This window comes from Mus musculus, chromosome 17, assembly GCF_000001635.26.
Source record: "Mus musculus strain C57BL/6J chromosome 17, GRCm38.p6 C57BL/6J".
Classification (NCBI taxonomy): Eukaryota; Metazoa; Chordata; class Mammalia; order Rodentia; family Muridae; genus Mus; species Mus musculus.
Genome location: NC_000083.6, coordinates 43,351,237 through 43,472,981, shown reverse-complemented (window position 1 = coordinate 43,472,981; position 121,745 = coordinate 43,351,237). Strand labels below are relative to the sequence as shown.

Sequence of the window (121,745 nt, the reverse complement as noted above, 5' to 3'; positions counted from 1 at the left end):
TAACGATCACTGATTCCAATCCTGCTACCCAGCCTTACCATCTCAAGGTTTCTGTAGCAATCAGAAAAATCCATCCACGGTTCAGAACCAGTGGTCTGGCTTGATCAACCAATGGAATCCTCTACCTAGTAGAGGGAGATCAGGGACCAAATAGGGTCTTAGTTTAAGTTGGTTAGATGTGTTCTGGTATACCAGCCTCTGTGATGGTTTGTATAAGCTCAGCCCAGGGTGTGGCACTATTAGAAGGTGTGGCCCTGTTGGAGTGGGTGTGGCCTTGTTAGAGTAGGCGTGTCACTGTGGCAGCTGCGTAGAAGCCAGTATTCTGCTAGCAGTCTTCTGATGAAGATGTAGAACTCTCAGCTCCTCCTGCGCCATGCCTGCCTGGATGCTGCCATGTTCCCCCACCTTGATGATAATGGACTGAACCTCTGAACCTGTAAGCCAGCCCCGATTAAATGTTCTCCTTACAACCGTTGCCTTGGTCATGGTGTCTATACACAGTGGTAAAGCCCTAAGTAATACAAAGAGCATGTCTAGTATTCTTCACACCTGTAATAAGCACCACCCCATGTTACTTGTTTCAAGTTCTTTTCTTTCTCCTTCTCTCTCTTTTTCTTTGTTTCTTCAAACAGGAGCTTACTGTGTAGACCAGACTAGCCTCAATTTCATGGTGATTCTCTTGTCTCAGCTTCTCACGTGCTTGGATCACAGGTGAGGACCACCGTGCCCACCTTCATATTTCTTACACTATTGTTGTTTTGAGACTTAATGACATTTTGTGGGCTTTAACCTTGTGTGATTGTGTTTTTAAATTGGTTGAGAACTTCAGGACATGAAAACAGCATGTTTTGATCAAACCCAACCTCAGGCCCTTCCTGGTAACTCCCCACCCTCTATGGCATCCACTTTATGCCACTCGTATGTGTGTGGGAGTAGAACTGTCCACTGAAGAGTGGATAGGCCTATCAGGGGCACAACTCTGAAGAAAACTGACTGCCTTTCCTAGAAGCCATCAATTGCCAAGATGCAGTTAGGAGTGCGACTTAGTGAGCCCCTCCCGTTCCACACTGGAATTCGTCCACCTTTCTTAGACTGCTGATAAAGGTCTTCAGATGATAACTATAAGTATCAGAGTGACTGTTTCTTCTAGCAGCACCCTGGGTAGTGCCTCCTCTGGGGTACATTGACTTCAGTGATGGCATATCCTGGCAGAAAATTGCCTTTAACCCATTTATAAGTAAATCGTAGCCTAACCCACTCCGCATGTGAATTCCTCCTTCCTGCTGGATTACACTGTCTACCTTATGGCCTGACAGAATCTCAGGAGCACGAAGTCTAGTGCCTGCCCTGGAGTAAACTGAGAACAGTGAAAGAGAACAGGTGCAGCAGACAGGCCACAGGTCACTCAAGGACAGAGTCTGTCATTCTCAATGGGTTTCAGAAAAGTGTCAGAAGACAGACATTTGCAAAGAAGCTTTGACATGTGAGCTAATAGCGATCTGACACTATCTAGGACCTTTCTCCCCCTTGTTTTTCTTTATTCTGGATACTGTCTTTTGTCTAGCTAGTTACCTATTTATAGTGCTCCATGTTCATGAAGACAGCTAAAATGGCTCAAAACTGTCTGTAACGGCAGCTCCAGGGGACTTAACCATATCTCCCTTCATCCCTCAGAGGCGCCTGCATGCTGTTACATGTTCTCACACTCGGAAACAAATAAAAGTTTGTTTGTTTATCTGTTTTAAGACGTACTGTGTTTATCCTTTGGTGAGTACTATTTTCCAGACAGTTGAAAAACACTTTCAAGGGTGAGATAGTGAATACGATGCTCATGACTGACCTCTAATAAATACTGATGTAAAAGGAAAGATGACAAGAAAGAGTTGACAGTGGAAGTCAGTCAAACAGGGTATGTGGGGTATTCATAAGTACTGCATGTGTGTATTCGTAAGTACTGATGAGAGGGATTTGACACAGGAGGTCATCAGTACAGGGTGTGTGTTTGCATGTGAGGGAGCACGTGGATGTGTCTGTAAGAGACAAAACTCAAAGCGAGCCTCAGGTCTAGAGGCAGGCACTGTCCTTCCCAGCCTTCCTCACTGTTACCCAGGGTCAGTCCTGGATCCCAGAGTGATCTGAGCCATGAACTAACTCATTTGGGTCTCAGCTTCCTTCAGAGCCTAGGCAAATTTAGGACAATTGGACCCATGTGTGACCCACCAGCTCCAGGGAAATTAGCAATGCTTTAAGATTTCTCTCAGCAAGAGAATTAGGAAAAGGAGAAGTCTGGCCAGGAGTGGAGGTTCATGTTGAGACTCTCAGGACTTAGGAGACAGAAGGCAGGAAGATCAAGGCTTCAAAAAGTTCAGTTGCATGGTAAGTTTGGGGCCAGCGCCAAGCTATGTGTAACCCTGTCTCCAGAAATCAAAAAGCAAACAAACAATTAGCAAAGCAGAGTCTAAAGACATTGGGCAGAGGATGCAAAGAGAGTTCTGGAAGCAGAGGCAGGTTCTCAGTCATAGGAAAAATGCCTACCAATGACTTTCTCAGGAACAGAAACCAGTAAACCCTAGCTGTCCAGGGAGCCACTGGGAGCACCTTTCAGAAGCCCCCCTCCCATTGTTGCCCGTCCCCCCATCTCTCCCTCTCCCCTACAGGAGGTGGGGCACATGGCCAAGCTTGTCCGGCAGAACTGAAGTGTTAACGTTGCCTGTAAGCATCTCTTGGCCTTCCTTTAGTCTTGGCTCACACATCCTTAGTGACTTCCTTTATCCCAAGAACTGATAAAAGCTGAAGGCCAGATGGGAAGCTGCCCTGAGGGTGGGGAGGAGGTGAGTCTGGGGGAAAAAAATATCAAAGAAAGAGGAAGTTTCAAAATTCCTGACAATGGCAGGGAGCCAATATGTGGTCTATGGAGCAGCTTAATCAAGAACTTCTTTTTGTGAAGCAAAACTTACTGACACAAAAACATAATTCTGCCCGACGCAGTGGTATCTGTAGGGCCAGCACACAGCTGAGGCTTAGCCAGTTGCAATGCCTCCAACTGCATCTGTGTTAGCCTCAGAGATGTCTTTTCTCCCAGGTTCGTCTTGGAATGAAATAAACCTGTGGAGGGAGGCGGAGTCACCAAAGAAGACCTGAGAACTCCGAGGCCTGTGCTTGAGCTCTGAGCTCTCTGTATCTGAACCTAGAATCCCCAGGGGATGGGAGCCCACAAGTCCCCATTTGTGCTTAAACTAGTTTCATCTGTGGTTATGCCCTTATTTGTCAGTAGAGAGCCTTGGTTGATGCCACTAATGTGGCATAACTGGGTCAAAAGTAAAGACAGAAAATAATAGAATCCATGTAAGGATTAAACAAGTTGAGTGATATGTAAGAACTCTTGGAGTGTTTTATGAATTTGTCTTCCATTCTGACTCGAATGCACGGGCTAGTTTGAAACTCAAACCTTACTAAAGTTATTGTGTGCTTGCAGCAGAAAGAGGTTCACTAGCCTCCATACCTAGCTTGGTGGCCTCTAGGGGGAGGGCATGTCAGTTTTCTCTCACGGAATGGTGCTTTGTAAGTCAACCATCCTTCCATGGATGGCCACACACCCAGAAGTATGTGAGCATATAAACTGGAGTCAGAGTGCTACCAAAACAAGCAAACCAAAAACATGGAAGACATGAAGTTGGGGTGTTATATTGGGGTAGGGCTGAATCTGGGGAGAGTTATAGGGAGACATTGGGGATGTGACCAAATCACCCTCAAATATGATCAAAACATTGTATAAAATTCTCAATAAAAAATGTCATGTATCTTTGAGCATCTTATGTTTCTTTCTTTCGTGTGTGTGTGTGTGTGTGTGTGTGTGCGCATGTGTGTGTGTGAATGCTCATATAGGTATCTGGAAGGTCCATGTTGGGTGTCTTTTCTGAACTGTTTCCATTTTTCATGTCCCCAAGCTTGCAGGAGAAGCACTTTACAGACTGAGCCATCTTCCTAGCCCCTGAGATTCTTTTCAAAGACTCCTAACCATAAATTAAATATGAAAGTGTAGAGGGTATATGTTTTTATCATTTTTTTTATGACAAAGGAAGCTGCAGTTGTCTGAAACATTTGCCACCTGAATAAAAAACACAAACTGAGACTAAGCTTGAGTTAGATTTAACTTGGGGCTGGAGAGATGATTCAGCAGGTAAGAGTACTGGCTGCTCTTCCCAAGGACCCAGGTTTGATTGCCAACAGCCTCATCTAACATGCTAATAATCGCCTGTAGCTTCAGTTCCAGAGGATCCGTGCCATTTTCTGGCCTTCCTGGGTGCCAGGCACACATGTGGTATACACACATACATGCAGGCGACACACACACACACAAGTTTAAATAAATACAATTAAGACAACTTGTCTACCTTTTTTTCTTCCACACAGCGCGCTCTCTCTCTCTCTCCCTCTCTCTCTCTCTCATTTTTGTGACCTAACAACCCATCATCCTCCTATGCAAGCCTGCTTGTACCAAAGCAACAACAATAGGTTGAAATACAGCCGGGTTCTCATGTTTCCTGTGAGACACTGCATTTAATACTCAACTCTAGAGCTCCATGACTGTGGGAACTTTCAGCAAGTTGTTAATATCTCTGTTTACTTTTCTCAGTCTGGACAATGAAGAAGAGACTATTTATTTATGTCTTGGTTCACTTTCTATGTCTGTGGCAAAGACCTGGCCGGAAGCTTATAAACCCTTAGTTCATCACTAAGGGAAGCCAAGGCAGGAACGAAAACAGACCTCGGAGGGATGCTGCTTTCGGCCCTCCCGCCAGGCTTAATGTTTAAGCTACCTTATTTATGTATATGAGCACACTGCCGCTGTCTTCAGACACACCACAAGAGAGCATTAGATCCCATTACGGATGGTTGTGAGCCACCATGTGGTTGCTGGGATTTGAACTCAGAACCTCTGGAAGAGCAGTCAGTGCCCTTAACCATTGAGCCATCTCTCCAGCCCCTCAGCCACAGGGATGGCTCTGCCCACAGTAGGATGAACCATTCTTCATCAATCGACAATGGAGAAAATGTCCCATGGACTTGCCAACATGCCAATCCAGTGTGAGCATTTTCTAAATTGAGGTTTTCCTCTTCCCAGATGGTCCCAGCTTATAGTGAGTTGACAAAAACTAACCAGCACAACTGTCCCCTTGTAAAATTGTCACACAAACACATCCTAATCAAACCATTACCTTTCTTTGTTTATCCACAGGATCTTATATTAATCTCACCACATTAAACAAACTCTTAAAAGTCCCCTTGTCTTTAAATTTTTCAACATTTTAAAAGAGTCCAAGTTCTCTTTTTTAAAAACCTAATGGCTCAGCCAGGAGTGGTGGCACAAGCCTTTCATCCTAGCACTTGGGAGTCAGAGACAGGTGGATCTCAGAGGTTGATGCCAGCCTGGTGGTCCACAGCGCCAGTTCCAGGACAGCCAGAACTATAAAAAGAAACCCTTTCTCAAAAAAAAAAAAAAAAAAGAATTAATTTAAATAAATCTGATGTCTCTTTCAAAATCTAAACTCACTCAACTGTGGGCTTCTGTAAAACCAGGAACAAGTTGAATATCTTTTATTCCAAGAGGGAAGAACCAGGACACAATTACAATAAAAGCTAAACAAAACCAATAGCCAGTAGTATAAATCAAATCCTGCAGTTCAATACACAACATCCGGGATTCACAATCTTCAGGGTTCCAGTTAACTCCATCTCTGCCATGTGAAACACATGCTGTTTGGCTCATCGACTCAGGCCCGTTCTACTCAACAGCTGTGTCTGTCCTTGGTGACCATCCGACAGCCTCGGCATCTCCAACATGCTGGGGTCTTCCCTGCAACTGAGGTTGCTTCTTTATTAATGGTCTCTTCTCTTTTCAGGGACAACCGCTCTGCTACATGGTGACAAGCCTCAGCTGCTCTCCCTGGTCTCTTCAGTCCTGGGGTTTCCACTGCAAATAAGGCTTCACCTTCCTTCCCTGGTGACTTCTTTTGGACTCTCTGTAGGGATTCTAATTCTACAGTGCCAAGTCCCAGATTCATCCTATGACTCCTACAATCTTGAAGTTCTTTAATGAACCCAAACCAATACAACCTGGGAGATTCTCACATATCGTCAAGTTTATTGCCAGCATAAGATAGCATGCCCTGCCCCCATTTGGACCACAGCTCTGTGTGTTGACCCCAAGAAAATATTCAGAGAAGATTTCACCACAGTTATGTCGTTCTTTTCTTAATAACAGCTGATCTCATAGCCTTAGCTGGCCCCAGTAAGGCTTCTGTGACTCTGGTATCTTGCTAATCATAGCTGACCGTTCAGCCACAGCTGACGAGAAACCACAGGTTTTTAATCCAAATATACCATACATGGTCCCATCTTCGGGTTTCTGTTGCCGTGATAAAATACCATGGCCATAAACAACTTGGGGAGGAGAGTGTTGAGTTAATGTCATCTACAACGCTAAGGTCCCACTCCATTGCTGAGCCAAGTTGGGGCAGGAACCTGAAAGCAGGAGCTAGTTAGTGCAGAGGCCTGTGGAGGAGTGCTGCTTACTGGCTTGCTCCTCACGTGTTTAGCCTGATTTCATATTGTCCCAGGACCACCTGCCCACCAGCTGCACTACTCACAACAGACTGTCCCATCCCGTGGACTTGCCTACAATCAGATCTTTTGGAAGAATTTTCTTAATTCAGAGTCCCTCTTCCAAGGTGCCCCTAGCTTGCTTCGGGTTGACACAAATCAACTGGCATAGGCCCTGATAAGGTCTTTGCTTCACTGTGAAACTTCACAGACAAGGCCTCCATCATCTGCATAGCTCTCACATTACCTTCCAAGTTCCCACAGAACATCAGTCCATTAAGCTTTGAGTATCCAATGGCATTTCAATGGAAAATCTCAAACCCTCTGAACAACATGGTCAGGTCTGTTGCAACGATTCGGGTTGGGATTGCTAGACTTGCATGCCTCTTCTTAGAGGGGTTTGCATCTTAAGCTTTGCCTTTTACTGAGATTTTGTTATTTGGTAAGCAAATATCCAACATAAGAGGGAAGGTGTGAGATCTGTTCTTTGGGGGTAGAGCCAACATCTCAAGGCTCATGAGATCTGCCCCCACACCTAGGAAGTTATCTGTCTCATTCCATAAAACCAATTCCATTTATCCCTCTGCTCCAGGTGCTAGCCTTCCCACATGAGAACATGTTTACTTCTCTTCTTGGCTCCTGCATTGGCAATGTGTGCCCAGAGGCCAGATGAGAAACTTACCATATGGCCTCAGTTGCTGGCGAGATTAAAGACAACCCTGGACAGCTGAAGATTCAGGATGGGTTGAAAGTTGAAAGCCCGTCCCAGCTAAAATCATAATGATAATAATTGGATAATTTTAAACAACTGATGTAAATTCATTGTACAAAGTGGCAAGTTTCATAGTGATATTTAAAATGTTTTTATTTTTTAAAAAGTAGGCATATATGTGTCTTGCGCGCGCTCGACTGGCCAGGAAGAACGACGCTGCAACAGGATCCTTCTGCACACGTTTATTGGGAGAGCTTGATTGTAGAGGCGAAAAGACCTCGAGCCCAGAACTGGTGCTGCTTTTATAGGCCTAGGACAGGCGTTCTCTCTCATCTGATTGGTTAACTTGTCTCTCATCTGATTGGTTAACTTGTCTCTCATCTGATTGGTTAACTTTTGTCAATTCTCAAAACCTCACCTTGGCAAAAGAACCTTTACTGGCTATGTATGTGTGGTGGCCAGCTGTAGCCAACTGCCACTCTGCAACTGCCACTCTGTAACTGCCACTCTGTAACTGCCACTCTGTAACGGCTTCCCACATCTCCTCCTTTTTGTTTTAATAAAATGAGGCTGGTCTAGGCCTGTGCAATTACGTCCATCCGCCGTGGCTCCTGTTTTAGGTCATTCCTCTAATGTCACAGCCTTTCCTGTCATAGGGTAACCCTATCGCCACTGGGCCCCGTGTCTTAGGTTGGTCTGTGCATGAGGAAAGTTGCCCGTCTCTGGATACCGCAGTGCTGTGTGACAGTAACTGCTAAATGACCTAGGGCGAACTCTGCAAAAGAGGCCAGCCAAAAAATGAATTAGTGGGGAAATCATGATCACCCTATTGATGAGCAAGGGCTGATCAATGATCATTGAGTCTCTCTCATCCCAGTGTCGTGGGGTGCAAGAGCAGAGAACTCAGATGCCAACTAATTCTTGAGCATAGATAACCAAATTTCAGGGGAGGTGCCGTTTTCAATAGCTAAAAGTGCCTGAGTTATAATCACCTTGTCATGTTTTTGTTGGGTTCTGAATTTGCATACCAACCAGAGCATGAACACCAGTCCACAGCATATGGCAGCACCAAACAAAATCACTCCCACCCATTCCTTAAAGTAAGAAAAAGCAGAGGTAAGCCAAGAGGTAAAGTCTCCGAGGGTCACTGGTTCCACTCTGGTCCCATTAAGGTTCAGGATCTGCATCTGCAGCCTCGTCTGCAACCTCTCCAGCTCCTGCGACCAGTTCCCCTTCAGGTAATTCGATAGGTCTGTACTTTTAATAAAATAATTATTAATGTACCTATTGGGAGTAATGCACACATGCAAAGTGGATGCCACACAACTCATTTGTATGACATCCATCATCTGTTCCATGTCATGTTGTAAAATATCCATTCTCTGATTTACTAACATTAACCCTGAGGTGATATGAGAATCCACCCTTTGCAGGGTAAGCAATGCCTCAGACGTTTTTTCTGCTATCTGACTTATAGTGTCAGCAGTATTAATTTGATCTGCCCAATTAGAGATAATCTTTTTCTTAAAAAATATACAGGGTGTAAAAGGTTTATCCACATTATGCACAAAGCATAATGTATAATTTAAATGAAAACTAGTATTCTTATACACCCATGGTTCTTGAGGAGTTTGTCGTGCATAAGGCACATCCAAAAAACATTCCTTTGCAAAAAACAAAGGCTAGGTAGAAGAATTGGAATGTACCGGTAAAGGTACTGGCCATGATCTTACTATGGCCCTCAAAGGTATACTTATCCCGGTCTCAATCATCAGGAACAGGATCATCTTGGGATTCATCTTGATCTTTCACGGTCCTTGTCAGTCATTCTGGGACCCACAGCTGTTGTCAATGATCCTGGGGAAACAAACAGACCCTCTCGCCCATGTCAACACCGTCAACACCTGTGGGCAATGATTTCCACGCCCTTATGGCAATCTGATTCACCTGCTCAAACACCTGCACTGGATATCTTGTCTGTTGCTGTGCAAAGCGACCTTGACCAAGCAGCATATCCCTATCCCATGCTGGATTTCCTGCAGCAGAGTTAGCCACTGCCTGTTCATTTGCAAATTCAATAAGGAAGGCTTTCCAATCTAAATACTGCCCAGGTGAAAGGCATGCCTTCCTCCTCCTCCGCCTCGGCTCTTTTATTTTGTCCTTTCTGTCCACCTGATAACACTGTGTCTCCTTTCTTTTTCCTTTTTCTTTTTAAGCCCTTCTCCTCTTCCGACATACTTTCTTGTTGCTCTGTAAGGATTTTCTGACCTGTCTTGACTGCCTCTACACACAGTTTCAAACAGTAACAGAGTCCATATATCAGAACAAACAAGACCAAAACTATCAGACCTACCCACAAAGGGTCAATAGGAGAAAAAAGCATAACTCATGAACCTTAACTTGTCCCAAAACCGGGAACCTTAACTTGTCCCAAAGCCGGGAACCTTATTGTCTCAATCCTTTCTTTCCTTCCTTTCCTTTCCCTTTTTTTTTCTCTTTCCCCTTTCCTTTTCATCACTATTTCCTTTTCTTTATCACTGATTCCTTTTATTTTTCCTCCCTTTTCTTTTCCTTTTTATCCCCCTTTAACCCGGGGATCAATTTGGGAGACTTACCAGTACCACTGTTCCTCAGCTGAAGAGTTCTGAATTCATGCTGTTGAATCCTTCTCAGCAGCCTGTTTTACAGGAACCTTTATTACCACCGTTCCCCAGCTGAAGAGTTCTGAATCCACGCTGGATCCTTCTCAGCAGTCTGTTTTACGGGAACCTTTATTAACCGCTCCTTCCCCGTGATGCAGTTCTGAATCCTCCCTGTAGCAGGGGGTCTTCGCTCGTGCCTGAAGATGTTTCTTTTCCCAGGTTTTCGGCACCACTTCTTGCGCGCGCTCGACTGGCCAGGAAGAACGACGCTGCAACAGGATCCTTCTGCACACGTTTATTGGGAGAGCTTGATTGTAGAGGCGAAAAGACCTCGAGCCCAGAACTGGTGCTGCTTTTATAGGCCTAGGACAGGCGTTCTCTCTCATCTGATTGGTTAACTTGTCTCTCATCTGATTGGTTAACTTGTCTCTCATCTGATTGGTTAACTTGTCTCTCATCTGATTGGTTAACTTTTGTCAATTCTCAAAACCTCACCTTGGCAAAAGAACCTTTACTGGCTATGTATGTGTGGTGGCCAGCTGTAGCCAACTGCCACTCTGCAACTGCCACTCTGTAACTGCCACTCTGTAACTGCCACTCTGTAACTGCCACTCTGTAACGGCTTCCCACATATGTGCAAATGGGTACAGTTAATCATAAGGCCAGAAGAGGGCAGTGTGTACCCTGGAGCTGGGGTTACAGAGGTTGTGAGCCACTTGACATGGGTACTGGGAACTGAACTTGAGTCCTCTGGAAGAGCAGTAATAAACTCTTAACTGGTGAACCGTCTTCTAGTCTACAGAATGACATTTGAGTTAAGTTTATTCTGCAGTGAGACCATATTCAACCCCATTACCCTCTCTTCTCCCTCCTCCCCACTTCAGCTCTCTGCTTCTCCCTTCCTCTTCCCAAATAGTCTCTACTCTACTTGTGTGTGTGTGTGGTGTGTGTGTGTGTTTGTTGTGGTGTGTGTATGTTGTACTGTGTGTGTGTTGTGTGTGTGTTGTGTATGTTGTGGTGTGTGGGTATATGGTCATGTGTGTGTAGTGTGTGTTGTGTGTGTATGTAGTGTGATATGTGTGTGTGTGTGTGTGTGTGTGTGTGTGTTAAATCTAGGAGATGTTTGTCTTCCTGGATCAGACTTACATTTCATAGCACAACCATCTCCAGTTACATCCATTTTCCTCCAAATGACATTATTATACTTTTCTTTGTGGCTGAATAAAACTCTTCGGTGGGTGAGGTAGAACATGGAATAGGAGAATTCAATTTTTCTTTTGCAGCTTCGCTCATGGAGAAAGTGTTCTTATGAAACATGGAAGGCCCCTGCCCATTCTTCTTCCTTAAGCACCTTCCAGAAGCCTGTTTAAAAATGTGGGGTGATGGTGATGGCAGGTGTGCAGGTGGGGACAGGGTGGAGTGGGTCACTGTTTCTGGGCCTGCCTCTAGATTTGATTGGTCGCATGAATAAGCTTTTGTTAGTGGAAAAAAAAAAAAGATATATGTATGTATGAGTGTGTATACACACACATGTTATATATGTTACATATATGCTACATATATGATATATTACACACACAAACACACATATACACACATATGTATGTATATATACATATACATACCCTCCTGACTGCAAATGCCCTATGTATGGTTCAACCGTGTGTGTCCACACCTCTGTGTGTTTCCTAACTAGTCCCTGCAAAGATCATAATGTCACAGTGGAAGGACATGGTCTAGGGTAAAAGTCTGAACTCATGTCTGGGATTTGAAAACCCACCAATCCCTGAGCTTGAAAACTTACCAATCCCTCGGCTCACCCCAAGCTCAGGACTTGAAATCCCATCAATCCCCACTCTGGATATCTCCGCCCTGGAAAACGCCAACCCCAAGAAACTCTATATAAAGCCTGCCTCCTGTTCAGCTCTTTGCTGCTTCTCGACTGAGCAGACGCAGCCACTTTCTTGTGTCTTTCCCAGCAAATCTGTGTGCGCTCTGATGTGCAGTGTGACCCTTCGGTATTCTTTGGCTCCCAACTGCCAGGATACTTCTCCACTCCCCTCAGAGCTGTAACAGGCACATTGGGAAAACCTTTCCCTTCAGAGCTGTAATATTTACAAGCGGGAGGGGGAGTGATTCCTTCCTCCCACCACATCCGTTATGCTTCATTCTGTTTAGCTGACCTGAGTTACATCACTGTGTATTGTCCACCAGAGACCCTCAGCCTCGGACTCCACAATGCGCCAGTTAGAACCACAAAAGAGGCACGTCCTCTAATGTCCACCAGGTGGCGAGCAAGCTTCAGGAGAACCAAACAGGGCGGGCCAGGGTCCACAGGATTGAGGCCAGCTGTCACTTATTAGCCCAGCTGGAGATGTGGGAGAGGAAGCTGCTTCAGACAGCTGTGAAATCATGGGGGAAAATCACACGGTTCCAGGAAAAAAAAAAAAAAAAAAAAAACAGCAAATGGATGTAATAATTTTCCTCAGTTAATCAAGGGTGGTGGGGGAGGGAGGTGCTGAATGGCAGGATGGGACACTGATCAAAATCGCTCCCAAGGAGGCTAAGCAAGAAGACATTCTTGAATTCTATTGTCCAGTGCTGCTGGAACTGGGGCGTGATAGCAGTCTTCCCAGACCTTGCCCAATCGGTTCCTTTTGCCTTTTATTCCCCCCGCCCCCGCCCCCCAACCCCTGCTACATTCCTTGGGGCAGTCCATTTTATTCTGTAATAGTTGCAATCATATTTCACTGAGCTCTGAATTAAAGAATAAAAGCCCTGCGATGGGAACTGGCTCGCTCCTGGAGCTCCTGCTCAGGTCCCATTTGTGAAAAGGCTCCTGACATGCTTCCGTTTCCGTTTCTCACCCAGCAGCCTGTCTGGAAGGGGCTGGACACGTGACTTCTGTTTTAGCTTTGTCACGGGTGCCAGAAATCGGATTTTGGAGGTGAGGAAAGAACCCCACAGCTGAGGTCCTTCATGGCTCTCCAGTCCCTGAATTAGCCTTCGGAAATAAATACAGGTGTCTTACTCAGAGTGGGCTTCAGTCTTTGTGCCTACCTACCCTCTTCTTGTAGCCGTTCCCACTCCAGAAGCACAGGTGCAGGAGCCTTGCCAACCTCAGCTTAGGCGAATGTGCTAGAAAGCATTTGTGTATATAGGACACGGGACTCTCGGTTCAGCCAACCAAACCACACATGTTGGAACAGACATGAGTTGATTTGTTTCCTAGATGTTTAGGTCCCTTTGAACTTTGCTTCAAGGACCCCGTTTAAAGCACCTGTGTGGCGCTGGATCATCACAACATTCCTGGGAGTCTGGACCGTGCGACAAAAGCTGAGGGACCCGCCAGAGCTCAGCCATGAGCCTCTGGCATCCTCTGGAAGTCTGAAGGCCTTTCTGGCTGATTCGTGCAATCATGAGACAGCAGCACCTGACCAACAAATGGACACCATATGCAAAGCGAGCCGGGCAAATCATTAGGTATTTTATTATGAGGAAAGACAGCATCACTAATACACTGATATTTTAGTAGGACATGACTTTAAACTCTGAGTCGTAATTCTAGAGACCTACGGCATCTGGTTGCAATAGAAATGCTATTTCTATTGTCTTTAACAATAAGTAAGAAAGAGATGTCTGTTCTAAGCTCCTTCTTTGAGGATTCTCAAGGAACCAGACTTCTATTGACCTGGGTCCCTGGATTCCTCTTTGGGGTGCAAAAGCCCATACACAACATTTCTACATGGTGCAGATAAAACACTTTCTCCCTGAATAACCAGCCCACATAATTTTTTTTTCTGTCTTTGTAACTGGCTGTGACTTACTGCTCCACTCACCTGCGAATAACTCCCACATGCCTCCCTCCACACTGGCTGCTGCTGTACTCTCTCTCATCTTTGTGTGTATTTTCTCCCAACACAGACCTCTCTGAGGTGCCCTGCACAAATCACAAAGGCCCTGACTTCCCTTGGCGTTTCTTCCTTTCCTCCGTAGGTGATGCTTACGGTATTCCCTGAGAACACTGCTGTGAATTAATGGTGTATTTCTGGATTCTCCAACTTCACAACCCCTGAAACATTCGCATGGATCATTTTGCAAGAAACTGCCTGAATGAAAAGTCCCTTAAGGAAAGTTGGTGGCCGGTGGAGGAAATCTACTTTACATAATAAAGACATGTGGGAATGTGGGCAGTAGGTGGCGCTCTCTTAGCAAAGTGAACATGACTCACTTGGCACCCAGGTCAGAGAACATGCCTTCTCTGTCGCAGTCCCCCCTTGCTGCCGCAGAACTGGGCACCGGCTCTAGCTTTCACGCAATGCACAGACCCTACGTGTTTCTGTCTTTTACAACTTTGGATGCGATGTTTATTTCATGGTTTCATTTAGAAATGTTAATATGGGGTTGCATATACAGTGGTGGGCAGGAAACCACGAAGTGCTCCTTCTGTATCTCGTTACATAGATTTTTCTGGAGTTTATTTTCAAACCCTTAAGTATGTGTAAATGTATCTGGATATGTACATGCATGCAGCCTCAAAGTCAAGAGGAGAGCAACAGATTGCTGTCAGCTGGTGGTAACAGGCGGTAGTGAGCTGCCCAGCGTGGGTGCTGGAATCCGAGCTAGAGACTCCTCTGGAAGAGCAGTATATATCCTTAACCACTGAGCAACATCTCCAGCCTCCTTTTCTGGGATTAAGGGCTGTGCCTTGAAAGATCAAGGTACGTCTGTGTATGTGCGTGTTGGAGTGGATATGTCTGCCCCCTCTCCTGAATCCTGCATTTACAAACTAGCAAACTTCCCATGGGGATTTTAAACCAAAAGCCTTTCAGCTGGGACAGAGATGTGGTGGTTCTCATGATGACGTCTGTATGTATGTGCCTGTGTATTTGGGTGTTAATGTGTGTTCATATGTGCCTGGGGGTGTGTATGTGTGTGTGTGCGTGAATATATACATATACATATGTGTGTGTGCGCGCGTGCACATGTGCGCACACATGTTCCTGTGTGTCTTGATCAATCTGTAGGTCTGTGTATGAATTCATGTGTGCATTAGAATTTGTAGGCATGCTAATTGGTGAAAGGGAGACGTGTCTCTCTGAATGCAAGCAGGCAGAGGGCCAGATCTGCATGCTATGGAATTCAGCTCAGAGTTCCTACTATTATGCTACTGTGGAGGATCTCCTTACAAGGTCAAGCCCCATGGCTCCCAAGAGGCACCAATGAAGTGGGCCAAAGCTCAGTGTACTTTGGATCTTTGCATTCTTGAGCACAACGGCCCCAGCCTCTCCTGGTGCTGAGCTTCCAAGACGTCCATGTTGCCTTGTTATACCATGCAAATCCCTCTGGCTTGATGCTCCTTAGTGCAACTCAAGGGGCTGAACATTCCTGGCCATTCTTTCTCTGGCACCTGATTCTGATCCAAAGGATGTCCCATCCTAGACGCCTCTTGTCTTCCCTCTACTGAACTCTGCTCTGCTTTGGAGACTCCCTGGAGATCTTATCCACATTTCCTGTGGATTCCTTTCCTGTAAGAACTTTAAATAATGAGCCATTAAATTGGGATAGGCGTGTGGTGTTTCTCACGCAAGTGTGGGAAGATGGCACTTAAGCAGAAACGGAACCCAAGGGACGGGACTTTGTATGCCCCACTCTGCCCTTCCGCTATGAAGAACGGAGAAGCAGAAATAGACTTCAAGCTTAGAACTAAGAGACTGAAAGTACCTAAAACTATGGATGTCAGACCTCAGACTCTTCTATCTTGTCTTTCCCAACGAAGGACCCACACAGTCTCTCACTCTATAAAAACTCAATGCTGCACGTCGGTCCTAAAGGGTCTGCAGCTTGTGGTTGTTTGGATGTGAATTGTCTCCCATAGGTCCACGTACCAGAACCCTCTGCCCCCAGTTGATGGTGCTGTTTGGGAAGATTATAGAACTTTTAGGAGGTGGAACCTGCCTAGAGGAAAGATGTCACTGTGTGAGGGCTTTGAGTTCTCATAGCCTGATCCCACTTCCAGACTGCTGAGGTGGTGGGTGTGATGGGCTGGCTTCATGCTCCTACAGCCGTGCTCTCCCTGCCGTAATGGGCTATATTCCGAAGGGTAAACCAAAACAAACCTTTTTCTCCCGTAAGTTGCTTTCATCCATGTGTCTTACTACAGCAATGAGAAGTTAACTGACACTGTTCCTTTGGGTTGACACCCTGATGTGGGGTGCATGCTTGCTCTTGGATATGGAACCTGGTGAGTTCTAACATGGATGCAGTTTTAATAAATATCTGTAATTTGAGAAACACACATACAAAAAAACCACACGGGCATAAATTCAGAATCTAATTCTTGGGGGTGGGGGTGGGGGATCTGCGATTTGCTTATCGAGCCAGGTCCTTTTTCTCCTTCCAAGTGGCTGCAAGAAACACCAATCAGACCATAGAAACTCTGAATGTATATTGGCCTAGGAACTTAGAAGGCTGGGAAGGGATAGAACACAGCAATACAGACAGCACACCAAGGGCTGTCATCACCACAGTCACAATGAAGTCACGAGTACAAAATAAAAATGTACATGCTACATAATTATTAAATCTATTCTACAATGCACAGAGAGTACCCGGTTAAAGCTGTTGTTACATGTACGACAGACGTAGGACTCTGAGCTCAGTGCGGTAGATCAAGTTTGTCAATTATGGGATTAAAATATGTACATATGCATGCATGGCTTTCAAAAGGCTGAACAAATTAGCATACAATGCGTATCTGACAGATCATGAGAGATGAACCTTTCTTGAATCTTACAGAGTGGCTGTCATACGTGCTCTGCATGTTCACTGTGCTTTGCTCAGACCTTGACATACAAAGGTTCATATGTGTCCTTGTCATGAGAACTGTGTCTCCTTGGGTGCATTGCCTGCAAATATTATTATCCAGCCAGAAGCATCCTCGTGCCGACTCTTCCTTTCTACTTTCTTTTCTACTTTCCCGCCTCTCTCTTTTATCCTTTTAGCTGGGAAAGATCAGGAACTTGCTAACTATATCCCCCATGACTTCATTTCATTTTGTTTTTGAGCCATATATTTTCATTCTCGGAGCTGTGGCAGATGAGTGGCCATATTAGAGCACAACTGTGGAAACCTTAAAATGTGCTCCCTAATGTTTTCTACATTTTCCTTCCTTCCTTCCTTCCTTCCTTCCTTCCTTCCTTCCTTCCTTCCTTCCATTCTATCATCTTTCCTCCTTCCTGCTTATCTCCCTCATTCCCTCCATCTTTCCTTCCTTCCTTGAAGTCACTGAACTCCTGGATACTAGCCTTTTACTTACTGTTTCAATCAACTCTTATCTTTGTAGCCAATGGTGTGAGTGTGTGTTTGGGGGGGTGTGTGTATAAAAATCTCCTCAAAATTCTATTTTACAGTACATAGAGAAAAGTTGAGCCTTGTGGGGAGGGTTCTTTTAAATACTATACATAGTTGGCATTACACATGGGATAGGGCTAGGAGCAAAAATAAACATGGCCTTTGCTTTTAGTCTGTCTTTACAAAAGAAAACATCTTCTCTATTGAAAGAGTCTCTTCAGCATCTGCTCCCAGAAGTCTGCAGAGAGAGCACGTTACCCATAGATTTGGATGGGTCTCTTTTCCTGCCACGGACCCTGTTTCGGAGAGGGCCTGTGGATTTGGCTTTGTCTGGTCCTAGTTGAGCAGTGAGTAAGCACTAGAGGAATTTTCCAGGGATGAACTGGTTGTCTCTGGGGTGGAAACGTTATATGTTCCTGCAAACGAAACCAAAACAAAACAGCATCTCAGCTTCTAAGACAACGGCACTTTGAAGGAGAAACATCATCTAAGGAGCGAAGATGAGCTCCGGGCGCAGCAGCCATGCCTGGAAACCAACCCACGCCTGCCCTCTTCCCTAACCCAACGTGCCGGAGAACAAACCGCGGAAGTGCTGTCCTCGAGCATGCGCAGCAGCCACCAAGCGCTAACTACACCACACACCAGCAGTCAGATTTTCACACCGGGCAAGATCTCAGTGTAGGAAGTCTCTCCATAAGCCCCCACATGCAGGGACCTGGGGGCTTCTACACAAGGAAAACCTTCTTGGTCCCCTGGCTTATTTTGACTTGGGGACATCCTTAGGAAGGAACAAACCATTGAGCGGAAGGTTCATAAAAGGAAGAAAAGGAAAGCGACGATTAACTATAAGGAAGGAAGAGGCAGGATGCAAAGAAAGAGGGACAGAAATCCCAAGGACCAGCCCAGCAGGAAGGGTGGTTGGCGTGACTGCTCAGCCGTAGGTGGGCAGACAGCAGGCACTGTGCACTGTGCTTGAGGGGGATAAAGATGGGAGGGCTGAAATGATTGCTACCCTACCATCGGGGTGACGGACTGCCACTGCTAACAAGATTTCCATCATTGCCTTGGGGGGCCTTTGGGGCTGCTGACAACATAAACCAAAGTTACAATAATTAGCCCCCCTCCCCTGAAAAAAAAATGCTCCAGGTCAAGGCTGTACTGATGGCCCACATAAGAGTATCCAGCAGCAGTTACATGGAATCCTAGGCCCTGATACCCCAGGAACAAGGCCCACATCCCAACTTAGACCTGGCTCATTCTCAAAAAAAGAGCGTATTCTAGAAGCCTGATATTTTGCAAAGTTTAGATTCGGTGGGTTATTTTGTAACTTCTCACTTCACTGGGAAAAGTTTTCAATTAGCAATAATCGCGCCTCAGATAAACCTCATTGGCTATGATACTGCCACTGTGCAAAGCTTCCACACTTCATTGGAAATGCTAAATATCTGTATGCAGTGCAATAGTTTTGATGTTCCAAAGACTCGATCATTTCACATCGAGGTCAATTTAGTGACTTTCAAAGTGAAAAGGGACAATTCTCTAGTCTCTTGAGTGCTCCCCAAAATGGGAGCAGGGAGCACTCTATCCAGTGGAGGTTTAGTCTCCACAGACTTCTCGGAATATTCAGACTCAGATATATTTGATATCAAGGGTATGGTTGCCAGGGTCTGGAAGTGAACTCGTCTAAGTTTGCATTTGTGAGACCTATCTGGTTTTAAAGAGATGAAAGGATGTCTGGGAGGTGGTTCAATGATAGACTGCTTGCTTAGCATGCGGGAGAACCTGGATTTGATCCCAAACACTGAAAATAATGAAAAGGATGGAGTTTGGGCAGTCATTTTCTTGTGGGAGGGGCAGTATGATGGCCATTCCCTGTTGAGGGGCAGTGTGACAGTTCTACTCTATCGGGTGGTGTACTGAGACTGCCCTGTCAGGGGCAGTTTTATGGGACTGAGCTGTAAGAGGCAGTGGTTGGGACTGGGATTTACAGTCTGAGTAGCTTAGACCGTTCTGAAGTCATTCATGCTATCTAGTTCCTATTTCCCATGTAGAACTTATAAGCGTCTAGTAGAACATCTAGGCTTCATGATGCTGCATGTATGTATGCCCAATTTGTAAATATAAAACAAGCATGCTCCATAAGGGGGAAGAGTGAGCCTGAGATGAATCCTATAATCAAAATTTCCATGTTTATTCTTCGTGTGACACAGAAAAGAATTCTGTGGTGGACAAGCCCAGAAACTTGCAGGTACTGTTTATATTTGATAGACAGATGCCCGGAGCACATCAAGATTCCTAGCATCTTTGTGACTTTACATTAGTTGACCATTTGGAGTAGCTGTCCCTCTTTAGCAGCCTCCTGGTTGCTTGCGAACGTATAAGCAAGTCCCAATATTCAATATCTACCACGAACACAGTAGTTTAGGTCCCTGCCATGAACTGGGGAATGGAGGCAGGAGTAGGTCAGGATCAGTAAGATCTACTTCACCCGGGAGTATCTAGTAGTCACTACATACCTGTTTTACCAAAAAGATTATTAAATCTTCGGGATATTGGAGAACTCATTGAAAACACGGGTGTTGACGAACCTATGGATGTTGACTAGAAGCGAGAGGGAGAAAAGACAATCACAAGGCAAGTTTGGGAGATCAAGGCTGTTTTGATCTCTTTGAGGGTTTGGCTTGTTGCTGTCTAGTGGTAGCTTTCATGTATTTTAAATGCTATCTCATCAAGTGAAGGCCAGGGTATGGAATGCTCTGGGCTGGAGACAGAGCTTACAAATATATATGAGTTGTGATCTCCCTCCCTCCCACTTACCCAACCTCCCATCTATTCTCTCATCCTTCCTTTCTCCCTGCCTCTCTCCCTCTTTTTCTCCTGCCCTTCCTTCCTTTTTCCTTCCCCCTCTCTCTTTCTTTTTGCTGGTTCCTCACCTCTTCCTTCCCTTCCCTTCCCTTCCCTTCCCTTCCCTTCCCTTCCCTTCCCTTCCCTTCCCTTCCCTTCCCTTCCCCTCCCCTCCCCTCCCCTCCCCTCCCCTCCCCTCCCCTCCCCTCCCCTCCCCTCTCTCTCCATTTTATCTTTCTTTCTTTGCTAAGGAATCCTGGTCACAACCCCAAGGTAATAGTTAGTCTACGTCCTTTTATCGTATTAGCAGACTCCATGAGGCTATGAAACAAGAAGGGCCTTCACAGCTTACCTTTGAGTGTTGAGAAGACCACCTTGACAATGAAAACTTATGCAGCAAAGCTTCCTGCACCTGCATCGTTTGAAAGAAGCCGCGGTCAATACACTAGACTTTGTTTGGGCATGTTAGACATTTCCAGAAGCACAAAAACTATCATCGTTCTTACCTTCTGATCCCAGAGGCAGCCAAAGAGCAAAATGAAGAGCCCCTGCAGAAAGGATCAAGAGCTGTTTTAAGATTCCGTTCTGCAGAAAGCATTATTGAGCACATGTTGAGTCTGCCCCACCTCTTTCCCCACCTGAGTGGACAGGATGAGTCCAGAAGACATTGAAATTGCATGAAGCAACAGTTATGCACTGAGGAGTCTTAAATGATCAATGCTAGCGAAGTCATTTCTATTTTTCTTCAGTCATGAATAGTATTTCCATGTAGGTTATACTACTAAATATATGTCTCTAATCCACATTATTCTTCAACCATCCATCCCTCTATGCTGTGAAGACAACCATAGGAGGAAATAGTTTCTCTCCTTGGAAGCATAACATGAAAGCTAAGAATCCTGTACTTTATAACACACAGTGGTAGGAGTGGGATTAGTACAATTTTTGGCACAAGCATCCAGGAACAAGATGCTTCCTTGTTCGTCTTTCTCTTATAGGGTGTCTAACAAACTAGCATCCACTGTAAATAACTACATACTCTAAGAGAGCAAAGAAATCTCTTCCCCTGAACATCACCCAATAGATTAGCATATACATGGCATTCTTTTTTTTTCAACATATATTTCCAGAGGAACTATGTGGTACCCAGCATCTATTTCCTTCAATTATCTTTTTGAACACATACCTTGGACCAAGATTTTTATTAGGCACTAGAGGAAGATACAGTGACCATAGGGAAGCCTGTCTTCACAAAGTGTGTTGATGCTCACAGAGACTAAATGGAACCATGGCTTGACTTAGTGGCAGTGTTATATACTTAAGAGATAAGACTAGGGCAAGATTATCTTGAGTAAACAGCCTTATCTAGTTTAGGATGGTGACTCTCCTCCTACTTGTGTGATGGGGACATTTGGAACCAGATTATAATATAGGTGATAAAAGGTTCAAGGTTCCATGGGAGCAGAGGCCTCTGTCCCTTTATCTCTTTGAGCGCTTGTAATTACTGTTCTCTGAAGCTTAGGTCTCTTGTGCATGAAAACCCTTCCCCATTCCTCCTCTTGTTTGGGTTTCTATCATTAGTTTATCCCACAAGGATGGACATTTTCTGAGATCCCAGTGCCGTGAGCTTACCTGGAAGGCATTGAGGAGAGTAAATATGATGTGGAACACAGCATTGCTTCCCTGGATCACTGTGGCAAGACCGAAACCCCAAGTGAGCCCCAAGAGTGGTGTGAGGACCCCGATACTCTTGCTGATCTGGAATAGGCTGCTCTTCTCTTGCTTGCCTGGCTTGTCCCCAATGGAGGGCCTCAGGATCTTGGTGATGACCACAACTGTGATGCTCACATTTACCACCACAATAATCAACGCGGGGATGGCAAAAGCCAGCAGTGCTCTGGTGTCCTCCCAGTTGAGCCAACACGCGTTCTTCCTCATGTAGACTTCCTGTGGCTGCGTAACCCCCACTGTGATAGAGGAGATAATGAGGGGACAGCCATAGCCTAGAGAAAATGCGATGGCTTTCTGAGTGGACTTGCTTGCATCGTGTAGAATGAAAATCAGCCGGTAGAAGAGCATGAGGCCTAGAGTTAGCATCCAGAAGAAGACACTGAGGTAGAAGAAGTGAATGAAGAATGTGGCGGCCACACAGGCTGTTTCGTTGAGTGGGTAGCGACCGTCGTGGATAGCACCAGCCACAATGAACCAGATGTCAGCAATCAGAAGGCAAAAGGCAATGTTGACTATGCAGATGTGGCGCATATAGGAAGTTCGGTTCTTGGTCACAGATTTCCACACCATGGCTTCCACAACTAGACAGGCAGCTAAGCTGACTATGGAAAACCCCAACCCGATGTAAGAAATGATATCCAGAAGTATTTTTAAAAGAGACCCTGGATCTGGGGAGTCTGGGGACATGAGGATGGAGAATGACGTCAGGTGGTTACACTTGCAGAAGACTCTGTCCCTATTGTCCCTACCATCATCTTCCACAGAGCACCCACTGCTGTCCCAGCCCCCTGTATTGTTGGCAAGACTGAAGTTCCAGAAGACACACTGTGGCTTGCCACCCGAACGATGGTTGTTCTTAAAAGTCATAGAAATCCTAAATGGCTTGACAATGTTATGGCTGACAGTGGTTGTCATTACTAAGCTGTTGGAGGATGTCTTTCTCTGTACATCCTGGGCAAGGATGGCTTTGAGAGTTGGGAAAGCCACAGTAACGATCGATGAATCAGGCTGCAAGTTTCCCAGCTGACACTCATCAATGGCTACATCACCCCACAGGTCAGAGTCTTTGAAGATAAACTGCTGTTGGTAGATTTGGGGGTGGCCACGTTTTATCACCATGCTCTTCATCTGAACGTTAGGGTGGGCGAGGAATGGAGGAGTGCTGTCTCCCAGCTGGAGGGCTTGGGAAAACCTTTCCACGGAGTGCAGGAACTGAGAACTCTGATTGCTCTGTTGCTGTAGCAACTTCTCCCAGGAGTTCAAGGCAGACTTGTCTAAGATGACGTTAATGGTAGCAAGTATGTCCTGTAGGTGACATGGGCAGGGGGTGGGGAATGACAGCATTTTTCAAGATAAAAAAGACAAAACAGCATTTCTCCAGATATGGGTTGACACAAAGGTCTGAGGCACCACAAGCAGAGAAAATCTCTCCCCTGCTTTCTCTCAACAAACTTTGAAAGAGGCAGAAACCATAAGCTGTGGAACTTTGCTTAGTATTCAGTAACAATGACTGTGAGAATTATCCTCACACTACTGAGACCTACTTAGCTGCCTGGGAGAGGTCTTATTTACTCATTTTTGGCTCTTATTTTTGTAAACACGTGCAGGTGTGTCAATAGGGGTGTGTGTGTGTGTGTGTGTGTGTGTGTGTGTGTGTGTGTGTGTGTGCATGGAGGTGCAGAGGCCAGAGGTTAACATTGGATCTCATTCACAGTAACTGTCTACAGGGTTTGTCACTGATGCCGCATGATTGGCTAGCTGGGATACTCCAGGGAGTATCCTCCTACGTGCTTCTCCAGTGCTGGGATTCAGGCCCTGTCCCCATTTTTATCTCCATGGGTACTGGAGACTGAACTCAGATTCTCATGCTTTCATGGACAGCACTTTCCAGACATCTTCCCAGGCCAGTGGTTGACTTTGTTTTAAATCTCAAGCCTGTGAAGGCTTTTGATAGGTGGCATGTCACCAGCAAGAGAAACTCTAGCCCTGAGAATCAAATAAGCTATGGAACTGTTTCCAAGGGCAGTTTTGTTGTCTCATATGCTTGGGTCTGATGCTTTTCATTTATTCCCTTCTCTTGAAAATATTTTCCTCCCTATTTTTGCCTTGTCTGACTTGTAGAAGAAGAAGCCTATGAAATAGGTTGAGTGGTAACCTCTATCTAACTGGACACATCCTGATACCAAAACCTTGAGAATGTGACCTTATCCAGACAGATAGTCTTTACAAATGTAATTACTTTAAGGACCCATTCTTGTCAGCTTTAACTGTCAATTTGATGCAACCTAGAGTCACAAGTGTTGCCCAAGAAGAAGTCTTGATAGAGGAGTTGCCTAGAGCAGACTGACAGGTGAGCATGTTTGTGAAACATTGTCTTGATTGCCACAATGAATACAGGAGAGCCCCATCCTTTGTGGGCAGCACCATTCCCTATGCAGGTAGTCCAAAGCTATATAGGAAAGCAAGCTAAACATGAGATCAAGAGCTACTAAGCAGCACTCCTCTATGGCTTCTGTGTCAAGCTTCTGTCTCGACTTCCCTCAGTGATGGACTACAACCTATAACCTTTCCTCCCCCTAGTTGCTTTTGGTCATGGTGTTTATCACATCAACAAAATGAAATAGGGCCAGACTTATTCTGAATTATCCGAGTAGCTCCCAACTGCAATATAGCTTTACAAAATACAGACAAGGAAAAGGCTTAGACAGAGAGATTCATGTGGTTCTGCAGAAACCAAAGTATGTCTGGTGTCTCCAGAAGTGGGGAGGACTGAAGAAAGGTTTCTCTCTAGCACCTTTTCTGGGAGCATGGCTTTGCAGCCATCTTGACTCACCTCTAGAATAGTGACATAGTATATTTCTGCCCAAGCAACCCAACCCATGCTTGGACAGTCCCCACTCACAAATGTAAAGCTTTGCATATTGCTACTAGGCTCCATTCTTGTTGGTCTCTTGTTGGGTTTAACCACTAGGAGGCAGGCAATGGAAAGATGGGAGTGAGAAGAGTTGACATAAATCATTCATGCTGTCCCCTTACCCTGTTCCCTTCATCCCAAGCTTGTCTCTGGTAAAAACTATACTGGCCTTCAAAAACTATAGCTTCTGGGGAGGGTGATATCCCCTAAGACTTCAGCTATCACTGGACTTGAGTGAAATCCAATCTGTTGTCTATAGTGTGGCTTATAAAGACTATGGCTTCTGAGTGCCCCATCTCACCCCTTATGTATTTTATTCTGACTTACCTCTGTATGTTTCCTTTCATTAAAGCCTCTTTATTTGAACTGTTATAATCTCTCTTTTCTCTCCCCAACCCCTGACCAAATATCTCATAGTTTACATTCAATGAAAGAACTTTGAGAATCTTATCCTGGTTTCCTTTCTGTGGCTGTGACAAAATACCCTGACAAAAACAATTTAAGGGCCTAAAATTCCAGATCACATTGTACCATGACAAGGCAGCAGACAGTGGTGGGATTTAAGTTAAGAGCTGGTCATGTTACAGCCACAGTCAAGAGCCTAGAGCAACAAAGAAAGGCGTGCCTGTAAGTGCTCAGTTCATGTCCTCTACTTTTATATAACTCAGAATGCCCAGCCTAGGGAATGGTGCCGTCCACAATTCAGATGAGTCTTCCTACATCAATTAATTTAATGAAGACAGCCTATGACAGACCTTTCCAGAAGCTGACTTTAATCAAGCCAGTATTTTACAGGTGTGCCAAGAGGCCTGCCTCCTAGGTGCCAAAGTGACATCATACTCACCTTGCACGTATGCGGTAACCTCTAAATTACTAGTTTTTCTAGAAAACTAGCAGGAATTCATTATGTGTGAATGAAGAAATGAAAGCGGAGCCTCTTGAAAGAAATCCAAAAACCCTCTGCTGTCCTGGAAGCCATAGCCTTCAGAGCACACTACACTATTCTTGTATCCAAGGGAGTATTCTGAGAGAGACGAGTCTATGTGGGAAGGAGTGATGCTTCCTGCACACAAGTCCAGAGGTTTGAGAAGGCAAGACCCCAAACTCCCACAAGGCTTAAGTATACTTACTCTCATCATTTCTGAATTCACTTGGGTGGGAACCGTTGAGAGCAAGTCAAGGATGCTGATGATGGCTCCCAGGCTTCCTGGAGATGAGCGGATGTCCTGTTCTTCCTTCCCAGCACTAACAGAAAGGTCCCTCAGGTATGTAGGGAGCTTCTGGTCCTGGGTGGGGCTCTTGATCAAAGCCTAGTTTAAAATAAAGCAAAAAAACAAATGAAATTATTCCAATAATCTGGAAGCTGTGGTTTTCCTTTATTCTCAATGCCTACATCTGCTGTGGATTTCATGGTCAAATGTAAGTTTGTTTTTTTGTTTGTTTGTTTGTTTTGTTTTTTTTACAACAATTTCAGGTTTTATTTTTGAAATGATTAATCCTGATTGTCAACTTTCTGAGTTTTAGAATCATCACCGAATCTAACTTGGGGCATATTGAAGAGGGAGTTGTTTCTAGGCTGAGTTCATTGAAGTGGGACGAGCCACTCTAAATATGGCTGGTACCATTCCACAGGCTGGAGTTCTGGAATTGAAAAGTCAGTCTCCCTCAGCTTCCTGACTGTAGATGCAGTGTGACCAGCCTCCTCCTGCTCCTGCCTCCTCCTTCCCGTCCCCACCATGATGGTCTTCACCCTCCAACCGTGCGTGAGCTTGAACAAAACTCTTCTATCCTTTAAGTTTCTTTTGTCAGAGATTTTTGTCACAGCAATCAGTATATGTTGGCCATGTACAGTATATGTTGGCCATGCATTTCAGAGCGGTACATGGCCAGTTCTCCTAAGGGCTGAGAATCCTGCTGAGCCAGAGAGATAGGCCTCCCCAAGGATGTAGAGTCCAAGGTTTCAGATTTACCTTGGCCACCTGGAGCAAACCATTGATTGGAGCTGAGATGCAGGCCCTTGACTCCTCCTTCCACTGGGTGCCCACACATTTGTAAGTGACAGTCCCGCCGATGGCCTGTCCAGGGCTTCCGTAAACACCTGAGAACTGGCACAGCTTCTGAATGACTTTCCCAGGATCCCCAATGCCAATGATGGGATCCTGGCATGTGACATTCTCCCCTGCATCAGGAAATAAAAGGGACAGTTGAGAAATTCTCTCAGCCATAAAGAAGAATGAAGCTATGTCCTCTGTAGGGAAATGGGTGGCACTGGAGAGAACCCTGCTTACCGAAGGTCTTAAGGACATGATACCTTTACCTTGATGGACAGACCCCAGTTATCAATATTCACAAGAATGTACACATAATATTCAGTAAGCTTGAATTAGAAAACTACACGAAGAGCTTGGTTAGAAAACTACAGAACCTTCGTGTATGGGGCTCCAGTCACAAGGAAGCCATCTTATCACCTGGCCTTTCTGGTGACTGGGGAGAGTTCTTCCACATGAACTCTCGTGGAAACAGTCACACAGATCATGACTTCTCATCTTGAGAATAGGCCAGGTCACACTGGCTCAGGGTTGACAGAGGATAGGAGAGGATCTTCCCACCATTTTTTTTTTCCCGAATGGCTCTATCTCAGGAAGAGCGCTGGTAAGGACACATTCTCTTGATGTCATCTGTAAGTAATCTCAGAAAGACACAGATACTGCCCATTCCAGTCTGCCTCGCAACCCACTTAGCCTTCAGGGCTTGGCCCGAGAATGATTTCATTGGCCAGGCTCTCTCTTCACTATCGCAGTAGAGCTAACAGGAACGCTTTCTGGCCATAGATACTAATTCTATCTTTATGTTCACTCTAGCGTCTGGGACAGCATCTTCAATCTCTTGGTCTCCTAGGCTAGAGGCCAGAGAACATGGTCTCTGTTTCTTTTTTAATTCCCCATGGTTCACCCAAAACCTTCATATGCAAATGAAGACATCAATGAATAAATGAGTCTCTGCTCATGATTAGATGACTTGAAGGTCACTTAAATGCACTTACTTGGAATAAGTTTGAGCTTCATAGATGGGCTCCGGACTGAGCTGTTGGCTGCATTGGTGAAGTGGCAGAACACTGCGATGTCTTTGGGACATCGAGGTAAGTTCGCTGGGAGACTGTATGTGTAGCATGCTTGCTTGCCGATAACTTCTCTTTCTAAAGATAGTATTATTGAGACTATGAGCCGACAATGTGAACAGCCAAGACATAAGTAAAGGTTTGCCAAGATGTTCTGATATGAACGAACTTGCCCCCAAATCTCCTGGGAAATTTGTGACATTTAGTTTCAATATGGTTTCACATTTCTATGTGAAAAGAACCTCTGGTTCTCAGAGTATGTAAATTCATCTTTGAAAGTGTGCTGGCCAAAATGTCACCTTGACCATTCATGGTTTCAAGTCAGAGCCTACATCCTGATCTGCACATCGATCATACCCTGCCTTGCAGTGATTTATAATCATGTCTTTATAGACCACTTTATACTTTAAAGATTAATGTAAAATTAATAAAATAATGTGTCCTCATGGGTGTCTATATATGTGCTAGTTAGTGCAGTTACCCGCAGAGCCCAGAGAAGGCCAGCAGATACCATGGAGCTGGAATTGCTGGTGCTTGTGAAACCATCTAAGATGGGTGCTGGGAATTGAACTTGAACTTGGTGCAGTATGTGCCCTTGACAGTTAAGCCCTCTCTCTTCCCTAAGGTCATTTTGTCCTACCAAGCCAGAAGTTTCAACAGAGAAAATCCTCAGTCTCCTTTATCTTCACATCTCCCTGTGCTTGGCTTAGTATCTGGCATATAAGAAACACCCAATTTACACATTCTAGCATCAGAATGTGGGGATATTGGCATTCTTCAACATCTGGGGCAATTCTCCATCATCCAATAATGTAACACACAGCCGTCTCTGTCTAACTGGAGTCTTGATTTTTTGAACTTCCACTGCCTTTCTATCTATACTACTTATTTTTAGGTTATTTGGTGTTATATACATTGCCTTTGATAAGCATAGGTCTTTATAGACAATAAAATGTATGTCTAAATTGGTTATTATTATTATTAATTTCCTTCTAACTTATATGTGTCTGATAGTCTGTATGTGCGTTGTGTGCATGCAGGATCTCACAGATGCTAGAAGAGTGTGCAGGATGCACTATAACTGGAGTTATAGGTGGTTGTAAGTTATCCAAGGAGGATGCTAAAGGCCAAACCCAGGTCCCTTGCAAGAGCCTCTCCAAGTGCCTTCAACTGTAGGAGATGTGAAGGCGCTTGTGCTTACAGGTAAGTACTAGTAGCAATGGGGGTGTTACATAAACAAAACTGTCCCTTCCAAGGATGGGATGCGTATCCTATTATGTGCCCAGAACAATGGGAACAGAGGTTAATGGCCTGGTGACCTTTGCTCTAGCTCTGTGACCAAGACTACACCAGATCTTCCCCCAAGTCCTTACCATCAGCTTGTTTTTCTCAGCCATTGTCTAGAGCCTATAGTTGTGGAAGGTGTCATGTGTACGTAAGGAAGATGTAGTCACATCTGGTCTTTATTTAGCTTACTTTGTTCCTCAAGGAGATTTGTGTGCATCGGCTTTATTGTGCATACCAGATTGAATGAATTACCACCGGGGAAACGTTCATCAAACTGGTCTCTGTTTAAATATGCCTAAAACAAATTACTTGTGATCAGGCTTATGAAGCCTGAAGCAACAGCAGCTGCTGAGTCATGTGGAACCTGGGAGCTTCTTGCCTCCCTCCACCCATTACTCTGTTGGCCATGGTGGTTGCAGACACCCCCACACTCAACTTCTAAGCTGTCTCTCAATCCCATGCCAATTTTCTTTCCAACCATGACTGAAGGATTATTGCTTTTCTGACCTAGTCTGCTACCGAGTATATCGCTCTTTGAAGATCCTGTCATTGTGCCAGGGGTGGGATGTGGTGGGGAATGGCTTGGGTACCATTTGAAATACAAAGGCTGCTAAGGCTGAAGAGATGGCTCCGTGGTTAAGAGCATTGGCTGCTCTTGCAGACAACCTGGGTTTGGTCCCCAGAACCCACGTGGTGGCTCATAATCTTCTATAACTCCAGTTCCAGGGGACTCAACATCTTTTTGACTTCCACAGGCTCTGTGTGAATGTGACACACACACACACACACACACACACACACACACACACACACACATACACACACACATGCGCGTGAGCAGGCAAAGCACTTACACACATAAATTAAAATAAATAAACCGAATGAAGTTTTAAAGAACAAGGTCTTCCTGACCCTGGAGCCTTCGACCAGAGGTTCTGGGATGTTGATAATGACAGATGCCTTCGGGAAGCATCATGCTTGCAAGAGAGTGGGTCTTACTTTCTTTCCCTCTGTGCTGTTTGGTTCTTTCTTATCATCTTGCTGGCTGCAGTCATGCATTTATAAGGGTGCATGGGTCATTCTGTATCAAGTTATAACAAAGAAAGATGCATCATCAGAGTATCTGGATGAACACACTGAGGGTGTGGAGATGGAGGAAAGCGTACGGGCTCCACCCGAGACTTCTGGTTCACCAGTGAATCATCAGCCATATACCAAAACAAGATAAGAGAGACAAGCAGAATTCTTCCTGATACACTCTCTAGGATCCCAGAGTAGCCAGTGCTGCTAACTGCCGAGCCATCTCTCCAGCCCCAGCCTTTGTACTTTAAACGGTCCCTGAGCCATTCTCCACCACATCCCACCCCTGGCACAATGACAGGATCTTCAAAGGGTGACATACCCACAGAAGATCAGAAAACAAAACTCCATCAGTCATGGTTAGAGGTCTGGCCTCCTCTCTGGGTACTGAAATGGATCCCATGGGCCTCCCTGGTCAGGGCAGTGTTCTGCATCCGAACTACATCCTTAACCTCTTTTCATTTTTTATTTTGAGACAGGGTTTCACCAAGTTAACTAGCTTGTCCTTGAATCCCCTATGATAGCTTAGGCCGGCCACCTGTGTCAGCTTCCTGAGTATCTAGGATTACATCCCCGTGCCTACAAGTGTGGCTCCTCTGTCTCCGTGAATTTTTTTTTCAATATGTATTTTTAAGAGTAAAAATTCACACCTATGGGCTAATGCAGGCCTAGCAGCGGCAAGGTCTGCCTCTTACCAGCGGGAAAGGATGAGGAGTCCACGTGGAAAGTCACAGCGTACTCTTCCCCTGCATCCTCTTCTACGCAGCATTTGAATTGATGGGAACTGGTACACAGACCACTGGCTTCCAAAGGATCCATCATGATGTCTGACACCAGAGGCAGCGGGTGAACGGTGACATCTTTGGTGGCAATGCTGTATGAATTCTTATATCTAAATATGCAGTGGTAGGTTCCTGGGGGAGGGAGCAGAAGTGAGACAGAGTGAAATCATTGCTCTTAAAAGGCATCATTGTAATGAAGTCATTGCCCCTAAATGACATCATGGCAATAAGAGGAGTCTTAGCTTTGTTTCCTCAATTTGTGTACAGACCTGCACCACCTTCCTGGACACTGGGAGAGCTTGACTGACTTCTCTTTTACTCCCTTCACGGGTCTTAAGAACTAGCCAATAACGCTCCTATCTTCAAGTATGCATTCACTCCAATCCAATGAAGTGGCTTTATCCAAGGTCAAGAATGAAACTGGGCTCCAAACTCTCCACTCCAAGCTTCTCCCACAAGCAAGGAGAGCATGGGGATTTGGTGGTGTGCAGAAAAGAGAAAGTTTTTGAAGAGCGGGGACATCACAGAGCACCTCTGTCTTATCATAGTCACTTGCCTGTCTCTGAATGGGTGGTCCCTTAGATTCTAGGACACCATGGCTCCAGAGGTCAAGCCATCATTTAAGCAGCTGCCTGCCCTGGATGTTTAAGTATTTAGCCCCGTGACCTACTATATCATAAAGGCTCCGTGGATGTCAGCTGTTACCATACAGTTCTACTGAATCTTTATGCTTTCAATGACTTGTATCTCTTGGCAACATGAACAATTAAGAAAAATGAACAAGAAATACAAATGCTTCTCTATTTAAAACTAGACATAAAAACACTGACTGGAGTTGTCATGGCACAGCTGGGTAGTGTAGTGCCAATCATGTAGTAAATCTGTACTGCCACCACCACCATCATCACCATCATTTTGTGTGCACAGGTATGTGCAGATGCATGTGTGTGCAGGTATGCATGTACATGTATATGCACACATGTGGAGATTAGAGAACAATCTCCACTGTTGTTTCCTAGGCACCTCCCATTTTCTGTTTGAGACAGGGTCTCTCCCTGGCCTAGAGCTTTGCCACACAGGTTAGACTAGCTGGCTAGCAAGCCTCCAGGAAACTACCTGTCTCCACCCGCCCCTACCACCACCGCTCAGGTTGCAAGCTGGCATTGCCGTGCAGGGCTTTTTATGTGCTTTCTGGTGGATCAATTTCTTGCAAACTGATGCTAAAGATCAGTCAGCAGGTCCTCATGTTTGCAAGGTAAATGCTTTACTGACCGAGCCACTTCCCAGATCCTCAGTAACGCTATTTTGAAAAAAGCCCCTATTGTCATGGCGGCAGGAGTGCTGGCTGTGGAGTTAGACGTTAACTTCAGTCCAGGTTGCACAACATCACTTGTACTACCACGTTTATTATTGCTTGTGAACACCATTTTCCATATCCATAAGATGGGATAATGTGGCCCAGGCCGCGGTGGTGCACACCTTTAACCTCAGCACTTGGGAGAGAGAGACAGGTGGATCTCTATGAGTTTGAGGCCTACCTGGTCTACAGAGTGAGTTAGAGGACAGCCAAGGCTATACAGAAAAAGCCTGTCTTGAAAACAAACAAACAAACAAACAAACAAACAAATAGGATAATGCTAATCTGTCCTGTCACCCACAAAGAGTAATTAATCTAAAGTAGTCATTATAGGCATGTCCCAAGACAGACCTAGCTGCGTCTAGGCAACCTGCTGCAGGGTCTGGCCCATCACTCACCGTTCCACTCTCGGGTGGAGGTCTTCACCATCAGCACCGACTCTGCTCCATCCTGATACCTCCTCATGGTATAAAACCTTGGGTGGATTTTAATACCAGCTGAGGTGTTCCAGTACACCTCATCAAAGCTACTCACATCGCTGAGGCAGGTTATAGAAAAGCTTTGTCCCTCAGAAACAGAAATTGGGTCCCGGGTTATTGTTAGGTTGGCTGAAAGAGTGCAAAACAAAACAGACAAGACAAAAACCAACAATAGATGCAATGTTTAGTTTTTTTCAGATGACATCGACACGGGAGTGACATTTAAGACAGGGACAGCAACACGGACCATCCTGGCTCTACCCGTGTCAGCGTGGGATTGGTACCTGGCTGCTCCTGGGGTTTACTTGTTTCTAGGCTGTTCCCGGTGGTGCTCTGAACTGTACTCACTTCCATCACATGCCTTAGGACCTCGGGCACTTCCCCTTTGTAGCTGGCATTATCTCCTGATGATTGGCAGGGTAGAAGGTTGCACACTTAGGGATGTTGACTTAATCCAGGCTCCCCCCCTCCAACCTCCTCTGTGACCCCCCTCAATGGTAAAATAGAGGATTGGGTTCTTGCAACAACTTCACATTGACTCTGTAAGTGCTTTCCCCATAATAACGGTGTTGTATCTTGGAAAGCGGCTGTGTTCACCACTGGATCAACCAATGTCAGACCACTGTGATGTAGATTCACTCTTTTCTATATCTGTCTCCATAAAACGGCAGCCTTTTGCCACTGTTGGTACATCCTTAGCATTTACAGTATACAGTCTAGTATCCAGTCAGTGCTTCATAAACAAATGAATGGATCTTAATCTACCTTTTTAGCACAGGGATCATAAAGTTCACTCTCCAAATAATCATGCTTAGATCATCTCAGGAACACTGGATGTACAGGCACCTTAATGTTATTTATGGCCATTTCATTTTAACTATATACAATACAATAACCGAGGTTAATAACCGAGCATGTGTACTGCTATTTTTGGAATTCTATCATAGATTCTGTAAGACATTGTTGACAGTGTTGGGATCATTGCAATATAGATGCTGATATGAAAACCAATTAATTTATTTTTCTCTTGTTCTATCTTTCCTTTTCTCTGGCAGCGTGTCTTTCCCGTGACTGACATCTCAAGATGGCGTTTGCTTTTGTCACCTGTGGAGGTGAACTGCCTCATTTCCTAAGCCTGTTGCCACAGGTCTGCTTCTCCCTTCATGTGCCAGTCTCATTCTTAGTGAACATCAAAAGAAGCCAGTGCGTTCCACAGTATCTGAGACAGAGTTCACATGCTGAGGCACAGCAACCAAGGCATACCCAGACCTCACTCTGCCCTGCCTGACTGGAGGGATCTGGAAACAGCTCCCTGGGGGGCTAAGCAGAAAGCAAAGCCTCATGGGCCCAGAAATCTGATTCTCTTGTTTCCAAGATAGGTCAGATGGCCAGACGAGGAATTTTCGGCAAGCACTAACCATGCCTCTATATTATGTCCCAGGTTTCCAATTAAGAGCTGTGTCTTGAATATGCACTGACTCCTAATAGCAGAACATGTACACAAGGCAAACAGGTATTGCTTGCATCCTGCTTCTTATGACATTTCTCAAAAAGGCTGTAACTGGTTCATTTTCAGAGGACAGACGGAAAGAAGTGTCTGTAGCCGTGGTGACTCTAGAATGCCATTTGATTTAATGACGCCTTTATTATTTTGATCAGCATAGGACCAGCGTTGTAGATTGAATGAGAAATGCCCCCTTCGGCTCATGTTTAAACACTTAGAACCCAGTTGGTGATATTCTATGAAAGTTCCAAAACCTTTAAAATGTAGAACTTGCTGAACACAGTATATCGCTGTGGATAGGATTTAAGGTTTAACAGCCTAAGCACACTTCCTGTCCCGCCCCCTCTCTCTGGTTCCTGTGTGTAGATGATATAAGAAATGGCCCTTTCAGAAACTGAAAAACTGAAAACAAACCTTTTTATTCAACCATAAGACCAAGTGATCAGGTTGTCCTAGCTTTATGTGGGGCTATTTCTCGAATGGAGAGATTGAAACATGGAACCAGAGGCGGGGCTGGGGATAGGGGGAGGGCTGGTAGTGGGGAAGTAACTGAGGCCGTTGGGATTTAAGGAGGGGAAACCAAATTGTGGAGGAAGGAGGTTTGCAGTCATATGGGTTCAATGACAACGGAACTAGCCTGGTCCTATACAACTTTCTAAGCCCAACTGCTTCCTTTAGCTGAACAACATGGTTAGTTTCTTCCCAGTCTTTCCGACCCAACCCAATTTAAAATGATTCCATCTGCATTGAAATGGCATAGAGGGACATCTGACTGACATCCCACTCCCGGGGAAAGCTCGGCTTCATTCTGCCCACTGAGATGAGGATTCCAATCGACTGGCAAGTATAACATACGTCTGTCTAAAGAGTCTATGGCAAGAGTTCTTACCTACAGAGGTGAAGGTCACAGCTATGTTCTTACTGCCTCTGGCTCCATAGGCACTGACGAACTCGCATGTGTAGATGACTGTTGTTCCAGAAGACCCACTGGGACACTGGGTTCCATCTGCCTTGAGCGTGTAAGTGCTGCAGCTAGACTCTAGGTCTGATTCTGGGTTCCCTGCAATGATATAAACACATTTTCAACAACATGTGTTGTAGTATGTATATATTTAATCTCAAACACCTTTGATCACTCAGTTTCCAGAAAAAAAAAGACACATAAAGTTTATATATATAAAAAGCCTTAATCAGCCCTAGAACTTGGCAGGTATCTACCCTCTTAGCTATTAGGTTTTTACCTCCCTATCAATAACCCCGAATTATGACTTGTGAGCTGTGGGTATAATCAAGTGTCATTAAGAGTCACTTTTATTGCTATGTTCTTTTAGTAGAACTGTATTTGGTGTTGCCCTAGGTTCTCAGGTACTTGATCACCCAAGTAGCATCAGGGATGTGTTTCATCTTACAAAGAGGGCCTTCCATTAAATCAGACGTGGTTGGTCACTCCCACAAGTTTTATGGCACCATTGCACTAGCATTCCCTGCAGGCAGGACACCGTGTTCTGAGTGGGCCTCTCTTACTCTGATTGGCCAGTCCCCATTGGACAACTCTTACCATCTCTTATCCCATGGCATCTTCCTCTTTCCTTCTGCTCCCTCTTCCTCATGGTCTCTTGCCTCTGACCCCAAGCCCAGGGACCAACCTCCCCCATCTCTGCCTATCTCTCTTCTGCCTAGCTAATAGGCTGTAGGCATCTTTATTCACCAATCAGATAACTTGGTGGAGAGGTGTTGGTTACATAGCATCACTTGAGTCTACATGCAAATTCTATATCCCTGGGGGCAACCAGGCCTTGGGGGCCAACATTTAGCATTAGAATATATAGCAAAAGAAAAAACCTCAAAAATATGGTTGTCTCACTCTAAATTAGTAGCACGTTTTTCAGTGGAACCTTCAGCTCCGTGCTTTTTCAGTTGCTCACAACTTTATAATTCCCGAATCACTGCTTCCATTCTCAGAAACATCCCACCCTCCAAGCCGTCTTTATTTCATGCCCAGGGTTCTCAAATAACCCTGTGTGTGATTTCTTTTCCTTCTCTGGTCTCCATTTTCTTCTCCACCCAACTTCACCTGCTACTGTGGCTGTCAGATGTTCTTGCAGCACTCATGCCATCCCAAAGTGAAAGTGGTGGATTCGTGTCAAAATAAACGCACTCCTTCAATGCTAGCTGATCAACAATGCTTTCCTGGCTGGTTTATCACAACTGGACACAAGGTGGAGTCGTCAGAGAAGAGGGAAACTCAATTGAGAAAATGCCTCCATAAGACCACAGTTTAAAGCATCTTCTCAATTAATGATCAAAGCGGGAGCACCCAGCCCATTGTGGGTGGTACCATCCCTGGGCTTATGGTCTTGTGTTCTTTGGAAAGCATGCCGAACAAGCCATGAGGAGCAAGCCAGTAAGCAGCACTGTCCATGGCCTCTGCATCAGCTGCTGTCTTCAGGTTCCTGCCCTACATATGTTCCTGCTCTCACTCCTTTTGATGTGGAACTGTTATGCTTTGATGATGATACTCTATGGAAGCATGAGTGAAATATGCCCTTTCTTCCTCACGTTGCTTTTGGTCATGGTGTTTTATCATAGCAGTAGTGACTCTAACTAAGGCAGGTGCATGCCTTTATTGGTTTGAGTATCATATGACCAGTGCTGTGGTTTGAATGAGAAATGTCCCTCGTAGGCTCACGTGTTTCAACACTTAGTCCCCAGTTCACATTGCTCTTTGGGAAGGTAACAAAACCTTTAGGGTGTGGGAATTTGCTAAAGGAAGCACATCACTGTGAGGTGGGCTTTACGTTTTCATAGCCTGGTCCACTTCCCATTCTCTCAGATCCCTGTGTGTGGATGAGACATTATCACTCTGCTTGCTGACTGCCAGGCCTTCTCCTTCATGGTGGACTGTGTCTGCTCTGGGACTGAAAGCCAAAATCAACCCTGGTTCTCTAGTTTGTCCTTCAGTCAGGGTATTTGATCACAACCACAGGAAAGTAGGGAGTCCAAGCAGCCTTCCTCCCTAAGTGTCTATTCAGGTCACTCCACTCATCTCCACTCTTTTTCTCTTTGACAAAATCACTTCTAACTCTCTAAGGCCTGCCCTCCGTTCATCCTTTCTTGAACCTAGCTCTTATGAGAAAGCCACACCTGCACTAAGGATCCTACAGGTTTGACACACTGTAGATGGGGAGAACGTTGCCTCTCTCTGCAGGTCAAATCTTAGTCTGCTTACATGAAAGCTGCTCTAGCCCCACCCCCTCTCATGATGCTTCTGCATTTGATACCTGAGGGCTTCCCATTCCTGTCTTGTCATTAGATCTTTGAAACTGGCCTTTGTCACCCTCTACTTTTGTCAAAAGTGTTTCCTTACGGCTAACGGCACCTTCTCTTTCCTCCATCTTGGGCTTCTCCTCATGTTGCCTCCACTGCCAGCCATCTTCTTTCAGCAGTAGCTGTGTGAGCCTCCCTTGGGGCCTTCCTTGTTTTTCCTGTTTTCATCTTCCTGGGCTTCCTTTCAAGGGCCCTCTCCTGAGCATCCTTCTTAAATGCCTATGTTGCTCCTGGTGTTATCCCCAGCCACACCCCTCCACCCCATCCTATTCCACTGTTGCTCCTCTTTGCTTCACTCCCTTGGCAACATCAGCCCCCCACCCCACCCCGAGGCTCCTGCTATGAACTGAGATTGGATGACTTCCCTCACTACTCTAAGAGGAATGATCTGGTTGGAAACTCTGAAGGCAAATTCCCAATGTTGATTTGACATCTCTGGTACCTCAAACTCAACACGTGCGATTTCTTTATTTTTCCCCAGACAGAATTCGCACATCCAGGGTTTCCTGCCAGTGCTATTGGCAGGAACCCAAATTAAAACACTTAAAGCCGCTTTAATTACCCGAACTTCCTCACATTGTGCTTCCACTCGCTTATGAAAACCCTGTCTGAGCTTACACTCCTGAAACATGGCCATCTCCAGCAGTGAAAGGTCACTCCCTACCCACCACCCCTGCCCCCCGGGCCCCGCTGTTTGTTGTCTGAACTTTGCAACTGATTACATCTGGGCTTCAATTCAGAATTAATTCTCTCTTCAACTTACTCACTGTGCCACCTGGAAGTTTCATTTTCTTTTTGTGGTTGACTTGGTTTGGGTTTTGAGACAGGGTCTCACTCTATAGCCCAAGCTTGCTTTGAAAGTGCTGTGTTGTTTTGGTTAGTGTTTTACTGCTGTGAACAGATACCATGACCAAAGCAAGTCTTATAAAAAACAATATTTACTTGGGGCTGGCCTACAGGTTCAGAGGTTCAGTCCATTATTATCAAGGTGAGAGCATGGCAGTATCCAGGCAGGCATGGCACAGGCAGAGCTGAGAGTTCTATGTCTTAATCCAAAGGCTGCTAGTGGAAGACTGACTTCCAGGCAACTAAGGTGAGGATCTTATGCCCACACCCACAGTGACACACCCATTCCAACCAGGTCACACCTATTCCAACAAGGCCACACCTCCAGATGGTGCCACTCCCTGGTCCAAGGATATACAAACCATTACATGTGTAATCTAGTCTGGCCTTTAATTTGTGATTCTCCTGCCTCAGCTTCCTGGGCTTCAAGTACAAGTAGTCGATCATGATGTCCAGTGAAAGTTTAGGTTTCTAACTTGAGCTCTGAGCATCTAATTTCCTTTCACCTTTAAATGCTTACTGTGGGTACCGAGTAAAGTCAAATGCTCTTAACACAATGTGTGCCACTGAAGGACCACAGGTTAGACATATCCCTGAGAGGCAGACACATAGAGAGAGGACCTGAAAACAGATACTGAAGATGGCAAACTTCCAGCTTATTCCTCACCCTCCTGACCTGAGACCTAAGTCTGGTATCTCAAAACAAAGACTACATGAGCTTTCTCCTCCCACTGGTACTCCCCCTTCCCCACCCCTATCCATCAGCAGGACATGCTGATGTCAATGTTGTAGGCCTATCAGACTCCCTATCTGTTAGGTTTCAAACCCAGGACTCGAATCCTAACCCTGTTAATATACAGGCACTTTCACCCCCTACTCTCAGGGACCTAGCAACAGCTTATGTCATCACCTGCCACAGTCAGGTGCGCCAGGTGCACTAGGTGTGTGCTGTGGACAAAGGGACCTGGCCACCACTCCAGGTCTTTCTCTCTGTGTGCTCCTCCTTTCTAGTCTCTGCACACAGTCAGGCTCCTTCCTTCCCTCTCTCTCTCCCTCCCTCCCTCGCTCGCTCCCTCCCTCCCTCCTCTGCCTTCTCTCTCTGTCTCCCTGTTCATGTCGATTTCTCTAGCCTTGTCTCCTGAGACAGGTGAACCCACCTGAGAGCTGTTCCCAAATAAACCTGCTTTTATGCTTTTATACTTTTAATTTGGCTTGAATTTGCTTAGCATGTGAGCCGAGAAAAGCTATTTCTTGGTGCTGAAACCCAGGTCCCTCTCAGGGTTGAAACCTAAAACTGTCTTGGTTCAAACTGACCAGCTCTAAATTGGGGAAGGAACCTTGAGAAAAGACCTTGAGAACCTCCAGCCAATGAGGAGAGACCTCCTGGGTTTTTTGGTTCCTGAGATGCTGCTTTGCTTTGCAGGAGGTCTTTCTCTCACTTTCTCTTGATTGGCCTTTCTGAGTGTGTGTGTGTGTGTGTGTGTGTGTGTGTGTGTGTGTGTGTGTGTGTGTGCTCAGCCCTCAGAAAAGCCTTTCTTCTGTCTGCCATACCTGAGATTTCTCCCGTTTCTACCCATTGCACTTGGTGTGTGTGTGTGTGTGTGTGTGTGTGTGTGTGTGTGTGTGTGTGTGTGGTGTGTGTCTTTAAATTTTTTGAATGCCAGATGAAAGGAACCTGATGCAGACCTCTAGACGACAGCAACATTTCTCACACAATAATATGTTCTAATCTATTATTCTCCTCTGAATTTGATTCTTCATTTTTCTCAAAACCCGAACCGCTTGTGGCCTTCAACTCATCCTGCAGCCCTGGCCCTGGATGCCTCTTCCTGTTGAATGTGCCTCATGCTTTTTGTTTGTTTGCTTGTTTTTGTTTTTGAGACAGGGTTTCTCTGTGTAGCCCTGTCTGTCCTGGAACTTACTCTGTAGACCATGCTGCCCTCAGACTAAGAAACCTGCCTGCCTCTGCCTCCCAAGTGCTGGGATTAAAGGCGTGTGCCACCAATGCCCAGTGTACCTCATGATTAAAGTCTGGCCTTTTTACCCAATGGACAATCCAGTGAACCATACGAAGAGAGATGTGTATAGAGAAAGACAGAACCTAGGAATATGTTGGTGATGGGTCCCATCAAAGAAAATTCAATACAGTGTGCAGGCTAAAGGGAGGGTCATCTCAGACGGGTGACTGAGAAAGACTTCAGAGAAGAGGATGTTATTCTAAGTCTTCAAAGACAACTGGGAGGTTAACAGAAATCAGGGCTGTGGTGTGAAGTGAGGCTGTCAGGGTGTGAACCTAAACCAACAATCCTCACAGAAGGGCTTAGCACTCCATGGAGCTGCTTTGGGGGCCAGCGTTTGGTGCAGGACTGGAGGGTAACAAACTATACCGGAAATCTATTGTTCTGCAGGCTGCTGCTCAACCTTGCTAGACTTAGGAAAGTCAGCAAAGGGGTCACCGGAGAGAAAGGTCCTTGAGCATCCCACGGCAGACTTCCTGGTTCCTCTGCCAGAGGGTGAGGTCTGTCACCTTCTAGAGTTGAAAGAGACATGGGAACTGTGCAAGGCCTCTCCACCATCTGGCAGCTCCTTCAGGATGCCTGTGCCCTGTTTTCCTTATAAACTAGGGAAGTGACTAAATATCCCATAGTGACATTTTTTTCAGAGTTGACTAGTTTTTTTTCAGGTCTTTCTCAGTCCTCAGAGGTCGATTCAGATGCTGCAAGTGGCATGTGTTTGGTAAACTAGAGGTGCTTGGGAAAGTATGGGTGAAAAACCTGACTTCTCGGATGATGATGATAAATATGAAAATGATGGTGATGATGATGTAGCATAGTCTATGAGCACAGAGTTTGTAATTTAAAGAGCTGCACTTTAGCTCAAAGACTTTTCTTTGTATTAGCACATAATACTATTGTTCCTTAAAAAGAAGAGGTAGCTATGGTCTCACACGGTTTCTAAGTATCCTTTTTTATCTAAACTGCTGGCAGCTCAGTCCAGAGCTGGCTCACCAGGATGAAGAACATGCTGGTCACTATAGCTAGTGAGATAAGATCAGTGGAGAGTCGTAATTTTTCTTTTTATGTTGTGACAAGAAAGACCCTTAGTGACAGCCCCTGCCCTCCACACATGTATACTCCCAAAACCGTATGGCCCAGAACGTGTGAACACACATGCCACATACATATATATGCAGAAAAGTAAACAAGTAGAAATGGGCATGTAGGAACTGAAAGAGAAATGATGGGTCTGCAGAGAAATGCATGCTGGGAACAGAGAAAAAACTGAAGCGAGTCCATAAGCGAGAGACTAGAGGTAGGAAAGCAATGAGAAGCTCCAGTCAGGCCTAGGGGAAAACTTCGTGACCTCAGCTTTAGCTCTTTGCTGAAGACAGAAGGGAAGGGCGGGCCATGCTATGGACCTATGTCCCCAGGCCACTCCCTCTTGGGCCTTTATCTGCTAGGATCTTGTCCTCAGCCCAAGCATGATGCTTCTTGCATGAGAGTACTTTTGGAGGTTTGCTGTGCAGCATCCAGGCTGGAACTAGCATCAGAACTAGTGGTTTGGGGTTTTAGTTTTGTTTTCATGGTCCAGAATAAACACCATTCCTCCTCTGCCTACAAGATCTCCCATTTTTTCTTGGCTGAAAGGTAAGCAAAGAGACCTCTTTGCAAAAGGTCTCTATCCACCGTCCTTACCTAGAATGCTTATCTTCCCTTCCTGTTTCCATTCAATACTGCTCCAGTTTGCAATATTCTCGCTGCAGCAGTTCAGCGATATAGGATGGTTGTCACACACCACCTTTCTCTCCTCCTTGGCCAAAATCCGGATGGGAGTGACATCTAATTTTCTGACTGTTCCATATTCAAAAATATCCAATGTCACATTGCAACCATACATGCCTGCAAAGAATACACAAAATTATGAGTTACTATCACTCCCGTGAGTTTCCTTTAATAGAACCGAGCCTCGTTTCATGTGCCGTGGCATCTGCGACTTGACACAAGGGCCCCTTGAGGAGTGTTCAGAAACTGTTAGGCCAGCACAGACAGGTCTGATGACGCAAGGTAGAAGGTAGAAAAGGGGTATTCATGGAGTCATACGGGGAAGTGAAATTGGTAAGTCTTGGAGAGTTAGTGGACCCTGAATAATTTGAGCGTGCTATTCAACCCTGTGGTAAGATTGGAATCTTTGAAGGTGTGATCAGACTCATGTATCTACAGTCCTCTTTCTTGTGTGGAGGAACAGAGTTGGCGCCCCTGATATCTGGTCTTAAGTAGGGTTATTAAATACTAGAAATTGGCAGGCTCATTGTTAATCTCTGAAGAACTAAAATTTATGGTTTTTTGGTTGCTTGGAGTAGGAAGGAGGGTGGGAAAGGCCAAAGAGAGGACTTGCAATGGAGAAGAAGAGTATTTGAAGAGGCTGGATCTATTTCCATCTTAATTTTAGTGATGCCTTTTCAAGTCTATATGTCAAAACTGAACACTTTGTATACATAAAGTATGTGCAGTATATTATATGCCAATTTCATGTCAGCAAACTAAATTTTATAAGGTAGATCAAAATAAAACAGCATAAAACCATGACTACTTACTATGTAAAATTCAAAATAAAACCAGTGCAATTTAAACACCGTTTAAAAATAGCGCCCTGGGTCTTTGGGGCAGAAGGTTCAGTGGTCCGCCGTGCACGCGTGAGGATCTGAGTTCAGATCCCCAGAACCCATAAGAAAGATGGAAATGATAACCTGCATCTGTAACTCTACAGCCTGAGAGGCAGAGGCAGGTGGGTCCTCAGACCTCACTGACTGGGAGATGGTTCGCTGCTGGATTCAGTGAGAGACCCTGCCTCAGAAACCAACATGGGAACAACAAAGAAAGGATGGACCATCTAGTGATTGCCATATGCAGGGATCCATCTCATAATCAGCTTCCAAATGCTGACACCATTGCATACACTAGCAAGATTTTGCTGAAAGGACCCAGATATAGCTGTCTCTTGTGAGACTATGCCGGGGCCTAGCAAACACAGAAGTGGATGATCACAGTCAGCTATTGGATGGGTCACACGGCCCCCAATGGAGGAGCTAGAGAAATTACCCAAGGAGCTAAAGGGAACTGCAACCCTATAGGTGGAACAACAATATGAACTAACCAGTACCCCGGAGCTCTTGTCTCTAGCTGCATATGTATCAAAAGATGGCCTAGTCGGCCATCACTGCAAAGAGAGGCCCATTGGACTTGCAAACTTTATATGCCCCAGTACAGGGGAACACCAGGGCCAAAAAGGGGGAGTGGGTGGGTAGGGGATTGGGGGGGTGGGTATGGGGGACCTTTGGGATAGCATTGAAAATGTAAACGAGGAAAATACCTAATTAAAAAAATATATATATCTTTTTAAAGATTAAAAAAAAAAAGAAAGGGGGGCTGAAGTCTAGCTTCCTTGTGACAATGTACTCATATCCAGGCAACATATGCACACACACACACACACACACACACACACACACATACACACACATACACACACATATGCACACATACATACATATATGCACACATATGCACATACACACATACACACATAAAAGTATGCCATGGGATGAATTTTCCATTTTGGAATAGGCTTCTTGTGAACAGCTCACCCTCCAACCCCTGTTCTGTTGGCTACTTCTCTGAGCACACCATTCAGTTCCCCCTGGCGCACCCCCCCCCAAGTCTCTGATCGGAAACCCACCCGCATCATGCTGTGTGAAGTTGTAAATGGTAAGGCGGGTGATCAGGCTTATATTGTTGATGACAGTGGTGTGAATGGAGTATTTGTCGCTGTTCTGGATGTCAGAGCGTTTTTCTCCATAGTACCAAGACGTGTTGGAGGTCACGAACTCAGTTTCACACTCCAGAGTCACATTGTCTCCCTCAAAGATGAATTCTGGTATGACAGTGAATTTCGTCTCATCTAGAAAGTCAAAGAGAAACGTTTGAGGGTTACACATCAGTGATGCAAACTGTGGGGCTCTGCAGGCTTTGCCTCAAGGATTCTTGAGGGCTCTTCCTAGCATCTGTCTGCCACAGTCTTGCCCACACTCTCCCCTTACTACTCTCTGAGTAACAAAGATCCCATCACGTACTGATGCACCAGAGCCCGTATCTGCAAAATGGAAGAGAGTATCTAAAGTCATGGATTTTTTTTTCCACCGCTATTTTAATTGACCTGGAACAGTACTTTGCAAGCTTGAGGCCCTGGTGAAGTATGGATAGCTCTTTGTAGGGCTAGTGTGGTTTGGATACTTTCTGAGACCCACCCTCTAAATGAACAATAGAACCCTAGTTAGTATCAGCATCTGCTGTTACTGTTTCCCCACAGTGATGGCTTTACATTTATGGATCTTTTCAATATATGAATACAGACAATCACAAGCCCAGTGGTTCTAGTATGAACCCTGGTTCCCATCTCCCTGATGCTCCTGCTGCAGTAATGTTAGTCCAACAGAGGCAGTTGGCATACAGAGCTCCAGACCTCTGTATTCAGAAATATGACCGTGATTTCCTAGCTCTTCGTCTTCCGCCTCACTTTTTTTTTTGTTTTGGTATAGAATGTATTAGATTTCATTATGGCATTTTTTTGCTTATTTGTTTAATTCAAGACAAGTTTTCTTCTTGTAGCCCTGGCTGTCCTGGAGCTCACTCTGTAGACCAGGTTGACCTCGAACTCAGATAACTATTTGTCTTTGCCTCCTAAGTGCTAGGATTAAAGGCATGTATCACCATTGTCTGCCTCATTTTGGCACTCCAAGGAAATTGTTTTTGTTGTTGAGTCTCTTCTTCCCAACTCTCCCCTCACCCCTTCCATCCCAGGAGCTTCCTTTCCTCTTACATTAAAAGTTAGGATCTACATATGAGAGAGAGCATGCAATTTTTGTTTCCCTGAGTCTGGTTCATCCAGCTTAGCATCTGCCAAATTCATCTATTTTCCTAGAATTTTCATAATTTTATTGTTCTTGATAGACTAGATAAATATAAATTTTTATTATATATATGTATATATATGTACACACATACACACACACACACACACATATATATACACACACACACATACACATATGTACATGTAAACTGAGATTTTATTATCTGCTTATTTGTTGATATCTAGGCTGATTCTATTTCCTAGATCATCTAAATAATGCAGCAGTACACACAGATATATACAAGAATCTCTGGGGTAGATTTCCTATGTTTAAGCAATACCATCACATCATGCCTACCCCAAATGAACAAGCCACGTGGGGTGTGATAATGCAGTAGGTTCCACTTACTGCTCGGGGTTCCCTGGAAGGAGTTGTAGTCCATTTTGTAAGTATGGTTGAGGTTCTGTATGACTTGTTCATTGGCTTTATGAATAGATCCAGGCAGTGGTGCCGATGTAACCCGGACTACGTAGTTCACAACCACGCTGCCCTTGCTGCGTAGAGACCACATGGTTCAGTAAAGCAGTAGTTAATCTAGGAGAGTCTAGATCCTTGTGGCTTATTGCACAGAAAAGCAAAATAGCAGAGGACAACCGAGTTCCATCATCAAGGAATTGTTCAAACAACCCTGTCTTTAAACGTTAGCAGACACCCAAGGCAAGACTTGCCCAGTAATGTAAATGAGGAAAGTGACTATATAAAGAACAATGAGCTGAACCACAAGGTTTCCAGACATCCCGAGATCCTGTCTGCCTATCCGAATCTTCTAGTAATGTCTTTAACATTGCTGTCTGATACAACTCTACTTTAACATTTCAAACTCTTAGAACTCGAGATGTATTCCTGTTTGCAAGTCTTTCATGCCTGAGATGAACACATCTTTGTGTTTCCTTGCTGCTAAAGGGTAGGAACACGTCATGGTGTTTCCTTTTTCTGGTTCACCACTGTGCTCTGGTGGGCATAGCTCTCACCTCTATCACGTTGCTCCTGCTAAGGACCCTACATGATAGCCCACGGATGTTTTGTCTTGTTTCCTGGTGCACTGGTTTCTGCCCTCATAGAAAAATGAGAAAATTACATCATTCTTACGTGAACTGTGTCACAGTCACCGATCTGAATCCTGGTAAAGTTCTGTAACCCGCTCGGAACTGGAAAACAAAGAAGAGAATGATATGAGGCAGGAAGGAGATATCAAAGGTTTATAGGTACAACCCAGGTAAGGCTTTATTTTATCTATTTTGTTCTTGGTGGCATTGGCAGAGCTTTGAAGGAGTAATATCTAACAAAATGTGTCGGTCTTCAGAGAAGCACACAGTAGATTAAGTGCACAAAAAGGCTGCTCAGGAAAACACAAGAGAAAGAATTGAGAGGCTGTGGGGATGAGAGAATGTGGCATCACACTCCAAATGGAAGTGAAAAGGAGGGTGGAATGGAAGGATTCGTACTACACCACACCTGACAATGTTCAGAAGGACCTTCCAAGGACATTTAATCGTCTTCCCAGAAATCCTCCTGTCTGCCAGACACATAACACTTATGTGTATTCTAAGGTAAGGAGCAGAAACCCATTCCTGAGTGTCAGTGGTAGCCCTTTGGGCTACTTGCTGAAACAGAGCCAGAGAGTTGGAAGCCAGGAACACCCTCACAGCCACCATCCCACTTGCTCCCCACCTTTAACATCAGTGTGACTTTGGTAAATCCAGCTTCATTTGTCAATAGGACAGGTTCATCTTGTTCTTCTGAATATCAACCCCATAAGAATTCCTGACCTACTCAAGTTACATGACCAGGTATCATAGCTAGCTTTAAGGGTCACTTGCTACAACCTAGAATCACCTACAAAGATGGTCTCTAATGAAGGAATACCCAGGTCAAGTTGGCTTGTGGGCACATTTGTGAGATATTGTCTTGATTGTTAATTGATGTCAGAAGACCTAGCCTACTGTGGGTGGTACCATTTTATAGGTAGAGGGCCCAGAGCTACATGAGACAGTGGAAAGCTAAGTGAGAATTAGCAGCAAGAAGCAGGCAGTATAGATGAACTCATTCATCTCTGGTTTTGACTGTGGTTATGATATGTTTAGCTGCTTGAGCCTCTGCCTTTACTGCCACAAAATGACAGACTGTGACCTGCTATTTTAAGGCAGACAAACCCTTTCTTCAAAGCTAGAGAAGTTTAAAATTCTCTGAGCTCAGCCTTGAGGTAGGTAACCCAGTGATGTTAGAAGTCTTATCTGTGTAGGAAAAACCTAGTCATTTGGGGCCAGTACTGTTCACTGGGAAGAAGGTGCTGAGCTACACGACACAGCAGAATGTGAGACTGCCTGAAGAACAGACCTGAACCAGCAACCTCTTCTGGATTGCTCTTAGTGAATGGATGCCACCAAATGCTATCCGAATCATTTCTACTCAAGGGAGAAGCCCTCCTGAGAGGCCAAGGTGACACCCTATCCTCTGAATGCTGTTTGAATCCTCAGGTGGGTTTGCATGACTTCAAATCCTTACACCTAGGGTATACTCAGGTAAGCACACTGCCCACTGTGAATGGGAGTGACTCCATTTCCTCCTAAGTAGTTTCTTGGGTAAAGACTCCAGCAGCCCCAACCTACCGCTCTTTCCAGATCAGTCTTGTAGGACCTATAGAGGGCAGAAGACGTGTTCTTTAGGTCTTCTTGAAATCCTATGTTCAGTCTGACTTTGAGTTTTAAGGTAATGAATGCTGAAAAACACAAGGAAATATAAATGTCTCACCAGTGTTTGAAAACAGACAAGGCAGATAGACATTGGCTTTCAGTAAAGTTGGAAATGCATTCAAGAGCTCTTTAAAGAACAATTTCGTACCTTCTGGGAGCTGGCAGAAAGGTCCCTGGGGAGGAAGTCCTTTCAGACAACTGCAGTAGCCGCCTGGCAGGGCACTGTCATAGTCTTGACAAGTGAGAGAGTGGAGACACCTTTCCTCAGACCACTGGTAGCCTTTCTCACAGAAGCACAAGAGGTCATTTCCAGCAGGAGTGCAGACTGCCATAAACCAAAAGAGTAATGCAAGACAAGGTAGTCACCGCCCTAACATTTGCAGATTGCAAGTATCTATGCTGGTGGGAAATCCTAGCTCAGTACCAAATCGACCTTCTAGAAAGTTCAGTAGAATTGCATGAGATTCAAGGGAGCAGATATGGATCACTAAGCCATAGACGAGGTCACCAGAAAGGTGACAAGGTTGAGTGGCTGCAGGCTGTTAAGTCGTTTTTGATAGTCATGTTTTATATTACACGGCCACTAGATGTCTGTGATGATCTGCTCCCCTGACACCAAACAGTAGTGGTTCTCAACCTGTGGGTCGCAACCCTTTGGCAAACCCCTGTCTCCCAAAATATCCATGTTATGATTCATAACCTCAGCAAAATTACAGTTACAAAGTAGCAGTGAAAATAATGTTGGTGTTCATCACACTATGAGGAACTGTGTTAAAGGGTGGCAGCATTAGGAAGGTTGAGAACCACAGAGAGACTATTGAACATCTCTGCCTCTAGGAACACAGCCTTTTATAGTGCCTTCTCATAGAACATGGTAAAAATGATGGCATAATTTAGTATATATTCCTTTTATCTGTATGTTTATTTATCTGTCTATATCTATCTATCTATCTATCTATCTATCTATCTATCTATCTATCATATATCTCTCTCTCCCTTCCCTTTATCCCTCCCCCATTTTTCCTTTCCTTCCTCTCTTTTCCTCTGAGAAAGTTGGCTGCCTGGTACAAAGATATGTCAGGAAGAGAACTACATGGTAAGGAATTAAGGCCTCTAAATAATAACTATTTAGGAACAGTAGTCTGCAAAAAACCCTACCTGGTGAACTTGAAAATGACCCTTCCAGTCCATTAGAGCCTTCAGATCAAAGTTCCTAAGTTAGAACCACTCATCTAGGTGCTATTACAAGACTTCAGACCCCCAGAAACTTTAAGATAATACATGTCTATTGTTCCATAGTGCTAAGAGAGATTTGTTACATGGAAATAAATCATAAATACAGAATGCAAATAAATAGCCTTTCCATTTCAAGTTAAAAGAACAGTCCAAATGGACCCTGATCTCACTGGGGTCATTATAAAAGAAGAAAAACTGCTCTGCAAACAGAGACCCTTGAATCAGTTTCTCATTTTGGACCAAAGAGACTATTCTGCAGATGGGGCTCCTTAGGATGCTGCTCCTCAATGCAATGCCATCAAACAGTTGCCTCTGAAATAGGACAACCAAGTTACAGTGGTGCTTTCTAATTTGCAGAACTTTTTTATAGGACAAAGAGCAGCCTCAAGATGTGACACTGAGTCTCTGGGGATGGACCCATGAGACAAAGGAGAAAGGGTTTAGTTTTAGTAGGGAGTTCTCAAACACAAAGGCAAAGCATGACCTGGGAGAACGTTGCTTACTGTATTGCTTTGGATTTAGGTACACATCTTGTTCCTATTTCCCGATCTACAACACCCCAAAGGAAAGAAAGACATGACATACTGAGCTGTGCCCACACATTGTTCAGAGGGAAAGGAAGGGTTTGTAAATGTCTTATTGGTTGCTTTATGACAACCACCAAGAAAATCTTTGGTCATCTTTTAAAGTAAGGAATTTATGGCTAGTGAGTTCATGCTTTGACCACAAAGTCACACCGTGGTCCAGTTGGGCCATTATGCTTGCCTCGCACATTTAGTTTGATTTACAAGCAGGTCTCCTGCCTTTCTCCTGATACGCACCCTCAAGCAATGCGCGTAGCACTCACCTGTAGTCATTGCTATGTTCAAAATGTCAGCTTCGGTCCCTCGAATTGGAAAACTGAGGTTGTTCAAGTGAGCTCTGATGGACTCCAGGAAGGAGACATTTTCAAAGCTGATCTCAATATCCACCATGTATTCTTCCGCCACGCGATCACCCGCTGCAGCTGAAAGGAGAGGGCATGAAGACCATGAGTGTTTGTGGAGGTAGGGGAGAGAGCCTGGTGGATACTGCAGTAAGGTAGATACTAGGCACATCGGTCCATCAGAATGAGCCCTTTTAGAGAAAAAAAGAAACATTTAATGACCTCTCCCAGCTCCTACCCTCAACCTTGATGTCCAAGGTCAAAGGCTATGTGTGTGAGGAGCAAACTGTGATTGGGGCAAGACTAATAGGAGTGTCCTGGAAGGGACTCTTTTCGACACTGCAGTCAATAAGAGTTCTGATCTCTATCCACAGGAGTGAGTTGCCATCTGTGTAACACTGTATAGTTGGTTTGCACACAGTCTAAGAGCTGAACAGACATGCGTGCATGCTTGAAATTCTTCCAGAGCACCCCCCCCCCCACACACACAGTTAATTTCCTTTGGCCTTAGATTGTACACAGGCACCCAGTGTGTGCATTCTTTATTGTTGCTTCATATCTCTGGTGTCCAGGACTCAAGCGGTGGTCATAAAAAAAAAAAAAAAGGCCGAGTTCTTCGTTGCTTTTCTAATTTGTCGCCAGGCAGTTGAACATCAGCTCTCCAAATAAATCTGCCTCAAACACACACACACACACACACACACACACACACACACACACACACACAGAGAGAGAGAGAGAGAAAGAGAGAGAGAGAGAGAGAGAGAGAGAGAGAGAAAGAGAGAGAGATCACCAGCCTATAGATATAATTATATCTAGTCATAGAATGCATCTTCCCCAGTTTCTTATATCACATCATGTCTTGACCACCATTTTTAAGCTTCTGGGACAAGAGCTGATTCCTTCCCTTCTAGTGACCTTACCCATCTTTCTTGGTGCTCATCATATAACAAACATGTGTGCAATGACTTCTTACTAAGCCCCTCCCCTAAGTCAAGTAATAAATTCACTTCTCTGTCACTGGGCTAATCATTGCTCTTGTCCTGGCTGGAAAACACAACTGGGGATGAAGGGGTGGGCTCAGTTCCTACTTTATAAAAAAAAAAAAAAAAAGACTGAAGGGTAAGAATTTCTTTTTCACACAGGGGTATTGAAAATATTTTTAAAATAGGTTTTAAAAATGGATACTTTCAAACCCATCCCTTTAAATTTTAAGTGAAATCTGAAAGCATGGTCTGTAATTTAACATGTAGGTAGAATTCTTTCTTCTTTGTGGAGACAATTATTTTCCCATGAAATTGTAAGATTCGTTTTAACCATCCCAAGGACCATTGCTGGGAAACACTGAGAAAGTTGAGAATAGAGAACTTCAGTGGTTAAATATCGATTGCTGGAAGCTAGGGTGTGTACTTCCTCAGTGTATAAACACTAGTGTTTGTTGGAACATAACCTCGTTGGAAATGCTTTCTTTTTGGTGTTGTTCTGTTTGCTGCAATGAGCTCAAGTTTTTTGTTTTTGTTTTTAAGTCTGTGGGGGTACTTCATGGAAGTATTTGATGGTATAGTTCCTCCTTATACAAGTAGAATAAAATAGATTTTAGCCAGATGTGGTGATATGTGACTGTCATCCGGCCACTTGGGAGCTGGAGGCAGACTACATCATGAGTTAGAGGTTAGTCTGGGATTTGTGAGCCCTTGCCTCAAAACTAAGATTTCAAAGTCACTTGTCACTTTTCTAATATGGAGTCCTGTCTATTATAGTGTAGTGACAGTGTTTCCTGTTTTCTATTTGATTCTCAAATGTTCTGTGATGAAAGCAGGCTTCCTGGAGGGGCTGATAATCTCCATTTGTGTGACTCTAACTCCAGGCACATGATGGTGCCCACTAGGAACATTTCCAACGGGGCAACTGTGCAGTATTTACATCTGCCTTCCAGAACATTCTCTATCCTGAAAAGGCATGTGACCGTGTTTATTCCCACTGGTAAATTCACTAGTTCAGGGTCCTCCCATGAAGGCAAACAGGATTTCCTGGATGGTGGCTGCTCTGGATGGGTGGAGCGGACAACAATCCTATATCATCTACTTTGTTATTTGTATGGCCCTCAGCCCTCCTCCCTGTACCCTTCAGACATCACAGCAGAATGAATGTGGACCTGAAAGGCAACAGCTCTGCCTGGCTATCAGTGACTCTTTGTTAGAGCCAAGGCAGTTCTGCTGAGATTATCACAAAATCGAGTTGAAAGCAGAGCAGCCTAGGAGTGAGGGAGCTGATGGCTTAGCAAGATTCTGCCTATAGGATTCACGCAGCTGCTAACTCAGCCTGAGGTCCTTCTGCCCACCCACCTGTCACACTCTCTTCAACACCTAAAGGAGCTTCAGAGTCACCCTCAGCTATGTGTCACCCTTCCCTAGAGGCTGGTGAGGACCGAAGATCAATAGCTCCTATTACTTCCTCCTTCTCCTCCTCCTCCTCCTCCTCCCCCTCCTCCTCACTTCCCCTCCTCCTCCTCTTCCTCCCCTTCCTCCTCACTTTCCCCCTCCTCCTCTTTCTCCTCCTCATCTTCCTCCTCCCCCTCCTCCTCCTCTTTTCTCCCCCTTTTCAAGTGGTCTTGCCGTAAGCCCAGGCTGGCCTGGAGTTTACTGTTTGGCTTAGGCTAGCCCTTTTACCTCTGCCTCAGTCTCCTAAATGTTAGGATTTACCAACATGGATCAGTATGCCTGACTGGAACACGCTTCTTTTTGAAAACAGTTCTCTAAAGAAGCCCCAGAACTAGCATTGCATTAGGCAAGCCAGGGCCTTGTCCTTGAGGATCACCCATGCTTGCTTGACCTTGACTGAGAACATCCAGGGCCTTACATGCCCAGGTGAAGCCAACTATACTCTTTATGAGTTAAGCTTGGATTCCTGCACTATAACAAACCTCACGCTGATGTTGATGTTCAGGTGGCTGGTGAGCCAACATTGTAAACCAAAGGGTTAAACGGAAAAAGTGACCCGGGAGAACAGACATTAACACAACAGGTTTTATCAGTCATCTGTTGTTCCTCCTAATGGCCAGGTGGGCACTCTCTTGCTTTATTTGCTGAGCCTCCTGTGTTTTGAAGGTTTGTTTTTATTTGCTAAAATGTTAAGTATGGCATGTCCATGCAGTACCCTTGGAGGCCAGAAGTGGGCGTCAGATCCTGTAGGGCAAGAGTTATAAGAGATTGTGAGCTGTCCCCCTGTGGGTGCTGGGAACGGAACTCAGATCCACTGGGAGAACAACAAGTGTGGTGCTAACTGCCGGGACATCTCTCCAGCCCATTGTTTATACAATTTACCTCAAAAGAGCTGACACTGGCTTATCCCCTCCATTGAGAGATGCTGGGTGAAAGAGCAGATAAAATAGCAACAGTAGCAACAGCACTTGCCAATTGTTCTTGCCTGGTCGGTTAAAGGGCAATATGCTTACTTCCATTTTACAGGTGGCAAAACTGAGGTGGGAAGAGTTGCAATCTCAAGGTAATAGCCGAGCTAGGATTTAAAAAGACATTTTGCTGACTCCAAAGTTCGTTTTGTTTGAATCACACACTGCTTCGACTCGAGTGGAAGAAGATTAAAAAAAAAATCATTTCACAAAGCACTAGAAAAACGTGATATTATTGTTAAATACAGCTTTGTAATAAACTTAAATTTTAGTTAGTTTTTTTTTAATGTCAAGTTCAAAAATGAAAATATTAAGAGTAAAAATGTGACAACCTTGAACACTTCCCTGAGGTCTATCAGCATCAGAAAAGTCTTAGAGGTCCAAACTCCGGACAAAGACTTCTGACTGCCAGCCTTGCTGATGTTTGATTTATTGATTTTTCTTGCAGATTCACTGTTCACTGGGTGCCTGTTTCTCCACGCTGTGCTAGATGACCCAGCAATGAACAATAAAGGGGGCAAAGCTTCTTAAGAAAAGAAGCAAAGTCCTGTCTCCAAGATATTTCCCTCCTCTGCTGGAAGCAACTGGTCAGTTTGTATCTTACTATCAGATAGTTTTGCAGGAAATAAAGAAGGAAGGAAGGAGAACAGAGGAGTAATAAGATGATAATGGTACTACTACTACTACTGCTACTGCTACTACTACTACTATTACTACTGCTACTGCTACTGCTACTACTACTACTACTACTAATAATAATAATAATAATAATAATAAATGAAGGGACTCTGGCCAGCTCAACGATGGCTCTGGCAGGCCTTGCCCTTCTCCCCCATGCCCTCTGCTTTCCTAAAACCTGCCAGACTACATTCCTAAAGCTAGCCCCCAAGGTCTATTCCCTTATTTGACTACTTCCTCCTGAGGCTGACTACCAAGGTCCAGCTATCAAAGTATAGAAGTCCAGCCATCAAAAGCCCATTTTTGGCTCACCTCATCAATTTGCCCAATTAAAATTAAATACCTTATCCTAACACGGCCTTTCCCCCTTGTACCTTTATAAACTGCCATTTTCCTGCATACTGCCTCTGTCCCCCCTCTACTCAGAGACAGACCTTTGTCCTTCAGAACAAATATCCCTGCCCTCTTCCCCTTGTTCCCTTCTTCCTCATTCTCTGCTCTTGTATTTGTTTCTTATTCCCTGTAGGATGGCTAGAAAAGACCTTTGTAAAGTTCTAGATGTTGAGCAGAGACTTGAATGGGATGAAAGAGGTATAAGGCTGACATCTGGAGAACAACCCTCTGGGAAGGGAAAATGAATGTGGAATCCTTGAGTGAGTTGCAGCCCTCTGGACTCACCAGAAGATGACTCCCACGTGGGCCATGCTCTTCTTCGTGGATCTTAGGATAGTATCAAGGATACAGGGACCCTGGCAAGTAAGGCAACTCACCCAGAGACTCAGGTATCAGCATGATACCGTCTTGATCCCCTGGGGCAGATGGGAAGCCTAGAGTCAGAACCATCAAACTCTTGCTCGGGCCTGGAGATGAGTCAGGGATTAAGAGCACACTGCTCTTCAGAGGACCTGGGTTTGGATCCCAGCACCCACAGAGCTGCTCTTAATTATCTATAAGGACAGCTCCAGGAGTGCTCTCTTCAGACCCCTGCAGGATGCACCAGTATGCACCCATATGAAGTGTATGTACATGAAGAAAAGCACTATGCACATAAAATAAAACAAATCAATCTAAAAACAATTCAAACAAGAAAGAAAGCAATGCCAAACCCTGCTTTTCTATCTGCTTCTGATCCTGAAGACCTCAGAGCCTGGGAAAGTGACATTCATTGTTTTACTCTCAGCTACAAGGGACTCAGGAGGGTCAGACCACAGATCCCCTCCTTCCAGGTGTGTATCATAAATGACCTGCACCCTTCTCTGCCACGTGAACCAGCTGCCTCCTGACAGCTCACTTGTATTTTCTTTGTCTCTGTTCCCTTTACTCTTTGTGTTGTTTGTCTGGGTTGTTCTGGCCCACACTGCCCTGAGGAGACGGTAGGACATTCCAGGTGTCACTGGTGTCAGACGATACCCATCCGCAGGCCCAGGAGACACTAACTAACCAGGATTTCCCCTCTCCTTTCCCACAAGTCCCTGCCAGCCTCCAAGCACTTATCTGAAAAAGACATTTCTGGAAAGTTGGCCACTAACTGCCACAAACAGTGCCGGGTCTTAATCGCAGCTGTTTAAGCAAACAATACTATTTCTGCCTAGCAACAGAAGGGAACTGAGGGTTCTCAGAAGCAGTGCTTAAGTTGATGCATGAATGGCTCAACTTAATGGACAGGGCACCTGCCAACTTCACCCAGGAGAAGGGAGCTTGCTGGGGAGCAGTGATTCTTCATTGCTAGTGATTTTACTCTCCTCCACCTCAAAGCAATGAACACAGAAAGACATCCGCTATTCTGCTTGCTCCTTGACATTTCCCAGAAGACCCATTGGGTAGCACTGTCCGAACCAGGCTGGACCATTGCTTAGCCGATGCCATCAAAGGGTCCCATTCTCCCTCTGGGGTTGGGAAGGTTCGTTGTACAAGAGAACAACAAATACAGAACTCCAGGCTGTGGCTCACACAGCACGTGTGGGTGGAGGAGAAGGTTAGCATCACATATGATGAACAATGGATGGTGAAGTCCAGAGAAAATCATTAGTTTGAGGAATCCCCCATAGTCGGAGTCGTCAGAACAAGCCCCATGCCATGTCCTTCTCTTTCCTTAAAACTACTCAAGGGTTGTGAGAACGGGGCTGGGAAGATGTCTGGGGGGAAAGTTTTCAATGACCTGAGCTTAGATTTCTAGAAACCATGTTTTAAAAAGGAAATGAAGTGAAAGACAGACAGACATAGTAACTCAAAGGCCTACAGTTCTAGAGCTCCTCCCACCAGGAGATGGGAGGCAGAGACAGGAGAATCTTTCCTGTCAGTTTTCGGGCCAGCGAGCCTCTCAATCACAGCAGTGCACAGGAGAGATCCCATCTCGAACAAGAGGGAAGCTGGGGACCAATACCTAAGCCACCTGGCCTCCCATCTCCACACATGAGTTGATATGCACACACCTGCATTAACACACACACACACACCCCTGTACTCACTCTCACAAACATGGATGAACACACATGCACACATATGCACATACACACCTGCACTTACTGGCTAACCAGCCTAGCTGAATTGGCAAAGGCCAGGCCAGGAAGAGGCCCCATGTCAAGAAAAATGGTGGAAAGTATCTGAGGAACAACACCAAGGTTGTTCTCTGGCTTCTGTGTGTACATGTGCACAATCTCCCATGAACACAACACAACACACACTCACACACACACAGTCACATATACACTAATACACACTCACATACACACTCACACACTCACATACATACTCACACACATACACACTCACACACACACACACACACACACATAAAGATGTGTAGTAGGAGTCAAGAAAAATTAACCTTAATTTGATCATATTTCACCTTTGAATGGTCAAACAAATGTCAGATTAAAAAAAAAACAGAGAACACTCTTGACTTTCAATGTTAAGTCTACAACTGAACCTGAACTTACATCAGCCCTACACATGAGCCAGAGAGAGCCCAGCCCCTCCTCTCAGTCCACCACCAATCTAGTCACTCAGACTACCCACCCTGATGGTACCTTGAACAACAAACCAAGAACCCTCCTCTTGCTTCCTAAAGATACCTTTTACTGACTTTCATAGTTTCATATATGTATACAATATATCTTGATCCTATTTGCCTTCACTGCCCCTCTTTCCTCTTCCCAGAGAACTTCCAACACATCCCCCACACCTCTCCTTCTCTCTCTTTCTACCTTTCTATTTCTAAAAGCCACAGAGTACAGTTAGTGCTGCTTGCTAGAATCTGACTGATGCTGGCTTGCTCTCCCATAGGTCTTGTTCCTTTCTTTCTTAACTTGCCTTTGTCGTGTGTTTGGACATGGGACCCCAAAAAGACCATAGTTAGGGGTGATCTGCAAATCTCTAAAATCCTTTCCAACACAGGTCTCTGTCTCTACAGCTTTCTCAACGCACAGCCTCACAGGTCTGCGCATTCTTGTCTTCTGTCCATTGCACACTTCTCCATGTTACGTTCATGATCTCTTTCCTTCTCTTTCTCAAATGACCTTGAGCGAGCATGCCCAAGCTTTGTCCTTCTCTTACTCATGTCCAGGGTCTATGTGGGGACTGCTCAGCCTCCTGGCTGGTTTCTCAGCATGCTGCTTTCCTTATCTAATTAATTTAGCAAAGACAACCTGGATCATTGTCACTTACATCCATCACTTCTTGGAGCCAGGCCCCTTCCTAATGTAATAGTGGCACAATCTTGGATTTGTTTTTACCCATCCTAGCTCCTCCTGCTTTCCCACTATGGAAAGAGTTTTCTTAAAATGCCAGCTTGTGTGTCATGGTGTTTTCCTCTTGCCTTCATATCATTATCTGGGAGTGGCATCGATGAGTGAACCCTCTGCAAATGGATGACAATAATAATGATGATGATGGTGTGTGTGTGTGTGTGTGAGTGAGTGAGTGAGTATATGTGTGTGCATGTTGATGTGTGTGCATATGGAGGCCATAGGTCAAGCTTGGGTATTGTTCTTTAGGACTCTGTTTCCTTTGTTTTTTGAGACATTATGTCCCACTGATCCTGAGATTTATCTGATTAAGCTAGGCTGGCAGGCCAGTGAACCCCATGGATTCTCTCCTGTCTCTGCCTCCTTAGTGCTGGGCTTAAATGTGGGCCCCACCCTACCTGATTTTCTATACGGATGCTGGGGATCAAGCTCAGGTCCACATGCCTGTGTGGAAACACTTTACCAACTGAACTATCTCATTAGCTCCAGGATATAAAGTTCTTCAACCATCTTAAAGCCCCTGAAATATAATAGTGGTGATATATGTTTAAAGTATATAATTGATTCATGTATGAGATATGTATGTATATGTGCACATGTACACATACACAGACACACAAATACATGTCTCAGGAAGATAGTAACTCTGGACATCTGACTAGTCACATATGTAGAAATCTATAATGTCCTGGGAATAAATAAAAACATTGATTTCACCATTAATTAAGTGAGGCATGGATGTGATATATCTGTATCTATATCTATATCTACATCTACCTCTACCCCTACCTCTACCTACCTATACCTATACCTATACCTATACCTATACCTATACCTATACCTATACCTATACCTATACCTATACCTATACCTATACCTATCTCTATCTGAAATTCTCAAAGAATATGTTTGTAAAATATGATTTTTTTGTCCTAAATTTTAAGGATGTGATCCAGTGACTCAGACAGGATCTCTATAGCTACGTTTATTTCTTCTAGAACATTTACGCCTCCTGCTCTCATGGTCTCAGGAAGGGAGATAATGCATATTCCAGAGCAGGTGTTCAGGATGAACTCTGTATTCTGAAACTCTGGCTCCCATCTCAACTCCTCACTCAATGACTACACCAGGTCAAATCTGGGCCTAACTCAGGCCTAACCCAAGCCTAACCCAGGCCTCTTTGGGTTACAGCTGCTTGTAAACTTTCCATTGCCTGTTTCCTTCACTTTGTTGGAGACTCACAGTCCTATTGCAACTCACAGTCCTGCCACCCAGGGCCCGGCACAGGAACTCTCTATGGCTATTTTGTCCCTGTGGTGGTTTTGTAAAAGTACCAAGGCAAATTCATCATCCGTGGCAGACAGGCAGATTCTTTCACACTTCCCATTGACTCTAGGGGGCCCCGGGAGCTCAGGGCAGCACATATAATAAATGGAAAACGTGTTTTCGTGGAGATTAATTGTTGTCATGATTGTTTTTAGTGAAAGCACGCTTGGAAAAATTTTGGAATGTTCAAATCCTTAGCTGTGCGAGTACTTCCTGCCCCAGAAGTATCCCCTTATGCTGCTAAGGGGGATGATAAACAACGAGGCTCAGAAGAACAGAGAGACATGGCTTTGCAAAGCTGCTCCTTGGGACTCTGGTGACTTGGGCCCTGGAAGAACTTGGTGGAAACCCAGAGCTGGAACTCATCCATACATGGCTCCATTTTGAACCATGAAAACCTTCCATGGTCCAACGGACATGACTCTGGCTCAGGGCCTGTCACGGGGTAAAAGAGAGTTCACAGGGTTGGTGGGATGGAGGAAGCATTACTCTTGTTTTTGCGCACAGAAGCTACAAGCTGTCTTCAGGGAAAGAGTGAGAAGAGACATTGGAGTCCATTGATACAACAAAGTGGAGGAGAACAAGAGAGAGAAGGACAACAGGAAAGGAAAAGTCAGGCACAGGGAGGGAGGGGAAGGAGGGAAGGAGATGCTGCTGGCTTGGGAAGAGTTTTGGTGGTACGAGAGGGCATCCGAGGAGAGCAGAGTGAGATTATGGGCATGCGCAGAGCCAACAAAGGTGGCTGAGATTCCAAGGAGTCATCCTGGCCACTTTAACACCATTTGATGATGTTGAAAATGGCCTTCCTTACAGTACTTTTAGCTAACGAAACCACTGTTCTCCCTGGGAGACTGGATTGTAGAGAATAAAACATTTTTTTCTTACATGCAATACTTTATTTCAGACATGCAGGAAAAGCTATTTGAGAATGTGCTAATTTAAAGCAAGCAGCTGTATACAGATACCCCCTCCCCCTCACAAAAACACAACATTTTGTTACAGCTCAGCACACAGCATCCAAAACAAACAGGCATGAGACAATGCATATTTATGCAACATTAAAATCAGGTGAACAACATGTAGTGTGGGAGGATGGGAAAAATGGAAATGAAAGACCAATGTTTTGTGAAGTTTCAGATGGTAATGGAGAGAGCTGAGCTGTACAGCTGCCTAACACTTAATACATTTTTAAAAGTTGCCCCATGGACGCTGGAGAGATGGCTCAGTGGTTAAGATCACTGACTGCTCTTTCAGAGGCCCTGAGTTCAAGTCCTAGCAACCAAATGCTGCTGGTGGCTCACAACCAGTAATAGGATCTGATGCCTGTTATCATTTTGTCTAGGCTCTGTCTGTCTGTCTGTCTGTCTGCCTGTCTCTCTCTCTCTCTCCCTTTCTCCCCGCCCCTCCCCTCCCCCCTCCTCTCAGTCTCACTCTTGACTTCCTGCTCCTACTCTGTCCCCTCACCCTTTCCCCCCCCCCCCTCCATTCCCTTCCCCTATCTCTCTCCATGTGTTCACTGATGGCCTCTACTCCTTTAGTTCTCTACTCTCTCCCTCTCTCTCTCTCTCTGCCTTTCTCTGCCTTTGCTACCTTCTTAAATCCCCTCCCCATGCCCTGAATAAACTCTATTCTATACTATACTGTGGGTCCCTCAGGGGGAAGGGATGCCTCAGCATGGGCTCGCTGAGTCACCCTCTTCCCCCACACCTCACTACACATCACCAAAGCTTATCCCTCTTTACTTTATCTTTTTATAAACACATCAATGCCCTCTTCTGGTATGTCTGCAGAAAGCTATAAATGAACAAACAAACAAATAAATCTTTTTTTAAAAAGTTGCCTTGGAACCTTGTTTAGAGGCCTGTAATCCCAGCCACTTGGAAGGCTGAAGCAAGCAGATCCCAAGTTTAAGGACGACATGGGTAACTTAGCAAGACCCTATCTATTTATAAATAAGTAATAAATAAATAAATAAATAAATGTTAGTGTGGCTGTTTGGTCATGAAAATGGCTCCCATAGGCTCTTAGGGAGTAGGTGTGGCTTTGTTGGAGGAAGTGTGTTACTAGGGAGTGGGCTTTGAGGTTTCAGAAGCTTAAGCCAGGCCCAGTCTCACTCTCTGCCTGCTGCCTACAGATGTGGATCGAGTGCTCTCCAATACTCTCCAGCACCATGTCCACCTGCACGCCACCGTGCTTCTCACCATGATGATAAACTTAGCCCCAGCTAAGTGTTTTCTTTCATAAGAGGTGTTGTGGTCATGGAGTTTCTTCACAGCAATAGAACTTTGACAAAGACAGATGGCAAAGTACCTGCTTTAGTGTAAGCATTAGGAACCAAGTTCCATGCTCAGAACCCACATGCTCCAAGCGGGACGTGGTAGTATCACACACTTGGAATCTTAAGTGTTGGGGAATCAGGGAGATCTCTGGGACTCTCTTGCTAGGCAGGCAGCCTAGCCTGCTTGGGGCTTGGGGCGGGCCATTAAGAAACCCTATCTCAACAAACAAGGTAGACAGCTTCTGATGAATACCACATCTAACGTGCACATATACATGCATGCACACTCACACATCCATTAGATAGAAAGATTAGACAGACAGATAGACAGACAGACAGACAGACAGACAGACAGATAGATAGATAGATAGATAGATAGATAGATAATAGATTGATAATAGATGATAGATGGATAGATACATAGACAGACAGACTACAAAGGGGAAAGAATATTTTCCTTCCACGTATATAAGGCTCAAGTTTAATATCTTGCATGAAAGATGGGGTAGGACCAATTCTAGTTATAACACATGGCGTTTATAAAGTGGATTTATAAATGTGACTTTTAGAGAGAAGTTTGCATACCTGCTCTTTTTGGCCTCAGTAGCTCTTCCCCGGCTAGCTCATGTTCTTGGAGAATCTGAAAGAACAATTAGAAGTGTGTCAGTGGATACTGGGGAACCCTTCTTACTTGGCTTTCCACTCACCAGCAGCTCAGCGCCAATCACACCAGAACACAGATGCAGATCTGAGGAAAACACCACAGGAGTGTTTGTATGAACCAGCGTCTAGATCTAGCAGTGGAAGAAATCACTGATTCGGGATCTCTTGCCATCCCTGGTCTGTGAACACTGACTAGAAACAGACACCAATCTCCTCTGTTCTCTAACACTTGAACCCTAATGGGGCTGGTGGTCTGTAACATGACTCAATCTCCCTACCTTTTCCCTGCATGCAGCATAGACAGCCTCGGGTTTTTATATACTGCTGTTCAGAATGCTTAGACATAATAGTTCCCTCCTCTGGGTCTTTTCCCCCTAGATTCTAGATGGCTCCAGTGGTCAGACCATCTACACACACACACACACACACACACACACACACACACACACATACTTTTTCTAGCTTTGTGGCTGTAGAGAAGTTACCAATACTTGTTGAGCCTTGCTTTCTTTTCTGAGAAGTAGGAATAAGGACAGTGTCAATATCATAGGATTATTACAAGATGTAAGTAAACTTCAAAATGGCAGAGGGTAAGCTCTAATTAAATTTTAGTTAATATAATTTATCATGCTTAAAACCAAAGGTTGGACAAGGGAGATGGCTTCATGGGTATCATGTCTATTCTTGATTATCAACTTGACACACTTGGGAAGAGGGAATCTCAGTTCACATTGGCTTCTGGGCATGTTTTGATTGCTGATTGGTGCAGGAGGGTCAAGTCTAGTATGGGGCAGGACCATCCCAGGCAGTCAGCCTGTGCTACATAAGAAAGGTAGCTGAGTGGGCATGCCAAAGGGAACACAAGAGGAAGCAGTGCTCCAGTTTCTACTTTAAATCCCTGCCTTGGCTTTCCAGGATGGACTATAAGCTAGAAGATGAAACACAACTTTTCCTTCATGAACAATGGATAAAAACACCCTTCTGTGCAAGCATGAGTACCTGAGTTCAAATGACCAGAACCTATTAAAAAAAAAAAAGTTGGGCATGACTTCCCAGACACAGGACCCCAGCACTGCAGGGAGCAGAGAGAAAAGAATTGCTGGGGTTTGCTGTCTTCCAGCCTAGCTTTAAGTTCAACTAGAAATTCTGTCTCCAGAAAGTAAAATGGAGTGACTAAAGAAGGATGCTAAACATCTTCCTCTGGCTTCTATCTTGCAGGTCCATGCATCTGAACACACACACACACACACACACACACACACATACACACAAACACACACACACACCAGGATACCAAAAATCCTCCTCTGGCTTCCACACACACAGGTCCATGCATCTGAGCACACATGCACAAGTATGTACACACACACACACACACACACACACACACACACACACACACACACACACAGAGAGAGAGAGAGAGAGAGAGAGAGAGAGAGAGAGAGAGAGAGAGAGAGAGAGAGAATCCTTCTACTGATACTAAGCTGCCACCTTAGTTCCACCATCAGATAGTGGTGTGACCTCAAACAAGTTATTCAACCTGCTTGCTTTTCCCCTAATCTGTAGCAGGGGGATAAGTGCAGCCTGCTCTACAAGGTCATTGCCAAGGTCAAATGGTTATTGTGGGTAGAGAACAGAAAGCGCCATTTAGAGTCAGAGGCCACATTGCTTGGGATACTTGTCACTAGTCTATACAGTGCCACTGGGTTCTTCTCAAGTCCGACCTTTCCAACACCCACCTGTGATGAATAGTTCACTTTGCTGACGGGGTCAGTTCCCACCCAATAGCTAGTAACCAAGCCTTCCCTTACTATTGTGGCCTTTCTTGTTGCCTCCAGCCTGCAGGGAGACTCCTGGGGTACATATTACTCCTGGGAGCAAACTCCCCTCCCAGAGCCCCATACTCACATACAAGGCTCAGTGAACAAGCCCCATTTCTTTGATGGCCCTACACACACTGATATGTCCTTTCCTATGAACTCCACACATCTTTGAATGCCACACCACGCTAAGCTTACCCTCATCAACTGGGTCCACGGTGGTTCCCTCGTTTGTTCACTCTTACACTCTCGCTCAACTGCAACAAAATTCCTGAGATACATTACACACTCTCCACCAGGACAATCAAAGGTGCTGTGACCACTCACATTTCACTGGCAGCGAATCTGACCTCAAAGTCTGCCCTTGCCTATGACGGCTTAGGAGACATTCTGGAAAACAGAGCTCCTATCAGGGAGCCAATCTTCCCTTGCCTAAAGCATCCCTCCATACTCTCCTGCATCTGCCTCCTCTTCCTCTCCCTTTCTTTTCTTTCAAAATTGTAACTATTAGGGTTTTGTAGAGACAAGGTTTCTCTGTGTAGCCCTGGCTGACTTGAAATTTACTCTGTAGGCCAGGCTAGCCTTGCACTCAGAGATCTGCCTGCCTCTGCCTCCTCCATGCTTAAAGGCATGAGCCACCACACCCTTACTCCTTTTTCAACTAACAGTTTTCCTGGCTGGTCTCCCTCTCCATTCTAAGCTATAATTTGGGGAAATTACCAGCTGTGTTGTGTGTACGCCTCTTCTTGGAGTCCTTAAGGGACGCTGGCTGAGGCTGTGTAAGAGAGGAAGGGCAGGGAGCGTTCTATGGACATGGGAGTTCACAAATGCTCTTGCAGAACTAGAGACATGATGGATGGTGACTGGAATTTCAAAAGCCCAATTGCTGCTTCCTCTGCAGTGAGTTGTCCCAGAGGAATGTAAGGATACAGGAACTGAAGTCACGCAGTTGATGTATAGGGTGGTTCCTCTCGGTTTCCCCTGCCTGTGGCTTGGCCCTATGCCCAGATAGAAGGGAGATTCTGGCCCTGCAGTCCTGCTTCTATCCTCCATGGAGGCCTCGGAAGGGCTAGCCACCTATGTACGTTCTGAGGTGTGTTTACTAGACACCTATGTACATTCTGAGGTGTGTTTGAAGGACACAGACAAACGCTGCTGGCTACAGTGTGTTAAAAATCAAAGTATATTTCACCCATAATGCTGAGTATCTCAAGGCTTTGTGAGGACAGAATTTTTCCTTTCCTTCCCACACTCTGACTAAGCTCAATAACAGATTGGGAGCCTTGGTGACCAGTGCGTCCCATGTGTGAAGGTTCCTTATGGGGGTCACAACCTTCTCAAATCTTTGTAGCACTGGTTCTCAACCTTCCTAATGCTATGACCCTTTAGTATAGTTTCTCATGGTGTGGTGACCCCCCAACCATAAAATTACCTCCTTTCTACTTCATAACTGTCACTTTGCCTCATAACTGTAATTATGAATCATAATGTTAATATCTCTGTTTCCCAATGGTTTTAGCCCACCCCTGTGAAAGGGCAGCTCAGGCCCCCAAATGTTTCATAAACTACAGGTTGACAATTGATGCTTTAGAGTAACCATCTGCAGCTTTCTGGACTCATCTTTGCAAGGTACAGCTCTCACATCCCATTCCGCTTGCCCTGATGTACCATACTACCCAAAACTGGGATGTCAGGTCCTAGGGCCTTGATTTGAACAAGCAAAGGCTAGAGTCACATTGTGAGCTGACTCCCACTGCTCCCGCCTATTAGCTGGAAGAACTACCCTCTTCTTCTAAGCTCTGATTTCTACCTGCTAAACAATACCAGTGCAGAGGTGTATAATGTGTCTAATGTGGTCTATGGCAGTGGGGTGTGCTCTTGTGTCCCACTGCTCTGGGCTCCCAAGGACCAGCCTTGCCATCCTGAGTCCTCAGGGGGTTCTAGCTTGGGTAACTGAGAGTCTGGCACTTGCTTTTTCTACCAAATTTTGTTCTCTGGCTAAGAAGGGGAAATGGACTTGGATCACAAAGCTCTTCGGTGTTTTCAGATTAGACAAAACAGCTCACTTGAATCTGTCTACACACTTTTTACAAAGTGTGATCGCCAGATAAGGCTCTATGCCACAACTCTGTCCAGTGGGGATTTCCTGATGGCATCACTTCAGCCGGGAGAAACAAGGTCACCAATTCCAGGAAGAGCCCCACCTTTCACACAAGATGGCTTTCTACATAATTTTGGTGGAAGTGAGTGGTCTGGATTTGGGGAAGGTAATCAATTGGAAATAAGAGTTGTGTGTTTGTGTGTGAGTATGTGAGTGTGTGTGTGTGTGAGTGAGTGAGTGTGTGTGTGTGTGTGTGTGTGTGTGTGTGTGTGTGTGTGTATGTGAGTGGCAGACAGAGGTTAATTTTAGATGCCTTCCTCAGTTATTCTTTGCCTTGGTTTTTGATACAGAGAGTCTTTTTAGCCTAGAGTTCACCAATTCGGCTGGGCCAGCTGGCATTGAACACCAGGGATCCTGCTCTCTTCATCCTCCCCAGTGTGGGTGATGAGTGCATGCTAATATATCTGGCTTTTAAACAGGGATGCTGAGGAACAAACTTCGGTCCTTACTCTTGCACAGCAAGAACGGTCCAGCAACCGAGCCATCTCCCCAGCTTGAAAGGTAGATGGCAAAATCTAGAGGAACAGATGCCAAACAAGATGCTCAGCAGGGACTCCAGCTGCCACACATCTCAGCCCCCATCACCAGAGCCTTCCACTCACTCATTTGTTAGCCTAGAATGTCAAGCTAAACTTTTGCTTCCCAATTGGATAATTATCTTACAAAGATTCCTCACAGATGGCTAGCAGCATACATCAACTATAAGGACCAATTCCTTGGCCCTTGGTGAAAGCACACATGTATGATCTTTACAACAAGCCGGACAAGGGATGTGAGAGGGCAGAGGTTCAGAGATATAAGAAAAAATAATGAAGACTCTGAAGTTTGTGTGTGTCAGAGCTGGACATCAATCGAGGTGTGATGCCAAGATTAGACATGTGCAGCTTGTTGCTGTGGGTGTGATCACTGGGAATACTTCTGAAAGAGGGGATAGATTAACCTCAATGTGGAAATCACACCACGTCTTCTGAATAACCACTAGGGTACAGGTGCAAATGTTTCCTCCTTAATCCAATGAGCAGGATTGTTCATTCTTCTGCTTGGCTTGTACCCCACAAACCAGAGCTTAGAGGAGACATATTGCGCACATTCTTCAAATCATGAGAATGGAAAACAAAAAGGACAAAGAAAACCTAGACCCTAACATGGGAAAAGGAAGAAAGCACATACAATCTTGGAGACAGTGAGTCTTCATTGTCTACTTGACCGGATTAAGGATCACCTGGGAGGTGGAGGCACAACTCTGGGCTCGGTAGAGGCATTTCCAGATAGGATTATCTGATAACAAGCTCACCCTGGTGTTGTTGGCTTCACCCTTATGATAGGGAATCCAAGAGGATGGAGCAGAAAGAATTACAGGGGAGAAAAGAAAAGCAACCAGCAGTTCCTTTACTCTGTGTCACAGCTACTGTGAACGCAAACTTAGTGGTCTGTCATGTCATTCCTCTATGGAGTACGGTCTCTAAAACTGTGAGTCAAAATCAAAGCTTTTGTCTCCAAGTTGTTTACATCAGACATTTGTTACATCATCAAGAAGTCGATAAACACAGTCATAAAACAGAGCACTGAAAGTAAGACTTCAAACATACTAAATGTGAATAAATTATACTCCCTGAATCATAGTCTAGTCTCCTCAGATTAAGTTCAATACAAGAGAAAAAAATCTGAAACACAATCTTTTTTTCTGATGCCCGTCATAAATATCAACCAATTTAATTCTCATAAGAATCATAGGAAATTGCTACTGCTGTTCGCATGATTCTATAGGTGAAGAGTCTAAGATGCAGAATTACACGTCTGATCTCCCAGCCTGCAGTGGACCTTGCCTCTAGTATATGAAGAAGTGAGATAAAGAACCCACATGAAGCAATACACCCATCACCTCCCCTACTTAGCTAAATGCTGCCTGACTTCCCAAAGACAAATGACTTTCATTATTCATGAAGAGTCCTAGACACTACCCGTGGCCCTTTGGGGCTGTTAACCTTTAACTGTGCTACGAACACAGAGACTAATGGCTTTTAAACTGTGATGCCTAATCATGGCCAGCTTCCATGTGAAGCCTCAGCCAATCAGGTGTCTCCAGCCTTTCAGAGATGGCAACTCGATGTTGTTGATGTTGTCTACCACGTTTACCGGGAAGAACCCTTCGATAGGCTTACATCATTTCTAAACCTGTTTTAAGTAAACTTACAATTTTGGGTTGATCTGCAGTTAGAACTTTTCTTGCTGCACGCAGCCCATCAGCCTGCTGGGATGTGGAGATGGTAATCTAGTGAGGGAAGCTCTCCTGATACTAGTGATTTCAGATTGTGAAACAGTTACATTTGCAACACTGTCTCAAAATCCCCTCCTACCCCATTGCTTCAAAGAACTGTTTTCTGATTGTGACCTTACCGGGAAATCAAAGACCTGGGCGGAGGAAATGACTGCAGGTTTAGCTTTACTCACTGAAGGTTGAACAATGGGCTCTGTTGGTGTGCTCAGCGCAGCTTCTGAAGAACAAATCACAAGAAGCAGGAAGTAGAACGTGAAGGTCCTTGGCGATCTCATGTCTTCAGGTCTGAGTGGCTTCGCCTGAAAGAAAGGATGGTGCTTTAGTGACCCAGTGATTGATTTAGGAAAGGAGGGAAGAACTGACAACCCGTGTCCTGAAAGTCACATCACTCAAGGACCTTTGCAATAGAGGGGAAGGGAAGGGGAGGGCAGGGAGATGTCAAACTGAGGGAGAAACATCGTCTCTCCTGGGGAGGCAAACATGTCCCAGAGGATGGGGAGAAGTGGGTGTTTGGAGATGTTAACGTGAGTAATACAAAGGTAGCAGGTTGGGGAGTATAGGTTCTGTGGACATGATGAAGGGTGGGGTGAAAAAAAGAGGGGAGAAAATGAAGCTAAAGAAAGAAAGCAAGAAAAAGAGATGGGCAGTTTAGTAAAAAAAAAAAAAATGCTATTAGGCTGAGTGATGGCATTGTGAGAAAAATGCTGCACAAATAGGAGAGGGGGGATTCTGCATCTCCATCACCCGTGGAAAGCCAGGCGAGGTGGCACCATCATAAATCCTGTGCTGCTATGGACACATCTGAAATGAAACGCACAGAGCCTCCGAAAGCTCCTGGCCAGCCAGCCTGGCGCACACAATAGTGAACATTAAAGAGACCCTGCCTCAAAGAGGTTAAAGGTGGACGTTTAAAGTGGTTTTCTATCTTCCACTCATGCAGCACGGCATATGCACACCCCACGCACATACACGTGCACAGAGAGATCCGTTTAATATGATGCACTATACGGACTGTGCCATAAAAGCATTCAGAGACCTCACCTCGCTCTTTTGCTACATTCAATGCACTTTGGTATTTTCAAGTCTACCCTGCTCTCTCTTTACCTATTTTTTCCTTTTAATTCTATTAAAATAAAACCATTCAATTGGCCCTTTGACTATATTGATAGTCTAGGACTTGTTAGTATTTAGTTATAAAAACCTCTCTCTGTAAAGTGCTGGAGATGCAAAAGGAGGCCTTCTTGTAACCAATGAATCTTTGCTTTATTTGAAAATCAGAGAAAATAATCCCAACAAGTACATCCAGAAATAAAAATGAAAACGAAAAAACAAAAAAAGGCTTGGTATAAACCCTTCCTTTCTGACTTTGTGTGTGTGTGTGCGCACACTCTCCACCTTATTTTATGAAGGAGGTCCTTCGGTGAACCTGGACCTTATCCACTGACTCGGCTAACTGGTCAGCAAGCCACAGAGCCTGCCTGTCTACCAGTGTTGAAATTACAGAATGGCTTTAATGGGGGTGCTGGGGAGGGGGGTGCTGAACATCATGGTAACACAGCAGGCACTTTCCCCACTGAGCCATCTCCCCAGCCCTCTCCTCATGGTATTCTATACCCATGTGTGCCTGTGGAAACAGCCACAGGGAGATTAGGCTTATGGTCTAGGGGGCATTATTGTGACCCATGTCCTGGACTAAATCTTCTATTGACCCCAGTGCTTCCTCTACAAAATGCAGGTCATTATATTTTTCTCCCTTAGCTCTCTCAGAATTTCCTGAGACGCAAATGAGATGAAAATCCAGGAAGAAGCTCCTGAGATTCTGATTCTGAAAAAAAAAAAATAATAACAGGATAAAGCAGGAAAGAGAAGAATTAAAAGAACGAAAGCACAGTGAACATGGCTGGCAATGGTCATCATCCCAGTGGGTTGTGAAGGGCAGAGGGCAGCCAGGAGAGCGCTGCAGAGAACACCAGAGAATCAGGATCAGGGTGCCACATGATGAGGGCCGAGCTGCACACATCAGGAAGAACTGTATGTCAGTCACCAAGAGACAACTGCCCTTTCCCCTTCCCCAGTGGGATCGAAGGAAACACAAGGCTTTGGGAAACACTTTGGTTTGCACATCTGGCAGTGGATGCATTTTTCAAATTCTTCAACTCAGTTATTTTAGGACAAGGTTTTGTCATTTCAGTTCTGGGGACAGACGTCACAGACCAGATGCATCTGCTGCAGGGACAATGACATATCACGTGGTCTTTATGCACATTTTTGGTGCAGGGATAGGTAGGATGATGGAGTCTGTTGATAGCAACTATCTCTGCAAATAAATCAGCCCATCCTATATCTCCAAAGGATACTTGTTCAGGAGGCAAATTAATCTTCTCAGGCCCCAGCACAGGACATTATATACTGGTTGGCACCACAATGAGGCAATTCATCAAGGGTCTGAGAACAGTTAGACTTCCTTAGCCCCTGAAACCTAAGGAGGGACTCAGGCACAGGAGAGACTACAGGAAACTCCCACTCTTTACTTCCCAAATGCTTCAGTAAATCCTTCGTTTGTGTTTTGGATTGACCCAAATGGGCCAACCAGTGTATAATGTCCTGGGCTGGGGCCTGAGGAGGTTAATTTGCCTCCTGAGAGAGTATCCTTTGGAAATAAAGTCCCTAAATGGTCACATCTGATACACCAATATAGGGTGTGGCCAATATAGTCTCATCTCTCTCTACTTCTAGCTTCCTTTAAGATTGGTCTTGATAAAGTTTAAACTCTTCATTCTGTTGAGACATTTGGAGAAAAGCAACAACACATTGTTTGACTCATTTGGGGGTGTGTGTGTTTTCCAAGAGACATAGATAGAACCCCAACTTACAAATATCCTCTGGAATGAGGGACAATTGTCAGCTATCCAGTAAAGAAGAGGTATTGTCTGGAAGACAGGAAAGTCACACTCTGGAAGGAAAGCGGTATTCTAACTAACCGACAACTAGTATGACAAACTTGGTCAAAGGGAGCACGGTGCCAGAGGGAGGCCACTTTGACTATTCGGGCTTCATCAGGGAAGAAACTTGAAGCTGTAACTCCTCTTAGCCTGCCACTGGTCTTATTAACATGTCTGCCCCCCAGCTCATGGAGTTCTCACCTATGAGGAAATCTGCAGTGCTCCATAACTTAGCTAACGGGGAAAAGATCCACACTGATAGAGTTGACACCTGGCGCTACCTCCCACAAATAAGGCCAAATATGGTCACAAGTGCCCTTAGTTGTAATGCCCCAAACGTGCATAATGCTTCTAACATTCCTGGGGTAAAGTTCAAAGACACAGAGACAGAAAATTCTTTGCTGTCATTCCTAGTTAATCAATTCTTAATTAATTAAAGTATTGGACACTCTACTTTAAGTCACCTACTTGTGTGAGCTGGCCTATCACAAGACCAACAGCTGGGAAATGTGGTCTAATTCCCAGGATTATCCCCGTCATACTGAGCAACTTCCTCGTCAACCCAGACTCGGTCTTCAAGTCTACGAAGGCAGAAGACAGGAAAGTGCGGGATGATGTCACATTCCGGGAATAAGTCATAGCAGTTCTCAGCAACACACGGACCATGCCACGTCTGGCTCCTCAGTTGCCAATAGTGACGGTGCCTTGTGAAGTGGCTGTGTACCACAAAAGGCTCAGGGAAGACCCAGCCTGTTTTCTTGAATCTGAGAGGCAGCCTACATCCGAAGACTGGCTTTTGTCCTACAATCCTGTCAGCAGTCCTGGATAACTTTGATTAGGGGTGAGGAAATGGGCCTCCTGCAGGGTTCAACTCCTGTCCATAGAATGGTCATATAATGAACTACCACAGGGATGTCAAGTCCCTTCCAACAGGGCCACTGTGGGATTCTTTTTGGAAATGATTGGTTTTGGTAAACTTCACCCAGCTCTGTCTTGCCATTTTCTCTCATGCACCCCTCATGGAATACACACAGCTATCTTGGATTTCCAGATGAAAATACTAAAGCTTAGTGCTAACGATCTCACAGCCAGCTAAGGGTGGAGACGGTTAGAAGCAAAGCCGTAACCAGCGATTGTTTAGATTCCAGCTAATCGGATTTTCCTATAGCCTGGTGAACCATGTTGATAGGACTTTGGATAACTGCAGATGGGAAATGGGGATCACAGTCCCTAGGCACAAGGTGGGGAAGCATGCCCAGGGTGGTGCTATGCTCTATGAGGGTGGCACCCTCCGGGCACCGTAGTTCATGCCTGTAATTCGGGGAAATAAGGGCATGAAGATTTGGCTGCCTAGTGAGATATCATCTCTAAAAATAAACAGATTGCATCACTTAACCCTCTAGGCTACCCAGAACTCTATGAGACTACTAAGTCGTTTCTACTTCACTTCTCAGATACAGAAGTGGAAACTTTGTTCAGGGCTCAGAGCCTGGTACAGGATAGTGGAGAAACTGATTACCAAGTGACCTAATGTTCCAGGGGAGGGGCATTTGAGGCAAGAGAATTTCTTGATGAAATAGCAATAATAACACGTGGAAATTTTTCTCCAAATGGAGCAGGTAATCAAAGCATGCATTCCCGAGGCCACCAGTTATTGGTGTGACACAGGGCAGATCACGTTATCTACTGAGCTAGAGCTTTCTTATGAACAAGGGCAAGAATTTGACAGAGCATTGAGTTACAGCAGTTGCCCTTGGAAAATCTTCTGACTCCTTTAAACACATACAATTCCGTACACGTTTTGCATCTCAGATGCAGCCTTGACCAGTTTAACTTCTAAATCCAACTGAAGCCATCTACCTCTGATATGTGACCTGGCCCAGGCCTCCCTGCCTGACCTGTGTTACTATGGCAACAATAGCCACCACCCTTTTTCTTTGTCCCACCTCAGATGAGTCTGTCACTCTCTTTCTTTAGTCCTTCCCTGCTAAGCTCCTAATTCTTTTCAAAGTAAAAGTACTATCACTGGTACCCAAGGCCCCCATGATCTGACTTTTATTTTTTAATAATGTGCTTAGTAAGCATTCCCCAGCTGTCCACTACTGATGTTGGCTGACATCTCGGGCGGTATCTAAAACAGGGCAAGAAGTTTTTCCAGTGTTCATACAAAAGCAAAAAGTCAAACCAAAACCATTTTTGAGCGTGAACGGGAACAATTATCACCAAACTATTTTTAAGTGGTTGGCAACTAAGATAATCCTGCCATTCATTTGGCTCTCATTAATCTTCATCTCTCATAGGCCCAGGAGTCACTGTAAATTCAAAGTTTACCCACCCACCGTGTCCAGGAAAGGGCTGCCTCCTAACTCAAGTCCCTTGATACCCGGGGCTATAAATAGTCCCATTCCCTGAACACCTACACACACTAGTGCAGGCCCCGGACCTTCCTGCTTGCATGACACGCATTGTTCCATGAAGCCATGAATCCCTCACCCATCTATTCATGCACCCATTTATTAGGTCCTGACAAGTGCCAGGTGTTCCGCTGGGCTCAAGGAAGTGGCAGTCACCGAGACAGTGGGTCCTGTTTCCATGGAGCTTGGTGTCTAATGAAGCAGACAGACAGCACTAAAGAATCAGTCGCTTGAGTCACTGCAGTAGTAACAGTTCTTGAGCAGTTGTTATGTACCCAATGCTGAGAACCAACTATATTCCATCGCTTCATCTTCATAACAATCCCTCTGAAGTGTTTCAGGTGTGCTTTCTAATTAACAGTATGATCTAAAATTAACTGAGCCACATAGTGGGTGCTTAAACAACTTTGAGCAAGAATCTAAATGTAGGACGCCTAAAGCCAGTGTGGATCCTTTGAATAGTGTGCTTAACTTTCTGGAAAGCAAAACTAACTAACTAACTAACTAACTAACTAACTAACTAACTAACTAACTAACTAAGACCTGCCCCAGTCTTGAGCTTATGGAAGGTGCCTAGCATAGTGTTTAAATAAGCATACATTTCAATTATCTTTAGGAGAGAGACAGAGAGAGAGAGAGAGAGAGAGAGAGAGAGAGAGAGAGAGAGAGAGAGAGAGAGAATTAGAAGTTTCCAAGTCAAAAACACCATGTGCAAGGGCCCTGGGGTAGGAGAGAACATGGCTCATTCAAGGAGCTATAAGTGGTTCAGAGTGCCTGGACTTCAAAAGAGCAGAAGACAGATGTTCTGTGAGGTGAATGCCATGGTAGGCAGACCTGATATTGTTGACCACATGATTAGTAAGATTAAACCAAGAGACAGGTGGGAGAAAAGACTAGAACCAAACCCAACAGAATTCCAGATAGTCAAGTCCAGGCCAAGAGGACGATTGTTCCTGGATATTTAGGAACAAGGTTAGAGTGACAGGAAGTGAAGGGGGCAAGTCGTCATATCCCTGCCCACTTATAATCCCAGTGTTTGTGAAGCTGAGGCAGGGGGAATCTTCAAGACCAGCCTGAACTACACAGTGAGACCCTGTCATCAAAACCAAGCATAGAAAACTACAGCAATGAGCACTGAGAATAATGTGAGCCAAGGAAGTTTGGCATTTGGGGAGGAGGATGTGGCCAACAACATCCAGTGATGCTTTAGTCCGTAGAGGAGGACCTGAGGATGCTCACGGGGCCTTCAGGTGGGATGCTCTCTCATGCAGGGTGGGATGTCTTATTGGTAGTGAGATGGTCACCATCCTGGGAAGAGTTGTCATGTGTAGGGCATAAGCAGCTGGAGATGGCACGCACAGGACTCCAGAATTTGCTTACAACGGTCTGGGGGGAGGGGCCTCCTTCATTTTGCACCACATACTTGAATGTTGTTGTATCAGTGACTCTCTTTTTATGAATGGAATGAATTACATTACACACTAGGATGGTTTCAAAGAAACCCTTGACTGTGAATCAACTTGGCCTTGGCCTGGGGCTCACTAAGGAGATATACTATTGGGTGCTTTGGAAGTACTTTAGGATCTCTCTCTTTCCCTTCCTCCCTCCCTCCCTCCCTCCCTCCCTCCCTCCCTTCCTCCCTCCCTCCGTCCCTCCCTCCCTCCCTCCCCCTTTGTCTGTCCCTCCTTTCCTCTACCCCTTCCTTCCTCCCTCCCTCTCCTCCTCCCCTCTCTCTTCTTCCCTTCCTCCTTCCCTTTCTCCCTCCTTTCCTCTCCCCGAGCACCTCGCCACTCCCTTGTTTTCTGAGACAGTGTTTCTCTGTGTAGCCCTGGCTGTTGATGAACTCACTCTGTAGACTAGGCTGGGCCTCAACAGAGATCTACCTGTCTCTGCCTCCTAAGCACGGGTATTAAAGGGGTGCACCACCACAGCCTGTCTTGGGAGCTGTCTCTTTATAGCCCTTACCTCCTTGCCCTAGGGTACAGACTTGGATCTCTTTGAAAACATATCCTTACTAAAATTAAGACTTAGACTAAAGTGGTACGTTTGTTTAAGAAATGCAAAACAGAGTTCCTGGACGGTGGACAGTTGGGTGATGGCACCCCATTTCAGGAGCAGCTTTGCACACTGAGATTATTTTCCCTGTTTACTGGGGCTGTGGCTCAATGTCAGAGCAATTGTCTATCCTGTATAAAGATCTGAGTTTGATCCTCAGAATTGTAAGGAAGCAAACAAAGAGAAAACACCATTTGCGCTGGGGAGATGGTTGGATGGGCAATGTGCTTGCTCTGCCCTTTGCCTGAATTAGGACCCCTAGTACCCATAGGAGAAAACTGAGCATGATTGTGAGTTCCTATAATTCCAGCTCTGGGGAGGCAGAGACAGGAACCTGCCTGGGGTTCACTGGTGGTTAGCCAGTCAGGCCCACTGGGGACTCCAGGTTCAGTGACTCCAAAGCAATAATCAAAAAAGTAGGGAGCTATAGAAACAGACAGACACTCACCCAATATTGACCATTGGCTGCCGTGTACACATGAGGGTGTGCATCTTCCCATGTGTGAAAGTGCATGTACACACACACACAAACACACACACACACACACAAATAAGATGTCTTTGTTCATCTGCATGATGCTTGAGACTTCAATGTAGATGGGATGCCGTCCACATATAACCTCCCTCCAGATCTACAGAAGTGCGGGTTCAAAATCCTCAAGTGTAGCTTTAAGAGGCTCCCAACAGACCGTATATACAACTGCAGGGCTGATAAGACTTATCTTTGTTGACCTTATTTAATTCAATGACTCATCCCTGGCACATGCAGGGTTGTAAGGTAAATATTTATTCAACACAAACACGAAACACAATGCCAATTAAATGATTCTTTTGAAGAGCTTTTCTCCACCCCCCCCCCCCTTCTATTTAATTTTCCTTTGCCTTGAAATAAGATTCTGTGGCAGCATTGTGTCCCAGCAGCTCGGGGACTATCTGATTACAGACGAACATTTGTTTGTACACAATGGGATGGAGTTTTCCAAAACACACTACACATGTGTTGGTTCTTGATAACCCATTATCCTTCTTGCTTCCTTGTAAGTCACTGGGAGATTTTAACCTTTAAGCAGAGATTATCATCTTTAAAAAAAAAAAAAAACCATGAAGTTCCTAGCTGGGCGCTTATCTATTCTATCTCATAGCTTCAACATACCACAAAGGGGTTTCCCTGCACTGGGTAGAACAATGTCAAGCAGACATTCCAACTGCAGACAGGGGTTAGCCCTGTGGTTGGCCATAGGGAGAGATTGAGATGGAGCCCTGTAGATTTACTGCTGTTGGGCGAGTAGCTAAATAACAGTAATGATTTGTGACCACCCATCAGGGAGGCGGCTTCTGAGCCAAATCTTAACTATTTCACTGCTGGATTTCGCAAAACTCAGAACAGTAGCGATTTAACGTGTGATTTAAAATATCTCAACATGTTGGCCTGGGGAGCTGACCCAGTTGGTAAAGTGCTTGCTGTGCAAATTTGAGGACCTGAGTTCAATCCCAGAGCATCACCTAAGACAGCTGGTTTTGGCAGTAAACATTTGTAATGCTTAGGTGGCGCTAGAAAGATCCCTGGGGCTTGCTGCTCAACCGCTCTAGCTAAATTGGTGACATCCAGGTTCAGTGAGAGATCATGCCTCAAAATAGTAAGGTGGAGCAGGGCGTGGTGGTGCACGCCTTTAATCCCAGCACTTGGGAGGCAGAGGCAGGCAGATTTCTGAGTTCGAGGCCAGCCTGGTCTACAGAGTGAATTCCAGGACAGCCAGGGATATACAGAGAAACCCTGTCTCGAAAAACAACAACAACAAAAAAACAAAAAACAAAAAACAAAAAAAGGTGGAAAGTGACTGAAGGAGAGACCAGAGATAGATATTTGCCCTCAACACACATAATTTCATCCATGCATATGCATCTATGCAAATACACACACATGCACACGTACAATCACACACACATGCATACGCACACACACGTGCACACACGCATACAAATTCTCCAGCATATACACAGTTACAGAGCAATTTTAGCCTTCTGAAGTCGCTCCTTTCCAGCCCTGGCCACACTACCTTCCTGTGATCTGACACGGCCACCCATGGTCATGATCTTAAGTCTCTTACATTTTTATCTCTTCCTTTGGGGATATTGTTCGCTTTTAATAATAAGGAGTATGCTGCACAAAACAGAAAAAAAAAGAATTACTTAATTTTTCTCTCTGAATGCAATATTCTTAGATAATCTTCGTGTCCCAAGATGGCTTAATTCTGACTATGTGACTTTAGTGTTTTTTATAAATAGCATTTTATATGAAAGAACTTGACACAATATATCTCTAGTGCTCTCTGGTTTCTCACCTGTGTCCCTCCTCTGTGACAGCCTTCTCCTTCCCCTATTCTCTCTGCCCCCCTTCTTTTCTCATCCACTATAAGCACCATACACATCTGGGTCCTACCAAACACATCTGTCTCCTTCAGTTTGGGCCTTTCTTTCTTGACACCTTTGCTTTGGGGAACATGTCCAGCCCCACAGTTTAAACAGTTAGCATATGTGAGAACACCCTAAGCCTTGCTTCTACACTGTCCTATTTGTTAAATTCCTGGGCATATAACTCCAATAGTATTATTACTATCTGTGTCTAAACTTGATCCATCTAAAACAGAATCTGCTGTCTTCTGGGCTACCGACTTTTTTCCTAACCAACTCTTCCTAGATTTGTTACCTGCTGGTTTTGTTCTCTTTACCTGCAGGCCCAGAGCCCTGTGATTATTCTTGAATGCAAAAAACAGATAGGGGAAGGGAATGGTAGTCCACCAGCAACTAAATAACCAATGACACCCTTAGGGGTCACGTAGCTTTTGTCCGGCTTGGTTTACCCAGTCACATTTGGATAGTGGCTCTAGGCTCCTGAATGCCCCTCCCCGCTCTCCCCTGACCACTAATCCCACACCATAGCAACTGATAAATTGGCTCAGCATGGACTTCCCTCTAGATCACCACTGTATCTAATTCAAACATGGCCATCATTTCAGATGCCCCGAGGAAGATGCACAGACAACACCCGACAAACACGCACGCAGAGACCTAACGCCAAACCAGCTCAGCCAACACTGTCTCTGCAAGATTGGATATAGGCAGATCTACTCACTAGCTTTGACTGTAGCTTCTTCAAAATATGACACAAATGCTAACAGCAAATGTGGGTTGAATGGATTATTACCACCTCTGAGTGTCTTCTCACACGGTTCTCGACACTGTAAAGCTTCGGTTTTCCCTTTTTGAGCTTCACATATTTTTTTGCCTCTCTCCCCCACCCCCGCACCCCTTTTAAACTGAATAACAATGACCAATACCCTTTATCAAGCACCTCTACAGACTCGACTTAAGGCTAAACATCCACACACATCAGGCTCGCTTACTCCTTATGATACTGTCCTATGACATTGTCCCCACTTGTATAGTGGGAAAAAAAAACCAATGACTGGAAAAATTATGCAATATACTCAGGTCACGTAGCAAGGTCTAGTGTCAATTGCTAGAGCCTGACTCCGTAGCCCTTGTAGCACACTGTCTCTCATAGTTTCTTCAGGGATGTGTCCTTCTCTGAAATACACCTGCACTTCTCTACCTAGTTGTTTTTCTGGCCCAGTGAATCATGTAGCACTGCTTTTATAGTTTCTGGAGTGCGGCATAATAATTAGGCAAATAAACTAAGAAGTCAGACAGCCTGAAATATAATTATGACTCTATTACCCACTAGTTATTTATTTTAAAATAATTTACTCCACCTTTGTATATTTCTTCAACTACAAAATAAACATGATAATCACACAGGCCAATCAGCACAACTGAAAAACAGTAATCTTCACAAGGTGCTGGACTGGATGCCCAGGACACAGTAAGCACAAAGTGAATATATGTTACTAAAATTCTCAGCACTTAGCCGGGCGTGGTGGCACACGCCTTTAATCCCAGCACTTGGGAGGCAGAGGCAGGTGGATTTCTGAGTTTGAGGCCAGCCTGGTCTACAAAGTGAGTTTCAGGACAGCCAGGGCTATACAGAGAAACCCTGTCTCGAAAAACAAAAAAACAAAAAAAAAAAAAAAAAATTCTCAGCACTTGCTCCTTAACTCATGTTAAGAGTCTAAAGTAATTACACTGCAAGATCCCCTGTGTTTTTAATCTTGTAAAACCTAGAGGACCTCTCTGGCGTATCTGCTTCCATGAGGCTGTGGTTTTAAAGTCTTTACTTTTATGATTATCTTTTAGGAAGTAAACAAGATTCCAACTCTTTTGAGGATAGTGACCAGAGTCAAACAAGATGAACTGAGAGACAGACCTGGCAAGCCGCTCCGGCATTTACGATGTGCCCACAGGCAGTTCATGCATTTAACAGAACACATCCTGTTTACTAGACCATTTAATCAGCCTCCATAGGATCTGCAAGCACTAGGAGCTGATGTATCTGCGTCAAGTCGGGCAGGGTCATTCCAGTTGAAACTAGAAAGACAATGTCCCTGGGGATGCAAACGGGAATGTCTTCTCCATCCTTGCCTGCCAGGATCCTAACTCCGAATGCTTACAGCTGAGCAAAGCTCCGGCTTTGCAGAATCGTAACCAGGTGATGCTGCTGGTAACCATGCTGCTCCACTTACTTACTTACATCCAGGATTCTCATTCTCAAAGTTGGGGCTGTAATGGAACCAGTGGGAAGACGGGAGACAGAAGGGCAAATAACAAACGCACAGGGCCCTTGCAGAAAGGTTCTGACCCAATTGTGACCTTGAAGTTCGAGGAGCTTCCTCTGGCTCCGGAAAGCTCCTGAGACTGACAGCAACCGACAGCAAGTATTCTAGTCCTCGGCTATCCACATGATGCAATAATTAGGTGCCCCTTCACAACCCCCAGCAAAGCATTCACATGCTGCGAAATTGAATGTGCTCAAGATAATGGTGTCAATTCTTCAGTTATCTTTTTATCTTCTCATTCCTAGCTAAGAAAGGGGCCGGCAGACTGAAAAGAGGTCTGAGTTCTCATCCCAGAGGCCTGTAAGAGAGTCACTGTGTAAAGCTGGGCAGACTACTGTCACTTTCCTATTCTCACGTCTCATTTTATCCAACAGAACAGGAATCAGATGCCAGTTTTACCCGTGGCCCAGCAAAGGAAGGCGTATGGGTGCCTTCTGAGAGGATGAAAGTTGTGTTGGAGTTTGAGAGACTGAAGTGAGATCTACAGAAGACTGATCGATCTCACTACTCAGGAGGTGGCAGCCTGCATGACTTTGTGAGCACCCTGAGATGCCGTTGAGCATCGTATGGTGCAGAGTGATATGACTGCATTCTGGTACAGCCCGGAGCTACCCAGCCTCCCAACCACCACCAGGTCAGGGCAGTGGGCTAAGAGGGGTCATTAACTTGCTGACTACTCTCAGTGCAGTGCATTGGCTTGCTGACTACTCTCAAGAGGAACTGTAGAAAGCAAGTTGAACAAGATAGTCTAAAGCAAAATATCAACTCCAGCAGCCCCAAGTGACCCCCAGTTTGGGCTGTGAAAACCTTGGATATATGAAGAAAATATGAACAACTGAGTGAACTGTTATTACTCTTGTGGGTTTTTTTCCTCATTTTTCCTTGTTTGCTTTTTCTTTATGAAGGCCCCTCCCCTTCTCTATGACCCACATAGACTTGTTCATTACGATGTTTTTCTTAGACTTTTATGTTTTTTACAATATAGAGGGTGGGGTCAGAGAGAGAAGGATACCTTTTACAGATGATTAATATATTTGGAAGATGACTCATCAAGTAAAAATATCAGTTTCCATGCCTTCATCTAGCCTTCCCTTGGTCAATCATTTAGCTTTTGAATGATAGATTGATCTATATGGCCAGTTAATCTCTTTATTTGCCTCCTTTCCATCTCTAGAATAACGCTAAGTCTGATGTCCTTCAAAGAAAATGCCCAAACTGCTGGTAATCTTAGAGTTTCATCCTTAAGAAATTATTGTTAATATTATTAAAAATAAAAGCAACACCAAAAATAGCAAAAGAGCAAAAAGGGAGAGGAATTCTTTTTCATACTTTCTAAATTTTAGTGAGCTGGACATGTTTCTCTTGTGTCACGTGACCCTTCCACAGAGAAGATTTTAAGTGTTATCAAAAAAAAAAAATTGACAATGTGAACTTGTGGGGCCTCATCCTGGGCCAGGAAGAGCAAAACAAACAAACAAACAAACAAGCCTTTACCTAGTACCACACAGAGCACTTGAAGGAGAGGTTTTGGGGGAGAGGAGAAAACATGTACTGAGAAGTATATAATTTTAATACTGCCAAGAGCCAGTCTTTCACAGTAAGAATATGTCCATATATTCCTATGCAATTAGGAAAAAATGGCTCACCTGACTTCCAAGTTCTTTAGACACAGAAGTAGCAAGTCTGAGACCAGCCCTGTCTGTATAGCAAGTTTCAGGCCAACCAGGGCTCCGAAGCAAGACACAAGACCCTGTCTCAAAAGCTAGAAAAAGCAAACAAAATGGAAACAAACAAACAAACAAAAACCCCAACTCTATTAGGCCCTTTCCAAAGGACAAAGAGCTATGAGGGAGTTGTACAACCTGACTTTGTACAAAATACACGAAAATCCGACTTAAGTAAACTGTATACAGATTTTGTTCCCGACTTTCTACAACATTGAAAGCAAATCTGACTGGTTCTTAAGACCAGACGTTTTAACTGAGCAACACATAAGCTCCTTTCCCCTCAGCCACGGGCAGGAGGTCTCCGTGCCCCACCCAAGCGCTGTCTCAGAGCTCCTTCGGCTGCTGAAGTGCAATCTCCTCTTGCTCCAGGCCACCACCGCCATGGCTGCCTGGCTATCTCTACTAAAGAGAAAATCTAACTGCTCCCAGCAGTGAACCGGAGGGAGACACCTCCATGCTCCCCAAAGCAGGCCACACTGTGGACTTCCAGCAGCGCAATGTTACCTTCCTAGCACACAGCTATGCTAAAGATTATCAGTCAGAATAACAGGGAGAACGCGGAAATGTACAAATGCCTCGGGTTGCCAGAGGTCTGGCTACAAAGGTACACAGACCACAGAAAGAGAAAAATCTGTTACCTGTCCACCACCGTTGTCGTCTCCAGGCAAGCGCCTGCTCTCAACAGATGTCTAGAAACTTCTCTGTTTTTCACTACGGGGCCATTGGCCCCGCAGCCTTCTTAGGGGACCTCACAGACAATCGGGAGGCAGCGGGGCAGGCATCTTTATGAACAGGTCTGGCCACTCCTTTGCTCAACTTTTGCCTCCAGGAGCTGCACTCCTCCAAGCTCACGGAGCCATCCCCTAGAGCCTCTTTGCTGTTAGAAAAACAAGAAGCGATTTCCTGGTCCACTTCCCCGGATGGCGTGTGCGATTTCCCTCACGCCCATGGGAAGTCCTTCAGGTCCTCTTATGGAGAAGCCTCTCCTCCAAGTGGAAAGACTTGTTTGAGCAATGCCCCTTGTTCTTGCTTTTCTTTCTCCAATAGAAGTTAAAAAAAAAAATTAGAAGCGAAAACAGTGCAAATCAGATATGCGATAGCACTTAAGAGTGAGTGGTGAGGGATAGCTCATTTAAACCTCCAACACATTGACCATATACTTAGACTGTGTAAGGAAAATTAAAATTACCCATAAGCCCATTCCATTGTCTCTAACAGGGCCAAGAAGTCAGAAGCTAAAAATATCCCAGAGGATGGGAGACCTGTCTGGAGCTTGAGGGAAACCTGTGCTTCAAATATATCACAGTAGGGGACATCTAGTTTCCAGGGAAACTGAACGTTTGTAGATCAAATGATATTCATCCTGCGACACTTCAACATCATCTCAGCAACAATATTTGAAGATAAGGAGACGTGAAGAGGGCTCGTCTAGTCAGCAGGCTCCGTCACAGGGTTTAATTGTAAACCACAACCACAATTACAGTTTCTGAGCTGAACTCAATCCTGCCTGCCCTTACCATGCAAGTAAGGAAACTGGGGCTCGAGGAGAAGCAGTGGCCTGCCCAGGGTCCAAAGAAAGATGGGAAGTGGTATACTGTTATTAATTGAACGTGTGTGTGTGTGTGTGTGTGAGAGAGAGAGAGAGAGAGAGAGAAAGAGAGAGAGAGAGAGAGAGAGAGAGAGAGAGAGAGAGAGAGAGAGAGAGAGAGAGAGAAATGCTGCTCAATTTCTGAAACTTTAAGGTCCTGTTGGGGCACAGGAGTCTGTGTGGAAAGTAAGCAATTCCGGATAGTCCCAAGAGTTAGAAAAAAATCATAAAATCATGTACTGTTAGGGCACTGATTTCAGAGCCTGAATAAAAAGAATCCAAACCACGGTCCCACGAATGGCTAAACTTAGTTTTACTGCATGGAACTATGATTTTTAAAACTATAGAATGTATAGGCTTTGCTGTAGATCATTTGGAAAAACTAAAGTCCTAGTCTGGATGGTTCAGGGAGGTAGATCAGCATGTAAAAGCTTTTTCCATGCAAGCCTAAAAACATGAGTTCGATCCCTGGGCCCCAGGTAAAGGTAAATAGAGAAAATCAACCCTATTAAATTGTCCTCTGACATGCCTTGACACATATATGAGTATGTGTGCACACGCACGGGCACGCACACACACACACACTTAATTGATGAATAACAAGCTTAGAGGCCTGGACTGGAGACACAGAGCCTACTTCCGCATTCTCAACTCTCTCCCTCTGCCACTTGACCACCCTTTCTCTCCGTTCATCTTACCTTCTGACTATTCTGTCTTTGCAAGGCAGAGAGCAAGTATTGATCAGCCTGGAGACAAAAGCTAGGGGAAGTCGTCCACCAGGGATCAGTTCTAGGAGCCCCAGAAGATTCTAGAGGGTCAGGATGTACAAGTCCTTTATTTAAATAGCATAGCATTCATATATAACCTGCATGAGTATTCCTACGTGCTTAAACTACGTAAATCCTTCAGGTAGTCAATGGAATTGTGATTCTGTGTTGTTTGGAAGATGATGATAAGATGTAAGATTCTGTACACATTCAATGCAGATGGAATCATTTTCTAAACAGTTTCAATCCCAGTTCAGTTGAATTCAAGTATGCAAAAACAAAATTAAAGAAGCTTGCCATCGGGGCAAACAGAGCATGAACCCCCTACAATGTATCCTTCCACATGAAGACTCTCGGCTGCATTCTTAGAGCTTGAACTGGGTGGTTTTTTGCCTGAAGATTAGAGCCTGCTGTCAGAGTGAGCTCCTACACAAATATTATATTATATTATATTACTATTATGTCATTTACAATGGTCAGTTGCTTTGGTGGCTTGATTGCAGTTGGCCCTCTGATGTGGAAGGGGGAGTTGACAAAGTGGCTTTCCCTTTCCTCCCCCTCAGCCACAATCCCTCCCTGCCCCCACCTGCCCTCTGCCACTGGCACTAGGAACACTCTGTGCTAATCTAACACTTTACAGGGAAAACAAAGTCCGGTGGGAAATGGACCTGCCATATGGTCTCAACTGCAGCTCAGAGCTAACTGGCAGGCCACCTTATCTTGTTTCAGCTCCAGGCGCCTTTGACCATCAGGGGCACCTTTCGATCTAGAAAGTTGGGGTTGGTGGCAAGTTGAAATCTGACCTCAGCAAACTAGGGACACAGTCAGAGTTAATAATCCATCATCGGTTGTGTTACCCGTGTTTGTTAACGACAGTGTCTTACATGCCAGTGCAACCTCACAGAAGAGAGACTCCTGCATTCCCAGGCAAGAATTTCAGAGTGCATTTCCTAGTATGGGACAAGTCACTTTATTCTTCTGTCCCCCACCCACTTCTTCACTCTAAAAATGCTACTTTCTCTCTTTAAGTTTATGGGTGTTATTTTCTCCAAACCATGTGCTCCACCCTGCACACCCGCTCCACACACACCCCTGCCCTGCCCCATCCAACGATGCCTCAAAGGTGTCTTTGCCACTACCCATCTGCAGCTAGATGGTCATGTCAGCGCACTGACTTTAAGCACTTTGAGGGAGGGACTGGTGTGACTTATTTTACACCTAAATGCAGCTAAGGAACTGGAAGGTAGTAGATGCTCAATAGCAGCTGCTGACATAAAGCTGTGCCGAGTCAGTTTTCCCGGCTCGTTTCTGTTCCTTACTACACGTCCCATGGCTTCAACTTTGCACTGCTTCCCTGCAACTTTGTCATGTGTCTCCAGGCAATCTTCACTTTGGTTTAAATGTTTGTGGGATGACTCCCAATGTCTGTCTTTCCCATGGACCAGAACCCCTGACTCATATGCCTAACTACCTGTGGACCATTTCCAGCTGGGATTTCAACATGAGCTCAGTCTGTACATATGCAAAGTGAAATCTTTCCCCTTCCCTCTAAATGAGCTATCCCAGTACCCTTGGCCATCTCCAACCTTCCGGCCCATATCCCAACAGCCAGCTGGTATCTCTGGTTGCCTCTATCCTGTTAGAAAATAATGTCCCCAAGGGAAGAGGTGATGACCACTGAGTCCCTGGAGAAGACTGTTTAAACATCTGGACAAATCATACAAAGCAGTATTCCCCAAAAATACCTGCCATCCTAAGGGGAAAACATTCTCACTTTTACATGTTAATGGGTCAATCCTCCTTTTTCATAATTATAACCAGATTTTGGCAACCTTTTCAGGCCCAAGGTCACCTGTTTCTGCCACTGACTTGTCCTTATACAAGGAAGGCAAGAACAAATAACTAGGCTGTTTTATACTCTACACATGGCTTTACTGGTGTGCATATGCCATTTGTGGTGTGCATATTTTGGCGGAGCCTACACTGAAGGCACTAGACATGTCTGTGCTCAGCCCTAGCTTCCAAGGTTGTTGGTCCACTCACAGCAACATACCCATTCTTCTAAGCATCTGTCACTATCAATCAATGGTGGCATTTGGCAGTGGAAGAGCGAATCTCTTCTACCTTCTGAATGCAGCTGACAACTTCTTTCTACTACTTGGTGCCTCCAGTAAAACCTGCCTCTGCCAGAGTCCCAAACACATGCCAGATAGAAACCTGCGTTGTTCTGCTACCTTCCCTGCCTTTTTCTGGGAGAGGGAAACTTGAAGCATGGCTCTACAGTACAGGGACCAGCAGCAACCCTCACTTGACCCTTCTTGACCTCTACTTGGGAGAAGCTGACATGAACCCTCAAATACAACCTTCAGTTCTCTGAGATGACATCACTTCTATAGGAAAGAAAAATGCCGGCTGGTCCTATGGTGTCACTCACAGGCCTCAGCTGTGACGCACATGACATCAGAGTTATTGGGTAATTTCATTTGCCACTGGCTCTCCCTTCCATGGTCCCTCCTCCTCCCCTGGAATCCTGAGGAGAGCAGAGTGTTGAAGGAGCTGCCATTGCCTTTGGCCTGGGAGGAATCTGTTTAGAGGGAAGCTGTACTTTCCCTCTGGAGGTCTGCATGTTAATGCCTGGACACACTGGTCAAGCACCTCAGTTCCCCTGTGGTGCATCCTGGGATGCTGTGAATCAGCACATAGTACTCAGTGACTGACTGTGAGTGTAATCTGCAAACACTGGATGCTAGGTTCAGACCTTCAAAGTGCTTTTCCCATGCCCTTTCCAATATTCACAGTTCTCTTCAGGGCCTCATCATTTCCCATGATTCCCCCTACTCCACCTTCAAAGAAGAAAACACAGTCCTTTATGATAGGCATAATTTCCTATCACGACTAACATGATTATGAAGCAGCCACATTGCCCAAGCTACCAGACTAATAGAAGCCTAAGATTCATGCTCAGCAAGAGAAAAATCAAAATCAAAATCAAAATCAAAATCAAAAAAAGAATAGTAGAAGACCAAGTATCTTAGGTTCCTTTCTGCAACTGTGATAAAACACTCTGTCAAAAAGATGTGGGGGAAAGGAGTTTATTTGACTTACAATTTCAGGTCACAGCCTATCATTTTAGAGGAAGTCCAGGAGGAACTCAAGCAGCTACCCAAGTCACACCCACCATCAACAGTAGAGATAAATGAATGCACCCTTGATACCTGCTTGCTTACTAGTTTTCTTCACCTAATACTATTCAGGGCCCAGCCTAGGGAATGATACCACCAGTTGTAGGATGGTCTTCCTACTTCAATTAACATTTGAAACAACCCCCACAGATATACCCACTGGCCAACCTGGTCTAAATAATTCCTCATTAAGAATCTTTTATTTTCAGACCATCCAGAGCTCCCAGGGACTAAACCACCAACTAAAGGGTATACATGGAGGGATCCATGGCTCCAGCTACATATGTAGCAGAGGATGGTCTTATCTGGCATCAATGGGAGGGGAAGCTTTTGGTCCTGTGGAGGCTTGATGCCCCAGCATAGGGGGAGGCTAGAGTGGTGAGGTGCTAGTGGGTGAGTGGGTGAAGGAGCACCCTATTAGAGGCAAAGGGGAGGATAGATGGGATGTGAGGGTTGTGGAGGGAAAACTGGGAAGGGGGATATCATTTGAAATGTAAACAAATAAAATGATTAATAGAAAAAAGGCTCTTTTTTTTTCAGGTGACTGTGGATCTTGTCAAATTGAAACTAAACATTACACCAGGTGACTGTTTGTTCCAACTACCTGTGTTAGGGGGAAGCTAAAAGGCTCAACCAAGGTGACAGTCCCTTGTTAGTGTCAGAACCAGAATAGAATTAGCTATTCTGTCTTTCCATTCAGTTCTCTTAATTTCATATCCAAGCTCCTCCATCCCCCCCCCCAGACATAGTCCCTCATCTTTAATTTCCCCCCAAAAAGAAACAGTTAGAGCAGAGTAGTGGGTCACAAAGGTAAAGTCACATGACACCTCTGTCCTAGAGAGGAAAATCAAGTCCCTGCCAACATGTGTCCCTTATCTATTTACTAATATAGGTGATGACACTTTAAATGTTCAAAGCCCAGTTCCCTTAACAACAGAATTTCATTCTCTCCTCCTTTAACAACTCCCAACCACGCACACTGTCCAGGCACCAGCTTCTCTAAAGAGCATCACTACCACGGAGGATATAGACAGAAAATTCTTTCCCAGACAATGTCCATAACTAAACCTTCCCCGTTCACACATCAACCACCCAGCTTTGTTCCAGAAGGAACTCCATCTATCCAAGCTTAGATCAAGGACATAGAATGTCCTGTCATTGCTTGGTCCTCCCTAGATAGAATCCTAGCCTATATTGGTTTCGATGCTTCCATTAGACTGTCACTGGTTTGTAATGAGGAAGATGCTGGAGAATACGAGACCACCATTACAGAATCTTGTGAAGTAGAAAACTCGACCACAGAAGAGCAGATTCTAGAACCAAGGGGAACCCAACCATCAGGAGCCACCCTCTGACACCTGTGTACTCTGAACGGCATGGGTATTCTCCTGGGTTACTCAGCCTAAACGGTCCCCTACTTTCCATAGAGGCTGTGTCTGTGTGGCTTTCAGTTGGTGCAAAGAAAAATGAAAGTAAATAAGACAACAACAAAAATTTTCCTTTGTGAACTCCTTAGAACACACACAGGAAATGTGAGCACGGACAGTTAGGGGTCAGGGAGTGGTCAAAGGTGTAATTACAAAACATGCTTGGAGTGACACTCTCCTGCTAGGGGCTTCCACCAATTCTCCAATGTATGCCTCTACAGGGTCCCACACTGAGACTAGAGGACTTTTCTCCTCTTCTTTCCCAAGCACTGGCCCTCTGATCAGCTCTTCACTCTTTGAGACAACATAATATCCCACTCTCCATCCCACTAATAAAAATCTCCACACTCTTCCCAGTTGCCTCTGGGATCTGTTACTCCTCTTCTCTCTCAAAATCACTTTATTTCTTGATTTTTGAGTTTCAACATCTCCACAGAGATGCAGGAAGAAAGGTCACGTATATGTGATATCTGAAATGGAGGGGCCGTTTTTGAATACAGCTTAGATTAGCCTTGTGGTCTTTTCATTATGATCTTTCCTGATTGATTGATTGATTGATTGATCGATCATTCAGAAGACACATAGCTCAGGCTGGTCTCAATCTCTTGGCAATCATATGTCTCAGTCTCCTGGCTTCTAGGATACAATGTTTCCTGATCTAATTAGAGCCAAGTAAATGAATAAATGACAATCTTAAATAAGTTGATAAATAAGTTCATCTCCCTGTATCCTTCCATGGGAGAATGTGGAGTGGTGTTAGCATGTTGTAATATCACTGACCTGAAAATGTAGTGACTAGTACAGTAGTGGTCTGAACTACTTGATGCCAGGTGGCACCAGAACAGAAATGGCCACTTGTGTTGCAGGGTGTGTGTGTGTGTGTGTGTGTGTGTGTGTGTGTGTATGAGTGAGTGCCCACATGTGTGCATAAAGAGGACAACAAGTATCATCCTCGGTCCCTTCTTACCTTATTTTTCGAGGCTGCATCTCTCCCTCAACCTGGAGTTCACTGATTCAGCTAAACTGTCTGGCCAGTGAGCCATTGGGATCCCCCTGTTCCCACCCAGTCCCCACCCCCAACCTCAACCCCACCCCCAGGGCAGGGGTTAAAGATGCCTATGAGGGTGCCTGGCATATGTGTGTGTGTGTGTGTGTGTGTGTGTTGTGGATCTAAAATCAATTCACCCACTGAGCCATTTTCCCAGATTCTCTGTGGCAGGATTGGAAGCAAACAAAGAAGCCTATGTCCACCACCTTGCCTCTTTATTTCTGAAATTATACTTTGACAAACAAATGGATTTCAACGATAGAACAGCTTGTCCTCTGGCTCCATAGTTCTGACGGGCTGACATGTTCTCCATTTCTATTCCCAGCAGGGTTGCATATTAGTATGAATTAATGTAGGTCTGGAGTTGAAGGTTCTATATGGAAGAGCAATAGGGGATGGAAGTTAGAGACAAGGAAGTAGGTCAGGAGGTAGGATTTCAAAAGAGATTTCTAAAGGTGCCTGAGGGCTGGCATGCCGTTTGCACAGAAATTCATCTCCTTCCTGCTACCTCTCTGTGAGAGCTCTAAAGTCACGTCTGCGGGTCATTCTATAGTTGATACTAATTTTTCAACTAGCCACCACTAACCTCTAACCTCTTCCTTCTTAATAGCCTACTTGGTAAAAATCAACTTAATGAGAAAAGTATCCTGTTGTCCCACACGTCTCTGGTTTGTTCTTTCTGTGGTTTAGGACAAAATCATCCCCTGCTTCTCCTGATGACTTTCTTCCTCCTCCATGGCTCTGGGTCCCATTCCCTCATTCTCTCTAGACACTAGAGGCAGTCCCATCAGTGTGCGCCAGAATGGCTCTTAACAATCTTCCTTAGACACGAGTGTCCCTCTCCCGGACTCACTCCAACCCACCTTTACTACTGTCTTTACAAACCTAACCAGAGTTCATTAAGTAGATGTTTGCCCTACCTCTTCTCTGGCTTCATTGTTGCAAAAAGACAAAGTAAGGACTGGGGAGCTAGCTCAGTTGGTAGAGCTATCACTTAATGTATCAGTGTGAAGAACAGTCCATCATGGTAGTGAAGTCAAAGCAGCAGTTTGAAGCAGCCTGTCAAACTGTGTCTTCCTCAAGTAGGAAGAAAAGAACAATGGTTGCTTATGCTCAGCTTGCTTTCTCCTTTATACACAGTCCAGAATCCTAGCTAAGGGAATGGTGATACCCACAGTTGGCAGTTTTCTCTCTTTAATCAACCTAATTAACATAACTGCTCATAAGCATGACGAGAAGCCCATCTCTCAGGTGATTGTAGAGTTCATCAAATATATATTTGAGACTAACTATCACAACATATCCACAGGAGCTTTTTCTATGACAAGGAAACTTCAATGAAATACCTATTACTAGATGTATGGCCAACCCTACATCTACAAAGAAGTACACTGCTGTCTTGGGTGAAGTAAAATTGTTTCTAGGGGAAAGCTGAAACTGCAAGTTTACCAAAATGCAAAGTGCAAGGGTGCAATAACAAGTCAGCACAGCCTTCTGGTCAACCACAAAAGGATTTCTCAGTAGTAACAACTGCCACTCCATCTGCCTACCCAAGTCTTGGCTCTAGGGCCTTTGCCTTCATGTCCTATTTCTTGGGGCAATGATATATTCTTTTTTAAAAAGCTGTTTCAAAAATTATATCACATGCCAGGCACAGTGAAGATGTTTGTTTGAAACAGCAATATGAGAAGGATTGGCCAATGACCCCTCATGTCTGTGAACAACAATGGCTATGAAATTCAGTCATGGGAAGCAGCCAAAAACAGATTGGTTGAGAAGAAGCCCAAAGTCAAGGTGGGAGGTAGTGGTGGTAAAAACAGAAAATAAAGCACCATTAAGAACCCAGATGCCCCTCAACAGAGGAATGGATACAAAAAATGTGGTACATTTACACAATGGAGTACTACTCAGCTATTAAAAAGAATGAATTTATGAAATTCCTAGGCAAATGGTTGGACCTGGAGGGCATTATCCTGAGTGAGGTAACACAATCACAAAAGAACTCAAATGATATGTACTCACTGATAAGTGGATATTAGCCCAGAAACTTAGTATAGCGAGATATAAGATACAATTTGCAAAACACATGAAACTGAAGAAGAACGAAGACCAAAGTGTGGACACTTTGCCCCTTCTTAGAATTGGAAACAATCACCCATGGAAGGAGTTACAGAGACAAAGTTTGGAGCTGAGACAAAAGGATGGACCATCTAGAGACTGCCATATCCAGGGATCCATCCCATAATTAGCCTCCAAGCAATGACACCATTGCATACACTAGCAAGCATTTGCTGCAAGGACCCTGATATAGCTGTCTCTTGTGAGACTAGGCCGGGGCCTAGCAAACACAGAAGTGGATGCTCACAGTCAACTATTGGATGGATCACAGGGCCCCCAATGAAGGAGCTAGAAAAAGTATCCAAGGAGCTAAAGAGATCTGAAACCCTGTAGGTGCAACATTAAGTACTAACCAGTACCCCGGAGCTCTTGACTCTAGCTGCATATGTATCAAAAGATGGCCTAGTCGGCCATCACTGGAAAGAGAAGCCCATTGGACTTGCAAACTTTATATGCCCCAGTACAGGGGAACGCCAGGGCCAAAAAATGGGAATGGATGGGTAGGGGAGTGGGGGGGGGAGAGGGTGTGGGGGACTTTTGGGATAGCATTGGAAATGAAATTGAGGAAAATATGTAATAAAAAAATATTAAAAAAAAGAAATAAATTTTCTGAAGTCCGACTGTGCCTTTTAAAATCCTAGAGATAAGAAAGGCTGAAAAAGTGGAAGTCTGTGAGCATGCCTTGAGGAAATTAGTTAAGAAGGTCTTGGTAGAAAAAAGGACACCTTTTTGTTGTTGCTGTTGTTGTTACCTCCTGTGAATTATTTAAATGGGAATGTAATGGCAAATAACTTACAGACTGTGCACATGTTAGTAACTCGTGTACATTCAGTATGTTTTCATACCAGGGGAATAGCATTAGTCTCTAGTGACTTGCCTGTAAATCAGCTGTATCCTATGCCTCCCCAGACCAAAGTCATGCTTATGTGGCCATTACATGCATGGCTTACATGGACATACCACACAGGTGTGGTGCCTACTTCGCTCACCATTAAGGGGAGTTCTGAGACAAGAACTGACTTTGCCACTCTCTTTTTAATCAAGCTGGTGAACACAAAGATGAATTGTTTGGGGTTCTAGCCTGGCCCTAGTTTTTTTTGAGGCAGGGTAAGAATTTAGAGAGAAGGGTGCTTGTGGTGGCTGTTATTGCTCTTAGGAAGGACCTAGCACTGCTGTCTTGCCCTGTAGAGATTGTCCATCCTGCCACAGCTCTGATAACCTACCCCAGCACAAGGAAGAGGCTGGGTTTCCAAGTTCAAGACTTTTCCTAATTACACTGCCGTTGATTTATCAGTGTTCGCCTCTCAGGACCGTGAAGCTATTTTTGGAATTGGAAGTTCGTACACAAAACACAGCTACAGATCAACAATTACAGGACAATTACAAGACTATTCCAGGCCCACACCCCTCCAGCTTGCCTCATCTGACCTGGGATGCTGAGATGGGAAAGCCATTTATATTTCTAGTCTTTCCAAACAAATGCGTACATGAAGGTGTAGCTATAGGTGTGTGTGTGTGTATGTGTGTGTGTGTACACGTATATGTACATCCGAACCTCATATACACTCAAACTTCACATTGCAATTAGAGGGAAGGAAGTAGCAGATACACACTTAATCATGGATCATGAAAGATTTTGGCACATTTAACAGCTAGACTAGCTCATTTCTTAAATTCTCCTCTTTTCATTGAGTTGGCCTTCTCCTCCCCCGACTCCACCCCCCGAAATGCTAGGGATTGAACCCAGAGCTACACAGACATTAGGACAATGCTTTAGCATAATTACATCCTCTGGGATACCCTCCTAACTTTATTCTAAAAATATAATTTTCTTGACTAGTTATTTAAATCAAAACTTATTAACTAAAAAGGAAAATGTTTCTCTTTAAAATATTAAGCAAGTGAAAATTTTAAGTATGAACTTTGTACATTTTGATGTTTAAACACAAACAGAAACTGTTAGGGTCACATAGTTATGGAAATGAAGTGATTTCTGCCCAGGTTTTTTTTTTTGTCTTTCCTAGCACCACTCTAATATGGCTAGCCACTGTTTTCCGAAAGAGCCACATGTGGCCTATGCTGGCCTTGAACACACTATGTAGCCAGAGATGACCTTGAACTTCTGCTTTCTCTGCCTCCTAGATGCTGGGATGGGGGCCACCATGCATGGTTTGTTTGGTGCTGGGATGGAACTGAGCGTTTTGTTCATGTTAGAAAAACACTCTACATGCTAAGCCTTGTCCCCAGCCCCACAGGTTCCTTTTTAAATCTATAGTTCAAATGAGGATCTATGTCAACCTGTAGGAGTTAGAGACACTTGAGGCAAGCCCCAAAAGTAGTTGAGCCTACTCTTTTTTGTTGAATCTTCATATTTGTATTTATTTATGAGTTTGTGTTTCTCTCTGTGTGTGTGTGTACCATATAGTATAGGTAACTACAGAAGACAGAAGGGGAGTGTCAGATTTCCTGAGCTTGGAGTTAAAGGCTTTTGGATTTAAAAGTATGGACCCAGGTCCTCAGGATTGAAAGCAACAGAGTAGGTGAGTCTTTCTGTGTCAGGGGTCATCATATAAATGAAAATTGTCTGAATTAACTCCCAATGTTGAATATGCCTTTTTCACTCCTTAAGACAAGGCCTTACCATGGAGCACTGCAACTTGCTATGTAGACCACACTAGCCTCAAACTCACAGAAACTCTCCTACTCCTGCCTCTTCCTCTTAGGTATTAGGACTAAAGATATACACCACCACCACTGCTGACTAGAATATACAGTTAACAAAAAGACACACATACAATAATGCAGAACATGGGTAATATTTCAGAACTCACTGATGTAAACAATTCTTTAAATGCAAAGCGACAAAGAGTTTGTTTGGAGTGCTGTTGAGAATTGGCACTGTGTGTTGATGACCTTTTTCAGACTTTGGTTCATCTTTCACTTAATTTTAAATGCTCTGTAAACATTTCACCGGTATTGCACGCAGGGCCCCCTCCTCCTTCTAGTGCCCTCAGTCTATGTAATAAACTCTTCACACAGGCAGCGGGAACAGCTTGAAAGGTCACTGGCTCGGTCTTCATTGGTGTCCTCCTTGTGAACTTGGAGCAATCCTTGCAGGACACATATACAAAAGTAGGTATTCAAGCCTAGCAATAACGGGCTGAAACCTCACAGAACAGGAAGGCCCCGTGAATCCTAAGACTCACCAAGGTCTTTTCTCTTCTCCAGAAGGAGCTAATCTTGCTCTTCTTTTCCCTAAGCCCTCCACTTCCCTCCTGATTGACTCTGTCTGCAAACTTCTCTCTGAGAGGAAGGGAAGCATCAAAATTCTCAGTTCTAAGCCCTCTGGATCACTTTTTTTTTTTAAGTATTACCTCGTCTGGAGGCAAACAAGCTTTGACTCTCCCTGACTCTGGAGGAAGGAAACAGGAAGTCTTGCTGGGGAACGAGGGTGAAGCAGCCTACTGGGACAGGCTATCTTCCTACCTCCTGACCCTCTCTCTAATCATGATTGTGGAACAGACTGCCCCAGTGCAGGAGGAAGAGCCTCGGACAACATTTGCAAACCTCTGTCAAATTCAGGGAACTTATTTTCTGAAAGAAACAGACAGCTCACCGGGAGCTGCAGTTGCCTGTATAAGACCAGCGGGACATCAAGCCAGGAAGCATTCTAGCATGGAGGAGAGAGGAGCTTCTAGTCAGTTGATGGCTTCTGAGAAAGGGACAGTTTTCTTTAAGGGTGTGGTCCCTGGTAGCTGGACCATGCTCCAGCGCATGGCTCCACACGTGAGTATAAAGGCAGCACAAACTGAACTAAAAAAACAACAGAAAGAGGATTCGAATTTGGGATTCATAGGAGGATGGGGGTAGGTGTGGGAGAAGTTAGGGGAAAGGCATGGGTTTGAATATGACCAAAATGCAATGCATACATATATGAATTTCTCAAAAAATAATAAAAGTGTTATACTTATAAAGAGGAAGAAACAGCCTTGGTGGCCACTACTGCCCTTGTGTGCCGTGCCAATCACAGAGTCAGATCTCCATATCCCCTTGGGTCCTGAAAAAGGACCGTGTACATCATCATTTTATAGATTGTAAAAAACACTCAGCCACCAAGGGGAAAGCGTAGAACTCTGAGAGACCTGCTGTCCAAGCAGGTGGGGGCAGCTGTGGCTAAATTCCCTCAGGTGTCTAGCTCCTGCAGATACCAGAACACCAACCCTTGGCATCCTTCAAGTACACTGCTGCTTTCTGTGCAGGGGTAGGTGGTAGGGCGTTGTGTGGCGTTAACAAAGTACAATGTGGATAGAAAGAAAACAAAGGTCTGAGAGACTCAGTACAGGCACTGGGTCATCTAGATGCCAGTCCATCTCTCCTTCCTTCCTACCACATCTGCCTAAAGGACTAGCCCCAGTAGGTAGAGGTCTATCCATGAGACAGTGGGTCAGCAGTAACTATAGCAACTATAGTACAGATCATCCTTAGCTTCCCCTCCAGCTCCATCTCTGTCTTTGGGGGCCATGCTCACTCAGTGCTGTACTCTGCATCATCACACCTTCAGTAAGGCATTGCTCATAACAGGGATGAGGCAGCTCTCAGAGGCAGGCTCGCCTCTTCCCTGCTGACCCTGGGAAGCGTGAGGGAGCATGGCAGAAGAGGATACTACAGAATCTACTTCTCTTCTCTTTGGCCAAGCTACAGTGCAGGAAATCACTCTCCTCAGCTTCTGAGCCAGAGGGAGCCCTCTGCCCACAGCCGTGGATCTTGCCAAGTTCTTATGATACCTCTCCTCGCCCTCCCACCTTCGTGCCACTTTTTGCCCAAAGCCACTGGGTCGGCAGTTTTTCCATGCTTCAAGTAGCCTATTGACATAGCTGTTCCACCTCTTCCATTAACTTGTCATAGTGGCACTTTCCCCCTATGAGATCCTTACTGGAAAAGCAATGCAGACAAGTAAACAGGTAACTTCTGTAAATTGATGAGCAAAAAAAGAGACGGAGACATTAGAGGATTGTGAGTGTGTGTGAGCATCTGAGTATTGGTGGTAGTGGCCTGGGCCCCTCTTTCTTCCCTGTTGTGAAATCCTCCCTCTTACCCCTTACACCTATGTAGCCAGCCCCACTGACTCAGGACTCTTTGTGTCTTATTCTTGTGAATTGCCTCTAAGTCAGGGTCTCCTGTAGCCCAGGCTAGCATTATATTTGTTATGTAGCCAAGGATGACCTTGAATTTCTAATCCTCCCATCTCTACCTCCTAAGGGCCAGGATTCCAGGCATGAAGTTCCCATGGCCAATGCTGCTAGAGTTTTCTTAACTACAGTAAGCAGTTTCATTCCTCAAAGCGTCTGCCTCCCAGTGTGTCTTGGAGCCTCTCAGCAAAGGGCCCTCCAGGGCTGCTTGCTCTCCTTCCAAGCTAATATTAAGCATCTTGAGAGCCAGAAATGCTTCCTATCGAGGGTTGCTTTGAGGAAAACATGATTTTTCAGCTTAACTTGTATGTTTGGGCAAGATGGACATTTTTAACCCCAGCAAGCACACAAAACCAGTTCCAGCCTTCACCACATGTCCACCACCAGTTCCTTCCTTAGCCAAAGGACATTGCTATGGTGGCTTTGAAAGTGGCACCCCCTTGAGCATTTTGGTCAGAGGCTAACATTTGGGAATTTGATTCTCTAATTCCACCGGGCTAAGACAGTTTTGGTAGCAAGTATCTTTACCCACTGAGCTGCCTTGACAAGCTCTAAATTCCCTTTCAAACCTTAAGCAGCGACGACTTTAGTTGATCTTCTGTACTAGCCAAGCTCTTGGCCAGCAACTCAGAGATGTCAGAGGGTTTTAGCTCCACCCTTACCCCCAACCCTGTAAACAAAGGAGCAGGGATGGGGGGTGGGGAGGTAAGGAACACACAGATTCCTTCCCATCCATCCTTCCAACCCTTTCTTGTCAGTGAGCTTGGTTTCCTAGCCTCTTCCTGCCTTATCTCCTCAGGAGGAAATAACAGCAGGCAGGATGTATTTTCTCTTTGCTAGCAGACCACACGAAGACTCACAGACCTGTCTTCGCACTCAGCGGCCATTCCATCAAGATTCAGCTGCAAACTCTTCTAGATTATGGAAGCTTGCTTAAATGGGGCAGCACGAAAGCCCTCCAAAGGAACAGATTGCTCCATTCAAGTGTTTATTCTGGGCAACAATTGGCTTCCTGCTTTGCAAACAGAGGTTTCAAAGGACCAATTCTTAAAATTCCAAAGAACCCTAGAAGTGACCATATTTTGACCACTTACAGACCAAAATGGACCAGAATATCAGAGATATTTGGATTGGGGTTTTATGAAATTACAAAAATGTTTAAAAATAAAAGAAGCATTTATAGAAAAGAAGTGAATTAGCGATTTTCCTTGGAGGACATTTTTAAATTTTATTGTGACCTAAGAATGAACCAAGTGATTTTGGTGAACTCCTGGCTTTCACACTCAAGACACTGAGCTTGATGTGAACACTAGTGGTTCTAACTCCGTGTGTGTGTGTGTGTGTGTGTGTGTGTGTGTGTGTGTGTGTATGTGTGTGTGTGTGAAGGTGGATGCTATCAGGCTGTGTGTGTGTGTCAGGGTGTATGGGGTCTGGTTACAAAATCCTTAAGACCTACCCCAGACTCTAGAATCTAAAACCAGAAGTGGAGCTTGGAAACTAGCATTCTGTTAAATTCCTGGTGGTTCTACATGGAAATTTAATAGTTATGGAGGGACAGAGGATAGCCATATTCAGTCGTTTCTCATGCAGAGAAGATTCTAAGGATGCTTGGTTTCTAGCCTTAGGTGAGATAACCAGAGTCTCCCAATGCCCTTAGAAAAAACATTGGCAGTGAGATGAGCTCTTGGGTCAATCCATGGAGCATCTCTCCTTTTCCTCAACACACACGCACACGCACGCACGCAAGTGCACACCCACTGATCTCTGGTGAATTCCCTTGGTCATTACAACATCTGTTCTCGAATCCAGCTTTGCCTTTTCCTATGCCTTACCCATCCCACCCAGTTTTACTGAGACACAATTGAGAAGAATTAAAGTTACTTATGCTGTATGAAATGATGATGTTATACGTAAATGCCTTGTATTTTATACATAAATGCCTGAAAACCATCTCTGTTGTGCTGCTGCCTTCCCTCATCCTTCATGGGCCAGTTCAAGGTCATTACTGCAGGGACCCTCCCCAGCCGTGTGCACACCCCTTCTTCCTTCTGTCTGAGGAGCTAGACCTCCTTACAAAAATCTATTCTTAGGCTCCCTGGTTTCCTGTAGTATTCCTGCACTGTCAGTATTTGCTGACTTTTCAAGTGAGCACCTCACATTATGTGATCCAGAGAAGCATTCATGTGTGTGAATGATCCTTGAGCTAGCACGTTATTAGAGTTCTGGAAGAAGTAAGAGCTTGGGCTATGATGCCATACTTCATGGGGTAAAAGGTCTACCACTTATTAACTCGGGAAGTGTAGCAAGTTTTTTAACCTCTCCTTTGCTTCAGTTTTTCACTTGTGAAATGGAGGCTGTAGTATAATTGTGTCATTAAATAACATTATTCACGGTGAGTGCTCAGAGATGAGCCTGGTTAGTGTTAAGGCCTCAATGCTAGGAAGAAAAGAGCCAAAAGGATCTAAGATGCTTCTCTGCTTAGACACCTCCACGTACACAGTCAAATTCACATTCTTTCTCTCTCCTCTCCCTCCCTTCCCTCTGGCTTTCCAAAATGTCTTAGTTCTTTCTAGGTTACTAATTGGTTTTTCCCTTTCTCTTTCTGTTTCTTTCTAAATGTGGTATAAGTCCATAGCTAAGATCCCACATACATAACCACCTTGAATCACTAATGTATCTCCATGAATGTGTGAGTATATACATTTACAGATGTTCAAGTTTTAGAGGTTAAAATGGAACCAATCGATCTTAGTCAACTGGGAATATTATTCAAATCCTTAGTGAGGGTGTGTCTTAATTTTGAAGACTAATCTATCACAATAAGTAAGAATAAGAAATATTCACTCTTACCTGCTGAGCCATCTCTCTAGCCTCCTGTATTCTTAGATAGTCTCTAGCTCAGTATGTAGCCCAGGTTGGCTTCCAACTTTCAGTAATCCTTCAGTTTTGTCCTCACCAAGTGCTCAGACCACAAACCTGCACGACCATATCTGGCTTTAGCTAAACATTTACTATTATTTTTAATCCTACCCTTTTCTGAGAATGTGCATTCACACCAGTGGTGGTGAGAAGCATTTAGTCACTGGCTAAACAGAGTTGAGAACCTACTTTGAATGGAGTATGGAGTGTTTTCTTTTTTCCTGGTTCTCTTTCTTTTCATTTGTTCTTCATTTTTTTTCTTCCATATTAGGCATCAAACCTCGAGCTTTTCAAAAGCTGCACACTTATTCCACCACCAAGTTATAACAACTCCAGCCCAGAATATTGTCTTAATGCTTTGAGAGAGAACCTAAGGTCATAGAATTTCCTGTTGGAGGAGCTGCTAATGATTTTGTTGTTATTGGTGATTCTTGTCTCCTCTTCTTCCTCTTCTTCCTCCTCTTCCTCCTCCTCTTCCTCCTCTTCTTCCTCCTCCTCTTTCTCCTTTAAATTTTCTGAGACAGGGTTTCGCTGTATGTATCCCTAGCTGTCTTCGAACTCTCCTTGTAGACTGTCCTGACTAGCCTGGAACATACAGACGTCCATTTGCCTCCTGGTGGGATTAAGAGTTTGCCATTACTGCCGAGCCCTGTCTCTTCCTGAGAACAATTCTCATCTTAAGAGTATGCGGAGCACTTTTGATGAACCCTTTAACATAATATGTCATTTAATGTATAAATTAGGTAACCATTTCTACTTCAAATAAGAAGACCGGTTAAACAAACCAAACCAAACAACTTTTCCAAGCTTAAGACAAAACAAAACAAGAAAAAAAACTACACAGACAAAAAAAAAAATCAAACATATTGAGAAAGTTCAAGCTGTATCTGAACCCCAAACCTAGCTCTTGCCAGTACATTATATTGTGTTCCAAGAGAGAAAAGCGCTGAGATGCAAACGGTGAGCCTAGAGTGCAAATCATGAACCTACTGGTCAAGATTCATTTCTGTTGATGGGATAAAAAATTCATGCCAGGGGCAGGGAACTTAGGCAAGAAAGGATTTACACTTCTGGGTTACAGATTTTTAGTTTACACTTCTGGGTTCCAGTCTACAGCTGGTTATACCATACCTACAGTTGATAACAGAGAGGAATAAATGCTTATGTGTTTGTTTACATAGCTGCAATGTGTTCAGCCTGATTTCTCCACTCCGACACAGTCAGGACCCCTTGCCTAGGGAATGGTGCTACCCACAATGAGCCAAGTCCTTCCACATTGATTAATGTAACAAAAAGCACTTTTCCACACCCATGCTCATAGGCCACCCAGTGTAGACAATCCTTTATCGTGTCTCTCTTCCCAGGTGACTCTAGGTTATGTCAAATTCACAAGCTAACATCACATCTACTCTAAAGAGCGCATTATGTCACCATTGTGAAAAGTCTTCTAAACCAAGGTTGTGGGGTATTTCTAGAAAATGGTTCTTATACATGAAGACATATTCAACCAACTCTGAGGTCCAAGAAAATGCTGCTTGGGAAAATGTGACCTCTCCTACCCTGACCCCTCCTCTCCTTCATTCAGGGTCTAATTTCAAAGGTGAAGGGAGCCTGGGAGCCTGCATTTTCACATCACTCCACCTACACCTTATTCACCATGCTTGGCATCTCTGGTCCTTGGTTATTTATATAGTTTTCTTGAACTGTTATAGTGCAAAAATGGAGACTATGGGCTGGGGAGATGGTATGGTTAGTTGGTATGGATGGTATGGCCATTGGTATGGTATCACTACATAAATATAAGAGTCAAGTTCAGATCCCTAGACACTATGTAAGAATCTGGTGTTGCAGTGCACACCTATAAACCCAGTGCTGGGAGACAAATACAGGGCAATCCATTAGATCTGTCTGATTAGATGTGTGGCTAAATTGCAGTGAGCTCCAGGTTCAGTGGCAGAATCAAATATAGGTATTTCCACTCTCCAAAGAAAGGTGGAGAGAGATAGAGGGAGAAATTCATTATCAAGCTACAGCCTCCACATGCATTCACATGTGTGTACATATACACACTTGCAGCTACACACATGTCCATCTACACACACACACACACACACACACACACACATACACACATGTGCACCTTCACCTGTGTGTATCTACACATTCATACACCTATACACACATGCACCTACACACACATGCATACACACACATGCACCTACACATACGTGTACCTACACACTCACACACCTATATCACACATGCAACTACACATATGTGTGCCTACACACACAGGCATGCACACACGTGCATCTACACACATGTGCACCAACACATATGTGTGCCCACACACACATGAACACACACACAAATACTGTAAAGAAATTAAGGTTATTAAAACAACCAGCAATGCACATCCTTTCTGTGGGACCCCATCCAGCACCCAAACTTGGGGAAGCCTGTGTCCATTCTTCCTCTCCCTAGGAGAAAGACGATTGGGCAGCTGCTCCACTGACACAAGATTTCAACGCTTTCTCCATAATCGCCATGCTTCTCCCTCAGGTGATGCTGCAAACCACTCTCGGGCCTCTGAATGGTGAATAAACAAGGGGCAGGATGCACGCTTCAAATGCTCCCTGAGAGAAAGTTAAAACATGGCAGACAGCCACATGGTCGGTCCCATGTACTTTATGAACAAGATGGAAACTCAGAGAAGAAATGGTCAGAATTGTGATTGTGATTAGAACTGCGGGTCATGTGAATGCTTCAAACCTTCCTCTGGAGAGAAAAGTATGCTTGTGCGCATGTGTGGAAATGGGGGGTGGGTGGGCACGTGGTTTGCTCACTTGTCCTGATACTTAGAGAATTCTATTCAGTGCTTCTGGAGAGCACAGAAGAGTCTCAACAAAGATGAGGACTCACAACCTTCTCCAAGTCCTTTCCAGCCTTAGTTCAGACAACTGTGTGATTTCTTTGCACCCTCATTGTGCATGAAAGCGTGTGCCTGAACATATTTATATCATATGCTCTAGAATTTTCTAGAACTTCTGCATCTCTTTTGTGCTTGATGATGTTGCATATGTGTTTAGTAAATCATTCTTATCCAACTAAAGGATTTTTCAATTTGCCATGCCTCTGCTTTAGTCAACAAGCACACTCTGTGGAGGGGAGGCAGGGGGATCAATGAAGGAACTGAAATTGAAGTAGAAGTTCTCATAGAAATGCATATCATGATAAAGAAAGTAGTAGTCTTATCAGGCCTAAACAACAATATGGTGAGTGGATATAACTGTGAATGAACATTTGTTTTCTGCAATGTATGATTACATATTATTTCTTCTCCATTGACCCATGTGCACACACACACAATCACATGTGCATGCACACACACTCAAATAGGCATGCATACACAGATACTGGCATGTTGCAGGTGCACACATAGAGCTGAAATGCATAAATTTTTTTTTGCTTTCCAGGGTAGTTTTTTTTCCAGCTAGGAAGAACCACGAGGCAGCAGCAGGAGAGGGTTAAGTAGGAATCTCTAGTAATGTCTCTACTTGTTCTTTGAGGAACAACAAAGAGAGGAAGCATAGCCTCTATGGAAGGAAATTCCCAGGCCGCACATGGACATTCACAACCTGCCCTGTGAACCCCTGAGGGGTGTCTGATAATAAACACTCGGCCAACAAAACAACCCAGAAAGGCATTTTTACAAGCATTCCTGTATTCTCACCACGGGACCAGCAAACATTTTTCTGCATCTTGGCGACCTGGAAGGGCCTGGATAGACACCTGCTGACAAGGCCTAGATATCCTAGCCCTGCGTTGAGCTGCTGTTTGTATATCCAGGTCCCCTCTGCTCCCTGAACCTGTGATTGTGCTGGGGCTGAGGCTGGGCCTTGAGCCACTGGAATTAAGATCCCAGATGGAGTCAGGGCAGGGAGGGCATGGAATGCTGCATGTGGACCCGAGACAGACCCACCTTTTCCTCTCCCATGAGACCCCCACACAAGCCAGGGCACTGAAACTTAAAACAGTGCTGTACAGACCTTCCTCAGGAGTGCAGAGGGAGGGATTAAAATATAAGGAACAGGGAAGTGAAAAGAGATTTGTTTGTTTGTTTGTTTTCTGAATATGTGGGTATGTGGATGTGTGCATATGTGTGCATAAACATGCATGTGGTGGCCAGAGGGCAAGTTTGCCTGTCATCCCTCAGAGGCTATCCATCTTGGTTTTTGAGTCTTTCATTTCCCTGCAGTCCACCAAATAGGCTAGGCTAACTGAAAGATGAACTTGTCTTTGCTTTCCTAGCCGTTGGGCCATAAAGATTCCACCACACCCATCTTTTTGTGGGGGTCCCAGGGACTGAACTGGTGTTCTCATGCTTGCAAGGCAAGCACACTACTTCCTGAAGTATCAGGACAGCCCAGGTTTCAGGAGGTTCTGAGAGAAGATTTCACCATGTAGCTTGGGGTAGCCTGGAACTCTGTGTGTAGCAAAGGCTAACTTTGAACTTGGAGAAACACTTCTGCCTCGACCTCTCTGGTGTTGTGATTAAAAGCATGGTATAGCATACTTTTATTCACAACACTAGGGAGCCAGAGGCAGGTGGATCTCTGCGTTCAAGACTAGCCTGGTCTATAGATTGAGTTTCAGGACAGCCAAAGCTACACAGAGAAGCCCTATCTGTTGGGGGTGGGGGATTAGAAGCATGTGACATCACACCTAGGTAAAGTGGCATTTTGCACCTCTTTGTCTATAGTTGTAAAAAAAAAGTACTGGAATCAGGATATAAATACTTTCATAGGAACTACTTAAAAGGAATATTTAGCAATGTAAAATCAAATTGTAAAACCTTAAGCAAAGTCTAGTTTATAATATACTACTTTATTTATCTCCAAACTAATAAGACATGAGATCTTTTATATCTATCTTGAAGATGACTATGTCAAAGCCTACAATAACAACAAAATTCAGGGTGGTTCACTAGCTGGTTTTTGCAATGGCAAGTAGCCATGCATGCATGTTGGGGTGGTATGTGTGCTCTTAGAGTGGTGTGTGTGCTCTTAGGATATTCATTTTTCTGTAATTGGATTAAAAACCCCTTTGCTACACAGGCAACCTATAACCTCAAACACCATCCCCGTCTCAAAACTCCATTCGAATCCAGCACCCAGCACTGGTGATGGGTACAGCCTTGGCTGCAAATAGAAAGCAGACCTTTTATTTTTAAATTGCCATCACCGGTGTCTGAGATATTTTTAGATGAAAAAAAAAATCAGACCTATCTTCTCATTTGCATTTGCCCAGAGTGGAGGCCGGCCTCCGTCTTGACCCTCTGCACTCAGGATCACATAGAGTCGACTGATGGGGAACGACAGCTTCCATGTTTCCCTCTAGGTGGGGTTAGCAAGAGTCTCTGCTCAAGCCTCCCTCTGCCCTTTGTACTGCAACAATGGACGGAAACACAGCCTTGTTAGAGGAAATTCCCAGGGCCGTGCTTCGGACATTAGACAGTTGCTTTGCTATGCTATGTAGCCAAAGTGCATCTAAAAATAAACACATAGGTCTTCGAAGGTTCTATAATGTGGCCCTTCACTGTTGATTATATTTCAAAGGGATTTTTTTTAAAAGACCATTATTTTTAAGAAAGCAAGGCTAGATAAACCTGCAGAATAAAATATATTGTGCCTCTGTTCCTGCATGACAAACTATTGCATTGTTGGTACTCTTCTATAGAAAGGACAGTTGACATTTTTTTGTCCTTCTTCTGGGATCTTGCTATGAGGCTGGAGGAAGCAAAGGCTGGCTGCGGTGCAGCCCAGCATCTTTAGAAGGATGTAAAGGGTCCTAAGCAGATGACAAGAATAGCCAGTTCTTCTGAGTCTAGGAAGGATCCAGTATTAGCCTAGAATTTTTAGATAGCCTGAGCCCACTTAAACTGATCCTTATATCTCTAAGAATCTCCAAGTTGTCATCTGACAGAGGCTGTGACCAATGTGGTCCTTTTTGCAAGAAGAAAAGGCAAGTGGAAGGCTGGGGAACTTTGACATTGAAACAGGCAGCCAGCTCCAGACAGCTCTCCCCTCTCCCTAGACGTCAGGCACCCAACTCGCAGCATCAGAGGAGCATGGAGCTATTAAGCTTCAGCATGTGTCACTTAGATTTCTGAGTGGCTAAGAACACACATCCCTGCAGGAATCCTTTGGCTTCAGAGCTAGAATAGGGGCTTGTGATATTTGCACTTTTTGTGTTGACTAAAAATGTCTTCAAACAATTTCCCATCAAATAAGAATGTGTTTGTAATAACCCAAGGATCAAGCCATGATCAACTTGTAGAGTGACCCAAGAGCGGTTGGGGTGAACTTTTCCCCTCTTCTTTGTTCTTGTTTCGATTTTTGTGCTTTTTCCTGGAAGTCCGACTTAATCTATTGTTGCAAAGATCCTATTTTTAAATTATGGCAGCCAAAAAATAAGGCTAGAGAGTGAAAAGTCAGCTCACGTCATTCCAGGCTAGTGATGTTTTTTCAGTTCTTTATCGGGTGGCTTGGATTAGGGCACTGACATCATGAGACTTTCAAGAGTGGGAAGGGACCTTGGAGGTCATCGCTCAGACCCCACCCATTCAGTCATTCCCTTCGGGAACACCCTGACCGCTGATCTCCTAAGGCACTGGAATGCTGCCCAGGACAGGGTGTCCCCCCACCCCCACAAGACAACTCACCCATTTTTAGACAATTCTGATGGTGGGTAAATCCTTCTGCATATTGAGTTACTGTTGTGGGAAATATTAAAAAATGGCACCATCTCCCACTATACCCTACTACTCTCTGCCCTGGTGGTCTTGCTGCCTCTTGGCTAGCCCCAGTCGGCTGGTCTTCCCAGCTCAGTCTGCCTCAACACCACTTGTACCTTCTCAGCCCCCTGCTGCTAGTGATCACAAATCCCCTAGTAAATCAACCTCATAACCAGGTAACCTAGTAACTTAGTAAATCAAAACTCTGGGAGCTTATAATTAGTCAGATTTACATATCAATAAATTCTCAGTTCACAAGATGTCCACACAATAATTTCAGAGCCAATTGATAATGATACAAGCTGCCCACCTAGATTAGACAAGTTTCCCAATTATCCTATCCTTTTGTGATATTCATAGCTACCCGTGGCTATTTAAAGCCACTCGGAATCTGGATCAGTTTCCCTCTTCCTCCCTCTTCCGTCCTTCTCTCTACCTGTCTCCTGTCTCTGTCTCTGAAACACTTAGCTCTGCCTCCCTTTTCCCTGCCCAACCAAGTTGAAATCTTTTACCCTTAAATTCTATTCCATGATCTGGTGGCCTTCTCTTTTCCACATGAGGGACCTTTTGAGTAATTGAAGGCAACCTTTGCATGCTACGCCATGCAGCTCTTCCTTCAGATATCTCCATGTCTTTCCACTATTCTATGGATGAGCCTCTTCTCAGTTTCATCATCTTAATCTCTTTTAAGATCTAGGATAAAGCTTTTCCTTGGTGTGACTGGGTGTATTTACATGTTCACATACCGGAAGTCGGAAGTCGGCATCAGGATGCCTCCTCCATTGCTTTCAATCTTTTTTGTTTGTTTGTTTTGCTTTTTTTTTTTTTTTTTTTTTTCTGAGACAGGGTTTCTCTGTGTAGCACTGGCTGTCCTGGAACTCACTCTGTAGACCAGGCTGGCCTCAAACTCAGAGGTCTGACTGCCTCTACCTCTTTAATGCTGGGATTAGAAGCATGCACCACCACTGCCCAGCTAAGTCTTATTTTTTGACACAAGGTCTCTTCACTGAATCTGGAGCTCACTGGTTAGGTTAGATTATGAGCACAGCAAGCCCTAAACGTCCACTTATCTCTGTGCTGAAGCCGACATCCCCACTCCCTCCACGACCAAGATTCCTGCCACACCTTCCTTTTATGTATGTGATAGAGATGCAAACATAGGCTCTCCAGTCTGAGTGGCAAGCATTTTACCCACTGATCCATCTCCCCAGCTCTGCTGGCATAGGTCAGTCAAGCAACTTGTTACATATGTAATCTTCTTTTCACCTTGTGTGTTGGAACATATTTTCAGAAACGAAATCAAGATTTAGCAAGGCACGGACAATCACCTATCGATAGACATAACAAAAAAGGAATTGAAAACTACCTTGGCCTCTTTTTACCCCCCACAGCAGGCTCTGATTCAAAGGGAAATGTTGAGGTAGGTGAGGTGTTGCTCCCTAGGAATCTCAGCACTTAGAGAGAGGCAGGAGGACAAAGAGTTAACAGTTACTCCCTGCTCATCTAAAGAGTAAGATGGAAGCCAGCCTGGGCAGCAAGCATCCCTGTCTCCTAAAAGGGTGGTAGAAGAATATGAGAAGAACGAGGGAAAGAAAGGGAGAAGAAGGGGAGGAAGGGGATGGGGAATCAGTATATCATAAACACTGAGGTTTCAGCCAATGAGGGAAGATTGTATCATATACACTGAGGTTTCAGCCATAATCTATGTATGGCCATCCATCAGAAACCTCCCATGCAGGTTAACATCCTTTTGCTGGCTACCACTGTTGCTTATTACTAATAGACCTGAGTGCAAATCTGTGTGGTTAAGAGATGAGCTGAAGGGCTGCTGTGGAAAGGGACAGTAAGTGAGAGATGAAGAAGCCTGCGAGTCAGGAAGGAAGAGGAAAATCTGGATGTCCAGGAAGTGTGTATTTGGAAACTTCATGTGCAGAGGGACAAGAAAAAGAGGGTTCAAAGACAGGGGAAGAAGTGACTTGAGAAGGCCTGAGCAGCTTGTGCCCTCTAAGCCTAGTGGTTGATCTGGGCGCGCGTAGAAAGGATTGTTTTCCTTGCAGCTCCGTTGGAGCTGTTGCTATGCACATGCCCTAAGTAAGGTACAAAGGACAATAGGCAAGTCTATGGCCGGAGTTAAAGGCAGATTCCCTTAGGATGTTTTGGTGACTTTGCCTAGAAAACTGCAGCTCATTGCCAAGAGAGGTGAGGGATAGGGATACAGCTCAGTGGGTAGCTGGCTTGCCCTCTTAGCATGCATACGCCCTGGGTTCCATCCCTGGTACAGCATAAACGGGGCAGGATAAGGGCAAGCCTGGAAGTCCAAGGCTTGGAGGTGAAAGCAGAGGCACCAAAAGTTCAAGATCATAGTTCTTGAGAACATAGTTCAAGGCTAGCCTGGGATACATAAGACTCTGGAAAAACAAACACGGGCCAATGTGAGAACAGAGGCTCCTGTTCACCACTGCATAAAATCAAGGCTTCATGAAAGGTTATAGACCCAAAGTCCCCCGGGGAGGCAGGCACAGGTGCAGGTGTTATAACCAGAGACCCCAGAATTTGGTACAAGTCTTTCTGCCCGAACACACTGTATCAAAGCTCCCGATGCCCTCATTTGCATGTGTTAATATTTGTTAGCCATCAGAGCTCTTTGTCAACCTCACCCGCGCCGCCCTCTTCCAGGGAAGTGTAGGAGAGAGGAGAAAGGTCCTCTGCCAAAGCTCGCATTGTTATGTCTGTCATCGCATTCCTAGCACACAGCCAGCTAGCTGCCTGATAGGGGGGGAAGGTGTTCACACTGCTGAAAAAGCAAGTCTCTGACTTAGTGTGGCAAAGAGCAGAGAGCAGGGATTAGGAAGTAACTGATGAGAGGGGTTATCTATCCAGGGACATGTGAAGACTATTAAAAACGCACGGCGCACGTTAGAGCATCCTCAAAATGCTCTGCAAATAGCTGAATCTATGAAGACTCTGATCAAAAGAGTAGGGGAAAAAATCTTCCCGGAAAACTTTAACTACGCATCTCATTCTAGTCATTAATTCAAATTATTTGGCTGGTACACACATTCATTTGTTCCTTCCTTCCTTCCTTCCTTCCTTTCTTCCTTCAATTAGATAATACTGATTGAATACGAACAATATTCCAGACATGCCGAATGCTACGGATTAAAAAAAAAAAAAAAAGAAAAGAAAAGAAAAAAAAGAAAAAAACCACCAGCATCTAGTAACAGATGAGAAAATCCCATAGCAACAGGTACTTCATATGCCATAAAATCAGAGACCCAGGGTGCTTAGTGAGGGGTAGACTGAATGTGGGGGCATAAGAGTAAAACTAAGGCTGTAATGGGTAACTAGGGAGAAACTGAATGGGAGTACCCAGGCAGAGAGAGCAGCACAGCCAGACATAGGTGGGCAGCAGAGAGATCAGGTGATAAGGGGAGTGGCACGAAGTACAGTTTAGAGCCAGGTCGTGAGAGGTGAGGCTGGCAGAATATTATGAAGTAGAACTGGGGTCATCTGCCCTCCCCAAGGCAGGACCCTGCAAGAACGTATCCCAACCTGGATGATACACAGACTCAGTAAGTCTGGCAAAGAGATTGGGCTTGGAAGGAGTCTGCACTTCTAAGGAGCCCTTAAGTGATGCCTGATACAAATGGTCCCCGGTGCCCCTTAGGGTGGCGGCAATACAAGCAGTAGGGTTTATACATTTGATATAGTTCAGGAGAACTCCACAATCACAATGGCCTTTTCCCAAGACTCTGTAGCAGGATGTAACAGGGAATGAATGGAGAAAGACAATACCAAAGCTAAGTTCACAATGACCCATCAATCAACCAGCCAATCAATCAATAAGAGAAGCTAGCGAAAGAGTTCAGTAAGTTGGCTGGTAGTCTTTGAAGTCAGTCCAAGTACTTCCCCTCAGAGAACGGCTGGTTATAAGGGCAACGTGAAACGGTAAAGCTTAAGCACACCCCACCCAATCAGAACTTTGGGAATTGAATCTGCCTCGACTATCTCTGGGTCTCAGCTGCACCATCTTAAAGCCCACTAACATCCAGCTAAAGCGTCCAGGTAAAGGAGCCTTGTCATGCCCGCAGAGGATCTCCGTACCAAGTGGGTAAAGCCAGGCTTTCTTGCTATCATTGGGTGTGTATTTCAGGAAATCTCAGAAAGAGCAAGGAAGATCTAGAAAACAACACGGATGTCCACCAGATCCCTGAACAACATTTCTGTTTGGGGGTTTGGTTTTCATTTATAATGCACGGGCATGTAAATAAGAAACGCCTGTATTGCCGCTACCATATTCTCTATCCACCTTGGTATATTTCTCACTCCAAAACTTGAAAGTGGATTAAAACAATTATGGTCGAGGTTTGCACAGTAGGGAAAAGACAAAAGGACAAGTCAGCCCACAAATATTTCCCCCTTCATCACACAGAAGCCAAAACACATAACCTCTAACGAGAGGTTCCTCCAAAGAAAACAAGAATCAGACCTTGTGCTTCATGCACTTATATGGGTTGCTATCCTCTAGCCAAAGGCAAACAAACTCAAAACAATCAATAATACCCTCTGCCTGCCACTATTTGCCCACACAACCTTGTAAACAAGCGGATCTCTACAAGGCACAGAAGTTGAGTAGAGGCAGCCGACACCCATCCCTCTGCCTTAGAGGAGTTTGGCTTACGTCCAAGGAGACAAAAGACCACAAGAGCACCTACCTTTCTCTTCAGCAGTGGGCAGCCTCCTCAGATTTGCTTCTATGTGGACGATCTCCCCGCAGACCTCTGAGGTGAGGCGAAACTTAAAGGTGTCCCATTCATTCAGGCAACCCGAGGAGGGTAGCGTTTCGGTAGATCAGACTTTAGAGACTCCCGGGCTCACACTGGGCTTCCAGACCTCCGGGCCAGAGGTGAACTGTGGGCTGTTCCTCAGTGCAGGAAGAAACTGGGAGGCACCGTGTGGCTGGAGGTGGAGGCGGAGGCTGGGGAAGGGAAGCAATCTGGGGACTGTAATAAATGAGAAATCCTCTCCACACGATTTCCTGTATTTGGTGCCTCTTGCCTCTCGCAGGCTTCCCAGAGGGACTCAGAAATTTAAACTTGTCCTTTGGCCACTGAAAGAGGAGAGGATAAACATGCTAAGAACCATGAAACTAAGGAGAGACGGGCAACAGGCAGAGAACTCACAGCCGCTACCTTTATCTTTAACAAAGTACTTTCTTCCTGAAATTTCTCCAAGTGTTTAACTCTGCAAAAGTCAAGGGTGCCTTCGTCCTCTTCCCCTTACTTCTGGCCCTGGCCCAGACATCAGGCAACAGAGCAGCCAGTGAAAAACAGGTCAGAACAGGCTCAGAAAGAGTAGTTGCCTGCCATCAGGCAGAGACCCAAACTGCTGCTGTTTTTGGAAAGGTTCGTGATATTGGTTATTAATCTTGGGGGAAAAAATCTCCTATATTTATTAATCAATTTTGTTCCAAGGCTTGCAGAATTATTGATGATCTATGATCCATAGATTGCTGCAAGCAGGATCCTCTACATTAGTGGTTCTCAGCCTCTGCCTAGGTTTTGAATCCTTTGGGAGTCAAACAACTTTTTCACAGGTGTCTATATATGTCCTGTATATCAGATGTTTACATTGCAATTCATAACAGTAGCAAAATTTCAGTGATGAATTAACAATGAAAATATTATAGTTAAAAATTTTATAAAAAATATAAATTTTATGGATAGGGGTCACCACAACATGAGGGTCATAGCATTAGAGAGGTCGAGAACCATTGCTCTATAATACATGGAAAGCTCACTGATAGCTGAAAAGGAAAGACACGCACTCAAAAGTGTAAAAAATTCAAGGTGGCTGCCCTTGAGCATTCAGCTATGAACAGAGAGGGCAGCCTTTGTAAGCCCAGGGCTTAGTATAAGTACAGAGTCACCCATCAGGCTGGTCCCAGTTATAGAAAGACATTGGCAATTCTAAGTGAATTGACCTCAACAGGCATCAAGAAGCTTAGACTCCCCCTCATTTGTTTGTGATGTGAGGTATATCAGAAGCTGGTACCTGGACAGAAATGCTCAACCCTGAGTGTGAAGAGATACAGAATGGCAGTTAAAGTCACACCAGTCAACTCCTTGCTAATGTTGGCTTCCTCTAGCCCAGTCTCCTCGAGGCTACCAAGAAAATCACCCTCCATGTTGTTGTGTAAATAATTCATTTAATTATTACCTCTGCTTTGCTTTAGATCTATGCATATGAGGTTAGAGAGATGGATCCACAGTTCAAAGTGTTGCTGCTCCTCTAGAGAGCCCAAGTTTCTCTGGAGAGACGGAGGAAATGGTCTCCATAACGTTTATTAAAATTTTGTACTACCTTAAGAAAAGCAGCCAAATACTTCATCATGACGTAGACCAATGTCTCCCGCTTTACCTCGGGTCTCCCTTCTGTGTGTCCTGTTTAATCCTCCCTCTATTCCCTCCTTCCTGACCTCTCTTCCCTTATGGAAATTACTCTATGCAGAATGCGGATTTCCCTCTCCAGAGTCCTTCACCTCTCACAGCTCCCAGAGCAGACTCTGATACCTTGGGCCCTGGTATTGTTCCCTAGAGAACTCTGACTTTCTCCCCCACAAAGCCAGGAAGCCTTTCTATATGTGCTTGGAAGGAAAGGATTAAAGTTAGTAAGGGTGAAGGCAAGCATCAAGAGATAAGGGGGTGGGGGGAGGGAGAAATGGCCAACGGGAGATCTGGGGGGCTGGGGGAGGGACGAATAAGGAAGGGCAGCAGGATGGAGATGGTGATGGTAGGAAGAAGTGTGGGGTGGGAAAAGGTTAGAAAACATCAAGACAGGAGACAGGAAGTCAGGGACTGTCACAGGCCAGTATTTCCCAGGGGCAGAGTCAGGGCAGGCTCTTTGTGCGTCCTCTTCCAGCTGGACACCATCTTTCCTCTCTCCAGCAGGCAGAGGGAGGTGCTGGAACAAGCCACCGTGGGTGCCATTGCAGCAAAGAATTAGTCCCTGCATTTTTCTTGGACTTGGAGGCATTATTAAAGCCACATGACTGTTTGTCATTTTATGGTTTAGAACACATCACGACAGTCACCCCTGGAATTTCTAAGTATGTATTTGGGTTCCTTCCCATGGCTCTCCAGAATCAAGCGCTCCAATTGTCTGTTTACAAAGGCTGTTCTGGGCTGAGAAGCTCCACAGGAGGCTGCCTGATTAAAGTACAAGCGGCGCCGGCATGTGCAGAGGCAATCAACGTGTGTGCTCTCTGAGTAGCCGGTTTTATGCTCAGAATTGGACAATTTTAAAGGTCTCTCTCTCTCTCTCTCTCTCTCTCTCTCTCTCTCTCTCTCTCTCTGTGTGTGTGTGTGTGTGTGTGTGTGTGTGTGTGTGTGTGTGTGTGTGTGTGTGTGTCTGGTGTGCATATGTTGGGAACCTTGGTGCAGAAGCCAGAAGAGGGTCGGATCCCCTGGAGCTGGTACTACAAGCTGTTGCAAGCCAGCCAGTGTGAATGCTAAGACCTGAACTTGGGTTCTCTAGAGGAGTAGCAAGTCCTTTGAATGCTGAGCCGTCTCTCTAGCCCCATAAATGTGCATATATATAATTAAATGAATTATTTGTGTTAATAACTCTCAGCTTGGCTCCTAGTTAGTGGGTATCATTCCCATCAGAAGTGGAAGCATCAGGAAAAGCAATGGAAGACTTTGAAATGGAAGCCAAAACAGGATCATGCTGTCAACAGAATGTTGAACGGATTCTAGAAGATCTTTTAGTGGAATCTGTGTGAATCTATAAGAGCCTATCTTTTTTATTATTGTTGGTCGTTGCATAGTTATTCTTATAGAAACGAGTGGTACAGTGAACGGTTCTCATTTTAGAAATAGAAATCACTTTATTTGGTGGAGTGCAATTGATGTGCTCACTGCACAAATGTGAATCTTAAGCATTGTATCTTGGGCTGTTATAGGGTATTATCCACTTGTGCATATGTTAGCAAATGCAGTCTAGCCTTTCTGATCATCTATGTATAACTGTACCTGATCCTCAGATTTCTCTTGGGACAGACATTAGCACCTAATGTCCCCCTTCAATCATGAGAAAAAGGCAACCTCTGTTGTATATTTATTTCATAATAAGGTAAGAATTATGATTTTGCTAATTTGGAAATGATCTTTGGACAGAAGGCAGGTGTTGACAGTGCTAACAACTTGCTGTTTTTAACAATTTCCAATGGCAGGCATTCCCTTAAATAGTCTGACTAGTTTTCAATGGCACCTGAAAATGAAATAAAAGCAGGGAATGAACAAATCATAGCGATTGTCCAAGTGGAATGACAGGAGGACAAGTGGCCGAATTGGAACCTCTAGCACTCACCTGCATTGGCTCAGAGAACAACCAAAGCAGCAAGTGTACGGGAACATTTTGAGGTCAGCAACTGTGGGCAAGGCCTGGAGATCAGTGAGAGATAGACTGGAACCTTGTAAGATGCAGAGAGCTGAGATAACAGCAGTGAAAGGAGAGAATGGCCCAATGTCTACAGCTCTGGCTCCATATCTCAAGAGTCTCTCTTGTGTAGGCACGCAGAGGATTCCAGCAAACTCCACTAGGGCAGATATTAGCAATGCTAGATGCTAGAAAGTATCATAAGCCCTCTCCCAGCCCTAAGGCTTACCACCCGCTAGATATGTAGCCTGAATCTGCACAGGGTCTCATCTTATTATCTCCTAGTGACACCTCAGGGTGTTGTGACAGGACTGATTTTTCCCCGTTTTATTTTATGTGCATGAGTGTTATGACTGAATGTATATCTTTGCCTGCAGAGACCAGAAGAGGATAATGGATCCCCTGGGATAAGAGTCACAGATGTTTGTGAGCTGCCATGTGGGTGCTAGGAATTGAACCTAGGTCCTCTGCAAGAGCATCCAGTGCTTTTAACTGCAGAACCATCACTCTAGACCCATAGGATTTGTTTTGAGAAGAGAGGAGAGAGAAGAGACAGGCAAGCAGAGAGAGAGAGAGAGAGAGAGAGAGAGAGAGAGAGAGAGAGAGAGAGAGAGAGAGAGAGAGAGACTGGAGGGATACAAAGGTATAGATGATGAATCCATAGCCAACACCATATGAAAGAGAAAAAAGAAAGCATTTATTCCAGGATTAGCAATGATAGAGGGGTTTCTACTGCTAACACCTATATTCAATATATGATTTAGCTAGGGCAATTGGGCAAGAGAGTAAAATTAAAACCATACAACTAGAAAAAATATAACAAATGGGACTGCAGAGAGAGAGAGAGAGAGAGAGAGAGAGAGAGAGTTAGTTTTCACAGCAAAGGCACCAATGCCTGAAGAAACAACCTGGAGAACAGGAGAATACACCTGCTTTCTTAGAATGGTAAAGTTTCAAAACTTGACAACACAAAACAAAAACCTACATTTAAAATGGGCAGAGAACAAAAATTGACCATACTCAAAAGAAAAAAACAGAGTGTGAAAGTCAACTCAAAAGCCACCAATGTGTGAAAAATAATATATAGCATTAACCGGCAAGAAGCTAATCAAAAGTCTGATGGGACAACATCTCACCCCAGTGAGACTATTATCAAAAGGGGAAAAAATAGGAAAGAAAGGAAGAAGAGAGGGAAAGAGGGAGGGGTGGAAGGAGGAGAGAGAAAGAGGAAGAAGGAAGGAGAGGGAGGGGAGGAAGGAAGGAAGGAAAGAAAAAGAGAGAGAAAGAGACTGACACCCATGTAAAATAAGCAGCACTCTTATATGCTGTCAGTGGAATGGAAACTGGTGCAACTGTGGGAAATGTTTGAGTTCTTGGAAAACTCAAAGAAGATCCCGCACGTAATTCAGCTAGCTCAACTCAAAAGCCACCTCCAGTTATGCACACAGAGACAAGCAAATCAGCAAGGCAGACACCTGTGTGCCCTCGTTTATTGCAGCACACATCACAACAATAGGATATGGAATCAGGCTAGGTGCCCAGCAACAGGAGAATGGATAAGGAAAACCAGATTATGACACACACTGGTGGTTCCCCGCCCCAGACACACACACACACTACTGAAACTGGCACATTTGCAATAAAATAGATGGAACTAGATATATTTATGTTAAGTGTCATAAACCAAAATAAGAAAAGTTTACATGTTCTGTTTTCATATATGGAAGTTGAGAAAATTTATCCTCAAAGGTATGGTGGATTGGATAGTAATTCCCCCATAGACTCACATATGGCAATGCTTGGTCCCTAACAGTTGGAACTGTTTGGGAAGGATTCTGAGGTATAGCCTTGCTGGAGGACCTGTACCACAAAAGCTTACACCATTCCCAATCCCTCTGGTTCTTTGCCTCCAACTCATGGATAAAATTTAAGCTTTCAGCTACTGCTACAGCTCCACGCCTGTCCTGCCTGCCTGCTTCCAAGCTCCCTAACACAATACCCATAAGCTCACCCCCTGAAACTCTAAGTAAGACCCCAATTAAATGCTTTCTCTTGTAAATTGCCTTGGTGTGGCATCTCTTCACAACACTAGAAAAGGAACTAAGACAAAAGGTCAATAGTGATGACTAAGAATCAGAAAGGGAAGAAAAGAGGTGTGTGGAAGGCCAGCAAGATGGTTCTGTGAGTAGGAGCCCTTGTAACCAAGCCTGGCTGAGTGACTTCAAGCACAAAGCCCACATGGTAGAAGGAGAGAATTGATTCCCACAAACTGTACTCTAAGTTCCATGTGTGCATTGCTTGCACACACACACACACACACACACACACACACACACAAACAATAAATAAATGATAAATATAAAATTTAAGTTAAGAAGTAGGAGGTGTTGATCAGGGTGTGCTACAGGTGCGGGCCAAAATATCATATTGAAGTCAATTTGTATATAGGTAAAAGGATGTCAATAGCAAAGGCACACGATGGAGCTATCAGCTGGACCGCTGGGAGCTTCATCTGGGACAGATACATAGAGAAAGCCTGAAGAAGACTATATAACATAAACAGATCTGGAGAAAGATTTGGACTAATGGCCTTGATAAGGAAAGAACATTAGTTTTAGCCAGGCAGGGGTTCTTAAAAACAAAATTCATAGGAATTCTAGCCACAAAGACAGCTATTTAAATATGTCCTGCTGTAGAGTGCGGGTGGCAAACCCATCAATAAAGGAGACCGTGATATTTACCCAGTATGCATTCAGTTAACTGAGCTATCTCCCTGGCCTTTTGTCTTACATTCTAGATCATTGACTTTACAACCTATCTATTCAAATAATAAAATTAACAGTGCCAAAAGTTACTTACTGCCTTACTTTGACTTTTCTCCCTAAATGCAAAGCTCATGGATGCTTCCAATTCTTTCTTTTATTAATGGCCCATATTTATTGTACAAAACAACAAATAGGGTTCATCACGGCATTACAATGTATATAATGTCCTTTGGTCATGGCAACCCTTATTATCCGCATTTATTCTGCTACCTACTTTTCCTTAGTAGATCTGCCTTCAGGAACAAACCCCTAACCCACCCCCAGATTACACATAGGAAAAATATGTGCTTGTTTTTCTGAGTCCGGTTTCTCTCACTTAATGTGACCTCCAATCCCATATATTTTTCCTGCAAGTGACATACTTTTGTTCTTCTGCATACAGATAACTCTTCTTTAATATAGAATAAAATGACTGCTTACAGTTCTAATCTCTTGTGTTATGGAAACTCTGCCGGATTCCATCTCTCTTGATCCTCTGGGATTCTCATTGAGAAAGCATGGCGGGGTTGTATTGTTCAGTGTCATTCTCTCTCTCTTTTTTCTTTTCTGACAGGCATGTTTTTTTAAAAAATCTATTTTCATTTTGTTTATTTGAATACACTGTAACTGTCTTCAGACACACCATAAGAAGGCATCAGATCCCATTACAGATGATTGTGAACCACCCTGTGGTTGCTGGGATTTGAACTCTGAACCTCTGGAAGAACAGGCAGTGATCTTCACCGCTGACATCTCTCCAGCCCTTCAGTGCCATTCTTACTAGAACCCCAATGAATAATTCACCTCCGAGCTTGCTTTCTGCCACCAAACCCCAACAAGCTCCCACTTCCCAAAGGCCAGTTAGCATAAGGCTGTTACATGGAACAGACTTCGATTAGATGTTAGAGAAAAGAGAAAAGGATACCTAAGGCATACCTCAGAAAACCTCTTAAGTGCTCACTGGTCAACCTTGTCCTAAAGTCCCCTTGACTTTTGCTCCATGGTGGTCTGTTATAGTTGGTATTCTCCTCAAAATTTTGTCTAAGTTCTATGACTGGGTTTGTCTTCCCTTCCGAGATATCCTGGCATTATTTTTATTTCTCCCTGTCTAGTTCAATCTGTCACGGTTACTACAAAGTGCTAGTTCCCATAACTCACAACAGTTCAGCCTTGTTCTTTTTCATCCATCATTCAAATATTCAGAGGGTACCATTTTTGACCTCTACCCAACCCAATTAGGGTATCTTCTAAAATGAGCATCCATCTGTACCTTGAGCATCTTAGCATCCTGGTGTGTGTATGTCTAATCTACATTTTAAGCATCTTTGCTGTGTCTTAATCAGCCTTGTATCCCTCATTCTCCCATACACTGTTGAATACATTTATTGAGGGTGCTGATGTGTAATAACTGGCATCAGGTCAGCAGGTAGATAGGGTAGACAAGAACACAGGAGACTAGTTTTTATTACTGATTGCAAAATCTAGAAGGGTTTGTTTCCAGAGTCACTGGTGACCCACAAAGCTGGTAAATAGAAAAGTGCATGCAAGTATCTTTGACAAGGTCTTAAAGTTCTATACACTTTCCAGAATGTTGTTTCTTTGTTTGGGTTTTGGCTCCTAATTGTTATTCTATAAATACTAAAAACATCTTAGGGTACACATTTCTTCCAATCCTTTTTATTCTGGAATGAGAAGTGTTCTGGAATGTGCTATCCCTGGGTCTCTGGGGGCTGAGCACCCTCACCAGGGTGTGGGTTGTCTTCATATGGAAACCACTTCCTGTGATTGACCATTGTTAAACCCACATTGGTGCTTCATTTCCTTCACAGGGAATAATGACTCCTGCATGCTTGGCCACAACGGTCCACCATTTCTTCTCACGGAAACAGTTCTTTTTCAGCCCTTCACTCTTCAGGGTCAAAAGAAACTCATTCCATGTTCTTTATTCCTATCTGGGCAGATTGGTTTGAAATACCAACTCGCCACAACATAGATTCACCTGAGAAGAGACTCTCAACCAAGGAATCCTTTATATCTGTTTTGCATGTGAGTCTGTCTATGAGTGATGGTCTTGGTTGTTAGTTATTGTAGCAAGGCAGAGCCAATTGTGGGTGGCACCATTCCCTAGGAGGGGATTCATTGCTATGAAACACGAGAAAGGTATATGGGAGCTAGAAGCAGTAGTGGGCAGCGTGAGTACATTGGATTCTATCTGCCCCTGATCTTGGTTGAATGTGACAGGACTTCCTGTTTGAGGTCCTGCCTTCCACTTCCTCCATTAATGGTTTAACCTGGAATTATAAGCACCATAAGATCTTTCCTCTCCTATGTAGCTTTTTGTTAGGATATTTTATCACAGCAACAGAAATTAAACTAGGCCATCATCTCAGAATCCCAAAGACTCCTCTTTTAATGTGTCTTTCTCTGTGAACAGCATCAGTCCTATCCCAACTCTATGCTGGGTCTCATAGCACCAGTAGAAACAAACAGGGTACACTCTGAGCTAAGGGAGTTCATGGTCTAAACATTTAAATCGTTCATAACTATAGAGAATTAGAAACACTGTAACTATGGCATGTTGAACTTATTGAGATTTTTTTATACAAGTTGATTTTTTTATCATTTGGAAAGAATTACTCTTTATTTCCATATCTGACAGAAATTGAGAGGCTATGGATGTAGCTCAAATGCAGAACAGTTGTGTAACATGTTGAGACCCCGAGGCCCTAGTTTTGATCTCCAGAACTAAAAAACAAAAAGAAAATGTAAAGAAAGGAAAGGAAATATAAAGAAAACAAGGAAGGGGTTGGGGACAGGAATGAGACAATTTAT

General features: G+C 44.6%; 1 protein-coding gene and 1 non-coding gene across 9 annotated transcripts; both read right to left on the bottom strand.

Annotated features, from left to right (window-relative positions):
* Nucleotides 1–13,424: 13,424 nt before the first annotated feature.
* Nucleotides 13,425–112,653, bottom strand: Adgrf5 (adhesion G protein-coupled receptor F5). 8 transcript variants are annotated; one of them, XM_006524126.4, is made up of 23 exons: nucleotides 83,275–83,899; nucleotides 68,885–69,064; nucleotides 62,426–62,480; nucleotides 50,326–50,484; nucleotides 48,391–48,567; nucleotides 48,159–48,268; nucleotides 46,639–46,697; nucleotides 45,898–46,043; nucleotides 44,316–44,537; nucleotides 42,275–42,478; nucleotides 35,296–35,466; nucleotides 33,187–33,306; nucleotides 32,822–33,031; nucleotides 30,980–31,198; nucleotides 27,843–27,995; nucleotides 26,770–26,978; nucleotides 25,930–26,109; nucleotides 21,787–23,190; nucleotides 20,661–20,702; nucleotides 20,507–20,566; nucleotides 19,827–19,911; nucleotides 18,328–18,394; nucleotides 16,219–17,726 (listed from the first exon to the last, which is right to left on the bottom strand). In XM_006524126.4, exons 2-23 carry the CDS (start codon nucleotides 69,038–69,040, stop codon nucleotides 17,717–17,719), a joined length of 4,218 nt encoding a protein of 1,405 aa, XP_006524189.1. In that variant the 5' UTR covers nucleotides 69,041–69,064; nucleotides 83,275–83,899; the 3' UTR covers nucleotides 16,219–17,716. The 8 variants fall into 8 exon arrangements, with proteins under 8 accessions (NP_001344261.1, NP_001074647.1, XP_006524189.1 ...); XM_006524124.4 differs by lacking the exon at nucleotides 18,328–18,394; XM_006524125.4 differs by lacking the exons at nucleotides 18,328–18,394; nucleotides 83,275–83,899 and adding an exon at nucleotides 112,386–112,653 and having other exon boundaries at nucleotides 16,384–17,726.
* On the bottom strand, nucleotides 18,585–18,727 carry Gm25135. The gene has a single exon (XR_003952457.1). It is a non-coding gene; the product is annotated as a U4 spliceosomal RNA (small nuclear RNA).
* Nucleotides 112,654–121,745: the final 9,092 nt, after the last annotated feature.

What these genes read in the sequence shown, in the direction of transcription:
- Adgrf5 (XM_006524125.4), bottom strand. Translation starts at nt 69,040, where the DNA reads ATGAGATCGCCAAGGACCTTCACGTTCTACTTCCTGCTTCTTGTGATT. An exon ending in GGTCTTCTCAACACTCAAAG is followed by an intron (nt 19,912 to 20,506) that starts GTAAGCTGTGAA and finishes TCTCGCTTCTAG; the next exon opens with TCAACATCCATAGGTTCGTC. An exon ending in TAATCTTTTTGGTAAAACAG is followed by an intron (nt 17,727 to 19,826) that starts GTATGTAGTGAC and finishes TTTCGTTTGCAG; the next exon opens with GAACATATAACGTTTCCACC.